The following is a 121,856-nucleotide window of genomic DNA, read 5'->3' as shown; positions in this document are numbered from 1 at the left end:
ACAGAATATAATACCTGAATGCTTTAATTACTTTGAAGGAAAAAAAACTTAACAAATAAACTACTTTATAAGACTAGAAACGAATACACATGGCTGACATGGGAAATATTTACAAAAGAGATAGGTTGATGTATATGAAAAGGAGAAAATGGGAAGATATAATATACAAAAGGATTGAGAGCGAAACGCAAAACGGAAGAAAACAACAACAGAGAACTGAAGTTGAGAAGGAAGAAAATTATATATAGGGGAAATGATGATGGGGAAGAAATAGAAGAGAGAGAGAGAGAGAGAGAGAGAGAGAGAGAGAGAGAAAAGAAAAAGTACAATAGAGCAAAACAGAACAAAGCGAGTTTGCTACTAAATGATGAAATGTTGTTAATAAGGACCAGCCTGGAAAAGAGGGGGGGGGGGGGGGGTCGGGGGTACAATGAAGCACAACAAAAGTAACTACATACTATATCATATGTGATGACACAGTTTTTACATTAAATATGTTCAGCATAATGCTTTTGAAAACAGTGATACTGATAGAGCGAGTTACATCAATAGGAAGTGAGTTCCAAAACGATGGACCAGTACAAGCTAATTTTTTTCGAAGCAAAGGCAGTTGCCTGTTTTGTATTATAACTGTAAATTTGACTGTTCTTTTTAAATAATAATATTGTACCGAACGCATTTGGGAAAGTACTATTTTCAAAATCATATATAGAGCCTAATTGCAAGAGATATAGATATATTTTACCTTTAATACGGTTTACTCTGAAACAAAACATTCCTATGAGCACGATGATTTACATTAAAAACAATTGAAATATTAAAAAGAATTCTAACCCTTCTCTGAGCGAAAAGTATCTGATTTAGTTGCGTTTTTAGTGACTTTCCTCATGCCTATACACTCCATAATTAAAATAAGGCAAAATCAGAGTAGAGTATAAAATAAGCAAAATTGCAGTTTGTGGAAGTGGCACAATAAAACGTATTATACACCAGTATTTGTAGACAGAATCTTCTCTGCCTATTACCTTTGAAAACTATGAGAACCTAATATTATTTTATTTTATTTTCAGCACATGTAGAATAACTTGTGTCTTCAAGGCTTAAAGAATCCGTTACTGCTTGTCAAATAATTATTATGCAAATAATGACATGAAGCAAAGAAACAAACAAAGGGAGGAAAGAAAGAAATACATAAAAAGCAAGGAATTAAGAAAGACAGGAGAAAAGAAAGAAAGTAAGCAAAAAATTAAATGAAATTGAAAAAAAGGAGAGAAAAAAAAGGAGACATAGAAGGAAGAAAAATGAGAAAGGAAGGAAATAAATAAAAGGATATAAGAAGGAAGGAAGGAAGGAGAGAGAAAGAATGGAGAAAGAAATAAAAACAGAAAGAAAAATTAGCAAAAGACAAAAATACGGGAGCAAGAAAAAAAGAAAGGAAAAAAGAAAATAAAAAACAAATAAAAGAAAGAATGAAAGAAAGAAAAAGATAACAGTGAGTGAAAAAAAGGAAGAAATATAATTATATAGAAACAAAAACAAGATCGCCGCACACGATACGCACCAGAATTGTTATCACTGAAGGGAACGTATTTATTTTATTGACCTGAGAATATACGTAACACATCTGATTTGCACTTCCAATGTATACCCGTGTATTACTATTAATTATAATGGAAAAAAATCCGAATCCAGGCTACTGAAGTTTTGCACTTTGCCGCGACTTTTCATCAGGGAATTCAATTATTAACTTGTAAGGTAGGGCATGTTTAGAATTTTATATGACATATAGATAGTTTGGAATGACATTGTATTCTTATTATAACAGGTTCATATTGTAAGATAGAGGGATTCTGATGTCGGTGAACATATTTTTTTGCGAACATGCAAAGCGCAATGCAATGTCTATAGGAATTGTGAATGCGTGAATCACTGTGTCTGCAGTGCGTGCATTGCATTGCAATGGATTGAGTTGGTGATGCGAATGAGTGACTGATGTCTGATGATGTGATAAAGAATGGGACATGTCAATGTAGAGTAAGCCACCCACGTTTTTAATCCCTATTCTTATGATGTAGGCAGGTGTCAAACTATCAAATAAATATCATGAAATGAAATGAGATCGAGAGCTACTCCTTCACCATGTTCACTCAGTTCACTCAGTCCAGTGTTGCGTTTTGTCTGTCAGTCAAAATCACATTCCATTTATTTATGTCCATTTTTATTGTCTGTGTCTTTCCATCCCTGACTCTGTTACAGTGTAGACCTTAGGCGTAGTCAATTAGTCGTACTTGTAGACAATGTTAACTGTAGACTTGCAAGCAAATGTTTAACAATAACAGTGTGTGTGTGTCCGAGAATATCAGCCACATACGTACAGGATACAGGATGTCCTCAATTGGACGTAAACATGGACAAATAGCGTCCTGAAAAATAAGGATCGTCTGTACTTTCTCGGACGTTCCTTATTACCGATCCACGCATTGGGGATGCGAAAAAACAGATTCTGCGATAATGCTCCATGACGATGATGCATTTCTCACTTTCGCAGGACGAAGACTTACATGTTATGAATGATAAATCTTCGGGAAGGCGGATAACCCATGAAAGTAGATGGTGAACTGGGGGTATTTTATTATCCATTTTTCGCATTGCCAGTGCGCGGATCAGGAAACCTACACCAGCAGAGCGCCGTAGTTTGGAAGAAGGGTCATCGATTTCATGGTTTTGTAGATGTAGATTGATCTGTTTGTGTCCTTTCATAAACGAGTGGACAAACTGTACATCATTCCACAAACTGTACATCATTATCTAAAGTGGTTTTAGTAAAATGCATCTTACGCTATTTTGCAGGACACAAAAGATTACATGTAGGAGATCCCTATCATCGAAGGCAAGATGAGTAGCTCCGAAGAAGTATCATGGATTTCATGGTTTTGTGGACTCAGAGGAAATGAGTTCTTTTGTGAGGTGAGTCAGAATTTTTTTTTAAAATTTAACTTGTAGGGATGCGTTTCCCAAAACAGTATTAAGTGCAAGTTCCCTGACAGCCCATTGAAACAGATTTATTAAATTTAATAGGCCTTTCAATGGAATGTTAGTGAACTTGTACTTATGACGGTTTTGTGAAACGATGCCTTGGTCTCCATATAATATTATATTTTTTGTTGAGTTTGATATTTTTGGATGATTTCATCTACCTAACTAATTAATGGAGGGATGTTTTACTGTCCTTTATGAAATTTATTGAACCTCTTTATAATAAGCCCAGTAATGCCAGTTTTCACGCCTCTAGCGTGATTCCAGACTCTGGCGCTCTCTGCGTTTTTAAAAAACATCAGACAGAATGTATGGGACCAAACCGCCCAACATGATGGATCTCTGTTCAGGTTAATCCATTGCGTACTGGAACCGGGTGGTTCCTATAGTAAACAAAGGGGGATTTGAGAATTCAGAAGTCAATGGTTTAAATGAGTTTCAAAATCAAAGTTCTGGTATATATGTGTCCATAATTGATTTATCGGGCAATGGCATTCATACTTCCATGTGTAATATAGACTAGTAATAATAAATGTTTATTTTATTATATAGATCCTTTTCCAGAGGATACAGGGTGCATCTATTTAAATTTTCACTATTTATCTGTTCTTCTCATGTTTCCAGGTGGATGAAGATTACATCCAAGACAAATTCAATCTAACGGGTCTAAATGAACAAGTTCCACATTACCGACAAGCGTTGGACATGATCTTAGATTTAGAACCAGGTGAGAAGCCCAGTGAAACAGTTACCCCATTTAGCCGCAAAGGTAATTACCTTCGGGTAATTTGGCCGGCAGTTATTTTATGTATGTTATTACCAAAGAAAAAAAAAGAAGTCAGTCAGTCAGACACTCATAAGTGTCTGACAGTGAAATCTAGAAAGTAAACAGGTTTCCTTGCATAATTTGAATACTAGGACACTATTAACGTTAAAAGGTCACAGATAATTATAATTCCTGCAAAGTTCTACAGAGTTTGATGTTGGCTGCTAAAAGAAATACACTACCTTTAATAAGTTATATTTTGGTAGAGACCAGGAATGTTATTAGGAAAATAGGCACTAAAACCTTATTTGCAACATGTTGAAAGGTTGCAGATTGCTCTTTTTCTTTGAAACTGGTAAATTTGATAAATTTTCATTGCTATTTCTCTTCATGTTTGTCCTTTATTGATACATTACCCTAAGTTAGAAAAATGTAGGATTTGAAAATAAAATATGAGTGTTGTCAATGGAGATAAATGAAGTATGTTATTTGAAGGTTTTGAAGGTTTAATCTAGCCATGCTTAATAAGGGTGTATTCAGTGATTCAACTTATGCTTGGCTTTATATTATCCATGACATAGGGTTAGGGTTTGGGTTCGCAAATATGTTTTAGGTTAGCTTTAGGATTAGGGTTCAGTATATTGTTGGGGTCAACAGTTAAAATTAAGAATTTGATTTATAAATGAGATTGACTGCTGAGTGAGCCAGAGCCTTATCACAGAACTGTGTATGTAATAAAATTGTTTCTTGTTTCTTTGTGCAGATGATGAAATGGAAGAGAATCCCAACCAGAATGACTTGATAGAACAGGCAGCTGAAATGTTATATGGTTTAATACATGCAAGGTTCATCATGACAAATAGAGGCATCGCACTCATGGTAAGTATGGGAAGGCAGAAGGGTGCTTACAAACTTTTTAAATAAAAATTTCAATTATTTTTTGTTTAGTAGTTAATGGATAAAGAATGATAAAGGGAAATTGTATCCACTCACTGTAAACAATTTTTTACGATGTATGAACTGAAAGCTCACACCAAAATTTTCATTTTGATTTCATTCTGTTTCTATATTTTTGAAATGCATGCCTTTTCCATGCGTTACTATCCCATAGTGCATTCTTGGTTTGAAGTATGCGTTTCAACGTGGAGAAATTAAAGTGGAAACGCAGTGGGAAATTGAAAATTATTGAACATGTCCAACATTTTCTCAGGCCTTTGCATTGTCAATCCGTTTTCCCTAAAACGAACGGGAAACGAATCGATGTCACTTCGGATCCAATTCAAATCATGCATTCCCAGATGTCAGCTCATTTCACCAGTTTTCACATGCAAATGGAAAAAATGTATGGGCTCAACGCATTGGTGTGACCTAGGCATTTATAAGATTGTTATATGCTGTATATCTTTCATAATTGACCTTAACACATTTTGCCTTTGTATAGCATGAATTTAAATTGATTTTGCTGTGAGAAGTATCTACATGTATGTCTAAAATATTCTAAAGTCCAGGACACACAGACTCGCAGTAAGACATGTAGGCCTACCAGTAGAATCTCTGCAGAGAATCTGTTACCTTTGAATACAAGCTGGCAACAGACAGATCAGTGACTTGTGAAAGATGAAGGAGAAGTGAAGAGATATCGAAGTATTTTTGTTTTCTGTAACAACTGCATGTGCCTCTCTTGTTCTTTTTCAGCTTGAAAAATATCAACAAGGTGATTTTGGTCACTGTCCCAGAGTGTATTGTGAAAATCAACTTGTTTTACCAATAGGTAAGCAATGCATGTCTGGTTTGTTACTGTTTGCATATGCTCTACTTTTATATTGAGTATGGTCATATGAAGGGAGTTAAGTAGAACAGTCTGCATCTTGCTATATCTGATATTGAGATGATTGTTGAAAATTAAGGTTATTTGGATTTGGATCAATGTTAATGTGGAGTGTAGTTTCATATTTTTATCATGATTAACTGTTCTCCAACTAGTAAAAGTGTTGTGATGTCAATAAAAATATTTTTTGAATATGGATTAATAAAAGAATCTATCTATAAGGCCTAAAAAAAAGATGTTGTATTGCCCTTTAGGTGCCAAAACATGGGTCGGTCGGTCAGATATTTTTTTTTTTAATACTTTTTTTGTTTTACTCCCTCTTCGGGCCGATATTTCTCAGTTTTGAATGCCTAAATACATTTTTTTCTCTAAAAAACAGTACAAATTTTTTCTTCTTCAAGAAGCCGACCATAGATTTCAAGATTTTGGGTCGGTCGCCAAGGGCAATACAACACCTTATTTTTTTAGGCTGAATGTCGCCTCATTGACTGTCTCTAATTTATCAACATGGATGAACTCTTTAAAGACTGTCTCAGTCTTTAAAGAGTTCATCCATGTTGATAAATTAGAGAATACATGACACGATGACCATCTCTTTTCCTTCACTACCTGGTCCACACCTGACTCTCTACTCTACAGGTTTGTCGGACGTCCCGGGCGAAGCCATGGTCAAGCTCTATTGCCCCAAATGTCAAGACGTGTACACCCCCAAGTCATCCCGACACCACCACACCGACGGCGCCTACTTCGGTACCGGTTTCCCACACATGTTCTTCATGGTGCACCCGGAGTACCGTCCAAAGCGCCCACCCAACCAGTTTGTACCAAGGTTAGTATTTGTTTGTTTGGATTAGCTGTGTGTAAGGTCTGCTCTTCAAACCAAGGTCTGTTCCCCATAAAAAAAAAGAACCAATCAACAAAAAATAATAAAAAAACAAAACAAAGGAGAACAAATATTTAACCATAATTTTGCAGTGACATGCAGGCGATTTGGAAGTTATTTTTTGTGCAGTGGTGAGATTTAAAATACTAATCTTCAAAAGATATAATTATGGAATATGGTTGCAAAATACTAGTGAAGACGATTGTCCTTTGAAGGAATTATGTTGCGTTCTAATGCCTCCACAAGTACTTAGTTGTTGACGTCAGCATAATGAAGACAATTTTTTTTTGGAAAACTGTCTGTAATTGTTCTTGTTATTTGTCATATTAAAATTAATTTTATGAGCAAATTGTGCCTCAAAATTTTGTTTCATGTTGAAAAAAATCTACTCTTAATTGTGGAACATTTCTTTCATCAGTAGTGTATTGCATTCAGTGAGCCCCAGTCGTTGCAGAGCAGACCTCTCATTTTCGCTTTGTGTAAATGTTTTCAAAATACAAGTGGTGTACATGGATTGCAATGTTCAAACATTCCTTACTGAAATAGTAGTTGACATTTTATAGGGACATTTCTAAATTAAACATTTTAATAACATTAGATTCCTTATTTATTTTGGACCGAATACACAGCTTTTAAAAATTCTGTATCAGTTTGTTTGATTGAAAGGATTCAAGACCTTTTCATTAATGAGGTTTAAACAGATGAGAAAAACAAAACACCAACACCGGTGTACTCTTTTTTTTTTTTTTCTTCTTCAAAGAGGGATGTACTATTAAAATTCATAAATCAAATAACATCAATCCAGTTTTTGTATGAGCTTTATTTGGTGCATGTTTCATACAAATATTAAAAGATATACTCAATTAAATGTGTTTATATATCTATGTTACATGAATGGGAGTGTTCACATTGTAATTTAACCATGCATTGGTCGCATGGATAGTGCCTTGTCTTAACCACAAATCAAGCGCAAGTATGAATGTACCTGTAAGTTTTTAATGAAATGCACATACAATCCTATTCACATACAAGTGTATGACACTGTTTTGTGTGTATTGAAATCATTGTATAGATATTTATATACACATATATTTTTTTCTCAATGCATTCTTGTTGTGTAGTATTTGATTAACAACTCATTTCCTGGTTTTTGGAGCTTCTATGGAATGGGCATGAAAATTTGAAGATTAATGTCTCTAATACTCATTTTTATGCCATAATTTTTTCATAAAACCTTTGTTGAAAAGGGGTGTTTACTTCCTTTGATTCAAACATTGGCTAATATATTTATTTCATTTCATTTTCAGTGTGAAGGCTATTTATTTTTAGTGTGAAGGCTATTTATTATCATACTATTCTTGTTTAATAATATGGGGCCTTATATGGGCATTCCTTTTTCTATTGCTATTGGCCACCTCATTGGACTTGACTTATTTTCTTCTCTATCAAGTTTAGGAAGTTGATGCCCCATCAATTTGCATGTAAATATGTTTGATGAATGAATAGACACTTGATCACTTAAATTTTAGTCTATCTCCCTCTATGTCTAACCGAAGAGTTTTATCCTTTTATATAGGTCTTGGCCGGATATTCACTTGTTCTCTTTGACCCTCCCAGCTTAACACTTGCTTTATTTCCTCCAAATTTTAAACATAATAGATTCATGTTTGTTAAGTGCCTAACATATTGTATTTGTGGAAGATTTCCCTTCTCTTTTCAATATCTAAACATTTGAATCTTTGAACATGATTTTCAATAAAAAGGAATCTGAAAGTACATGCTTTTGTTAAAGACACTATGTCCCTTTTGCAGCCAACCTCAAATTCTGTAGAACTCTATAGCTCCTAAGTCGATTCGACGAATAATAGTTGTTATTTTGCCAATTAAAGACATTTTCAAGCCCCCTTCTCTTTAGGGAAGAAAATTAGTATTATCTTTCAAATGCCGTTGGATTTTAACCTTTTCATTTTTTGGCCTGCAAATGGGACATAGTACCTTTAAACCAAAACTTTCAGCAGACAACACTTTGCAATTTTTTTGTTCTGCCTTGTCTGCTTGCAAAATGTAAGGAAATTCTGTGAATGGCAAAATTTCATGTTTGCGTTTCTTTGATATTTAATGGCATGAAAATTTTTGCAAATCTGGATCGCTGCAAAGTTTGCATTATTTCTTGGTGGGTGTCACAGTCCAATTCCCTCTACTGCATATATATAGCAATATACATTCGCATAATGCATTGTGCCTCCAATACCTCAGCTACTTTTTTTGTAGACACACTAACTTCCGGTGATTCTAAAACACATATTCTGCTGTACAAGGATATGCTAGTGATTCATTATCTGCAATTTTTAATCTTGCTGGATAGTTACACATTTTGAAAATTTCACAAGCAGTAAGCATATTTATTAGTTTAAAAGTAATATAACAGCATTGGCAAACGCCAGGGCTCCAAGAAATTCTTGGCACTCTGCAACACAAGTGGCTTCTTTTCCCAAGCCATAGGTGTGTGTTATTGTCAGTAATTTTTAAGAATTTCCCGTAATATTCGGCATGGTCACATATTTGAAGAAACCAAAAGCCTACAATTTAAAAAAATTGCCATCAGACTTTTAGGTAAAACTAAACTGAGTCCTATGGACAGTGAAGTGTGAGTAAAAAAGTGTGGCCTGTTTTGACAAATTTGCGAGTAAAAATAGAGCGCCACTTCAGTTGAATTTTGATTAGCCTTGTTCGGCTTTGCAGTCTGCATTTTATATTCCTCCCACTGTGTACGAGCGATTTCCACACTAATACAGTTATGGTGTTTGAGCATCGGGCCATATTAACGTATTTGTGCATTTTCATCTGCATGAAAAATGTATTGTTTTGTCTCTAGCTCATGTTTTTGTTTTACTCACTACTAACACTTGTATCTTTCTCCCTGTCTTTGATTGTATTTATCAAGAGAACATCAGGATATGTGTTACTAATGTTGCTGTTGATGTATCCTTGTTATTCCTTCCATCTTTCCTTATTAAAGATATAGCTGGTGTGCCACAAGGCTGAGAATGTAACCTTTAATCTTCGTCTAACACGTTTCCTCTTCATCTAATCAGCATGCAACTAAACCTAACTCTTTCATGTTTTAACAGCTGTTCATCATCGTCTCTTTTATCTAATCTAACAATTTAGTTGCAGGGCATCACCTAAAGCCAACATTTTTTTTCTTTCTTTTTTTCATCCTTCCTCCCACCTGATTCCGTGTGACTCTTCTCTGTCCGTCCCTATCCCACGTCTCTTCTTTCTTTGTGTTTTTTGTGCATCATCTCTCCCTAGACTCTACGGCTTCAAGATCCATCCTCTCGCTTACGAATTTCAGTACCAAGCGGCGTCACGCACCCGCTACAACGCCCGCCCGTCCAGCAACCCCAAGAAATAACCATTTCCTAATTGCGCCCTCTATGCCACCGTTCTCCCACCATCCATCCAAAAGCTCTGCGGTGGATGAGGGACTTCGCTGCCCAGATAAATTTAAATCTCAACGTGTGAGTGATTTTATGTGTAGACAGGGAGTGTGTAGGGATATTCATGGTTATCAAATTTTTTTCTTGTGTTTTTGTCTACTTTTTCCTCTGCGCTCCGTTTCTACGTGGTATTTATACAGGTTATACGGATTCAAGATTCATCCACAAGCGTACGAGATACAGCTCCAAGCTGCCGCCGCACGCAGCCGTTCCTCCACCAGTCGCCAACGTTCCGCTAAACCACAATACAAATAAATAGCGCCCCCTCCTGCATGCACAGAGATTCAACCTTCCGCTGCAATTCGGGTTCTATGTCAAGAGATAATATTCCAAGGACTTTGAAACCTATGAAATAATCTTTGCCTCTTGAGGCGTACTTTAACATCAAGGTGATTATGAATACTACACAGTCTGCACATATGGGGAAGTATATCCAGTTCAATTTCATCTATTTTCACTAGAAAAACCCTTTATACTGCCATTCACAATGCAGACACGAACATTTCGCCTATACCAAAATGGCTGTGATATTGACCTTGCAAGAACATGTTCTCATGTTCTAGAGCTAATGCCATCAATTAAAAAAAGATTTTTTTTTAAAATTTATGTTTATAAAGTGTTCTGCTATCTGACTTTTACAAAGCGTACAATGCACTTCACAGGAATGTTAAAAAATTCTGGTTTTAAAACATTTAAAAGAAGATTTTTTTGCGAGTGAATGTAAGAATTCAGAAATACTTTGTAAACCTGTCTATGACTATTAACTTATAGTTTGTTAGTTTCAAGGCCATGCCATGAAATAAAATGAAGGATCTAGAGAATTGAAATACTTGTAGAATCTGTCTAGATGGATGTGACTACCATACATATTTCCATCATCCCTGAGAGCCACTTGCCTCAATACACGTAGCTGAAAACTAAGACATTGGTAGTTTAAAGTACATTTGACTAGATGGTGAATTCTATGAATCATAAAACATGATAGTACTTTTGACCAACTGAGGTGTATACTTGGCTAGATACTTGTAGCTGCTGACTTTCAAATTGTTTTTGGATAGTTTTGAATGTCATAGATCATCGTTGACAAGGGAAAAAAATATAGCAGATAACAATTCACGTCTGTGTTTAGATTCCAGTTTACAATTTACAGAATGCAGCCAAAATTACTTTGTACCACACAATTCTGGCTGCTTTGTAATTGATACATATATGTATATAATTTTATGTTTGAAAGGTGGTATATTTTATATGTGTGAACTGTGAAGGAATTTTGTCACAAGAGAAGGCTGCTTAAAACTTTAAAAGTTATGAAAAATCAGTAAATGTTACATTTTGCTCTATCATTCGAATGTTCTGTTACATATACAATGTAGATACAAAATTGGATATTGAATGTTAGACATTTATTGAAAGGCATATTAATTTGGGGGTACTTAACATTTGTACCTTTATACAATTGACACCATTTTTTTCACATGTTGATTTTAGAAAGTGAAAAGTCTGACTTAATATGAACATTAAAAACTAGTGTACAACCCATATTATAAAGCATTTCTTTGTTTGGAGGCAATCATTGACGATACAAAAACATATTTGTGTTATTTTTATATTTCTGTTCTGACTTGAATAGTCTTGATACTGTCTTGTATTTTTGGCACAATTTTGTTAGTAAATTTATCAAATTATTTCAATGTTGAAACGAGACTTTGTTAACGGCAAATCATAGCATGTGAAAATGCTACAAATTAGAAGCGATAAAAATGAATTGTTTCGTGATATTATATTTGTTAGTGCCCCATATTCACAAGGAACAAATGTGGGATAATGACTTTTATTCATAGTGTAAAAAAAACTTTGCAAAATATGTGGATTAAATACTGGCTTCATGCACACTTTTGTTTTCTTTTCAAACACTTTTGCTGTCTTTTTATACAAAAGTCTGTACTATTTGGTGTTATGGATATTGTATACAGAGTCAGACATTTAGGATAGCCACCTCTGTACGAAGGTAACCAGACTTCAGTGGTCACTGTTTGCACTCAAGAGACTACATACGTTTTGAAAGACGTTTCTATATGGACCTCCTATCTACAGAGCAAGTTATTGCGTTCCTATTTTGGGGGCATTAATTTTCTTTTTCTTTTCTTCATATGAATCTCTCTTTCTCCTCTCTTACTTACTCTCCCCCTCTTCCTACCCCCCCTCTCTCTCTCTCTCTCTTACTCACTTTCCCTCCCCTCTATTATTTTTTACAAGTAATAGAATTCAGGAGGTTTATGTGTCTGTTTGAAATCCATGATACATACCATGTACATCTGTAAATCCACGAATTATACATGTGAATAGAAGAAAGAAAACTTTCTCCATATTTTTTTTTTTTTTTTACAGGTATTTAAGTTTATTCCTAGCAGTGTCAATGTAGATACTAATTGCTAATGACTTGGTACTTTCTAGCGACAAATGGGCATCCTAAAATATGAAGCTGTATGGACATTTCCATGTACTATGCGTTGTACCCCCACCCTAAGAATTTCAACTAGAAACGTAATTGGAGCTTTTCTCTCTACTCCTTTAAAGTCCCTTGGGGGCTGGTATGAGCATCAAGTTTAACATGAATTTTCTTGCTTCACCTTTTTTGTTGTTGAAATTTTTATCATCAGACATGTTGACTGTGTATGTTTAACCCGACAGTATTCCCTATTACACATCTTTCTTTGTCTTTTATATCAAGTTAATCATTGCAGTATACATGCATTTCAAATACGGCTAACATACAGTTTTCTAGCCACAGAAATACGTATAGATTGCAGGTAAAGGGTTTTTATTAACAATACTTGTAAAATGACACAATACCTGAATTAGCTAACCATCTAACCCCAAAAATGGGTATACATGTAGTTTGCATCCGGTGTGCTTGTACAAAGGATATCTGCTGCTGCAAATCCAATTTTTGAGCATTTATCATTGTGTGATTTTACCTGGTATATCATAAACTTTGCAAAAACATTTTTCAAAGGCATTATTTTGGGTTGTACAGTGCAGAACTTGAAATCTGATTCAGAACTCTAGTATTAGAGCTAATTTGATTGCTCTGTATGTGTTCTACCGGTATGTCTAAAATGAGTGTTATTACCAATATATTGTAAATCTATTTACTTTCTTTAATAGAGCAATTACTGCTGGATATTTTTCCAATTTTTGTGACCCTCTCTACATGTATGTTGTTGGCTGCCTGCAAGAGGGTCGTTAGAAGTAGAAACAATTATTGTCAATGGCATTATTAGCCTTCTTGCAGGTAACCAGCGATATTTGATGTTCACCCAAAACCTTTAATAAACATAACTTAATTAATCTCCTTTGCCGGAGTAACTGTGTTTCATGATTCAATGATATAACATCTTGAAATGATTAATAATGTTTTCAATAGCCAGTATATGGTTAGATAGCAAGAGTGGGACAGATGCTTTGTTATTAGGGAAATTCTTGAACATTTTTATTTAAAGCTAACCCTTTGATTGTTAATAATAGCATTTTAATGAATGTGTCAGGCTTTTGGCAATAGCTTCCTCAAAGGTATGTACCTTAATGATTGATGTACAGAGTACACGTATGTATTTTCATTTCTTTTTGCATAATAAACATTGAATGTAAAAATATAGCAGATATGGGTAAACATATACATATCATCTACTCATTGAAATGTCCTTTTCGTACATTTATGTCATTTTTTCTTTTCATGTATTATAATGCATGTATGGGAGGACTTTTTTCTTCTAAACATGTTTCATTTTTTCTAAACATTATTCATGTACATGTATCAAAGGATAGTTTTTTCTATACATGTATTTGAATGAATGCATGTAAACTAAAGGAAAAATCATTTTATAATCATTGCTCTGATTATTATCATTAGAAATTGTGTCTATTCCTCTTTGAAAAGATACCATATTTGTCATGATTTGGCAGCCATGGAGTGAGCAGTACATCAGAATAGGGGGCAGGGTCAAAAGGGAACAATTGCCAAATTTAGAAAGGAATAAACCCTCTTTTTAATGATACTAAACACAGCGATAATTATGTAATACTCAAGTTTTTTTTGAGGAGTTTGGAATGATGAGCGCTCTCTTAAACATTTTGGTCAGGTACATGTCTGCCAAGCAATAAAGGTCTGTTGTGTTTCTCTTGATTTCAAACAAAATCATTATTGCTTGGTCGGATTTCTGTATAGAGTATTAAGAATGGACTGGTATTCACTTCAATACTGAAGTCGGAAATATCAATATTTTACTCAGTTTTGGAGTAAAGATAAACAAATGTTTAGCCAACTTTTGCGTTCAGTTGTGGTTTTCATTTGCAGTCACCATAAGCTGCGCATAATTATGTTAGCACACACTTTAATGCGACATGTGGTATTATGCTTAATTTTGGATTAGCTAAGTGATGTAGCAGTGCAGCCATCAGTAAGCATTTTACCTGATTTTTGGGTTACTTAAGTAAAATACATGTACCGGTATTCAGATCTAATCTGAATATTAAAGACTTGAGTCATTTTACTTAGCTAAGCTAAATACTAAGTAAAATACTGACACATAGTTCAAGTATTGAACTGGAAACGGGCCCTGGTCTCTGCTTCTTATTGATAGCACAACTTATTATTATGTTAGTACATGTATTATAAATTATGTATGAGCATCTTGTCAGTGTACTGAATAAATTGACATGTTCGTGAGGAGACATTGTAATGTAATTTGTTGTCATTTCTGCAACTCTTGTGGCTCGTTCAGAAACGACGCCGTAAACTGCCGCAAAAAAAATATGTGTAAATGAATGGCAACTGTTGAAAAGTTAAAGGGTTAAAGGAAAAGCCAAGTTCTGGTCTCATAAAAGAAACCGTCTGGAAAAGATTGACCATATACATGTAGCACAGAAGTATTGGTGTATACTGTGAGGTTTTGGAATCGTCAAAATAAGAAATTGACCCAGTTCTGCTAAAGGTAACATGCACTCAGGATGTAAGATTACACGAGCATTGGCATGAAAGTGTGGTCCACAACCGTTGGCTGTTACTTGTCGTACTTTGAATATGAGGGCATTTGAAGAGCCATCCTTTTGAGATGACATATTTTCTATGATACTCTTTGACACCTTTCCCAGAACTCGACCTTCTCTTAAGTTATATCCCTTGAAATACAAATCATAAACCCAGAGTTGGGTGTATTTGAATCAGTAGAATACAGACTGAAGGGTTCATAAAAGACTACCGTATTAATACATACATTTTTTTTAAAGAAAATTTTATTCCCATTGACATAGAAATATTCATGGAATTGCTTACAAATAACAAATACAATGTACATAATATTCCAATATTCTTATCCTCAACAACACATCATACACCGGGGGACAAAATTGATAAAGTATTGTGTGCACAAATTCAATATGATTTCTTATGTCACTTACATGCTTAGTTGAAGTACAACTAATAATCTAAATGCACATTTATTTCTAATTCTCAAATATTTAGACTTTCTATTACTCATATTTATATTTCCTGTAAAGAAGATTTACAATAATGCATAATCGAATGATTGCATGCACGTATCACTTTTGTCTTGAAACTAAAATTTAACTGGAACTAGTAGATAAATAAAATATTTTTAGACAAGAGAATAAATTCACATGTTTTAGTGAACATTACAATAATACAGGATAGTCAGTCACCATGGCAATATAACACCCTTGTTTTTTTTTTATTTTGTCAACAAATGACCTTTGATTTGATGTATACACCATTGGCAGTAAAAGAATGATTTTCATTGCTCCTCCCCCTTTCCTCTCCCTCCCCTCCAGGAATGGATATTCAAAGCGTACATGTTTGGAGATAGACTAGATGGCACTTTGACTGTCGAAAATGATGCCTCCGCATTAGAGCAATTTTACAAACCAAAACGGAAGCAACTTTTAAAATTCATGGCTCAAGATTGCAATCCATCTGTCGTCTTTAATAATGCATTCACAAGCTATTTATAGGCATCCTTAATGAGCCCCATGACCTTTGACCTGATGACCTTAAAATCTAATCAGTTCATTGGCTCTGCAAGATACATGTCTTGAGCTTGATAGTAATCTGTCTTGGTTCTCATGATAATGTGATCACAAGCTATTTGTGCATACATAATGACCCCTGTGACCTTTGAACTTTGACCTTGTGACCCCCAAATCCAATCAGTTCATTGGCTTTGCAAGATACATACATGACCCAAGTTTGGCAGGTATCCATCAATTCGTTCCTGAGATAACGCGATCACAAGAACGGGGCGTACGTACGGACAACCAGAAAACATAAAAATAGACCTGTTTGCTAAAACATGTAAAATTCATGCATGTTCTCTTCTGAAACCCTGGTTAATAACTATTCAATGGGACTTAAATTAAATGCAGTCTTAGTGAAGTGACTCCATACAAATTATTTCATTAACCCGTTACGGATAATTGTATTTCAGTTGTCCGAATGCAAATTGCATATGTGTCATGCTGTTTAGGTAGGGCAAACTACATAGTTTGTCCTACCTAGAAACAAATAATTTATGCCATTTGCATTTTCATTTTCACTATTACGATAGTTATTCACAATAAGGTGAATGAAATAACTTGTAAAGAGGCACTTCACATAGATGGAAGTATTACATTTGGTTGCATTACCAAAACAACCTATTCAACAGCTATACACAATAGTATCTCTATAGATTGAATCCAGTGGCTGTTGCTTTGCTTTCGAAAGCATGAGGGTTCTCCAGAGAAACTTTTATTTTAAAAGTATATAGAAAATTTGACAGGACTATTATACATCTACACAGAAATTCCTTACAGGTTTCACAGTCTAGCCTAAATCTTATTATTTCTTAAACATCCATTTTCCAAAATGCATATAAGAGCTAGAAAGTAAACATAAGTCACATGTACCCAATAATCTGGAACATATAGTGCTTGCAGCAGAATACAATTAAAAATAGAAATCCTAATTTGGACACTAGATACTGAACTAGATTGGCAATGACCACAAGGGACTATATTCTTTCCATACACAATTAAAAAAAAAAAATAATTGTCACACTTTAACTTATTCATCATAATCTTAACATGAAAATTTGAAGAGCTTAGTAAAGATGAAGTTGAGTTCTGGTCATGTGATTGCATTGTGAAAGAAAAGGTGTGGAATCTATCAGAAAAGGTTGATCATCTAGTATTCAAGTATTTGTGTGTATTGCAAGGTTCTGGAATCATCAAAATGATAAGAAATTTGGCCAAATCTTGGCAAAGTTACAAGCACTGTACACAGAATGATGTATATGGGACTACACGAGCACATGGCGAAAAAAACCTACCCCAGATTTTTACGATGTTTCATGTCATATTTAGAATATGAAGGCATTTGAAGAGCCCTACTTTTTAGGGAACATGTTTAATCTGATGTTCTTCCACCCTTGCATAATAACAATGATAATGCTCACAAATAATTTTTTACCTCTTCCAAGAACTCAACCTTCTCTTTAATCATTTCATTCTTAAAATGAATTGAAGTATGTTATGATCAACATCTTTCGCAGAGAGAACGGGGGAAAAATGGATTCATACTTGCCTAAATAAGGAATACTACCTACAAGTAAGTCAGCATAAGGGGCGCCCTAGGCAAAAAGCAAGGAAATATATTGTCTGGCTCTTGACCCTTTTTCAGACAATAGCAAATTTGCTCACAACCATTAAATAGTAATCAATTTTACTAACTTACCTACTTGTTATTATTGCAAACAAGTTTGATGAAATAGGGCCCAGGGAACCGTCTCATGAAGCTGTTTTAAGTACAAGTTCACAGACATCCCATTGAAACAAGTATTTACAAAAAATAAAAAAATTGTGTATTAGAATTTAACTTGTCTACTGGAACCGAGTGGTTTCTGTAGTATACCTATACGGAATATGACAATTTGGTAGTCGATGGGTCATCGCACGTTTCAATGGGTGTCGGTGAACTCATACTTTATGATGGTTTCGGAACATGATGGCCTGGGGGGGCGTTTCACAAAACTTGTCATCAGTGACAGATGACAATTTGTGTTATAAGCTACTGAAATCCTTGCTTCTGATTGGTTATCAGCAGATTTGTCACTGATATTTGTCATTTGTCATTGAAAAAAGGATTTGTGAAACTGGTCCCTAACTTATCACTTCCACCATCCACTGTGATTTTCCTCAAGCCGTCCTGAGGATGATGTGTATGCCGGAGTCTGTGAAAACTGGGTCACTCATCTGGCCGACCTCGAGTTTGAAAGAGGCTTCCTCAAAGGGCTTCTGCATCTGGTTACGGCCAAAGAATCCGAGATCGCCCTTCTTGTGCGCCGAGCTGCAGTCGCTTTCCGTACTGGCTAGGTCTCCTAATGTGACGTCCCCTGCAACTATCTTCGCTCTATGACCTGAATAGAGAGGCAGAAAGGATAAACAGTCAAACATGCTTTAGCGATCACCTACATAGATAGACAACCTGTCTATAAAAAACTATAGTTTGGTTTCCCTTGAAGATTTCTTTCTCATCAAAACCTGCCTACAAAGATCGCACTCGTGTCTCCTTTGAACAAGTCTGTTCATGGTATACTCACTATACTGGTTTCCTTTACTGAATTGGAAAGGAACTTCAAACTTTCTTCAAAAGTAGCTACACAAATTGTAAGTAATGAGTACTTTAAACTTATTGCAAACAAATTGGAAAAGGTTGACAATTATGCTTTTATTGCTTTTAACCCTTACTGTACTGGGCTATTTTGAGCACCTCGTGACTGGGGGGGGGGGGGGGGGGGCCTGTGAGCCTATGATCTCGGCCGTCGATAGTCCGATGAACACAAAAATTTGCATGTATGTAGATATTTACGTAAGGAACAAGATGGCATAATTAGTTTTTTCGTAATATGCAAATTTTTGTTGTTATAGCCTAATTAATTATGCAAAATGCTAATTTTATGCATTTTACAGAAAACTCTACATTTTTGTATGTAAACTTGTGAAGAATCTTGAAAATGTATTGAATAAATCTCAAATTCATGAGGTTACATTATTTTTAAGATATTTGAAAATGCATAGGTTAATTTGCATAAATTATGAATACGCATTCATGAATATCAAATCTGGAAATATACAGGGAACTAGAGTCATTACAAAAATTGTCAGACTCCACTTTTTGAATGTTAATTGAAACTCATTATTCATATGAAACTTCTTTTTTAACACAAAATAGTTATTTTGATGCGATTTTCAAATTTTTATTTTCTTTTGTATTTTATTGTTTTTTAATTCTTATTATATCTATTGTTTTATTTTTAATGTATTCAAAAACTTAATGTTTTGTTCTGGAATACATCAAGTTACTTTGAGAAACATATAAAAGCAATTTGATATCAAGTCATATCTCCTACTTAGGAAGAAATACATCTGAACCTGTATTCACATTTCTGCTTGTACATGAATATATGCAATTATAGCATATTTTTTATGACATGCGCATACTAATTGGTATGTAACAACTTACAGGTATATCAGGCCTTAAATTTCAATATTTTTAGGGCAAGGCCACTTTTCTGTAGGGCATATTGCTATATTACAGCACAAATAGGAAGAATTGGAAAGGGCACAAAAAATCTCCAAGAGGCATTGAGGCCAATCAAAGGGGCATCCACGGCCATGGCCTTGGTGGCCTTGGATTAATTTAAGCCCTGGGTATATCCGGTATCAAAATGTGCGTAAGACTTGAGGGAAAAAAGTCAAGAAACGACAATTCAAAATTCCAAGCGGTTGCGGCGCAATCTCCAAAAATGTTCGAGGGGGGAGGGGGGGGGGGGCCTCCCAGGCCCCCCCCAGTACAGTAAGGGTTAAAGGTGTCATGGTGGAGTAGATAGCCATCGGACCGCATGGTTCGTGGTTCAAGTCCTGCTGGGGCACCAGTGTCCTTTGGCAAGACACTAATCTACATTTTCTAGTCTCCACACTGGTGTAGTAAATGGGTACCTGGCAGGTATTTATGCCTTATTGCTGCTTTTAGCACCTTAGGGCAGCTGGGCTATAGCCAGGCAAATAAAAGTAATTTGCATGCAACTTGGGCTTCACCTGAAAAATGTAGCTATCATTATCATTATTATCACAATATTCAAGAAAAATGAAATAATATGGAGATTAATATATTCCAATAGAAATTTGTCAGGGATGGCTTGCAAAATTGTATTGAGTAACATACTACCCTGCAAGAACCAGACAGAAGTGGACTCAAATTATCAAATTGTTTGCCCTTCAAACTCTAGCAGTAAATATTCTAAATACCGGTATTCTATTATCGTAGAACAATCGATCACATTTTAACAGAGCAAAGAGATAAAAAGTAGAAACAAGGGAAACGCTCTCGGCGGTCTCGCCTGCATTACGCAATTCAATATGATGAAAAATTGAGGTTGGGACATAATTCATAGGCAGGGTGGCCCATTAGCAGGCCCCCCCCCCCATGAAATCCTCTGAATATAATCAGCATTTTTAAGTAAATATATTGACCCAAGAGTCATCGGAAGAATTATTTACTATAGTTTGAACCAATATTAATAACTTTAATGGAACATGAAATAAGAACAATTTTTTAAAATCCTCATAAACTGACCTAAAATGACCTTTGACCTTGACTTTGTGACCTGGAATTTGCGTCATAAGATTTGTGATACTTGATAGCCCGTGTGTACAAGTTTCATGGAATTTGAACAAAAACTTTTGAAATTATGCTAAAATTTCAAAATCTTGATGTTGATGCCACAAAAGAGTCTAAGTTTGTTGACATGAAATGACCTTTGACCTTAATTTAGAGACCTAAATTCTACTCACATGATTGGAGATACTTGATAACCCTTTAGTGTAAGTTTCATTGAATAAGAACTTATACTTTCAAAATTATGTTAAAAATTCAAAACTTAACCTGAGGTTAAGTTTTCGATGATGATGCCACAACATAGTCTAAGTCTGTTGACCTGAAATGACCTTTGACCCTGATTTTGTGACCTGAAATTCTGCTCACATGATTGGGAATACTTGATAACCCTTTAGTTCAAGTTTCATTGAATGAGAACTTATACTTTCAAAATTATAATAAAATTTTTTTTGATGTTGACGCCGCCGCCGCCGCCGCCACTGCCGCCACCGCTGCCACCGCCGTCGTCACCAGAAAACCAGCGCCTATGTCTCGATTTTTGCTACGCAGGCGAGACAAAAATGAAAGAAAGAAAAGGTCTTTGATGTACCAGGAGTCCGAAAATTGATGGGAAACTTACATTAACTTGGGACTTACTTGGTGGATGAGATAAGAATTAGCAATCAATTCCTTCCTTTTTTATCAGTGTAAAAAAAAAAAAAAAATTTGGGGGTTGTCTTTTGATGGGGCAGGAAATTCGCCCCCTCCCCCAGTAGCTATGCCTCTGGTCGAGGAGGAAAATGGATACTAACCTTTGAGTATCTGAAGAGCGTCGTCTTTCGTCCGAGTGATCCTGTCATCTTTCCAGGAGGCTGGTCTTCTGGAATCTCTGTGTTTCACTAGGAGATGGGAACAACGTACTTTGCCTGCTGGAGGGCCCTCAGGTTTGTCCCATCGACTTTCCTTTGAAGCCATTTTATAGTAGTAAGGTTGACCTGCATGTATTGAATGGATTTAAAAAAAACAAGGATTTAATAAAACCCAGCTTGTACCATGATTGCAATGAAAACTTCTATTTATTTGGAAGTCCAGAACAATTAAATTCCTGTGGTACTATATTTGTTTTACATGACTGTCATTTTCTTTATATCTTTACATATTGATTTTCATGAATGACGTTATCACTCCTCTTTGCTTTCACAATACCAACGTGCTCATATTACTCATTATAAGATGATGACATAGATCCTAATCAAATGATTGGTTGAAAGCGTACACGTGACCAGGCATTCATTTTGTCTAACACGTAATTTGGGTAATGACCGGTCATTACCCAGTGGTAATGACCGGTCATTACCACATCTAGCTAAAATTAGCGCAAAATAAGCGCGACACAACTCAGAGGTCTAATATTAGACGCGTGCAAGGCAAGGTATGCCTCAATTTGCGCTTATTTTAAACCATGGGTTTATGTAAATGAGAATTTAACCATGGGTTAGATTTAAACCTCCTTTGTGAATTCGGGCCTTTGAGTTTGAGATGAGGGCGATTGATCAAATAACAAGGATCCACGTTATAATTTTATAAAACAAATAATACACATCATTTTGTTCAGGCATTAGTACAATTACCCACACTCGGTACCTTTGGAAAAGTCTAACATGCCCTCGGCTATCGCCTCGGGCGTGTTAGACTTTTCCAAAGGTACCTTGAGTGGGTAATTCTTACTGATGCCCTCACTGCTGTGTTTTATTTGTATAGTATTCCATACATGAATACAATACAAAATAAGTCTCTTTTTTGTGCAAACCATGTTAAGAAGCAAAGTCGTCGATTCTTTTTCATTGTGGGGTATCAGACATACAAAATAATGTGCCCTTCTCAAATTTCTCACCAAAGAGTGATGACTGTTGTAGCGCAGGGGTGTTTTTAACGTTTAACTTTGAATCCATGGCTCAGGATTTATGCGACAGGCCCCCTCTATTCAATAACGTCTCCCAAGCCTTCTGGAATGACTCCCAATCTCCCGATTACAATTGTGCTCCTCTTTGTGAGCTTTATCATGAGTGCCTTTACATGAACCTTGTTTTGATAAATATATGCTGGATTCCGACTAGTGCTGTAGCCAAACCGCCGAACCGAACGGAAGTTCGCCGAACATGGCACTTCCGAACCGAACTGAACCGAACCGAACGCAAAGGCCTGGTTCGGATGTTCGGCAGAAAAATGTAAACGTTTTTGCAAGCTAATAAACTTGTCATTTTGTACCTAATTTTCATGTCATGATTGCTCATTTTATATTTACTTTTTTTTCCATTTTCCGCCTTTGTGATTTATGCCTATCCAGTGGTGGGCGCGACTTCACTGGCGCCATTTAAATCCCAAATCCTGACAACGCTACGTCGCGATCGCAATGCATAAACAAGAATACATGTGCGTGATCAAAACATGGTCAGCTCAAACCCATTCAACAAAAAAATAATATTTTAATTCTAACAATATCGGACAAATTTTACAAAATAAATAATGAAATAAATATATATTATAGTATGGTATTTATTTATCGAGGAAAAATAGGGATGTTATATTTTTCCTATTGAAAATAAAAAATTATAAAAAACAGTTATAGACGAGCCTGCATGAGTCTCTATTCAAGATGGCAGCTTTCATGACTCTAACATTAGACAAAAACCGTCTCGGAAAATCTTTAAAAAATATCATTTATTGACAAATTGAAAACATGATTATCTAAAATTTGAAAATAAAACACGATTCAAGACGGAAATATGAATGTAAGTAGTATTTTCTTTCACAAATAATTACGTTTAGAGCAGTTTTTAATGTGAAATTCGTGCTGGTTGAAAGCACTGTGCAGAAGTCCTCCGTGCTGGTCGGGCCCGGCAGGCCGGCTGGCCCGCCCAGTGCCGACCGCCGTGGCTATAACGCTGCTTGCTATTATATTACCGAACCCCGAACCGAACCAAGTTCGGGTGAAAAATTGCCGAACTCTGCCGAACCGAACCGAACATAGCGTCTGACTTACAGCACTAATTCCGACCCAGACTGCACTGATAGGATGATCATCCATAATACGCTTGCAGTTCACTTCCCCCTCCTCCTTATTCCCTTCTCCATCTCTGCCGTCACTGATATTTACGTAGGGCCGGCCCCCTTTTCAATAACGGCTCCCAGGCCCTCAAGAATAACCCCAAAATTTCCTGATTACTATTCTGCCACTCTTTGGAGGGGCCGGCCGGCCGTGGCCTCTTCAGAAGTGATTTTACACTAGAATTACGGCTTAACATGAACAAAAGCATGCTTAATATTTTTGAAAATAAGCTGAATTCTGACTCAGTTTTGCACAACGTAAAAAATTATAATTTCACACGCCCACATACCCCCCCCCCAGTTTTTCCCTCATTCGTCGTTACTGTCACTTAGGTCTCGATCTAGTGCCATTTCCTAATTGTAACTTTCTCCCTTTCTACCACCGGCTTCTCTCTTCCTTGTCTCTTTTTTTTTTCTTCTTTTTTTTCACTTTTCTTTTCTATCCTCTGCAGTCTTCTCCTTAATTCTCTTTTCTCTTCTTTTTGCACCGCCAATAGGGGGGGGGGGGCGGCCGTTTCGGCCCCACCCCCCTCCCCCACTGTACCAGTTAGATAATTAAGGCCCTACTTTCTGTTTGGCAGACTTATCCTCATGCATTCATTCATTCGTTGAATTTATTCATCACGTTCATAAAATCATCATAGCTCATCGCACTCAACTACAATCTGTGGTCCCACATATTCTCTTGCGCGTCCCGCTCAGCCCACAACCAAGCCACAGTCACAAAATGAACTAGATCTTATTTTCTTATCTCACACAATAATACAATTATTACTCACCATTATGGGTTTTACTGTAACGAATTTCCCACCCTTCTGGCAGGTCATCAGCCATTCTTAAAAAGTGGGAATTTGTAACTCGAAGACAGACAAAAAAATGTTCGTTGGTTGACTCGCTACTCTTTTCCAGGCGGCAATAGTAGTCTAATTCTTAACCCTTTTCTAGCAGTTTCTCTCAAAATGCTTGTTTATTGTTTCTCACTTGTAGATCTACACTTCATAAAAAAAAAATCTATTCATATGTTCAATAAAATCAGCCTGCACGAATCATTTTTTACAGAGAGCGTTTCCCTCATCAATAATGAATAATGATTTCATATCTAAAATATTTCCTGATAATCAGACTACATAGATGCATCTAGGGGTCCATGCATGCATCCACGCACCTGAGCACTGTTTATCAGGTAGATTTCACCTCCAGTTTTCAAGTTAAAAAATCTTGACAATAGTATAGACTCCATTTAAAAATGGACTCGCCCTTCTTTGGATTTTTTTCTCTTCCTAAATTCAAAGATCTTCATTTTAAAATGGTGGCACAGCTGGAAAGGCCCCCCCCCCCCCCCAATGATGTATACAGATTACTGATGAGCCCTACTATTTTCTTCTTCATTTTTCATCTAAACTTCATCTATATTTCTCTTAATGAATGTTTCCTGCTTACAATTTTCAGGTGTAATAAAATGGGTAGGTTTCAACTGTGCACAAATCTTAATCTGATAAACAAAGAATTATTGAATTTTGAAACAAATGATTGTTTGGTATGATAAAAGATTACAACCCCATTTTATATTGTTCCATGTCATCCAGCCCTCTTTTTTCCTAACTTTATCCACCTTCTCTTTCTAGTAGTCCCTCACACAAACACAGCCTCTCTCTGTCTCTCCTCTTTAGAACAATATATTTTTAAAAAAATCTCCTTCTCTCACAGCCTCTGAACCTCCCCCCTCTCTCTTTCCCACAGCATCTAATACTTTTTGTCTCCCACATTGTTTCCTTTGCCTCTGTCTCTCGCTCTCTGTATTTCTTTCTCTCCACTCCTTCTTTAAAAATTCACTCACATCTCTGTTATTATCCCCCTATCTCTCTTTCTCTACTTCCTCCTTTCATTCACTCCCATCTCCACCTGTTTTCCTTCTTTCCCATCGTCTTTAATATTCTATTTCTCTCCTCTTTCTCTCTCCCTCCTTTTATTCACTCACATCTTTGTTATTATACCTGCCTTTTTTCTTCTCTCTCTCTCTGAACTTCCTCCCATCTATCTGTTTACCTTCTTTCCCCCTCCTCCTTAATATTCCATTTCTCCCCTCTTTCTTCTCTCTTTCCCTCCTTTCATTCACTCATATCTTCGTTATTACCTCCCTATTTCTCTCTCACTCTCTAAACTTCCTCCTATCTCTATCTGTTAACTTCTTTCCCTTCCTCCTTAATATTCCATTTCTCTCCTCTTTCTCTCTCTCTCTCTCTCTCTCTCTCTCTCTCTCTCTCTCCCTCTCTTTCTCTTAGTGTATTCCCTACAAGTGCACTAGCTGTGTGAAATTCATAGCTCTGCATTAAATCCACCAAGTTTCATTCCCTGAAGACAAATAAATCAGACAAAACAAGTCGCTTGAGTGAAAAGTAGAAATATAATACTGTTTGCACATAATCTTGCAGAAATGTCAATAGATTGCAATAGAAATATCACATACATTATACAAGTTTTAATTTTTTTTTATTTCAGAAGTGAATAGAACAATATGGAATGCAATACATCCCTGCAATGCATCCATACAACAGCTGTATGTACATGCATATACAAATGTACAATATTACAGAATATTCATATGAAAATTATGCCTGGTAGGTTGGTATGAGTATCTTTACTAGACAGTATTTATTTGCATACAGTATTTCCTATGAAAAGAAAAGAAAAAACTACTAGTATACAAATATATTCTTGCATTTTGTTGAATACTATTAATCATACACAGATAACAGACAATGCTTGTCTTTCTTAAGTCAGATATCCAAGTTTTTACTGAACACAGAAAAGTGAAAATGAATACTGTTTTTTTTCTCCATAAAAAAGTGGATAGATTGCATGGGATACTCTGGAAGCAACTATTGGAAAATACTGTTGTGAATCTGACAAAACATACAATGTAAATAGTCCAAATGCAATATAAAAAAAGGAAGCAAATACTAATGCAGCCCCATATAAGCTTTCATTCAACGATTGTTACACATTTGAAACAAAAGTTGTCTTAGTTGATACCACATAATTCTGATTGCAATGTGGAAAGCTTTGTTGTAACCCTTTTCATAAAACTTGTTATCAATAAAAACTTCCATAAATCTATGATAAATCTGCTCATAGATAGCCAATCAAATGCGAGGATTTCTGTAGCTTATAAGGATTATCGTCTCTTTTTAAAATTTTTAACAGGGCAGCTTGATCAGGACAAGGTGGATGCCAGCATTGACTACGCTATGGGAAGATGGCTAGGAGTGACCTCCACAGAAATAAAGGGGGGGGGGGTGAGGGAGGTTAGAGCACTAATTTAACAATAACATTAACACTAACACCCAAAAACAATTTTTAAAAAAATGTTGGTAACATTAATTTAACCTCAAAAAATAAAGAAGAAGACTAAGACTAGCCGCCTTCCCCTGGCTATATTTCAAGATCTTTGGTTCTGGCGGCCTGAGAGAGATTAGCACAGCTGGCGCGAGAATCTACCAATGACAAGGCCTGACAGTGGAGTTCGGCGTTATGAACATTACGGCTGTGTGAATGTATTCTCGAACCCATAGTAGTTAGGGATTTCAAGGAATCTGAGACTAGTCTACTATATAGAATGTTGGTTATTCATTTGATATAGTACGAATAAAACTCTTATTCGAATATAAGAGAACGAATATATGTGAGTGATGTGCGGGAAAATTTGCAGGTGGCACATGAGAATGCCAGAGAGAAGCTCGGAATAGCTGCAGACAGACAGGCCAGAGCATATGACAGGAATACGACTCACCGAACGTATACAGTGGGAGACTGGGTGTGGCTGTATGATGCATCAAGGAAGAAGGGAGTTTGTCCTAAACTAACAGTGAAATAGAAGGGACCATTTATGGTAACAGCCAAGTTATCTGATGTAGTGTATCGTATTCAGGAGTCACCAAAGGGAAAACCAAAAGTACTACATGTCGATAGACTGAAGGCGTATACTGGAGCACCACTAGACAATTGGCTGAATCATTCAATCAGGCGTAACCCAAATAGAAGTAGATTACCACTATTGAGATATAGGTACATGTTAATAGCACAAGAGTTTGCAGCATTAACATGTACTGTCATCTAACTCTAGGGATAACAAGATATATATTTCACATGCATTTCTACTCCCTCTTAAATCTATGAACTACAGGACATGGTGGTGTGTGACAAATGTACAGCGGAGCTGCCTGGCTACTACCAGTATTTAGAACATTATAAAAAAAAACATCAAGGCTTTCCAGTAGTCACTTTGACTTGCCACCGATGCAAGGAGGAGTTTGTTGAGCGAAAAGACATTACTGAACACTATAATGTGAACCATCCTCAGGACTTAGATTTTGTGAAATACCTACGGTATGAATCTGCCTCTCCAGAATTCTTGAATCGAAGGAAGCAGAAGAAAGAACTTGAAAGGAAGAAGAGAAAAAGAGGAGAGAAGAAAAGAAGAGGAAGGAGATGAAGGAAAGGAAAGAGCAGGAGGGGAAAGAACAGGAAAGAAAGGAGAAGGAGAAACAGCTGGAGAAGAAGGAACAGGAAAAGAAGAAGAAGGAACAGGAAAAGAAGAAGGAGAAGGAAAGTAAAGAGCAGGAGAGGAAGGAACAGGAAAGAAAGGAGAAGGAGAAACAGCTGGAGAAGAAGGAACAGGAAAAGAAGGAGAAGGAAGAACTACCAAAGAAGGAACAGGAAAAGAAGAAGGAGAAAGAGAAGAACCAGGACAGGAAGGAGATAGAGAGAAAGGAGCTGGAAAGAAAGGAAGTATAGAGAGGAAGGACTTGGAGAGAAAGAAGAAAGAAGAAAGACAGAAGAAGAAAGAAGCTGAGATGATGATTGAACTGTTTGGACTTGACAGCGAGAGCGAGAGCGAGTATGAATCGCCGAAAAAAAAAAAACCATACTTGGTACTCCTGAGAGAAGATAGCTCAGACACAGACGACATAGTGCTTCAGATTCAGAAGGCCCCTAAAGGTGTCCTTCGTGTAGTGAACAAAGTAACAATCCACACAAGTTTCTACGTGCCAACACTAACTGGATACAGCCTCAAGAGGAGGTTGGTTGAGACTAGGTACCCAGAAAAACCTCCAAGCGTTGTTGAAGAATAATGTTTTGATGTTTACTATCTAAATGATTGATATTCATATGTTGTACATAGACACATTTCTAAATTATATGCTGGCAAAGTGTGCATATATTGTGCATATACATTGTATATATTTGTAAACTATGTGTAGACAGTTATGAGCTCTCACCATAAGTCTGAGAATGGTTTTTTTTTTTTTTTATCACTGGGGACAGTGATTTATTTGATGGGGGGGTAGTGTGGCGTAAATGCCTATCAAATTATTTTTATCTTTCTCTTATGTTGTTGAATTTGACAACACGGTAGATTTTCGGTCCAGAAATGTGACCTACTTTCAAAGCAAAGGTCTTTGCCCTTTTAATTAATTAATAAGCGTATTTTTTTTTATATACGCGCGCGCAAGTTGAGTTTAGAAAATGAATTATTAATATGCAATAATATAACAACTTACCTAGATGTGTGTAGTGCATGGAAGTTGGAATTGCAGATTTTGGTCGTAGTTTCTTGTAATATTTATATTGAAGAGTAGTATTTTCCTTTATCTGGAAAGTGATTCCTATGATGAAACATTTGTATTAATCCTTATGGACGCACCGTGCGTGCGTAATAGTTTTGGTTAGGACATATGAGAGTTTTTGTGCGTAAGCCCTTAAGTACAGGTATAAGCGGGAAATACAAAATTTTGTCGGCTGCCCAAAGTCTATAAATAGGGGTGCATTTTTGGGAAAAATTAAGTTGTTGGGGAAGACCTCCCCAAGTGAGCTCGAGAAAACCAGAACTAAGCAACCATCTCTGGACGTTTTGTTTTCCTCTTCACTGGATCTGGCCATAAGCATCACAAATCCCTTGCCCACCATGATTTGGGTTAGAATACTGCGATCTTTCGTTACGTAATACTGTCAAGTGTACAACTTCCAAAAAAAAATAATCATTTAAATGATTATTTTAAATCGTAGCGGGTACATAAGTTAAATAGGAATTATTAATCTGACATGTAAATTGTAAATAGACATTTAACTATACAAATAGAAAAGTACAAAAATTACAAAGCCAATTGTAATAACTTCTTCAGCTGCATCTAGAAGCTGATAATTATTTGATGTTACAGTAATACAGATTATTTATCAGAGACATCAAAATGAGATAACTTAAGTTATTCACTTTAAGTAGTAATCAACTTGAGAGCTGTTTTATATTTAACTGTTGCTCAGACAGCAGAGAGAGGTTAGAGTTAGTCGACAAGTTCTAATGCTTAGAAAGATAACTGTGTGAATGTATTCTCGAACCCATAGTAGTTAGGGATTTCAAGGAATCTGAGACTAGTCTACTATATAGAATGTTGGTTATATTACAAGTTTGCACCGACAAAGTGAGTGGAACTTGGTAATGAGCTGTAAGGCTGCTGAATAAGGCCCGCTGAGAGGTTGTCAGGAATTGAATTTAGAGGAAGTTTCCCCACGGTTGGTAATTAGCAAGGACAAGTTATTGAGTAACTGCAGGCAGTTGAGAAAGAATCAAGTTGGCTCCCAGGGGGGGGGGGGGGGGGGGGGGGGGGGGTGTAGTAATTATTTTTGCTCACTACCCCCCCCCCTTCCCCTCTTGTTGAGCATAAACAAAAAGAAATTAGTGCTCTTCCCTTCTTCACCCCCCTGGTATATCTACTCACCAATTGGGGAAAACATTTGTGCTCCTTACCACCCCACCCCCCTTATTCGCCGCTAAATATTTTTCCACGAATCAGGCCCCCTCTTTGCCCTTCCCCCCCCCCCCCCCCCCCTTGCTGCTGGCTGGATCCACCCCTGATTGAATATTTGTTGTTATTATGGATACAGATATTTGCTTACATAATAAACATATGCATTTTAGCCAATATTGTTGTATCAAAGTATCAAAATATTATCCTTCTTCTTGTGACCTAGAACATTCTTTACTTCTTTATTTCTTTCAGAGGGTGCGCAGTTGGAAGACCAAAAAACTGTTTGTGAAAAAAAAAAAATTCATTGTTGGCGGGAGAGCTGACATGATGCAAGTACCATTGTCAGGGTTCTTACCACTAATGAAGAAAAGTAGCTGTGAGAAACTTGAAGAACAAACAATATTTTCTGAGAATGGACCTATTCTGGACCAAACTTTTGAAGTTGAACAGAAAGAAGACCTTCCTAAATAATAATAATTATGTTTAGACAAATTGTCACTACAATATAATATTTTTTGATTTTCTTGAAGACTTGATTTCTTTTGGATTTTTTTTCTTTACTTGCTGAGTTTAAATGTACATTTGAGATTTAATCTGTATTCTTTCTGGTATGTTTACTACTCACCATGTGATGATTGCTTTAATGTATATGTATGTCTATATATGTATTTTATGTTATGCAGGGCCCCCAAGAATAACAGTATTTTATCTACTGATGGGGCTACCCTGTTGAAATAAAACGAAATAAATAAATAAATAAATAATGAAGGTAATGAAGGACTGGGCTAGCCTTCGCTAGTGCATATATTGAAGGTCATGCGCCATTCATGAATGGAACATGCATACTCTGCCCAGAGGAAGTAACAATTGTGTGTGCAGACTGTGGCGTGCATGCTTGCTATTGCATACAATTCCATACAATTCTGCTCCATAAATCCGTGGCATGGATGGTAATTATTTGTTTCATTTTTCATTTTTTGCACACATATCAACAAATTTATTGAAATCAACATGTAGCATTTCTTATCTTAATTCCTGATACTAATTCCTGACTGTTGATTGAAAATGTAATTCTGAAATAATAAAAGCAATTGCATAAACTGCAGAATGATATTAATTAATGTTGGGGTTACCTACATGTACATCGAACGTCCTGTACAGAACACAAGCTCCTAGTTGCAGCAGAGGCTGGAGTCAGATTCAATGAGGGAGATTTGAGCACCAGGCAACAGCAAGGGTATCAACAAACCCCTGCAAATAAAAATTCATGAATTGGTGCAACATCTTTTGACGGAGCGCTGGATATTGCTGTGAGAGCTGAGAGAGCAAACCGGATGGGACAACTGTCAGTAGCACCAGACAATACTATAGCTTTAACTTCGCCAAAGAGAAATGATACCAGCTCGGTGACACTTGAAAAGGTCTTAAAGCCTTTGGATGAGCCGGAACTCAAGCTGGAGAGACACCACTCTAGACCAAAACATCAATACTTTGATGATCGTCGTCGCTAACCATCGAGATTACCCAGCCCATAAGAACACCAATCTAGATCGAAGCGCCAATATTCTGATGAACATTGGAAGAGAATGAAGCTATGCTAGTATGTCCAAAGCCTTACAATTTTAAACCCACGTTCACCGCTGACGAAATGCAAGCAAGGCAACGGGAAAGACTTCAGTGTCACGGTGGCAGCAACGAAGACGAAGACCCACCAGCCCCAAATTCAGACGAAGACCGTCTTGCTAACAGCGACTGGTGTTTCTGTGGAGTACGCACCCTGATGGAGACTCTGTTACAGTGTTGATGTTTTGTTGAAGTCATGAATTGTCAACGCTTTTTTGAGCGAAGTTATTCCTTGCATTACTGTTCATGAAGACTTCAGTAAAGTTTGTCTTGAACGGGCAGTTCTTAGGACGTCCTTGATTGCCTCGCTTGGATAAGAGAGGGCATAGGGACCGAATACCGGATAAGCTTGAAAATGAGTATGTTTAATTCTAGTTTTTTATTTTCAAAGTCAGGTAGTACGTGCAATGTATTAGTAATTGGTTGTAACTGTATTTTAGGAGGTTGTATGTATGGATAATAAAGCTTCCGCCTAGGCCATGGCTATGCCTTTGGCTTTTGATTTAAACAAAATTGTCATCAAAATATGTATAATATATAATTACTATCATGAATATTTTCCTTCTTGCATGTCCAACATAGCTTAGTAGCTTGTAAAGTTCTTTGAATAATGGTTGAAATCACGTGTCCAGATAGCCAACCTGTCTCGATGCAGGAGATTTGGATATACTGAACTTTGTTTTTATTTATTATTTCTACAGTTAGCAATGGCACCTTGTGCGTGAGTCGTGAAAGGATACAATAATTGATTGATTGTCAAGAGTGGAATGCCACAAAAATATGTGCAATACTCTTACTAAAAAATGGAAAAAGAAATTTATTTTGAATATTAAAGCTGAAGCAGCTTGTCTCACTCTCACTCTTTTTTTCTTTTGCTACAGGTCTTACACAGATATGCAGGCTATCGAATGTTTACCTACTGGGTCCATGGCCTACTAGGGAGAGGGGTGAGGAGAGTCATACCAGCCTGCGCAGTTGAATTGATCCGCAGCACCTTTCCCAAAGCAGATGGGAATTATGATGAATTTAGGTATGAAACAGTAGCAGAGGCGGGACAATATCATTGTTAGGGGAGTCCCTGAGAACCCAGAGGAATCGATGGGAAGTTGGTGGTGGAGGTTGCAGCAGAGGCTGGAGTCGGGTTCAATGAGGAAGACTTGAGCACCAGCTTCCTGCATTGTGCAATGCTCTGCAAGTCACAATTACCATTTACAAGAAATCACAGAATGATGGATGTTATGCAGTAAGCAAGCATCCCCCTGGCTGCTTTGCAAGGTTTGTCAGACATGATGACATGGTTCGGCTACTACGCAATAAAGAGAAGGAAAATGTAGCAAAAGCTAGGAGGGAAGTTGGAAATGACGAAAATAACTGTATATGGGGATGGGAGTTGAGACCCCCCTGGGCATACTGCCAAGTACTGCAGTTATACCATGATGAATATGAGCACAAATAAAGTCTTGTCCATGGCCCTGGTTCAAGTGTCAGAAGCTACAAGCTCTGTGGCAATGGACAAGGTAGGTTTCAAACGGGCCATGCAAGAGCTGATGGAGGCTGGTGTCAATGTTGGCACAGTCGCAACTGACAGACACGTTGGGATTAGAAAACTGATGTTGAACATCAATTTGATGTTAGGCATGTCTGCAAATCAGTCAAAAAGAAGTTGCTGTCCACTGGATAAGAGCCATTACAAATCATTTGTTGTGGTCAGCCTCAAATGTCAATAGACATGAAGAGCTTCTCAAGACGTGGCAGTCCATCACACATCATGTGTGTAATGTCCATTCATGGAGTTCTGGAGATAACTTTCATGAATGTGGCCATGAACCACTTTAACCTGATGAAGAGAGAGTCACACGATGGTTAACACCAGGTTCTTCAGCACATCAGGCAGTCCAAGAGGTCCTGTTCGACAGGAATCTTGCGAAAGATATTCGTCAGTTAATGAAGGCTTGTAAAACAGCAGATCTTCAGGCATACCACAGCATGCTTCTGAAATATTGTCCCAAGAGAAAACATTTCCACTACCCCGGTATGCTGGCAAGGCTAGAGTTGTCAGTTCTTGACGACAATTCTAACAATGGGAGAAAACCGGAAAAATAAGAATATCTCTGGATTTCTCATTTTCCAATCTCTGAGCAATCTCTAGCAGCTCCTTCTTAGCTTGCTGAATGCCTTCCGGGCTTCCCTCGAGCATAAAAGGGTGAGGAGCAAGTTTTTTTTTTTGCTAGAGAGATCTTCCAAGATCTTGGCTTCTCAAAGCATATCCCTCTAGTATATGTCCATCGACTGTCCCGTCGTCCTCTGCAAGGAAATGATCGGCAACAAGCAGGTCCGGACCCCATTATTATCCGCTTCAGCTCCATGATAGATCGTGATGCAGTCCTCAATGCTAACCAACAAAGGGTGATGAAGAATACAGCAAGAAAAGTTGGAGATCAGTCGTCGAATGAGCCACCTCTCACTTATCCACAGTTGACGATGGTGATGGATCTACCTGCTGAAATGAAGCGTCAGAGATACCTGTTGGAACAGGAAGCATTCACACTCAGAAAGGAGCATAACAAATCTACAAGAATCAAATTGTTTGGTGTGAAGCAGGTCCTGTTCGACAGAATCTTGTGAAAGATATTTGTCAATTGACAAAGGCTTGTAAAACAAGAGATCTTGAAGCATACCACAGCATGCCAAGCACCACATATTACCCAATTTCCACCTCCAATCAAATCAACAGCGATAACGACGACGTCGACAATAATAATGATGATGGAACAAGTATCGTATCCGACTGCTGTCAGCTCCATAATGAAGTCTTGATCGAGATTCATCATGAAGATGATAACGATTCATTGTTATCTGACACTACTTCTAGCTTGATCAGATTCATGGACAAAATGGACAAAGATAGTTTCACAGACGTCTCCAGCATTACAACTGACAATGAAGAGGATGACGACACGTTTACGACAGTCACCGATTATTGTCCCAAATGAAGTATTGTCCCAAATGAAAACATTTCCACTACCCTGGTATGCTGACAAGGCTAGAGTTCTTGACCACAATTCTAACAATGGGAGAAAACGGAAACAAATCAAGAAAGGACCAAAAAGAGTGAGGAGCAAGTTTTGAGTTTTGCAGTAGAGTATCCAGAACATTTCATATTTCTTTTCTGTCGAGGAGTTCCTTTCGTGGATGGAGCTAGGGGTTCAACAGTTGTTGTGTTGACTGATTGACCAGGTTTCGGATGGAGAAAGAGTTCTGGTGCTTTTTGGAGTGATATTGTTTTTGTTTTAGATTCCAGCGTTGAGTAGAGGAAGCTCGTACCATTGTTTGTCTTCATAGCAACAAGTAGTTGATTAGCAGTCCTAGTCGGGTGAGTCAGGATGGTAGAGCATGATAAATAGTTTTTAACACAAACATTGTTTGTTATATTACTTCTGTTTCAGGTACTATAATAAATCATAGGTAGGCAGTCAACATACATTAATTAGACTGAAAATCCATGACTACGCATATTTCAGGGGATTATTCTGATATTGATCTTAGAGTTGATGCTTTCATAATTTTGTGACATGTATTCATATACTGTCAGTGAGGAAATTGATTAGTCATATTTCACACCTAATAGCTAAAGGACATATTTTGGAATGATAAGTAATACATTTTCTTCTTTTACATAGAATTACTCACTCGATGAATATTGAAGTATCATTGACTTGGTTTTAAGAGATGTACATTTATTGTTGACTCTAAATTGTTACATGAAGAAATTTTGAACGTGTAGTTACTGATGTTCTTTCGTTTGTTGTTTCTTTTCTGCTTTTGCAGACATTTTTCTTCTTTGTAACTTTATGCAGATTAGCTCAAGTGGGAAATAAAATTCCGCGCATATCCTACAACTTCGAGTCGTGTAATTGTGTTCTGGTAGTGCATTCTTCCTGACAACCGCCCCCCCCCTTCTCTCGAATTTAATACCAGAATACTACAGTGGTGTCAGAAGTGGGATTGAACTTGAACCACAGCGACAAGCTTCAGAGGGAAGATTCGCTGCAAGGAAGATATGGCTTAGAAAAGCTCCAGACTACAGGGGATGTGGGAGTAAACCATTAAATAGATTTTATCAGGGATGTATAAGCTTTGTAGAGTAAGCATAGTTCAAATTTATTGCACTGAAGTATTGTTGTAAATCAATGTCAATAGATTTCTTTTCACAACTGTAAGCCAGCAGGTTCCAATTGCTTTGAAGGGAAGTCAGCATTTAAAATTTGACAGACATACACAGGACGCAAGATGCCAGGTGGTGTTGAAGATGACCCGACTACCGCAACAGGAGCTTCAGCTCAACCTCCAAGCCTCGCTGAGATGGTGGCAGCCCTTACAGGGGCCTTTCAGAACTTGTCGTCCCCAAGCTAAAGATGAAACAAGGTGTTATGACTCTTCAGTCAGGAAGGATACCAAGGCTTTGAAGAAAGCCTTTAAGTCCCGTTATGGCCTCAAGGAAACTGTGCAGCCACTCAGCACGGAGTTGCATGCCATGATACAAAGGCCGGGGGAGACTTTAGCGGACTTTAGCAGTGCCCTCATTTGCCTTTATGACCGGATGGAATCGACAGCAACAGGAGATGAAAAAGCGGCCCTGAACATGTTGCGGGACAACAACCTTAAGGAGCGATTTGTCACTGGAGTGAAGGACAAACAAATCCAGAGGGAGCTCCGTCGCATAATGTATTCCGCTGAGGGCAAGTCTTTCATTGATATGCAGTAGGAAGTTCTCTGAATGTTCCAGGATGATGACACAGTGACGTCAAAGCCCAGTATCAGAGAGTGTGAGGTAGAGGCAGCGAGAGCATCACTGACAGCTGAAGACCAAACTATCCAAAGCATGAAGAGTGAGATCACTGAACTAAAGGAGACATTGAAAGAGGTGGTCATGCCATGAGAGGAATGACCAGCAATTATAAGCAGAATTCCACATCATTCTGCTATTACTGTAACAAGAAAGGGCATCTAAAGCGAGATGATGACAGGGTTCGGCTACTTCGCGATAAGAAAAAGCCTAAGGATACCAGATTCGATAAAGTAATGTAAGTTGGCGGAGCACCTGGCACCAGGCTGTGCGAGGCTCCCCCGGGCTGTGAAAGAGAACAGCGATACCAACAATGCCTTGATCACTGAAGACAGAGTGGTATGCAACTGCAAACGCCAGCAAAATGGTTTAACCAGGAAGCTGTAATGAATGGAGATCCCGTCCAAGAGACCCCTTTGAAGCCATCCGTGGCACCGCTTGTCTTTTGTTTCCCCTACCGTAATCCCCTTAATCCCCCTCCGAAACCGTACAGCTCCCTAGTAGCACTAGGTACTCCCTTTCCACACACATCCCAGCCCAGCGAGCACGGCGGCTTTTGCTTTGTGGGCCCGTATTTGGGGTGAATAGTGGTGATAACTTGACAACTTCTAGCCCTCAATCAATAAATGCGCAAACATATAACACAATTTCATTTAGTTCTTTAGGAAGATAAGCCTTTAGACTACCTTCCTAGCTATGTACAAATTTCGGAAATTTTCGGAAAATGTCAATAATTAGATGAGAAAATCATAATGATGAAAACCTTTCATTCGCTCTAACTCACGATTTCCTTGGTCGATTTCGCTGGTTGAAATGGCCATGCATTCAGTAGAGCTATCGGAGAACAGAAAAAGCATTTGATGACTAATATAAAGTTGCAATGGTCTTATGCTGTTAATTCTGTATTTTATATGTTATAGCTAAATACATCTTCACTGAACATGACTTAATTTTTCGGTGCCACGCATGGCTTCAAAGCTCGATGCTTGCATATATTTGCAAAAGAGTGAATAGAGAACTTAGGGAAGCAGATGGCGTTGCGTAACTTTTCGTACTATTTGGAATTCCAGAGAGGGACTGTGCATTGATATGGACAGCTGTTGATGGAAATGATGGTTGGAGAGGGTTACATTTCTTTTTGTTAAGCCAGGTTAATCTTGAATATTTTCCCTCGGAAAATTCTTTCGAGACGGTATCTCCATTCATTACAGCTTCCTGGTTTAACTGTATTACTGTTTTGGTGGCAGCACCAATAAAGCCATTGGCTTTCCTAGCTGTCTCCACATTCATATGATATTATTGTTGTTGTTGTTGTATTCTATTGTAAATGTTTCTCTTTAACTTGTATGCTATGTTTTGCATTTTATATGTTTGTTATGTTTTTATGATGAATGGAATAAAGATCAATTCGATGCTATGCATACCTGAATTTAGATACATTGACAGACCTGCTTGGTTTATTCAGCACTGTATGAGAAAATTGGAGCTGGCAGACACTATCCCACAGACAAATATCAGGAGGGTTTCATCAAATACCTTTGAGGTGGAGAGTGACACTGAGCAGAAGCTGACATATGTTGTCAAGCTACTGACCCATGGCCCTCTCAGCTGCACATGCTGGGATTGGAGGTGGAGCCAGATGCCCTGCAAACATCTCTTTGCAGTCATGAGGGAGTAGGGGAAAGTGGGGCATAACGGACCCGGGGGGCAACATGGAACTTTGAAATTAGCGTATGTTAAAAAACCACTCTTTATTTCGAAATATCATTCATTGTTGAGCCAGTAGGTGCTTTAATCGCTAATCTGTTCTCTGGGTATCAGGTGGTAGTTGGATAACCTCAAAAGCAACGGGTCTATTTTTGCAGATCGTCTTAAAGATGGTTAGAAGCTACAAGCGGAAATCGACAAGACAGACGTGGGATGAAGAGGCAATGAAGGCTGCCATAAAAGCCGTTACTAATAATGGTCTAGGACTAAAGAAAGCCAGCGCCGAGTTCTCGGTACCAAAAGCCACCCTTCGTCGAAGAGTCAAACGACTTAACAAATCTGCAATAGGTGCAGCAAAGTTAATGGGTAATTTCAAGGTAGGTTTATTTTGAATATGTCTAATGTTGAAAAAATATAATCATTTCACTTCATAAATTTGGTAAAACAAGAACAACAGAGAACAAAAAACAGATGCCAACAGAATATGCGACCCAATCTTCTCACTTATTATCTAATTCTTGAATGAAACTTGCAATGCATTTTTAGGTATGTATAAAAATCTAAGAATAAAAAATGCCCTGTTTAATTATTAAAGTAGTTTTGCTTTTCTTCATTTCCAGCCAACGTTTCCTGAAGAGATTGAGAAAGACCTCGTAGACTACATCCATCAAATGGAATTGATGATGTACGGACTGACATCAAACGACTTACGTTGTCTTGCTTTTCAACTTGCCGAAAGAAACGGGATCGCACATCAGTTCAACAGAGAGAAGCGAATGGCTGTATTCCTTCATTAAACGCCATCCAATTTCTCTGAGACAACCAGAAGCTACTGTACCTCTGCAGCGAGAGCACGTTCGTTCAACCATACAAACGTGAACAAATTCTTTGACCTGCTCGAACCTCTGATGGACAAGCACAAGTTTCCACCAAAAAATATCTACAACGTAGACGAAACGGGTATAAGTACTGTGCAAAGCAAGCCATCAAAAGTTCTTGCAAAGACCGGAAGGAAACAAGTTGGGTCCTTGGTTTCAGCGGAACGTGGTCAGACCGTCACATTCGAAACGTGCATGAGCGTCACAGGGTCTTTCATCCCACCCATGTTTATCTTACCACGTGTCAGAATGAAGATGGAACTAATGAACAGAGCTCCTCCAGGATCAATCTATGAGTGTCACAAGAGTGGATGGATGCAGATGGACATATTCACAATCTGGTTCAAGCACTTCATCCGATCGTCTGGCGCTTCTAAGGACAACCCGATCTTGTTGATACTTGATGGGCACGCAACACATGTCAAAAACTTGGACGTTATAGACCTTGCCAGACACAACAGAGTTGTGATGCTGTGTCTGCCCCCACATTGCTCTCACAGAATGCAGCCACTTGATGTGAGCTTTATGAAGCCACTGTCAACATACTATGACCAAGAACTGAAGAAATGGTTGAGAAACAATCCAGGTCGAGTTGTCACGACCTTCCAGGTTGCAGAGTTGTTCGGCAATGTATACATGAGGGCAGCAACTACGCAGGTGGCAGCTAGTGGGTTTCGCAAAACAGGAATATATCCTACCAACAGAGATGTCTTCCTCCCTCATGAATTCCTAGCGGCAGATGTAACAGATCTTCCCATGGACGACGGAGGCAACGAACAACTCAGTGAATTAGGAGTGGAAGTAGCTGCTCCAGGTAGTGAGGATAAGGTTGATCGTGTAGGAGGCATTGCAGAGTTGACTGCCACAGTAGACATCGAAAGACCTCACACGGAAGATCATGAAGCAGTGAAAGAGGGGTCCAAAACTGCTCCAAACCTGCTTGCCGATGCAACAGATCCTGATACTAACAACGGTAATGCAGGTCCCTCAAATTCTAGGTATCAATCACCATTTGACATTTCCTCACCTCCTAAAGCTAGTGCTACCTCGAGGAGCAAGAGATCAAACAATGCACGACGTGGCAAAACTGTGGTCCTAACAGAAAGCCCTTACAAGTCTGAATTATCCTCTCAAAGACAACTCGGGCAAAGGGAAAGGGTTCAGCAAAAGCGCGAACTCCTGTCCAGCCTAAAACCGGTGGGAAAAGGAAGCGCAAGACAGATAGACAAGTGCTGAGTGACACTTCATCAAGTGAAGATGATGCTGGTGATGCCGAGTGTATCTACTGCAGTGAACTGTGGAGTGCAGGCAATGATGGCATGATCCAGTGCTCAATCTGTTCTGAATGGGCACATGAAGCTTGCGCGGGAAAAGAGGGTGATCCTGAAGAAGAATTTGTGTGTGATCTCTGTTCTTAAAATGCTATTCAATGACATCATGTCTAGATATGGCAGAAGACATCAGTGTCAGGGATATAGTTTGTCAATGTTAATATACATTTAGCAGTTTACATGACTTTTTATTGTCATTGGTTGATAGAAATTGACGCCTTTCCAAATAACTTACAAGAGTTTTTATTTCGATGGTTTTCGGCATTGCAGAGATGAGTTGCATTTCCAGTGTTTCACTTGTTTCAACAATTTGTTGTGAAAGTTAAGGTCCATTTCCTTTTTTGAAAAAGGTATATGTTAAAAAACAAGAAAGAAAAAATATTTACTTTTTATTGCACAGTTTAGTCAGTCACGGGAGTGATTAATGTTCAGTCGTCGTTTATACGCGTATTATCCTATGGCGACATTATAGCACAGAGACAACAAATGCATAAAGGGAATAAAAATCAACATTACTTATTTTGTTTTGTCTTGTAAAATAATTCACAAAAATAAACAAAATGCTGTTTTCGCCCTTTTTATAGGGGCCTGTTTACCAATGTTTCATGTTCCATTCTGAAAGTACAGTTGGTTCATGAAACAAGTCGATAGTTGTTCTAGTTTCCCCAGCCAGTTTTAGATGTATAAGTTAGCTGAATTCAAAGTATGTGCCTAGCAGTTGGTTAACGTGACTAGTGGTTGTATCAGAACGAAACTGTGACCCAGATTCCAGTCTAAGAAATTTAGAGTGTAGTGCACATTTTACAAGTCTACATTTTCTACTTTTAAACCAGGCTTTATTACGATTACCTTCCCAGTTTTGCCCCATAAATGTATGAAACTACTATAGGCTTCCATTATGCAGCTCTGCCCACCAAGTATGCTTAAAGTTACTTTAGGTACATTACTCAATATAGAACGTTAGAGTTATGATGGGGCCATACGGATCCGTAGATCCATTTTGCCCCAGGGGGCAGTGCCATTATGCCTCAGGGATGGGGCAATTTGGATTTTTCTTTTGTAAAATTCGTTTCGAGTTTCTCTGCAATTTTACCGTGGTTTTTGTCGGTTTTTCGTTGACATAATAAAGTGCATACAACATCTATCTGAAACTGTTATTTTTACTGTTTTTGTGTCGTTGATGACATCATATGTCAAGTTTGAAATTAAGTGTTCCATTATGCCCCACTTTCCCCTACCCGGAGAAAACCTGGGAGTCTCTGCCTGCGAGTTTCAGAGAATCCCCTCACATCACCCTTGATCAAGAGGCAGCCACTAACCTGCAGGAGGCTGACCATCAACTCACTGAACCAGCTCTAGATCAGTACGACAGCCCAGACCAGTGGCTGACCGAATTGATTGAACGATTGTTCAAGGACGAGTGCATCACACTGGATGAACAGTTGGGGAAAGATATTAAACAAGTTGTGGAGGAGGCTTCGGATGAGATAGAACATTTACTGAAGGACAATTCACCACAGAAAATTCTATGGCAGGAGCAAAGGAAAGCGTTGAAGATTAAAGATAGAAGACCATTAAGATGGCACCCAACAATTGTTAGGTGGGCAATCGCTGTTCACAGCAAATCACCTGCAATATAAACTGATCAAAGACAGTGGTTTTATGATCTTGCCTGCCATTGGAACATTGCACAGGTATACTCACTACACGGAAGCCAAAACTGGGGTTCACTGTAAAGTGATACAGCAAATGATAGAGGACATGAACATCACAGACGATTACCAGAGAAACGTAACTCTTGTTTGCGATGAAATGAAGTTGAAATCGGGTCTGGCATATTCATCCTCCACTGGACATCTCCTTGGTTTTGTATATGTTGGGGACATCAATAATGAGTTCAGGGTGTTTGAGAGACGCATCAAAGAAGACACTGCTGAACTGGCCACGCATGCATTCATGATAATGGTTCGTGGGATATTTTCATCTGTGCAACAGGCTGTTGCGTTCTTTCCCACAATTGCTTTACGCAGTGGAGAAATTTATGACTGCATCATGAAAACCGTTCTCAAGGTAGAGACAGCTGAGCTTCGAGTTCGTGCAGTGGTATCTGATGGGGCATCCTGCAACAGAAAATTCTACAAGATGGCAGGACATGGTACTTTGTAGTAGGTTTATGGTTTAAGGTTGTGTTGGTGAAGCTGAAGCGAGAGGGGCTGGGAAGCACCCCACAGAAAGCCTCAATTTCTGTGCTTGATATGAACAAGATCCAGACCTCTTCAGAGCTAGATTGCACCTCCCCAAAAGGCTTGCAAAATAAAGTGTTTCTAGATTTAATGACTTTCTTTTGTAATAGAGGTCATGAGAATGTACGTAACTTCAAAGTGTCTGATTTTACAATCTTCACCGATGAAGACGGACTGCGCTATCTAACGAAACGTGACCAGCTCACCAAAAACCACCGAGAGAATGACGATGAAGCGACCGGAGGTTTTATGTACGAAATTCCAAGCAGTGATAGATGCCCCGTGAAGTCATTTGAGATTTATGTTTCAAAACTGCAACCATCATGTGAATGGTTTTGGCAAAAACCGAAAGCTAGTCAACCGCGCGATGGAAATGAGCCGTGGTACTGCAACAGCCCGGTTGGTATCAATACACTCTCAAACAAGATGAAGACAATCTCCACCGCTGCCGGATGTAGTAAAGTCTACACTAATCACTGCCTGCGTGCAACGTGTGTCACGTCACTCGACAAAGCTGGTTTTCAGTCAAGGGACATCATGTCTGTGAGTGGGCATCGAAGCGAAAGTTCCATCAAGATCTACAGCAAGACTAGTGATGGCCGAAAACGGGAGATGAGCTGAGAAATTGGAAAACAGATGTCCTATGCTCCTGCTACATGTTCAACCGTAGCACTAGCACCACCACCTTCTACTACTACCGTAGCACTAGCAGCACCTCCTCCTAGTCGTACTACCCCTCTCATGCCATTGGCATTAGCACAAACTCCGTAACTCCGTGATCTACTCTCATTGTCTCTGTCATCAGAAAACAATATGCGTGCCACCAGTCACAACTTTAGTTTAAGTGACTGTGTAGTACACATTCAATAACTAGACTGTAATAGTCTACAGACACAGTGTAAAGACGTTCAGTGTTCTTTGTCCCTGTTCAGCATTCATTATTTTTGTTGTTAGCATTGATTCTTCATACTTGACTTCACAAGTTTCATGTTTAAGGTAAGTCATTACATTTTTTTCCATCCATTGCACTAAAATTTAAAAATTATGCAAATTTAAAAAAAATCATGCTTTCCGGTATTTACCGAATTACGGAATTGTGTGCACGCGGTACCTTTGAATTTGGTCTAAAACCATTCAAAGGTACCATGTGCCCACAATCCCTACCGACGCACTCAAACCTGTGCATCATTTGTATATTACTACCCTTCTCCAATCTTATATGCTGAGTGCCTAGCTAGAAGGCAGAAGGTCCCATTGTTATAAGTCTGTGGTATGACTCGGCCGGGGTTCAAATCCACGACCTCCCTTTCATGAGGCAGGCACTCTAACCACTGAGCCATCCCTGATTATGACACCGCAGGAAAAGGCATTCAAAGGCCTGAGGGATTCAATTCTTAGCGATAAGTTTGTAGCTGGAGCACGTAGTCATGGCACACGCCTTGAACTACGGCGCATCCAATTGGCTAATTCAGGTTAAACATTTTTGGAAATCCAAGATTATGCATTATATTTGTTGGATAGCTTTGACACTAAGGCCGAGGGTACTACTACTAAACGTGTATACGAGGTATCAGTTGAAGATTGTCGTGAAGGGGCCGACAGTACTCCCATGCACACTGATAGAAATGTAATCAATCATTCGGTACAACAACGAGCTGCATTAGAACACTTGGTCGGCAACGGCAAGGCAAACCCGCCCAATGTTTGCAAGGTTTGTCAGACATGATGGCAGGGTTCGGCTACTACTCAATAAGAAGAAGCTTAAGGATACCAGAATCGATAAAGTGATGGTGGGGAGCACCTGGCACCAGGCTGTGCGAGGCTTCTCCGGGCTGTGAAAGAGGACAGCAATACCAACATTGCCTGGATCACTGAAGGCAGAGATGGTTAATTCATTGCTTGATGCAGCATTTACTAAAGAGGAATTATGAAGTCATTCATTGCTCGGAAAGTCATGTAATCAGAGCTGCCAACCTCCAGAACAGAAAATCAGTAATCACAAGGCTCAAAATCAGTAATTTGGGGTATAAATCAGTAATTTCTTATACGGCGCTATGAATCTAAAAAAACGACACGCCAACACTGCGCGGACGCATGATTATCTGAAATTTTTGGTGATTTTACTCACACAAAGATGTTAAGTATTGAATTTCAGGTCATCACAACACAGTTTATCATGAAAAATGGCTCCTATTCACAGCACTCGCTACGATAAATCATATTTAATTCATTAAAAAAAAAAAAAAAAAAAAAAAAAAAAAAAAAAAATCTTTTTTTTTTTTTTTTTTTTTTTAAATCCGTAATTTGAGACAACATTCCGTAATGGTCGTTAATTTCCGTACCAATTACGGAAAATCCGTACTAGTTGGCAGCTCTGTGTAATGCGACTGAAAAGCCCTGCACAAATGTTGAATTGAAAATTTTGGCAAATTTATTTTAATTTGGCATGTCCAGTCACTGACTGAGCCGAGTCAGTGGGTATTTTTTAAATTAAAAAAAAAAAAAATATATATATAAATTAGGCCTACAGCCTACATGTGTAGCCACTCGCCATCTGTGACTAGGTGAGAAAAATTCTGCACAGGCAGAGGCGAAGGCTGAGCATGCTCCAAAGAACGTAAACACCTCCTTCGGGAAAACCAGGAGTGCCAAGTGTGACGGACATGAGTGCTATACAAAAACACACTATTATTATTTGTAAAAGTTTTTGTATATTTCGAATTAAATACATGATGAACTTGTTTATGGTGTTTTGCAGGTAGGCCAACTTGTCAAAACTGCAGCATACAAAAGGCGCGTGATCACTCTGAGACAGCTGGGTGACGACACTCAATCTATACCAGTCACACTTTGGGGCGAGAGCACTACTCTAGAGGTAGTACAAGGAGTGTCTGTACTGGTGACGGCCGTCACCAGAGACGACAATGGACTACAGGGGTCGGTGTCTACCAAAATTGAGGTAATTTTGTTTGACTATAGTTTTCCTGCCCAATTTTATCAGAGTTGCATTCAAATTCATAAATAGGCATTTAAGTTTAAATGATATTCATCAACTCTCTGCTCTCCTGGTTCTTTGAGCTTTCAATTTCGTCAAAACTGAATAAGTTTTCTATTTTATCTTGTATTGAGGTAATTATATTGACAAACTGGATAGATATCTGATAGAACTGGACACAAAGCCTGTGGAATCAAGTGGACAGACAAGAAAATCTATGTGAATTATGGGAAAAATGGCTTTTCCGGTACCTGAACAGCCACCCAACGAAAAGACTGCGAATGGGACTGATGACAATATTAAGTACCGTACATGCGTCATTACACTGCTAGATATTATGTAGTCTAATTTCAATCTACTTGAAACAGATTTTTCTTCTACAAAACGAAATGTCAGGGAAATTGAATGTAGTCAAAAACATGCCATGAAACAAATTGAGGAAGTAAAGAGTAAAAAGGAAGAGGTCGAGAGACTTTGGCAAGATATGTCCAAGGAGGAAACATTTTACCCACAAGGAACAGCTAACCCCATGCCAAGGACGGTCTACATATCATCAGGGCGCAAATTGGAGAGGTTCAGTGGACGTCCGGAGAAGATCAGTGATTTCATCACTTCAACAAGCGCAGGCCGTGGCTTTCTGTGCAGCTTCTTCATCTCTTTAGCTCAGCTCGGACACAGACGTCTGGAAACTTGTAAATATGGAAGTAGATTTAAGATGCAACAATTTTGTGTATTTTATGAGTGTTGTAGCTAAGCCAGTTTGATGGTTCAGAAGTTTTGTAAGGAGCTATATTGTGTTTGGTTTATAGGGTAATTTTTTTGACATAATTTTCAAATGTAATACTTTTAGTGTGTAGTGACTGATGTTACAGTGTCAATCAATTTTAATTCACTGTGTTTTTAATCCAAAATGGCTGCCTAAGAAGTTGTAGGGAGTTTGAGGATTTTGATATTACGCCAATCTATTTGAGACAGTTTTAGATTGTCATCGCCTGAATTCTGTGACACCGCACGATTTTGGACTGTTCCACAGGCAGCTAGGTACGTGAGTAGTAAGTAGTAGTAGCGGTGACACTGTATTAATGCTGATTGTACTGCCCTATACTGCCATTGCAATTTGCATGAGAATATGCATGCATAGAATTCAGGTTTTTGTTGTCAAAATGAGCTCTGATATTAAAAACCCATGGCGTTTTTAAAATTTACATACAGTCAACTGAAAAGCCCCGCACAAATGTTGAATTGAAAATTTTGGCAAATTTATTTTAATTTGGCATGTCTAGTCACTGACTGAGCCGAGTCAGTGGGTATGTATTTAATAAATTTAAACAAAAAATATATAAATTAGGCCTACAGCCTACATGTGTAGCCACTCGCCATCAGTGACTAAATGAGATAAATTCTGCACAGGCAGAGGTGAAGGCTGAGCATGCTCCAAAGAACATAAACACCTCCTTCGGGAAAACCAGGAGTGCCAAGTGTGACGGACATGAGTGCTATACAAAAACACACTATTATTATTTGTAAAAGTTTTTGTATTTTTCAAATTAAATACATGATGTACTTGTTTATGGTCTTTTGCACGGTTTTGCAGGCAGGCCAACTTGTCAAAACTGCAGCATACAAAAGGCGCGTGATCACTCTGAGACAGCTGGGTGACGACACTCAATCTATACCAGTCACACTTTGGGGCGAAAGCGCTAATCTAGAGGTAGTACAAGGAGTGTCTGTACTGGTGACGGCTGTCACCAGAGACGACAATGGTCTACAGGGGTTGGTGTCAACCAAAATTGAGGTAATTTTGTTTTACTATAGTTTTCCCACCCAATTTTATCAGAGTTGCATTCGAATTCATAAATAGGCGTTTAAGTTGGAATGATATTCGTCAACTCTCTGCTCTCATGGTTCTTTGAGCTTTCAATTTCGTCAAAACTGAATAAGTTTTCTATTTTATCTTGTATTGAGGTAATTATATTGACAAACTGGATAGATATCTGATAGAACTGGACACAAAGCCTGTGGAATCAAGTGGACAGACAAGAAAATCTATGTGAATTAAGGGAAAAATGGCTTTTCCGGTACCTGAACAGCCACCCAACGAAAAGACTGCGAATGGGACTGATGACAATATTAAGTACCGTACATGCGTCATTACACTGCTAGATATTATGTAGTCTAATTTCAATCTACTTGAAACAGATTTTTCTTCTACAAAACGAAATGTCAGGGAAATTGAATGTAGTCAAAAACATGCCATGAAACAAATTGAGGAAGTAAAGGGTCAAAAGGAAGAGGTTGAGAGACTTTGGCAAGATATGTCCAAGGAGGAGACATTTTCCCCACAAGGAACAGCTAACCCCATGCCAAGGACGGTCTACATATCATCAGGGCGCAAATTGGAGAGGTTCAGTGGCTGCCGGAGAAGATCAGTGATTTCATCACTTCAACAAGCGCAGGCCGTGGCTTTCTGTGCAGCTTCTTCATCTCTTTAGCTCAGCTCGGACACAGACGTCTGGAAACTTGTAAATATGGAAGTAGATTTAAAATGCAACGATTGTGTGTATTTTATGAGTGTTGTAGCTAAGCCAGTTTGATGGTTCAGAAGTTTTCTAAAGAGCTACATTGTGTTTGGTTAGGGTAATTTTCTTGACATGATCTTTTAATGTAATACTTTAAGTGTGTAGTGACTGATGTTACAGTGTCAATCAATTTTAATTCACTGTGTTTTCAAAATGGCTACCTCAGAAGTTGTAGGGAGTTTGAGGATTTTGGTATTACGCCATACCTTCGGAACTGGTTCAAACTGGATTTATTAACTAAATGACGTTTATTCATAAGTTTTTCGATCACATGATTAATTAAGATAGATGTGTGCTTGTTTTAACCAATCACGCTGCAGTCGTGATTGGGGCTTTTCTGATTTTTCCTGTGTGGGAATCAGTGGGCTTTTTAATATTTGTACACACAGATTGTTATTGTGTAGTGTTTATTGTACCGGTCAAATTTTATCCAACGAGGATTGAACGACTTCGTCCCTGGACCATTCCCGGTGGACTAGCTATAGCTAGCTTGCTCACCGATTACGTTTTGTACTTTTGCAAGATATATTTTTGACTCTTGTGTTCTTCATTGACAACAATTTACATTCTCCGTGCAGTGAGAATAATACATTATGATCGTTTTTCTCACATTGTTTGCTTATTATTATTTTTGCCTTCAGATAATCATTTTACTTGCCGATACACTTATTGAATTTAGTTTTGTGAACAGTGGACATGGCACGGCGTCATGACCAAAACAAATACCACCCAAGGCATGTGCGCCGTGGGCGCAGTCAGCATTAAGCTGCCCCCTTTTTGGAAGTGGGACCTGGAAGCGTGGTTTGCGCAGGCAGCCGCACAGAGGCATCACCAGACACTAGTTATAGCAACATTACCATTGGAGGTCGCGCTGGAAGTTTGCGACATGTTGATCAGTCCGCCCCCTACCAAGCCGTATACAGAGCTACGTGCTCTATTGATATCGCGAATGTCCTCCTCAGAACAGCGCCGCGTGCGAATGTTAGTGAACGAGGAGGAACTAGGCTTCTCAGACGAATGCAGCAGCTGCTTGGCATGCAGCAGCATGAGAAGGGAATTTTGCGCGAATTATTTTTGCAGCGCTTGCCCCAAAATATCAGGCTCATTCTTGCCTCGTCAAACGACGTGCTTTTGCTTCCTGAGCTGGCTAATTTAGCTGATAAGATTTTGGATTATTCGCAGTAACTGTGTGCATGTTTGGTATAATGGATATTGTATTGTTTTATACTGAGAGTTCTGGTATGTAACTGGGATTTGGCTAGAATTACTGTTGGACTTGGGCGGGATGAAGTATATAATGTTTACTCCGCAAACCTCAGCATGAGACCGGAATTGCATGATACACAGGAGGTATATTTTGATATAGATTTATAATTAGAGATATTTCCTGTCCAGGCTTAGTGGTGAAATTCAATTTCTGAATTTCTGGTGGAGTTTACTGTGTGGAGCAACCGACCACTTTAAGAGGAACTGCCCCCAACTGCAAAACCATTTAAAGAGAGTGTTACTACGTCAGCAGGCTAAGAAGGGAAGGCATAAAATCCAAGACATATGGCAAGAAAGGCCATACCGCATCAGCGAAAGAAGGAACCCAACAGGGCATGTGTATGAAATTGAACCGGTTGATGGTTCTAGGAAACGCAAAATGAGGACAGGGCACTAGCGGGAGGAAGGCAGATGGCAGAGCTCAGAAGTCCACGAACAGGGGCGAGCGCTGTTAACAGCCCGAGCATGTCGTTAATCCTAGAAGCCTTACAGAGACAAGGTCAGCTGGTGACTACACTTTTAACCCAGCAGGAAGAACAGAATCGACACTGAATATGCTGCTGGACCAACAGAGTAAAGTACAGAGATGCCAACTTTTGGAAATCAGAAATAGGGAGGATTTGTAATCGACACCAATTAATGTGCGCGTAGCGCACATCTCGAGCGCGTAGCGCCCGACACATGCGGCCGGGGTCCAGGGCCCGCCTTAGGGCCCTGGAAGCTCTGGGGTTCTAGATGCTCTCTGGTGCAATCTGAGCCTTATTTTGGAGCATTTTACATGTGTATTTAGTTAAATAATTCCCCCTTTTTTTTTAAATAACATAAAAATTGTACAAAATGCATGATGAATTACTTTCAGACTTCCGATTACACAGGTACTTGATACTGTATTCGGTCTTATACTTCCGAGACCATTTCCTGGTCTTATTTTGCTGATTTTCCGCCATTTGGATTCTGTGGCAATATCCACGCATTGGTTACGGCGATCCATATGCTGAAACAATCTTTCGCTACTCTTAATTTGTCTTTTAACATAGTGGAATTATTACATGCTTAAGTTAGCAGATGATATTTCTCTTTCAATTCACAGATATATATACTGATAAGCGCCCTCCAAAAAAAATCATAATAAAAAAAAAAAAAAAAAAAAAAAAAAAAAAAAAAAAAATCATTTTTTTTTTTTTTTTTTTTTTTTAATAAATCGGGAGGATAAGGATGGTGATCGTAAGGTCGGGAGTTGGGGTGAATTATCGGGAGCCTCCCGATAAAATCGGGAGGGTTGGCATCTCTGAAAGTAAATGCAACAATCTGTGTTGAGCATCATTTTCCACTAAACAGGGACTCTGGGTACCTATTGTCACCTATCTGTGGTCCAGTTATCGCAGGACACCAGGCAGTGCAGCTAAGAACAGTGTGACTGATCAGTTAGCTTGAGAAAGTCCACAGGAACGGACGGAAGCTTGCCCAACAAAATTCAAGGTTGGTAGAAGCTTGAACTACATTTCATCATTTTCCTACGTCACATTATTGATAACAAGTTTTATGAAAAAGGGTCCAGAGCTCTAGCAGGGCTATCAACTTGCTGTAATGATCAGGACCCTGTTTTATAAAACTTGATATCAATAACAAGTTACAAGCTATTGTTATAAGCTACTGAAATCATGGCATCTGATTGGCTGAGAGCAAATTTGTCATAGAAATTTAGCATTTGTTATATAGTTTTATGAAACGGGCCCCAGATATACTAAAACTATTCGGTTAATAACTTAAGGTACAACCATGTAATTGGTTATGACTAGTTATGACATCATTAATAGTTGGACTTCGCTACAATTCAATTTGAGCACATCTTAATTCACCAATTATATTTCCTTGCACAATAATAATAATAATTCTAACATGCAAATTGTTGTTCTGAGAATTGCACCTTGTAGAATGCCGGTACAGAAAGAGATGGACCGAGGCCCTGTTTCACAAAACTTGTTATCAACAACAACTGCCACAAATATGCTCACAGCCAATCAAATGCAAGGATTTGAGTAGCTTATAACAACTATTGTAGGTTGTCATTGATAACAAGTTTTATGAAATAGGGTCCGGCCCCCTTCCAGGAAACAGACCAACAACCCTGTGGTACAATCACATGCATCAATGACAGAGTCTCTTCTGGTTTACCTCTGACCTCTGACCCCTGATATAGCAGTTGATGAATACAATTAAAAATAAACTCAGTATAAATGTAACACACATTTAAATTTGTATCTTGCACTAAAGCTTATGTACACTACAATGAAACCTGTACATAAAGACCACTTAAGGGAAACATGGAAGGTGGTCTTTATAGGCAGGTGGTCTTTATGTACCGGTTCCTTGAGTACAGGTTTCAATGGGAGAACATGTTCAAGGAAAACAAAAAAATGTGGTCCTTATAGAAAGGTGGTTTTTACTATTCAGGTGGTTGCTTTAAACAGGTTTGTCTGTATAATGGGATGGCTGGTGTCATCTGTAGTCCCATGCATTGGTGTTCAGTTGAGCAACTTTCTGATCTTTCAGCTGGTTGAGAGAATCCATAAAATGCGACCCTAAAAGAAAGTTTGAAAACGGGGAAAGACAAAATAGACAAAATTAACAAACAAATCATTCCTTTTCTTTTTTCACTTATACCTTTAGTGAATATCTAGTTGTAGATCTTACACTTGGACAGACCTTTAAATATACATTGAACAGTGGCTGTTATTTATAGAAAACCTAACTCTGTTATTGGGAATTTTTTTTACAGTTTTATAATGATGCACTTGGTACTTTATCGCATGGAAATGTTGTTATAGCCGATAGCCGAATGAACTCATAACAAAGGTTGAATCGGCCTTTAAGAATATGGTTACTTACAGTGTTGACCTGAAGGAGGCCCTCTCTCGGGGACCTGTGGAGATAGAGGTGAGAGGGGTTGACGCCCGACTGGTGACCTGCTTTTTCTCCTATGATGCCTGTATGAGTGAGACCTGGAACGCTGAGATGTGGTCACCTGTCAAACAAAAAGAAATAGTGAGATTTAGTTATTTACAGATATCTTAACAATAGATAATTCAATATAGATATAGGGACAATTATTTCTTTTTCTGATTCATATTCAATTTAAATGATTTCCTTTATCATTATTATTTAACTTCCATTGCAAAAGAAGGCCTTTCTCTAAGCCATCCAGTCATTGGCATCCATTCTTTCTCCTTTCAAAAGATTATCAAATCAAAATTAAAATAAACATGCACGTGTATAGAGACAGGATAGACATCGTTTAAAGCACGGACCATTAAGACATAAATCACATTGCAATGGAGATTTTTACATTTACAAGTATGAAGGAATGGAAAAAAAACTGTTGCTAATTTGATGAAGAATAGTGATTAATTTAGAAAAGAAGTTAACTCTGAACTGCTATGGTTTAAAAAGCAGCAGTTTTAGTCCTGCGGCTTTTCCATTATAAACTGGCATATGACTGACTACATGTCACAGAGCATTATGATTAGAAAGAAAAAAAAGACGTACACATACCTCACTCTCTGATCCCGCTACTTCTTCGGACCTTCGTCGATTCCTCTCTCCATCGAGACCAGTAGTACCCCTCGCTCTTTCCTCGTGTTCTGTTAGAGTACCTCCTTCTTCCTGCAAGGGTGTTTTACGCTTGAGGATCCCCTTCGGACGACTGCTCCTATCTCCATGGTCACCCTTCCCTGCATTACTATCCTCACCACGAAGTGAGGGATGCCTTTGCAAGTCGCCATCTTGATTTTGAAGTTCATTTATTGAAAGAGCTCCCTCGTCCATCTGGTCGACCCTGCCTTGTCCTCTTTCACTAGCATCGCCATGAGCGCTGTTTTCATGTCGCATTTCAAACTGTCTCGTCCTTGAGGTAATACGTCTTTCGTACTGAACCTCCACATTCTGTTTGTAATTCAGGCCTGGATCCAAACAGCTATTCTCCACCCCTCGACTCTCGTCGCCTTCATTCTGGAGTGGAACTAGATCTATGTTCCGGTTGACGTTGTGTCTCTGTACGATGCTCTGGCTCACTCTCAGACTCCGGGTATGGGAGGAGCTGCTGCTGACTAGCTCCTCGAGGTGGTTCAGCTTGTGACGTAATGACTGGATAGTCGATTCTGACTTCTGTTTGATCCCGGCCAGAACCTCCGACTGACGAGACATCTGCTGCTCAAGTCTCAACTTGATGGATAAATGAAGGTAGACAATTTTTATATATAAACATGTTTCCAATTTGGCAAATTCTGTACCTATAAAATGGGACATTTTCACGATTCTTTCAAGTCTATTAGTCATACAATTACTTTAGGACGATCCTTGAGAACCATGAAGGCGCCAAAGAAATCAACAAGCATTGCAAGGATTCAGAATGTGACTAGTGTGAAATGGAATGCCAATAGCAATCGTCGCCGCAACATGTAATGTACATTTTAAATTGAATTCCTTTGGTTACCCTTTATGGGCAACATATATATACATGCAGACATAAAATGAATGTTGATACCTGAAAATTTATTAATCTTGAATATGATTAATTCCAGAAATAAACCATATGGATCAAATATGACACTAACCTTGAGTAAATCTTGCTCCTGTTGCAGCTGAAACTCCAAGTCAATATGCTTTCGTTTACTGTTCTCCTTTTGAGCGCTGATCTCTGACATTTTAACCTGGAAAAGTAAAAAAATTAGGGTACACAGAACATCGAATAATATAAAAATCTATGTAAACTGTGCATGTCTCATTGGCCAATGTATACTTTATTGCACAGTTCATGCGCAATTCTGCTTGAATATTGTTTGAACAGCTAACATATTCATGAACAAGATCAAGCAAATTAATGACATAGTATGTGACACATTTTTGAATTTTTTTTAGAGACACCATAGTCAAACCTTAAAATCAATCCTAGCCCAACCTTCTTTATTCTGGACTTTACATTAAGTGTCTTTCTTCTTTTTTATAAGTTATATTGTTGAGGATAAATCAAAAATCAAATATTTGCTAATTACAAAATTTCTTGCAACAAACAATGGCTATCACTGACAATTTTCTAGAAGATTCTGGTTATGCAGGTTGGGAAGTGTCCTCTATTTACCTGCTTGAAGGACGTCAATTTCTTGCTGATCTCAGCCTTCTGGTGGTGGACCTCTTGGAGCTCATCGAGGACCTCCAAGCGAGACATCTCCAGGGTGCGCAAGCCCTCGTTGACCTCTGTGTGGATCTCTTCCTTTAGATGCTGGAGCTGTGAGTCAAGCTTGTTCTCCTGATCCATTAGCTCCTCGTGGGTATGGAGCTGGAGAAGGGTTAAAACAAAAAAATGGTTAAGACTCTGGGAATTACAGGGAGACTTGAACATAGAGGCATCCAAAAGTTGTATAATTCTTTGTTGACCTCTTCTCTGTATCTACTTCTTTAGATGCTGGAGCTGGGAGTCAAGCGTGATCTCTTGGTCCATTAGCTCCTTGTGGGTGTAGACCTGGAGAAAGGTTAAAGAGAGAGTGGGATAAAAACTCTAGAAATGGTAGGGAAACAGCCGTTAAATGACATCACCAGGGTGCATAAGCCCTCGTTGAACCCTGTGTGGATCTCCTCCTTTAGATGCTGGAGCTGGTAGTCTTGTTTATTCTCCTTTTCCATTAGCTCCTCATGGGTATGGAGCTAGAGAAAGGTAAAACAAAAAAGGGGATACTTGAATATAGAGGCATCCCAAAGTTGTATAGTTCATTGTTGCCCTCTTCATTCAAACCTGTACAGTGTATGTTAAGACTGCTCATTGGAGAACAAAAAGTGATCTTTAATAATTACAGACAAATGGCCTTTAAGGAAAGGTTGTTCTCGTACAGGTATCAATCAGAAACACTTCAAAGGAATCAACAAAAATTTACTTCTTTGAGGCAGAAGGATGAGGATTTATATTATTTAACACAGATTTAGCACCCGTCTAGCTCTAATCATACATTATAGTTTCTACACTATTCTTATTACCACGGTCACTGGTTTCAATTACTATCCTGCACATTCACCACTCCCTGAGGAGCATTCCAGCTAGTCTCCTTTCTACAGGTACACACATGCTAATTCAACTATGAAGTTCGCATCCTACCAGGTATCCAATTAACACTGTGTTGAGAGAAGCAACGTAGATTAAATTAAATATTAGATAGAATGCCTTGCTCAAAGACATAAGTGCCGTGCCAAGGCTTGAACCCACAACCTTTGCATTTCAAGTCAAGTGATTACAACAGCCGACTATGACACCTCCACAAAGAGGTGGTCTTTCTAAAGCAGGGTTGACTGTTACCTGTTGCTTAGTGATGAGGTATTCCTGTTTCCAATTCTCCACCTCTTTACTCATCCTGCTGGCATGCTTAGACTCCTCCTCCAGCCTCACCTTCAGAGTTTCAATCTCCTGAGTCAGCTTCCTGTGCTCGGCTCTAAAATCCTGTGGAAAAAAAATCATTGTAAACAACAACTTAACACTGGCATGTAGACAAGAAGAGAAGTAAAACATGGGAACTAGAGGAAAATCTTAAGCACAACGTCATTCATTCAAATGAACAAAGATGGAAGAAATATTTTCAAAACTTTATCACGTGTGGAATAAATATCATTTGCTTTAGACTAATTATGTTTCAGACCCTTTTTTATAGTAAGAATCTAAAGGATAATTTTTCATTTACAAAACATACATTTGACTGTCAGATTGTTTAAAGTTAAAGAGTACTGACCAATGAATTGTGGTCACAGTGAAGTGCATGAGTAATAAATACAGCAATATAAAATAAATTGACACTTGCATTTATAAATTTCAAGTCATTACCTTTCGAGCACCGCTCCATTTCATTCTTATCTGTTCATTTTCTTGATCTGACTGGTTCTTCTCTCTCTCAATCGCCTCTTTCTCCTGTTATCACCATACAAAAAAACACAAACACAGAAAGGGATGATTTTGGGAACGTGACTAATTTGTTGATCTTGCCACTGAAAACAAATATTATTAACACTGCAGTAGATGAGTTGTTCACAGATGGTTAAGGCATTGGTGTTTAAAGTTAAGGACATGTGTGTTCAATCATCAATGAAGAGGCTTTTCAAATTCTGCTGTCTTTCTAGATTAAAGCTTGTGAAAAGTTGTGGTAGCAAAAAGGAAATTGGAAAGAAATGTGTTAAATATAGTCTCATGTTGTTCTTGTTTAAAAAGATATATATTCAAGCTCAATTGGATTTAAAGCCCCCATCACACCAAACTAGTTCTCACTACGTTCTGGAACCGTCCTAGAAAATCGTAAAAACAGGTTATGGTCGGGGTAGAATATACAAATAATGTCTATAATATGATCCTAGATCGTTCATAAACAGTCCTCAATACAGTTTGAGCCTGTATGGCAACATTTTACGGAACTAGTTTGGTGTGATGGGGGATTCACTTGAATGTCTTGATCAGCACAGCTTGAAGCGTTGAGGTTGAACGGGAATAAGGAGTGGCAGGAAGGCGCTTGGGTTTTATAACCCTTGAGCCAGGATGTGATTGAACGCACTTAGAGCGAGCTGAACTGTCTCTGAACTACCATTTTCCAAAAACAATCTTACCTCTTGAAGTGAGCCTACTCTCATTCTTGCTGCTTCAAGTTCATCCTTTAACTTCTCTCCTTTCTCTTGTTGATCTGAAATTTCATTTTCTGACAATTAAAGACATAAAAAACAATGTAATGGATTATGATGGATTAATCTCTTCCTGAGAATGATATGGAGAGTTTCTGTGTGCAAGTATATGATCCTTTGTTTACAAAAGCTAACAAATCGCAGCTAATAACTAATCAAAACATCTCATTAATTTTATTTGTAACCCAAAGGAGACTTATATTGTAACTGAATTCAACAAAGATAAACAATTATTTCGACAGAACACATGCTTCGGCAGCAATTGCTACGACTCCATCACCTACATGAACTGACTTTGTCTTGTAAACCCTAAACCACACACTATACCAACCCTAATCCTAAACGGTTCCTTATACTAATCTAACCCTAACTAACCTGTACTTCACTCTATTCCATTACTCACATTAACCAAATTCATAACTTAAACCCTTAACCACACACGATACCCAACCCTAATCCTAAACTGTTCCTAACCCTTAACTAACCTAACCCTGACTAACCTGTCTTAAGCCCTTTTTAATTACCTACATTAACCAACTTCATTACTTAAACCCTAAACCACAAACGATACCCAACCCTAATCCTGAACTGTTCCTAACCCTAAATCTATCCCTTAACTAACCTAACCCTGACTAACCTAATAAACCCCTTTCCATTACCTACATTAACCAACTTCATAACTTAAATGCTAAACTACAAACGATACCCAACTCTAATCCTGAACTGTTCCTAACCCTTAATCTATTCCTTAACTAACCTAACCCTGACTAACCTAATAAACCCCTTTCCATTACCTACATTAACCAACTTCATAACTTAAATGCTAAACTACAAACGATACTCAACTCTAATCCTAATACTGCCCTAACTAACCTGTCCCTAACCATAAACCTAACCCTAACCCTAATTCATAACTGAAATGCTAAACCACACACGATATCCAACCGTAATCCTAACTAACCCGTCCCTAACCCTAAACCTAATCCTAAATTAATCCTAACTCTGCCGAACATGTCCCTAACCCTTCTCTAACCCTAACCCTAGCCCTGTATTTTTAATGAAATAGAAACTGACAAAGCAAACAGGTAATTGTCACATGAACAAATGTTGAATGACCTCCTGTAAGCCTGAACCTACCAAGCTCTTGAATCCTATTCTTCAGTTCATCATACTGAACGAGATCTTCTTGATTCTGATGCAACCTAGACTGAATGGAGTCTTTCTGCTGGGTCAGCGTCTCTAGCTCTCTCTGTCGGTTCTCGAGCTGAGCTCTTACCGTCTCCTGATCTCTAGAAGTCTGCCTGGAAACCTGAAAGACGGTAGAATAAAAGTTAAAAGTCTTGGACATAATTGAGATATAATTTTCAAACCACACCCTCAAGTCAAGATCTTGAATCTTATTCTTCAGTTCATCATACTGAATGACACCTTCTTGATTCTGATGTAATCTAGACTGGATGCAGTCTTTCTGCTGAGTTCTTATTGTCTGCTGATCTCTAGCAGTCTGCCTGGAAACCTGGAAAGACCATTGAGTAAAAGTTAAAAGTCTAGGACATAACTGAGATAAAACATTTATATTGATACAAGTTTCGAACGGCAGCCTCTGTCAAGATCCATGTCACATACTGAGCTGAGCTCTCGCCACTTCATGATTTCTAGTTGTCTGCACAGGAATAAGGTATAGTTGTGACGTGTGTAGAGCTTGTGCGACATACTTGAGATCACAATTTAAAAGGCTGAAACACACCTTTAGAACCTGACTAAAACTAGATTTGGGAAACTTAAAATAACATTAGGTAACATTATAAAAGTCTAGATTCCTTCTTATTGAGGTCTTGGATAGTTAAGTGAATGGCGGTCTAGTAAAATTATTGAGTGTGAGAAAATGCTGTATCAGCTGTTCAATCACAGTAATTTCATACCAGTCACATGTCTACCACAGAGAAGTAGATTGGTTCTTTTCTCTTTCTGCTATGCATAAAACATCCATAATTTTTTCACTAACATTATTCATACATTCTACTATTCAATTGTCTGTAAAGGCCACTAACACAGGTCTAGGGAGGCATCTGTGCAGAACAACCTGTCTCGAGGGCCACTTTGTCTACAGTGGCCACTTTTGAAGTATGCCTCCAGTGCCTTTTATATACAGGTTGAGCTGTATATCATATCATAACTCAGTTAATAAAATTAGGTCACCTTTGAAAGTCTGTCCTCCTCCAGTGCGACCCTCTCGGCCACCTTCTCCAGATCTCTCTGACGTCCCTCAAACTCTCTTCTCTTCTCCTCCAGCTCCCTTCCCATCATGCTCAGGGCTTCCTGTTTGGTTCTCTCCTGCTGTTCGCACGATTCTAGGGTCCGACGATGCTGGTCCAGGACCTCAGAGAGCTGGTCTAACTGAGAAGACAGCTGGACCTTCTGCTTCACAAGTTCCTGTATCTCCTGGTATATGAAAATTACGAATAACATGTTGTTTATCATCTGATTTTGGAAGAAGACACAGTTTCAATACCTTACAAGACCTGTTATCTCAGGCTTAGCATTCAAAGATGATATTGAAATGTAAGGATGAGGTCTAGATAGATATAAATGCATTTAAAGATGAAAGAGGCTCAATTTGCCATTGTCTGAATGTAAAATTCTTAATGTATGATATTTCCACTTTGCAGTGCTAATACAAGCTTCTAATCAGTTCAAGGAATTTTTGTAACATCCCTTTATAAGTAAAAGTATTTTTATTAGATAATTGAATCATTTGGTAACATCACTTTTTACAATGCTTCAATTGATAAGACCCTGGGACCTGGGTCCCTTTGCATAAAACTTAGCATTGATGGTAACTGTGTCATTGATGGTAATTTCAATGGAAACCCTGATTTGATTGGCTGTTGAGTGATGTTGCCATGGTAGTTAATATTGATGGCAAAGTTACCATTAGTGGTGAGTTTTATGCAAGGTGTCCAAGGTCTTGTTCTATGGGTACCTCGCTTTGTTCATCTCCATTTAGGGGGAACCCTTTCAGATAGCCATACTCCAAATTCACTGTGACTTTATATGGAGTGACATTATCATGAATAAAGTGTAATTTGGGTTTTTACAGACTGACGTTTATCAATCAGATATGATTATTATCGTCTTGGGATAGACCTTTAACATCACCATCAGAAACACATAACTCAGTCTCGAAGCAGGGCCCGTCTGAGTCAGTTTGTAGTTGAACACAGGGAGTTGACCATACCAAGGACATTACCGCTAGGCCAACCCACAATAATGTACAAACATACCTCTTGTAACCGTACCTGCTGACTGCCTGCCCCTTGTAGGTCTGAGTTTGTATGCTTCAGGTTAGACTTGGCCTCTGATATGAAAAGAAAAAAGAAAAAGAATAAGATAAAACCAAGAGCTCAACAAGCAACATCTGGATGCTTTAAAGCCCATCTGCACTAGTTTGGCCAGGAGGGATTAGACCTCCCTGCATGGTCACTGACAGGTGGTTATCTCATCAAATCAGCTCTCAATTAACATAAGAAAAGAGGGATTATGGGGGACCAACAGGCACCGATTAGGCATTGTTTGCTATATAGAGGGCGCAAGGAGCTATAAGTAGTGCAGTGGACCTTTAATAGCTATATCTTCAGCACATTCTTTTATATACATGTAGCAGGAAAGTACTCCCAAATTCTTGAATATCACATCAGGCATGCATTTGTATATTTGCATTTGTATATCTAGCATAGTTTGAACAAAAACAAAAAAACAACAACAAAAAACAACAACAACAATCCAACAAATATGAATATGAAAACATAATGAGAGAGTTCCAATATTCTTTTGAAAATAAAGCTTACAGATTTGAATGTATATAAATACAATCCTATTATAATAAATAGATCCCAACCTTTCATGTGCTGTTTAAGGTTCTGTAGCTCCCTCATTGCTTCAGACTTTCTTCTTTTGGTGTCCTCCAGGTCTGTTTCCATGGCAACTAGGTCTTGTTGGAAGCCTTCCAGTTTGTGTTGGTTGAGATGCAGAGATTCCAGAGTGCTTCCATGAGTTCTGGAACATTAATACAACATATACAGTTAACAACTAAATTATTCATACCCTTGTGAATTTTACATCTTTTGTGTTTTTCTTAATACGTCAAGAATGAAAGGTGGACTGGTTGAATTAGGGGCCTTTGTTGAATAACTTTAGATGAAAGCTATGTGACATTCTCAGGAAGCACAAATTGGGACAAATCAGTTTTTCGCATATTTAAAAATTACAAAACTTGGTAAAGGTATGAATAATTTAATAACTATATATCAGAAGAAATGTTTAGGAAAAGTAGTGCCTACAATGACAAACACAGATTTCGTCAACCTAACAAGCAAAATGTAAACACAGTATTATTAATGATTACATACTTGTAGTGCAGGTACTACTTGTAGTGTACAGACAATGTTGGTGCATTTAAATATACATGTAGATGTATAGATTCTCAATTTAGTATTATGAAACTAATTTAGGAAGCACTATTAAAACTATCACCTCTATGATATTGCAATAAATGTGTAAAGAAGGACTATTGCAAGCTCATTACCTATAAAAAGGAGAGGAAGTTACTATTGTCCAACTTTTTGTATATTTTGTTGTTATTTCAAGATAATTTAACTATCAATTACAGTGCTGAAAGAGGTTGAAAATCTAAAAAACTAACACACATAGAAGCTGATTTAGCTAATGTAAACTCTAACATGAAACCTTTGCAAATTTTGTGAATGGCCAACAATCACAAAAGTTTCTTGCTACAAAATACTTGAAGTGGAACACTGAACTTATAAAATTTAAAAATTTAAAAATTTTTGTTGTAGTTAAATTTTGAGCTACTTACGTTTTGAGATGGCTGAGCTTAACTTCCAGTGAGTTGCATCCCTGTTTAAGAGCACTCTCCTCCTGCATGAGGCCTTCGATGCTCTCCTCCAGGGAATGCTTCTCGGAGAGGATGCGCTCTCGCTCCTCCTTGGCTCGTCTCGTTTCCTCCCTCATCAGCTCTGCACCGGTCCGGTTCCTCTGGCTGTCCTCCTTGAGCTTCTCCAGGGATGCTTTCTCCTGGAATGCAGTAGAATTTTTTTTTTAAAGGGGGTGTAGCATGATGAGACTACTTGTCTTTCCCATTGCCTGACTTGGGGCCAATCGGGTACAATACGACTATGGATGCAGTAGACCTAGATGGCGCTATAGAAATGCCTATTATTATTATTATTATTACGCGAAACCGAAGCGTGAGGAGAAGTTTGGTTTGTTTCGTGAATGCTAGCGCGCTGACCCAGTTAATGAAGTCCAGTCGTTTACGTGCAGTTGTCTAAAAGAAGTCGTAGATGGCATTAACCAGTATTTGCCATGCTACAGCCCCTTTAAAGTCACAGACATTCTACTTCAGTGTACTGACCCAGTAAGAACTGATGGTGAATTGCCTTTTGGTCTACACCTAGCCTGCTACTATCCACATGGTCTAAATCTTTGGTTGTCTAATGACCATTTAGGCTACGTAATAGCCATTTGGTCTAATTTCCATTTGGTCTTAGCTCCAAAAAGTCTACTACCCATTTGCTCTGTTGTTCATTTAGCCTAATAACCAGTTAGACAATATGGACAGTATCCACAAAATGGGCATTAGACAAACTGGGAATTAGACTCTTTGCCGGTGAATGTTTCTAGCATTATTTAAGTTTGTTGAATACTTTTGTGAGGTACAATAAATATTCTCAATACTACAGAGTATTCTATACATAATACAGATGCGAAATAAAGTGAAAATATACTAGCCAACTGTCGCTGCAAAACACAACATTTGAATCTGATTTACATTAATTTTATGTTCTTGGTTATTGCTGGTATACATGTAGTTGATTCAATGGCAATTATCCATCAACATTAAAAATCAAAAGCAGCAGCAGAAAAAACAATAGGTCTTGTAGCAGGTAGAGAGAAGTCTCAATATTTTCCTTCCATATTTAGGGTAAATTTTAAAGGCAGTATAAGTTTTGGCTACATTTAATTATTAAGCTTTCATTTAATTTCGGGAAAGTTTAGGGTCAGGATAAGGATCACAGTTGGGGCTATCCAGACACTGAACTGACCTGGAGAGCCGCAAGCTGCGTCTTCTCCAGCTCGGCCATCTTAGCTTCATGCTGCATCCTCAGCGCCTCCAGCTCCGTCTTCTCAATGTGCACCATCTCCAGTGTGTGCTTCAGCTCCGCCTGCTGCTTCTCGATGGCCGACTGGACATCGTGGTGGGCGCCCTCTGCCTCAGCGAGCCTGGTCTGGAGGCGAGAGAGCTCCTCCCGCCGTTGATCCACAGCCTGGCTGGTCTCCTGCCGCTGCTGTCTCAACCGCTCTAGATTGTTCTTGGTGTCCTATATGCAGAAGAGTACACAATTTTTAATACGTGGGTGCACAGTCATTAAAGTTTCCAAAGACCTGGGGGGTGTTTCACAATGATCCTAAGTTGAACTTAACTCTAAGTTGGACTTAACAATTATGGACAGCCATTAGCATCTATGAAAATATTCTGTAAAAGTTATTTTTAAAGGCATCAAATGTTGATTCAAATCATTCATATTTTCTATTATCAAGGAGATTTCATGTTCTTGATGAGGAATTTATAAAAGTCTAAAATACTTGAATTTTCGCTTTTGAATATATTTTATTTAAAGACTACAAATAGCTCTCCATAATTTTTAAGTCCAACTTAGAGTTAAGTTCAACTTAAGATCTTTGTACAAGACAATATGTCAATGTTTATTTTTATTATAACTACAAAAGGCAACTTATATTTCTGGATGACCATGTTTACATGAACATGTAGAAGGTAGGTCAAAATTGTCTACATAGGAAAATATGGAAAACACACTGTGTCTTCTAGTGGATCGATCATTAACTGCCTGTGCATCAAGATTATGGAATGGTCTTCCCCAAATCCTTTGCTCTCTTCACCAGTTATCCACTTTCAGAACTGAACTAAAGACATTCCTATTTCAGATTTCTTACAATTAGTTACTGCTTTTTTGCCTTTTCCAGTTAGAATCATGAACAGACATTTTTGGTAGTTTTTCAGTCTCATCAGCACCTTTGCTTAGGCAACTAGATATTGGCTCATTATAAATACCTGGATTAGATTGGATTGGATATTCCTTGACCCTGCAATAAACAACTCATTTTTAATACATCTTTATTACCACACTTGGTAATGCTTCACTTTACAACATTATATGCACAGAAGAGACGACATCTTGGTTACATACATTGAATAGAACTGAAGAAACATAGTGCACAGTAAAAAATATCTGCAATAAATATTGATTTGTATGATAGCAGGTGCTCTTTACTTTGATCTTTTGTTGAGTTGCAGATATCTCACTCTCCCCTTCTTGTAGCGCTGAAACAAGCTGCTGTCGATGCTTGTCGGTTTCAGAGGTCAAAGTTCGAAGGTCGGTTTGCTTGGCCCCTATCTCCCTGTTGACCTTCTCCAGGGCATGTTGCTGATCATCAAGCTGGAAGATGAAAAAGTGAATGTTGGACATTTTGTTTTTTCTTTCTTTTATTCAATTCAATTCTCATTTCTTTCATTCTCGATTAAAAAATTACATTGAATACAAAAGATATGAAATAATTCATAAACAATTTAGGAAATGAAATGGGGAACTACATAAATAAAGCCCTTAGGCCTTGTACAAGCGTACTTCCCAAAAAACTCATAGCATAATGTCAAGCAAAGATAACAAAACCAAACTAAAACAAAACAACATTAATACAAAAATATTAATAAATTCAAAAAATAAATAAAAACATATTAGATAGACATGGAGGGCTAATATATGACCGATTGCCAGACAATTTATATTAAAGCCCCACTGCACTACTTAGAGCTACTTGCGCCCTCTATATAACAAACAATGCATAATCGGTGACCATTGGTCCCCCATGATCCTCTTTTTCTTAATGTAAATTGAGAGCTGAGTTGATGAGATAACCACCTGTCCGGTGACCTTGCAGGGAGATCTAATCCCTCCCGTACACTAGTACAGATAAGCTTTAAGGCTTTTAATTAAAAATAGAAAACGGCTACAAGAAGTTGATACAGCCAATAGTAGCATGGGTATGTCTTGTATTTCCTTTCATACAAAGTGAGACAACATTTTTCATACATGTACATGTCCATACAAGCTACATGAGTATGATGGTGAGACATATAATTGATTTCTGCTTAATACATATATGCGTAACAAATGTCTCCTTTTTTCCTATTACACAAAAGAGAAGGTAGCAGGGATTTTTTTTCTTTCAATGTGCAATATCCTACTTTCATGTAAGGGTGATATTCACAACAGAAAGTGACATGAAACAGACTACACCACATACCTGATCCTGTAGTCTATCTAGCTCACTCTGTCTGTTAGAATGCTCTCTTTCTCCATCTCTCAAAGACGACTGGAGCTCTGAGAGCTTCTGCTCGGCCATGATCACCTCAGACTTCAGCCTCTCAAGCCTGCATAAACCAGAACCAATGAAATCATCAAAGACAGGATAGACACTTCACTTAATACTTCCACACATCTTGTAATTCCCATGCTGATTGCTAGAGTATTATCATTATTATTCAATTAAACATCTGAATTTATTAGTTGCTCATTCTGCTGCTGATCTTGGCAGTAGCCTACATCCCAAGATCAAAGAAAAAATATTTGTAAATGTGTAGGAGAAATTAATATGTATTTAATATTTTTTTAATTATCTTACCGTACCTCTTATCCATTTTTTGTCTTCCTTTCTCAAATACTTGAAAATTAAAAATTATTATGAGACATTAATCTCAATCCATAATTTAAAATTGAGTTACACTCATATCTCATATCATATATTGTAATATAGTACCAAACTTTTCCGGTGATAACTTTAATAATCATGCTTTCATGAAATTGCTCTTCATCAAAAAGTATCCCTCCTTCCATTAATGACTTTCTCTAATATTGTCTCTTCCATTTTTTTACCACTCTGTGACTTGTCACAGAATAGATTGCATTCCAATCACACCTCTGATCAGTCATACACTTTTGATTCATTTATCTATATACAGTGAAATCTGTCTAGAAAGACCACTCAAGGGAGACAAAAAAAGTGATCTTAAAAGGCAGGTGGTCTTTGTGTACAGGTTTCTGTCATACAAGTATCAAAGACAAAGTCTATTCAAGGGAAATAAAAAATGTGGCCTTTTTTATAGACAGGGTGGTCTTTCTGTACAGGTGGTCGCTAAAGCAGGGGAGTGTTTCACAAAGACTAAGATTGACTTTAAGTTGGACTTAACTATAGCTGGTCGTTCATGCCACTGTTTGCTCTTACCAGTATGATCTTTAGACAATATTTTTTCCTTCAATAATGAATTATCAAAAAATGTAAATTCTGTAGATTTGTACGGCCCTTGAGAGACCAATGCCAGTAAAGGGTGAGAGCAAACAGTGACATGAATGGCCTGCCATAGTTGAGTCTAACTTAAAATCGATCTTAGTCTTTGTGAAACACCTCCCAGATTTCACCGTATAAACAATACCTTTTACTGCTCTGGTCTCTCTTTGCTTCCACTGCTCTCATCTCCATCTCCCTGCCGTTAAGTAGGGTCTCCATCTCACCCGCATCCCTCTCACAGGTCCTCCTCTTCTCCTCCAGCTCCTCCACCTCCCTCTCTAGGACCAGGAGCCGTTCTTGGGCCTGGACCAGGGTCACGGCAACCTCGTGTGACCTCCGCTCAAGCTCCTCGCTCTCCTCTCGGGTCATGGCGAGGTCATGAGTTGCCTTGTCGTAATGTCTGAGTGTTTCACTTGCCTAAAGAAAACCAAAAATTAATCAAAAGATTAGTAAGTTCCTAATATCCCTTAAAGGCGACTAATTACGCTCGCAAATGGAAGATCGTTAGGGACATAAAACTATCCCACAAACTGCTCAAATTTAGTCTCATATTTTTTATTTTGGACCAAGAAAACAGGTTTAAAAAAACTTGTCAAGTTTGTTATCATTAAACACGTTGTAAATCACTAAGAACAATGGAAAAATGAAACGGTATCAAAAACTTGTCCGATGGAATCTTACAATATAGTTGTTTTATGTTTGTAAGCTTGGTAGCTCTGCAACAGTTTATAGTCCAGTGGATACCTGTCTTGAGTTGAATCTCTCTGCTCTATGAGGATGGAATAGCTACAGAACTTTGGGGATGAAGCTTTATAAAATAAAGAACTGATACAAACTTCACATAACCAAACTAAAAGATAAAGTTGAGTTCTGGTCATGCGATTGCAATGTGAAAGAAAAGGTGTGGAATGGATCAGAAAAAGTTGATCATGTAGCATGTAAGGATTGGTGTGTACTGCAAGGTTCTGGAGTCATCAAAATCATAATAAATTTGGCCCAGTCTTGGTAAAGTAACAAGTACTGAACACAGAAAGATGTATATCGGACTACACAAATGGTGTTGGGGCTACTTACCTTGATTTCCTCATCTTTCTATGCTCATTACTCAGCCAGTATACATTTTCTATCAAAATTGATTGGCAAATGACATTTATTTGTATTCTTGAACATTCACTGTAAGTTTCGTTTGATTCTGTGAGACTTTTTTTAAAAACCAGAACTCAAATTTATCTTTAACGAGCGTAAAGATTGATAGACAAACTCACCTTATTCTGAGCTTCATGTAAATCAGTCTGACACTGCAGCAGTAACTGATCGGCTTCCCTCAGCTCTGCTCTCCTCTTTGCTATGGTGTCCTCCAGGCACTCAATCTCGTCTTCAAGGAACGCACTCTGCTGCATGCGCTGGTGGTCGTCCACCTCATCGTAGTCCTCAGCTCTCGGTACAAACTGACGACGGTGCTCCAAGAAATCCCTGGAGGAAAATGTCATTGACGTGAGAATGTATCCACAAATCCAATATCTTACACAGTATAAGAAATCTAAGCATTTTTGGGAATCCATGTTACACACATATACTGCATACCCAGGTAACAAAAAAACACATAAATGTATCCTTTCCAGAAGAACACATTAATTCAAATGTGTCATAGTGGCAACTTCCATATAAAGACCCACTGCTTTTAGTGGACAAATGTATACTGTCTATTTCTAGAAAAAAATAAATGTTGCAGAACCTGCTTTGAAAGCATTTTACAGTCAAATCCATCTATTAGGGTCACCCAAGGGAAACAGAAATGGTCACAGTAGACAGGTGACCTTTCTAGACAGATTCTACCAAATACATTAATTTTTCTTGAGGGAGAAAAATGGTATGACCACTATGGGGAGGTGGCCACTACGACAAGCTTTACTGTATCTATGATAGCCACTTTTTCTGTTTCCCCTTGTGTGGCCTCTAAGAGACTGTGAATTAAATACCTTCTAGATTTTCTTTCATCTACATTCCTGCCTAAGTCCTTCAGTTCCCTCAGTTTGGCCTCCGTCTGGTATCTCAGATCTTCATCGTCGTCTCTCAATCTGTTCAGGGCACCCTGTTGCCTGGACACTGCCAGGTCCAGGGCATCCAGCTCTTCACGCTTGTCCTGAAGATAGATTAAGAGGGGGGTGTTTCACAAAGATCCTAGGTTCAACTTAATGCTAAGTTGGACTTCAAAATTATGGAGAGCCATGTGTAGGCTTTAAAAAATATATATTCAAAAGTGAAAATTCAAGTATTTTAGACTTTTTTATAAATTCCACATCAAGAACATGAAATCTCCTTGATAATAGAAAATAGGAATGATTTGAATCAAAATGTTATGCCTTTTAAAATAACTTATACAAAATATTTTCATAGATGCTTATAGCTTTCCATAATGGTTGAGTCCAACTTGGAGATAAGTTCAACTTCGGATCTGTGTGAACACCCCCCAGGAGGAGAAGGGAAGGGTATGGATTGATGGATACAAAAAAGGTGGGCAGGTATTAAGTGGGAAAGACAGAGGGATGGATACTGTGAGGGATCAAGTTAAACCATGACAAAATGTCATGGATACATTCTGTGAAATGGCGCCTGGCTAAAATGCTCCTCAGGGCGTGGAGAATGTGCATAAATTTTGTGCGGGCAAGCCTGAATCTGGTGACTGGGGTAAAGATATATCTGATAAGCGCTGAAAGCCATCATCAATATATCATTTTTTTTTATATAAACGCAGAATATTATTATTACATGCCCACCTGGAAACAATCCACAGCAGAAAAAGAGGAATCGCTCAATATAATATCATGAATAATATATAAAACATGTATTTCATGCATGTTCTAAATAAAATGTCTTTTTTTAGGTTTGAAAGCTCCTAAATATGAATAATTCCTTTAAAATAGGAATGATCATCAGCTCATAAAACATGGTATTCCCTCATCAATAAACCGGTTTTGTAATGTATCCAAATGTTTGCATATGCCTTTGTGAAACGCCTCAATACAAATTGTTCATTTATCGGTTACAAATAAATGTATCTCAATAGTCAGAGGGTGATTTTGCATACATTTGATACTTGATGCTAGTTAGGACAAGCCATAATATTTTTCCTACCTAGCAACATGTAATAAATGCAATTTGCATTCTGACTTTTGAAATACAATTATTTGTTTCAGGTGGAAATGTGACAAAGTATCAAGTCGAAGATGGGGGTTTTAACTTACCATTAGTTCATGCCTCAATCTAGACATTCTTCCTGATGTATTAGGTGAACTTTGTCTTTCAGTCCGCTGTATCATTATATCATAGAAAAAAACATAAGAAAACACATTTGAATAAATATTGTTCAATTTTTCTGACCGAAGCTGAAATAGTCCAACTAATGTTTCGGTAAGGTAGGGGGGGGGGGGGCGGAATATAAGATACTAGGTTAGGGCTGTGCACAACAGTGTAATGAGGTCCCCGAGTACACTCCCAGGCTCACAGGCGAATACTCGAATATTCGGACGCCATGTTTTTTTATAATTTTTTTTGAATTTTTTTAATTTTTTTTTGAATTTTTTGATTTTTTTGATTTTTTTTCTTTTTTTGCCACTACCATACCACTCGGCAGTTTCTCAGGTCCCTCGCTGAAAACGCATGCAACTTTACTTTGAGTTGCAGTTGAAGGCGCCGATTTAATAAGAATAATAACAGTAAACAATGCTGTTTTAAAAACCAAAGATGGCAGAATAATCCATTTTCCTCCAAGTCCAAACAGAAATCTGGACATTTGGTCCCAGTTTCTGAAAGGTGAGTTTGACAGTGCTTGAGTTGGGAAACATTATTACCGACGGTAACATGCCAGCGGCTGCCGCTCTCCCTGGCACGGGTAAGCGTGGGCCTGGACATTTTTTTTTTTTTTTTTTTTGCGGCCGAATATTCGGGTACAAGAAATCGTACCCGAGTAGTTGTCAACCGTGCGGGTACTCGAGCATTCGACTACCTGTCGCAGCCTTATAAGATACAAATGAGAAGTGACAAAAAATTACGTCCTGGGCAGGGATGTAAATTCCAAATGAGCGGAAGTAATGCATTAAACAAAAAAAGGACAGCTGTGTCTGCACAGTTTTGTAAAATATATTGGAATATGGATTTTTTAGTACCGGTAATCACTTCCACTATCATATGGTTTTCACAACAAATGACAGACATGTACCTTAGATCGCTTCAGCTTGTCGAGTTGTTTGCGTAGTCTATCAATTTCATCCTCCTGTTGTAAACAAAAAAAAGAGACACAGAAACATAATGTCCCAAATGGAAGTTAAAATCATGAATATCCTAATAACTACATGTACAATGACTATAGCACATTATCGAAAATACTGGAAATACTACAAAACAAAGAACAAGATACAAAATTACATGGCAGATCACTGGAAGTTTAGGAAAAATCTGGACCCTGTTTCATAAAAATTGTTATCAATAACAAATGCTAAATTTCTATGACAAATTTGCTCTCAGGCAATCAAATGCCACGATTTAAGTAGCTTGTAACACTTGTTATTGATAACAGATTTTATAAAACACGACCCTAGAAACATTTAAAATGAATACTGTAAAATGGCGACTGGCTTGAATGCTCCCCAGGGAGTGAAGAATGTGCATACATTGTGTGCAGGTAAGCATGACTGGGGTAACAATATATATCTGTAAAGCGCATTGAGAGGGCCTGCGGTCCTGAAAAGGCGCTATATGGACGAACTATTATTAATATTATTATCAGAAATGGCCAAGTGAACCTAAGTTATGTACTCTCAATTTGTTTCTTACCAAGTCATGGTGCTCTGGTACATTGCAGAAGAGTCCTTCGATCGGTCCGTTCACCTGCCTCAACTTGCCCCTCCTACTCTCACTAATGGTAATGTCCTGTTCCCTGCCTAAATGTACTCCCTGAGTAGCAGGTGCATGTTGAAGTTGTGGTTGGAACATTGCCTGCCCATTGGTGGTACCTCCCATAGGTACAGCACTGCCTTGAGGCGGTGCTCCAAAGAGTCTGGGTGGTACCGCAGTAGGCTGTATAAAGGGTACAGGGCCTTGTAGTGGTGGTTGCATGGATGGTGCCTGAACACGGTGGCTCTGGTCTAAAGGTGCAAATGACACCGAAGGCTGGAAGCCGGTTCCTGCGGTACTCTGCGCCACCATAGGTGCAGGTGGCAAAGTGGAATGTTGAGGGGTATATGGCAAGGATTGCGGTGCATAATTCATGTTCCCTGGGGGTGGCGGTTGGGATTGATGACCTGGCGGCATAAATGATGAGTTTCCATGGTATCCTGAGAATATAACAGAATTTTTTCATGTAAAAGATTGCTAATTACATTTGCTCTTGGTATTCATATCCGTACAAAGGAATGTTCAAGGTACCTACAAAATTACAATTATCACAGCTTCAGCCAATCTGCGTATTAAGAATCAAATGTGAAGAACATTTTGCTTCAGACCGTAAATTAATCAACATTAATCAATACAAGAATATTAAAAAAAAAACAGAGTTAAACACATGCAGGACTCTATTTGTTATCACTCAATATCATACTATCTAATAGGAATTATATGTATGGTTCAATAAGTTTCCTTAGATTTGCAATATTCTAGATACTATCCACAAATAGTTTAAAATTACAAAAACGATTTTAGTTCATGAGATGTCAATGTGTACTACCTCTATCATTGAATGCAGGATCTGCTGCAGGGATGAAAGGGGGTAACGGTGCAACCCTGCCTTGTCCTCTGTTGTTCATATGATGCTGCTGCCCATCCAAGGCTTGCCTCAATCCAGCTATCTCTCCCAATAAATTCTGCAGATCAGTCGCTGTCTGAGGACCTATATAAAAGAGATTCCATACAAAATGTTCATTATTATTGCATGGCTTTCTTGAAAAGGATATTGACCATGTAGCAATTTATATAGGACATTTCTAGTTGATCAACTGTAGGCATAATTGATGATAAAATGGTGTATGGCAATTATACAGTGATACCTGAAAAAAGGACGGTCAGTAGACATATGGGGTGATTAAAAAAAAAAAAATGACAAAACTACAACCTAAAATATGCAACTGTAGCTTTTTCAGACTAATGAAAAGTAATATAATCAAATCTGCCATCTGTGGTTAAACCCCCCCCCCCCCCAGAATAGAATGATTCTTACCTGACTGTTCTACAGAAAATATTCATTAGGTTTGAGTGAGCCAAGGGATTCTTTGAACTGAACTGATCGTACCTAATGGTTCTTGCGCTCGAGTTACTCCATCTAGAAGATCCTGTAGTCGTAGGATTTCATCTTTCTGTGCTCCCAGGACATCATGCAATGCTCCTATCTCCTCCTGTTGATTAGCTTTGGAAACGTACATCATAATTTTATTTATTTATTTATTTATAAATATTAATACATCAGCCAAAGCTGTTTTTCAAATTACTCCTGTATATACATTCCCACCCTGATCTTGACCACTAAGCATCTAAACATTATGAAACTTGAGAAGTAGACAGAGCACGTTGTTATGATAATGGTTATGAAATTTGTTTAAATTTGGATGATCAAGAAAAAAATACACAAATATGACTAATTGTGAATATCCTAATGCTTTGACCTTACATTTCTAACAAGAAATCTTCAATGTGTTTAATACCAATGGCATGTGAAGCAGTCTCCCCATGGTGTAGTGTCTCCTCCAGCTCCCTCTCTCGGTTGGAAAGTACTTCCTCCAGGCCGTCAATCTCTTCTTGAGCCTTGGCGAGTTCATTGATAGCTCTCTGGGCCAGGTGCCCTCCCTCAATCTCGGCCTATAGAGAAAACAATATAAGAGATGATCAGTACTACTTCAAAATCAATCTCTTCTTAAGCCTTGGCGAGTTCATTGATAGCTCTCTGGGCCAGATGCCCTCCATCAATCTCCGCCTATAGACAGAACAATATAAGAGATGAACAGTACTACTTTAAAATCAAAGAACACAGAACAAAATACACAATGAATAACAACTTATCATTCTTTAATACATTTTACTACAACATGTATCAATCTCTACCTGAGCCTTGTCTATTTAGAATTCGACAACCATTTACCCCATTATGATCCAGGGGAAAAAATATTTTAAAAATTTGGGGGGCTACTTTTCAAGCTTGCTTGCATGAAAATAACACTCTTTAATTTGTTTTGCATTGAACTCTATGCAATTTTTTTTTGGCTCTTTTATGACTTTTGGGGGCTCTTTTTGGCATTTCGGGGGCGAATTTGCCCCGAGTCCCCTGTGTATTTTTTTCCCTGTTATGATCAAACATGGGTTAGATCATTTTAGGTTAAATGTACGTTTTTTACCCACAAGACTCTCTATGACTACTAGCATACAACCAAAGAGCAACCCAACTTGGTAAGCGATGCTCATTTCTGACATTCACGTAATTTGGTCCCAGGTGGATGAGACACAATCTGGATACTGCCTTGTTCTTCTTCCTCGCCAAATGAGCCATACCTGTTGTTCCATAATAGCCCTCAGGGATACAGTGTAGTTGCCCTTACAGATCAACAGGTCATCTTCATATTTCAGTTTCTACATCATGTGGTTAAAGCTACATGTAATTTCTGCTAACCGCATAGCATAACAAGATGATCTGGCTTGAATCTCCAGTCAAGTAACGCCTGGCTAGAATGCTCCCCAGGGAGTGGAGATTGTGCACACATTGTGTGCGGGCAAGCACTGTATCCAATGACCGGGGTAATAGCATATTTGTAAAGCGCTTAGAGACATTTGTATCAAGCGCTATAAAAAAGCTACATATTATTATTATTATTAATAAATGTTTACAACCCGCTCCGCTACAACACCTTTCCTGCTGGTATCTTGAGAAGACCTAACTTGGACTTTGTTTCTAGGAGTAACTGAACCAAACTTAGGAAGATTTTACACTATCCCAATAGTCCCTATCACCCAACCCCACCCCTAACAACTACCCTCTCAGCACATTAACTTCGACAATTACCCCAAAGACACTAAAACCGCTAACTTAAACCACTAACCCCTTACTCCTCAGGTAATGTGTGGTGGTCAAGGGGGTAATTTTGTTCAATTTCTAAGGGCTTAGTTGTAAATTGGGGAGATGGGTGTCTCCTGGTGGGCAGTTTGGTGGCAGAAGGGATAGTTTTTTCTGCTGACATGGGAGTGTCTTACAAAGACTAAGATCTACTTTAAGTTGGACTTAACTATATGGCAGACCGTTCCTGCCACCGTTTGCTTTCGCCGTTATGATCTTTAGATAATATTTTTTTCTTCAATAATGAATTATCAAAAATGTGAATTTTGTAGATTTGTGACTATGATTTGTAGGTCCCTTGAGAGACCAATGCCAGTAAATGGTGAGAGCAAACAGTGGCATGAACGGCCTGCCATAGTTAAGGCCAACTTAAAGTCCATCTTAGTCTTTGTGATAAAGACTGACCTGTGCCAAAGCAGAAGCATGTCTCAGCTCTGCCTCTCTTGCTTCTCTCTCCCCAGCCTTCTTCTTGCTCCTTTCTCCTGCCCTAGCCTCCTGCTCCCTCTTACGGAGCTCCGCCTGGAGCTGGATTATGTCATTTTCAGCATCTGCAAGCTTTCCACAATAAAATAATATCTTCTCATTTAGCAAATGTGGATGAAACCCATTATTAAAGTCAATTCAAAGTGATGCTCCATATTGAGAAGACATCGGTAAAAAAAAGAAAAAAGAATACACCCCTAAAACGTAAAACCACTGTTTAATTGAGTCAAAGTCATCACAGCAAAATTTTAACAAACAAACAAAAACTTTGTAGTTGCATGCACTGAAAATAGCCAACATAGATATGTACACATGGGACAACATTACAATTAGCTGACAAACGTGTCCTGGCATTAATACTCAGCCATTGCGTTTTTTCTTTAGCAACCCTATGGCAGATACTAGTGTTGGGTTCTGCTTCAATTCATATTTGTACACATAGCAGAATAATAATAACAATAATATTCTGTTCTTGTATAGCGCATATCACATTATGATATAACGTCTCAATGCGCTTTCAAAGGACGTTGGATATTGTGCATTCAAGTAATAAATCCTACCATGTTCCCACTTACTACACCTGGGTCGAGTGTGGCAAATGTACATGAATGTCTTGCCAAAGGACGTTAGCGGTGTGGCAGGGATTTCAACCCTGTACCTTGTGGTCCACAGTCTGGAGACTTCTACTAGCCCACAACACCTCTAGAAGAACTGTAAATCATTACAGAATGAAACTCTTGGGGATTGAAATTCTATGTACCTGCTGTGCAGCCATTCTGTCCTTGTTCTGGAGCTGATTCCTCAAATTGGCCACATCACCCTGCAACCTCTGCATCTGGTCCCTGACCCTGGGGTCAATCCCAGGGGGTGCACTCCTAGAGTCTACCTGGGTCATTACAGCAGGGGGCTGAGGAGGGGGTCTGGGTGGGGGCTGAGAATAAGAACACAATATTGCAATAAATACATCAAAGAAACTGCCACTGCAACGATTTCAAACCATATTGACTGGGTTATAGGTGACCCATACCCTTTACAAAATGAAATAAATATTAGATTACTGTATAGTAAAATACACTCTCAAATTCATATTTCAGGCCATAAAAGATTCTTTATGGGATGTCTGTTTTTTTTCAAGGAGACTTATCAGAACTATAGCTTAGCTTAAACTAAGCTAGTATCTGACTTTCAGGTACTCTGGCAACATTGTTCGCAACTGCATCACAGGCTTTAACAATTCCACATCATAAGATTTCGCTGATAAAATGATAAAGTGATTATTCATCTAAATGTGCATATATGTTATTGCTCCCCACAACCGGCCTTAGGATCGATATGTAGGAATGTTTAAACATTGGCATGTTTTTTTGAGAAAGTTTGCCTAGGTCTTAGAAGATGTCTTATAACCATTCACAAACAATTTTTATCCTGCTAGTAAGCAAGTATTACAATATGAAAATGAAATGGAGCATTGTATAATCACCTGCTGGTTCTTGGCTTGTTGGAGCTGTTGTTTCAATCTCCCAACCTCATCCCTCATCCTCACCATCTCCTCCTCATCGTCCTCCCAATCAGCATCCTTACCCTGAAACACAACATCAAATAGATAATATAAATTAGCATAGATAACAAACCATTTATCATCTTCTCATTCTGATTTTCTAGCCTCTCTCTCTCTGACACCTTTCAATCAGTATCCTTACCCTGAAACACATATTTGCATAGATAAGACAACTTAGTATAGATGATATACCATTTATTAACATCTCCTCTCCTCTCCTCCCCCATCTCTCTTTTTCTCTCTTACTCACTTTTCAAACAGCATCCTTACCCTAAAACACAAATGTGCACAGATAAGACAAATTAACATAAATGACCATTTATCATCCCCTCCTCTCCTCTCCTCCCCCATCTCCCCCTCTCTCTCTCTCTCTCTCTCTCTCTCTCTCTCTCTCTCATCTCTTCTCTTTGAAGGCTGAATGGCATCTGGGCACAACAAAGGTCCTGTGCTTATTCATTGAGCTCTGTTCATACAGAAATGTGACATGAATACACTTAACATTATCATTATAAAACAACTAAAAAATAGCCATGGTTTTGCCGCATCATATCTGAACGAGGCTTTATCTTTTAATCAGCATCATTTTACTACTAACGTACTGGCTAATCTTTGAAACTTGCACCTAATTTGCATGTAACAAGAGCATGTACGTGCCACATAAAAAAAAAAAAAAAAAAAAAACTAAGTCTAATAATGACTATGAGATGTTCTATTAACCTTTGTTTGGTCCTGGTCTCTTGCTGCCATGTCTCTCAACCTTGCTTGCATCTGCTCAAGCTGATGTCTCAGAGACTTGGCTTCACCCTCCGCCTGTTGAAGAAAAAAAAATCACAACATAATTATAGGCCCCGTTCATACATACCAAGGTAAAATGATTACAAAAGCTGCTGCTGCAGCAAAATAAAAACTCTTTTCTGTGTTAATGAATGGCAAGTTGGAGTGAAAAAAAAATCTAGCTGCATACAACATAGGCTCCTATGCATTCTCATTTGACACTTCACTATACATGTATTTTATACTATTTTGAAGCATTTTTTCTCTTTTCTAGTAGTTTCAAGTGTTATACATGTACGTGAACAAGGCCTTAACCATTTAAAAACAATGCCGCTTACCATCTCCCTAAAAATAAATAGATGAGTGATGATATTCTGTTTTAGTATAACCTTTTTACCAAAAATGATTAAATTCCAGTGTGAAGCTAGTAGATAAAGTAATAAAGGTGTAAGCCACAAATATGTTTAAATAATTATAAAGTTTGTTTAAAATTAGATTAAAAAGCAGTTTTGAAATGTTGGATTTTTGGATAACCCTACTTTGCAGCAAATATCACATTGGCACAGATTTAGTGACGTCAGTTTGTTTCAAACATTCACAACTAACTTTGGACCCATTAAGTAGCATAACCAACCAATTTCTCCCAATCCTGCTCGATCTGTTTCTCATTATTTCTGCTCTAACACAACCCAACATCTTACAGAGGTTTGATATTCCTTATAATAAAAGGAGGCGCGGTGGCTCAGTGGTAGAACAGTGGTCTCATGGTTTGAAACCAAGTCAATGTGCTAGTTCCCATTTGGTAAAGGATTAATCCTCATAGTCCCTTGGAGAGGACTAAAAGCTGTCAGTCCCCTGGTTGCTTAAATACTTACAAGCAGTCAGGTAAAACAATCAAACAAACATGATAATCCCTGAAATGTATGAAAGAATCCTACTTTTTGCTGGTATCGCTTGGCCCTCTCGGCCTCCTGCTGCGCCTGCCTCATCCTCCCCGCCACCTGGCCCTGTAGCCCTGCCAGAGATTCCCCTATTATATCGCCCTCTCCCTGAGGTCCGACCACACTCTCAGCCTCCCCCGGCCCTGTTGCCATGGCATCACCGGCGTGGTTGATACGCTGAGCTACATCTTCAGGGTGGAGGGAGGAGTTGAGGAGGTCGTCGTACTGCGCTTGCTGGTCGCGGAGACGGTTCTTCAGCGCTTGGTTGGCCTTCTGTTACGAAACAAGTTCAAATTGAAGTCAGTTATAGTTAACATCCGTTAACAAACATATTAGTTTCACCATCAACCCATGCATCATAAACATTGTAGAAATGGGATACAAATGTGAAACAAGTATGATCATTTACAGAGTGACCCTTAGGCTTCCAGTGAAGCAATAATTACAGAAAATGTCCAATTAATCAGTTGAGATAATGACTGACCAAAAATGGGACAAATACTATTCTAAGGAATGTATTAAGCAGAAAGAATACGTGTCATGTTTTTCTTGTTACGACCACTTGAATATCCTAGTTTTAAATAAACAAAAATATACATTATTCAAACATATTTGTGGCTTACACCCAGTAAATAAGATCGATTGATCGATCTGTATTGAAAATAATTGAAATTTCTCCCAGGAAGCATTACATTTATATAAAAATATACATGTCGAGATGCATTTGCAAATAAGAAGCAATCAATTTAGTGCCTAAATCTTTGTCAAGTGCCTAGTTACAAATTACTTCATTTTACCTGTTATGAATAATTTCAATTGTCAGAATGCGAATTGCATACATTAGTTGATGCTAGGTAGGACAAACATTATGGCTTATTCTACCTGACAAATAACGAGGCATATTACAATTTATGCATTGAATTTGATTACATTACGAAAATGGTCTATTAAAGAATATCTATTGCATTGTAAGATGTTGGTGGCCAACTGTACCTGTGCCTCAGCTAACTGTTTGGCTGCAAGTATATCCCGAGCCTCTGCTTTGCTTCCCTTGGCTTGTCTGGCCTGGTCTGCTGCCCTCTCCAGCTCACTGCGTCTTGCTTCTAACTCGTGCTCTAATTCCTCCTTGTCAGCCTACATATAAACAATGTCAAATGGGTTGATTGGTGGCAGATTAATCAGTTGTGTATAAAGTGCACCCCTCTTGGTAAAGTCTTTCTGGAAAACTAAATAAACTTTATAAAGCCTACAAGATTTTATCTAAAGCCAAGCACTTAGATACGGGTATGCACAGACTCATAATATATTTAATAAATTGTTAACATTATAATAATATTACAGCTCACCTCCGTTCAAATAAAATACAATATTTGTCTTATCTCTTTACATCATTCCGCTATCAGAATGATTTTCAACACCAATACAGAGTATTTTCGTTTCCAAAGCTACAAAACTCATATACTGTACCGGTACATGTATATATCATCGTCATCAAGACTGTCATCAACTCTGTCACCACTATGCCACCATGACTTCTACCAATATCCACCTCCTCCTACTATTACTACAACTCCTCCTCCTCATCATCATCATCATCATTATGATCACCATCTTGATGATCATCACCACGATAAGCATAACTAATGGCATCATCATCATTATCATCATCATCATCATCAAGAATATCATCGACTCTGTCATCACTACCCCATCATCACTCTCATCACTATCCTCCTCCTACTACTACTACAACTCCTCCTCCTCATCACCATCATAATCATCATTTCAATCACCATCTTCATGATCATCACAACAATAAGCATAACTAGTGTTATTATCATCATCATCGACATCAAGACTATCGTCGACTCTATCATCACTATCCCACCATCCTCCTCCTACTACTATTACTACAACTCCTCCTCCTCATCATCACCACCGTCATCCCCATAACAATCATCATCTTCATGAACATCACCACAATAAGCATTAACATCATCGGTGTCATTTTTATGGTCGAAATAACCATCATGATCACCATCATCACCGCTAGAATCACCATCTTCATGATCATTACCGCAATTAGCATCAACACCATCACCATCATCACCGTTAGAATCACCATGGCAACCCTTTCTTACCTCTGCCTCCCTCTGCTGTCTCCTCAGGGCATTCTTCAGTTTACCGGCCTCTTCTATGGCAGCTTTGATCCTTGCATCTTTCTCAGGGTCTGGTGAGTTCATCCCTCTCTGCGATTCCTTCAGAGCCAGGTTCTCAGCCTCAATGTCCTGTTTAGCGTCTTCTGCATCTCTCAGTTTCTGTGAAGAGATGGAGGTACTGTATTTACAACATTCAGTACTTTAAAGGTACTTGGTAACATTGTTCAGATGAGAGATAGTGGTGCTAAGGTAGTGACTTCAATACTAGATGTACAATTAAAGATAATCTGAAAATATGAGTGAAAACGGACCATGATTCATGGTACAAATTGGGAAAAACTTTATCTGATCGATTCCTTAATTCTCCCAACTATATTATTACAATTAATTACATTTTAGGTGAATGAAAATCATCACAAAGCAATAGAATGGCTCTTCATTCCATTCCAGACATTTAAGTGTTGACAGATTTTTTATAGCCTGTTTTATATTTTATTTTCATGGAAAGACGGTTGGGAAAATTCAAAAATGGTTGGGAGAATTTACTGTTAATCACTGTTAAAGGGTGTCATACATCGACTTCTTCAAAGAAAACCATAGATATCTCCATGGTTTGAGAATTTTTTCAGGATTTTTTGCATGTCAGAGGGTTAGTACAGTAGAAGGAATATAATAAGTAACATTTTATACAAAACTTAAGCAATTTTTTCATCAACCTTCAACAATGTTACCAAGTCACTTTAAAGGGAGATGGTCATCAGACTCCATGTGCAGAAGGTTATAATTCGCTGACACCAGAAATGGTGGAAAAACCATTAATGGGTGTACAAGTCTGCACACAGCAAACTCGTAGGCCAATCAAGAAATACCCTCTGTCTCTCGGAGAGTCTTTGGGTGATGCAAATGTCAGATAAGGACTTCACCATACAGGGAAAAGACAGAGCATTACATGTACATAAAGCCTGTTGGTCATAACACTGCAGGCTAATCCTGGTAATTGACAACACTCCCATGAGAGCCCACTTCTATGTGTTTTTAATACAATATCTGTGAAGCCTTCCATTTTCTCAATGACAGGTACATGTGTAATGTACATGTACACTCAATTCAAAATTGTAAGCATGCACCCTTATATTTTCCAATGTGTTTATTGTATTACCCATTTTTACACCAATAGAATTTGTTGCTTCAACCCGGACCAAGCACAAACACCACATCTAACACCAAACCTAACTTTAACCCTAAATCCAACAAATTTCAATTGGAATCCAAGCCATGATTCTACATGTATTTCTTTGAGGAAAAGCACCACTGAAAAAGTTGGATCAATTACACATGTTGGAGAAGGAGACTCAGATGAGTCCTGAGTAGTTTGCTTGCCTCTAACAAAAAAAAAACTAGTTTTCATGTCTTTTTTTCTTCTTTTGGACAACAGTACAATCCAGTCTTTCCATGGCACAAACACACTTCTGCAGGCACTTTATGACAACTGCTGAATACCAACTGCAAATCTTGAAGTGGTACATGAACGTTGGTATAGATATACATAAGCAGTGTTCCCAAAGATAAACTAAAAAATTGGTGCTTGTGAATTTTACCAGCAGACAAAATGTGTGAGAAATTAAGTAAAAATCAAGACATTTTCAAGTCAGAGAAATGAATGTGTGAAAGAAAGAAGGGAGCAAAATAATGAAGGAAGTATCTGAATAGAACGTACTTCAAACAAATGAAATCCGCAAAAACACAATGCCTACCGTCTGGGTCCACCACAGCGCCAGCTTGTGGCCATCAAGAGAAGAATCAACAAAGATTTTTTTTAACCAAAGAAACCAAAGCGATCACAAGTAAATGAATTAATTGGTTGGGATTAGAAGAATCATAACACAGCCATTGTATATAAATTACATAATTCAAAAACTCATAATAGAGTGTAAACAATGCGTGTGACATATTTTGTAATAATTTTTAAAAACATATTATACATTATGTATTATCTTACAGCTGCACACTCTCAAAGAAAACATGAATATTATGTTTGGTGACATAATCTCAATTTCATATGAATTCTTTTGCAATGAAAGGTTAAAGAAATGATATAAGGAGAAGTTAAAACTAGCATGTACTTTAATAGCCATTTGGTATAATCTCCAATAAGGAGACTACCCATTTGGTCTATTGCTTATTTAGTCTGATTCCCAGTTTGTCTAATGCCCATTTCGTCTACTATCCATATGGTCTAATAATGATTATTAGACCTCATAAGACGGCATTTCAGGGAGGTAAAAAATGATAGACTACCTTTTCCAGAGCATCCACCTTTTTCTGTCCCTCCTCTTTTCTCCTCCTCTCTGCCTCCTTCAGTCTCCCTAAGAGCTCCTCTCTCTCCTGCTGGAGCCGGGCATTCTCCCTCTGCTGCTCCATGACCTGACCTTTGACCTGGTTCAGGTAATTGGTCAGGCCTCCCACAATGCTCTGCAGCTCGTTACGTAGCTCGTCGTTCAGATCGACTTGTCCTAAAAATTTGATTTCCATGAGTATATTAAATTAAAAAAACCTTTTCTTACATATCTATTTGAATTTGCTACAATATAAGTGACATTTTGGCAGAACAATAATGTAATGTAGTGTCTCATTTTTTATATTTATACGAGATATTTTTTTACAGTATTCATGAGCTTCATTGTGAATTGCTCACTATAATCTTGTTCATCATTTCTGTGATTTCAATATCAATGAACATCGGGTGGTTGTACTCATTTGTAGTAAAATGATGTTCAATAAATAATGATTACACAATAAATTCATTCATGAATTAATTAAATGGATGAATAAATTTACACACATTAGGATGAATAACATACAAGTAACACATGTACCCACAGATGCACATACAGTGTATGAAATAACAATTGACTGAATAAACGATTGTGGGTATGAAATGGTATTAAAGGAAAAAATTAATAAATAAAATGAATGAATGAATGAACTTGTAAATGAATGCATACACTGTACATGAATGACATACATGAATTATTTAAACCACAGCAGTCTATGTACACTGATTATCATTGGGTTTTGTATAATTTTACCATTTGCAATATTTCTAAAATTTCCTTGTAAAATGTAAATGAGTCAGCCAATGGTTGCTAATCAAGATTTGTCTTATACCATGAATAAATGAATAAATTAATGAATAAATAAGTGAATAAAAAATGTAATGTAATGTACCTGCATTTAATCAGCAGATGTATAAGTTTTATTGTATTAAAAGAAAACCAACGCTCCTTCTCTCCCCTTTTCTTTTCTTCGCTGCAAGTCACTCTTCTGCTTTTTGATTTTCATTGTTGTATCTAATGTGAGGGCTGCAGGCACATCAAGCTACTTTGCTTATGCTGTAGCCCTCCTGCATCTAATGTATGTAAATTATGCATTCAATATATTTGTTTAATTTCATACATTTTCTTTATATATACATATGAAATATTGTATCAAATCATATTATATTCATGAACATGTATGATGTAGAAAAAAAAGATGCAGAACCAATAAATCAAATCAAATCAAATATAAATGGTTAAATTAGTGAAGGAATTCATCCTCACCATCTGCTAGTTGTTGTTCTACACGTTTCACCCTATCCATCTCTGCAGTGAGTCTACCCAGGGTGTTATCTAGATCATGCTGAAGATTGGCGTAGTTCCTGGCTACCTGAGCGGCCTGAAGTTCCCTGTCAGCCAGCTGGGCGTGAAGTTCAGCCTACAAAAAGAACAGTACATTGTGATACTACAGTGAAACCTGTATATAAATACCGCCCAAGGAAGACAAGAAAAGTGGTCTTTCTAAGCAAGTGGTCTTTATGTACAGGTTCCTTTAATATAGGTTTCAATGAGAAACCATTTTCAAGGGAAACAAAAATGTGGTCTTTGTAGACACAAGGTGGTCACTAAAGCAGGTTTGACTGTATATGAATTTTTACATTAGCCTAGTAAAAGAACAATAATAATATTAATAATCCGTTCTTATTTAGCACATAACACATTATAATACAACGTCCATACAAGTTTCCAAAGAGCTTTAGCTCTGGCAGCTGTTATCAGCACACAGTGCATTTCAAGGAATAATCCTACCTGGGGGCTGTTTCATACATAAAGATCCTAAGTTGAACTTATCTTTAAGTTGGGCTTAACAATTATGGAAAGCTGTTAGTATCTTTAAAAATACTTTTAAAAGATATTGTAAAAGGCATAAAATGTTGATTCAAATCGTCTGTTATCAAGGAGATTTCATGTTCTTGATGTGGAATTTATGAATAGTCTAATTTTTGCTTTACAATATATTCTATTTTAATGCTACAAATGGCTCTCCATAATATTCAAGTCCAACTTAAAGTTAAGTTCGACTTGGGATCTTTGTCATACACCCCCCAGGTACCTGTTTACCTCACTGGGCAAATGTAGATTTAAGTCTTGTGGAGGCTTGTTTAAATGATTGTTTTTTAGTGTCAGTGGTGTTTTCAAATCATTAATTGAATTGAATCTTGTTTATGAAGTGTTAAACTGGCATAATATTCTAAATTTGTTGAATTTCATTGATTTTAATCATTGTGTTTTTCTTCTCCACCCTCCTTTAAATAAAGTGGGAAATGAATGGAAGTCTTTCAATTTTTTCCATCACAACGACTTACGTGTCTTGGGTCGCCCTCCTCCATCAAGGCCAGCTGTCTCTTGAGATCAGCCATCTCTCTATCCTTAGCCTCGATGATATCCAGAGTGGTCGCCATGCCATCCTCCAATTGAGTGATGCGATCCTTGAGCCCCGTTACCGAGCGCAGATGCTCGCCTAGCAACCCCTCCAGGCGATGGCGCTCCTCTTCTTCGAGAGGCTGGATGGAAAAGAGGATTTATTGGTTAAAGATAAAGTTGAGTTCTGGAGGGCGTTTCACAAACTTTAAGCCTTTTTCTAATGACAAATGACACCAATCAGTGACAAATCTGCTGATAGCCAATCAGGAGCACGGATTTCAGAAGCTTATAACAAAAACTGTCATTTGTCACTGATGACAAGTATACATTTTGTGCCAAAATTGTTTGGCAAATGACATTTATTTGTAATCTTGAACATTCAGTGTAAGTTCAGTTTGATTCTGTGAGAAATCTTTCTTTTTCTTTTACCAGAACTCAAGTTATCTTTAAATCTCCCATTTTAAAAGACAAATTTATTTCAGTGATGCTTTGTAAAATAAAAATATATTTTGTATCAAAGTAAAAGGTATAGGTTGAGAAAAAACAACACTGAAGGTGACCTAAGCAAATTCCAAGATATTGAAAGTATTCATGCACACATTTATTGACATCTAGTTTTGTAATGAAAGGATTAAGAAATGATATAAGGAGAGGTTATAACTAGCATGTATCACTGGTAACAAGTTAGACTAAAAATGTGTCAGCTTACAAGAAAAAAAAGAGGTAACTCTTCATCAAGTGTCCCCAAGGATGTGATTGGGTGGGCAGCAAATTAATATGCATTTTGAGAACTACATTTATCCATTTTAAATGTTTCACCTGTCCTTCAGTTTCATGACATCTAAAGAACACTTTTCGCTTGAAATCTATACACGATCAACACTCTTAACCCATTGCTTACTGGAACCTGGTGGTCCCTGTGTTAAGTCTATGGGAATTAGATAATGCAGTATTCAACAGGTTAAAAATGATAAGTTACACCTCTTCCATAACATTTCTTTATCCTTACAAAAATTGAAAAGTGGGTATTTGTAACACATGAAAATATAACCACTATCTTATCGTTGAGAACACCAAGCTTGTGAAATCTTACAGGTTTTTTCTCCATCCTATGCTCTGCTTCTCGCAACCTGTCGTTCACCAATCTGATTTGATCATCTGCATCAGCTAGCTGTTTGTGTAATTTCTCCAGTCTTTCTTCAGCTGTGAGGTTGTGAAGGAAAAATTATAGTGTTGGCAATGACTAGAGAATTTTGATTGATTGATTGATTTACTTTTTTAAAACATGGTTAACTGACTTAACTCCAGCAACTAGGCTGGTTTGCAATGGGGACATGAAATAAATACGATTAAATATGAAATAAAATTACAAATATCTCAAAACAACACAAAAACAAAATACACATAAGCATAAAAGTATTGGATGTTACAGAGCATAGTGATTGCTGTGATTATTGAGGTTAGAAGAATACAAAATTGCAGCAAAAATAGAACGTGAAATGCATGTACATAGTAAAATACAAAACATTCAAATATTCCAATATAAATATATAGTATATAAAACGACACAAAGCATAAGATTGCATAATAGTTTTGGGTGAATGTATTCTCTGTATCATCAATACCAATTCTAAGAGATCATCATGACAAATATTAACAAATCTAAAGTATAAGAATGAGTTTACGCATAAACCTACCTACACAACTCCTAAAAATTTAAATGTACAACATATCAACTTACCAATTTAATCATCTACATTACATGTAGGTTTTGATGACACTAAAAATATTGATAACAAATATTGACACATCTGAGTCCAAACTGATCACTGCTTATCCCCTACAACATCTATGTTTTCCAAAACTGAATATATTTGAACACCAGTTTAGGCCTGATAACATCGCCATACCTCCATTTTAGTACATGTACATAAACAATTTGCAACCCATATATCTCTTCACCAATCCTGGTACTGCAGGCATTGTTGCCATGGTTACCAACCAAGCCAGGAAGAAGGAGCAGGTGCAATGGCAGAGAAGCTAGTCTAGTTCACAGACTCAGCTTTGATTTTATGACAAAACTAATAAATTAAAAAATGTCATTAAAAATGAGTAGTTATGACTTCATGAAAAATCTTAAAAACAATAAAAATACAAACATAAATGTACATGTACATTATCTCCTCTTAATGTTGACTAATTTTCACCCATATTTCAGATATCACTGTGATTTTTCAAAAAGAGTATATACATGTATGAAAAATTGCTATCCAATAGAAATATATCATAGCTCGGAAGCAGAATCTTTACGTTAACCCTTACTGTACTGGGCTATTTTGAGCACCCTCTGACTGGGGGGGGGGGGGGGGGGCCTGGGAGGCCCCCCCCCCCATGATCTCGGCCGTCGAATGTTCGATGAACACAACAATTTGCATATTTGTAGATATTTACGTAAGGAACAAGATGGTATAATTAGTTTTTTCCTTATATGCAAATTTTTGTCGTTATAGCCTAATTAATTATGCAAAATGCTAATTTTATGCATTTTACAGAAAACTCAACATACATGTATTTGTCCGTAGACTTGTGAAGAATCTTGAAAATGTATTGAATAAATGTTTCCTTCATCTCAAATTCATGAGGTTTCATTATTATATATGATATTTGAAAATGCATAGGTTAATTTGCATAAATTATGAATACGCAAATTACGCATTCATGAATATCAAATCTGGAACTATATTTAGGGAACTAGAATCATTACAAAAATTGTCAGAAAGAATCTTTTTATGTAGTATTGATTGTTGTCTCCACAAGTGTTACATTCATAGAAATCCCTATATTGTACAGGGTGTGTAAAGAAAAATGTTGCAATCACGATTTATTTACATACACACTAATGGATATAAAGTGACCTACATGTAAATGTAGTATTGGATACAAAATTGATTTGAATAGACTCAGAGGTATCACAGGAAATGGGGGCAGCTGCTATAAAAAGTATAGGGTGTGTCAATAATCACACAATGAGTCTAGTAAAAGTGGGTGTAATGCTGTCGTTAAAAACTATATGAAATTTTAGAGCTACATGTACACATACATGTACAAATGTAAGAGCAAAGTGAATTGAAGATAGATGTACATGCCGACTCGTGCATTTTAACATTTGGTCACAATCAGAGTACATGATATTATTCACCCCCAACCCATAGCTAATCTTACCCTCAAAAGCACAGTCAAACCTACTTTAGTGACCACCTGTCTACAAAGACCACCTGTCTACAAGGACCACATTTTTTGTTTCCCTTAGAAATTGGTTTCTCATTGAAACATGTACTTAAGGAACCTGTCTACAAAGACCACCTGTCTACAAAGGCCACTTTTTGTGTTTCAATTGGGCGGTCACTATAGACAGGTTTGACTGTACAATTGTATACCCAGAGTTTTCTTTTCATGCATTATTATCCTGGTTCTCACATCTACGATCTCATTCATTGATCAAGGGAGCAGTCATTGTCATTATGCCTTGCACACTTTAATAAACTTAATCTAAGAATTGATTATCTCATTATCTGTGTTTGCGGGTTTAACAGTACTGGTAGGTATCCATTCTGAACATGAGTACGCAGACACATCAGATACATGTATAAATACAAAGAATGCAGAATCAATAAATCAATAAAAATCTATTTCATAGCTATGTAGATAACATCACATGTCTGCTTGCACCTAAAAGCCTTGTTTACACATGAAGCAATGAAACACCTAAAACAAAACACGCTGCAACAAAGCGTTAGACATATCATTGCAAGAGATGATTTCAGAAAGGGGGAGGGGGGAAGGGGTAGTTAACAATGGCCATATATGCATATTTGCCACAGCTTTCTTTCCAAATCTCAAAATACAGTGCTACAAAATTTTACATGTTTAATTGCAAGAGGCAGGGGGGAGTTAGGGGTGTTAAAAATGGCTATATTTGCCACAGTTTTTTTCTTTTCTTTTTTAGAAGATGTTTACCGCTTCACATCTAAAAGGGCCTTCATGTATATATATATACATGTATATATATATACAGTACACGCCGAAAATCTCCGCAACACGATTTACACGATTCAAAATTTACACGATTCGACTGCTCGCGGGAATCGTGTAACCATTTATTTTTACACGATTCGTTTTTTGCCAATGAAGCGAAATTTGAATCGTGTAAACGTGTAATCGTGTAAAATTACACGATTCCTCAATTCAGGTCGAATCGTGTAATCGTGTAATCTGCCCGCCGAAAATCTCCGCAACACGATTACACGATTCAAAATTTACACGATTCGGTTGCTCGCTGGAATTGTGTTACAATTTATTTTCAGTGGTGATGGTGAGCAGGTTAAGGACGTCTAGTTCAGTAAAAGCAAGAAGTTACTTCTTGGTTAAACGAGGACAACGTGGACGATACGAGGGGATAGCGAAGATTACGCTTTCTTTCTCTTGTATATATTTTTAATTGCAGTGTCTTGTCTCTAGTTTTATTATAGAATGTTTGAAAGTTAAAAAAATCAGTCCACTTCCCGAAAAGCACTCTCGGATTTAATCTTCGGTGAGAAAAAAGAAAAAGCGATGAACGACGAAGGAAGGGGGGAATTTTGTTATTCGTAAGTTGTAAATAAGTAAAAATGATTACAAAATTTAAAGGAGGGTTAACATAATTAAGTATGTTGTGATACTCTTACATTACAAGGCTGTACCAATTAGAATTACGGTTCACCAGCTCATTCGTTACTATGAATATCGTTATACTTTTTTTATTCAATCATTATCCATTTTACAAACCTGGTTTGTAAAAACGCGTCATGTGACGCACGAAAACCAAGGTTTGTCGACAAACCTCCTTTGTGAATTCGGGCCTTAGACTTTGATCACTTATTGCTTTTTTAGCGTTCCTCATTTTCGTAAATTACCTTTTACAACATTGCATTATTCAGCTATATATATAAAGAGCTACGGTCAAGGCTTAAGGGCACACTTCCTGTCACATACAAAAGAAGCTTACTCTGAATGTGGCCTGCCATTGACCCTCGCCGGGGACAAAGGCCGTTGCCCTAGCTACAGGCAGAGATCCTTACATAATACCTATTGTTCCGGGGGTTCCCCTTGAACATAGGATCCCCCTGAACAATAGGTATTACATGTACGTAAGTATGTAAGCCACTGGCTACAGAGTGTAGGGAACAGTTGCAAGCCGAGAATGAATAGAATAAGTGAATGGCCAACTGTCTTTGAGTTACGTTTAGCTAGCGGCACAGTGTCCCCCCACTTTTTCAAGTTCCCCCAAAGTGCCCCTTTGTATGTAGGAAAAGTACCTATTTTACTTTGACAAGTGTCCCTATTAATTTGTAAAAGTGCCCCTTCCCCTTTTCAACTCTGATAAGTGCTCCTTTTCTTTTGACACACACCCCTTTTCCTTCGACGAGTTCCTATTTTCCTTTACAATAAGTGTCCATTTTCCATTCTCATTAGTGTCCTTTTAATCTCTAGTAAGTATCCCTCTTTAAGTACGAGAAGTGCCCCTCTTCACTTTTGATAAATGCCTCCATCAACTCCGATAAATGCCCCTATTAAAATCTGATCGGTGCCCCTTTTCTTTCAACTAAAGCTTTTTCTATCTCTCTCTCTCTCTCTCTCACTCTCTCTCTTTCTTTCAATATCTTTCCATTCACCCATATCTTTCTCGCCTTTCTTTCCCTCATTATGTTCCCCTCTTACCTTATTAATTTGTCTCTTTTCCTCTCCGTTTCATAACCTTCTCATTTCTGTTAATTTTACTAGGTTTCGCCCTTCTTTTTTTTATCACTCTATTTCACTCTTTCTTTTCTTCCGGTCAACTTTTTAGTTTTCCCTTTTTTCTCTCTTTTTTTCTGTTTATCTTTATCGTGCCTTTCAACCCTCATTTTCCTTTTATATGTTCCCTTCTCCTCGTAGCTATCTTTTTTCCTTTACTATTTCATCTATCATGTCTTCCTGTTTCTGACGTTTTCCTACCTTGTCTCACGGATTAGTATACGATACATGTTAGTGGAAAGTGCTGAGGTTTATACACGAATATAAAGTACAGTAATTAACTGATGTACACTGAAGGTAAGTAAAGCAATTGGTGTAAGCAGGATAAGATTTAACGATTGTTGCAGCTTGTCGCATCGTTCTACCAATGCCCTTATAACCCTAATAACTATTTACACGATTACACGATTCAGAGCGACATTCTTCAATCGTGTAAATTTACACGATTACACAGTTACACGATTGTTACATCTGGTCGAATCATCCGACCAATGCACTTAACTATTTACACGATTACACGATTCAGAGCGACATTCTTCAATCGTGTAAATTTACACGATTACACAGTTACACGATTCAGGTGAATCGTGTAAACCGTGTAATCCTAAAAATAAATCGTGTAATCGTGTTGCGGAGATTTTCGGCGTGTACTGTATATAGACCTATGCACGATTCTCATATGCTTCATCACCTCTCTTTGAATCTCTTTCTCTTTATCCCAAAGAATATTGTCCAGGGTTTCATTGATTTGTCTTCTTATGGATTGGTCCAACCCAAGGTATGTGTTGATTGCATGTAAACATATACGCACATGGGGACATGGATATCCCCCCACCCCCATGCTTATGTGTATTTTCAACAGCCTCAACAATTGTTGTATTTGCCACAGCATTTTTTTCTCTTTTTTTTTTCTTTTACAAAGAGGTTTACTCAGAGCTGCCAACCTTGTGCAACCCCAAAAAGGAACCATGATGGCAAAAAAAGAGAGGAATTTCAAATAACAAAAAAAGAAGGAAATGATTAAAACAAAACTTACAACCACAGGCGACACAATTCCAATGCAGAAATGCCCATTCCTCATGCTGTTATTTTCATTTTAGGACCTACAGTGTATTTACAAGAACCGGCAGGTAATTTTTTTTGTTATTTTGTTATTGGTATTATCAGCGTTTCATTCTCTTCAAGAATAATTTTCTCTTGAAGTACCGGTAAGTTTTAACCTTAGTTTTCTATTGAAGTAGTGATACAAATTTAAGGGCCTTCGGTTGATATGCTGTATGTTTGAAAAAAATAATTTTAAAATAAAAAAAAAAAATGAAGAAAAAACGTACTACCGTACTTTAGAGAAAAAAAACGAAATAATTCCCGGAAAAACGCAATGGATGGCAGGTCTGTTTACTGCTTCAGAAACATGTCTCAGATGGTTTTTAATCGTTCTCACCTCTACCAATCTGTTTCTCTTTATCCGCCAAGGTAATGTCCAGGGTCTCGTTGAGTTGTCTCTTCATGGAGGGGTCCACATCTGCACTCCCCGGGGTGAGGTGGTACCTCAGCTTCTGGCCCCTAGGGGTGAGGTACTGCTCCGAGGCAAACTCGTTGCGTCTGAAGCTGGCTTGGCCGATGTACGCACTCTCTTCCGTGCCACCATCAACCTGAATGGAGTAAAGCACCAGAATTTTGTTTTAGTAGTTTCTTTTCTCCTCAAAATAAAAAGCATCCGGGCATGGTGGCTCAGTGGTTAGAGCGCCCGCCTCATGAACGGGATGTCGTGGGTTTGAACCCCGGCCGAGTAACCTTCTGCCTTCTAGCTAGGTGCTCAGCATATTAGATTGGAGAAGGGTAGTAATAACATATTATGTTATGCAGGGCCCGCTGGAAGAGCAGTTTCATAACTGAAGTGGCTACCCTGGGTAAATAAAACGTTATTATTATTATTATCCTCAAGATTAAAGGGACTTTGTAACATTGTTCAGATGAGAGATAGTGGTGCTAAGGTAGTGACTTCAATGCTAGATGTAGAATTAAAGATAATCTGAAAATTTGAGTGAAAACGGATCATTATTCATGGTACAAATTGGGAAAAACTGATCTGATTGATTCCTTAATTCTCCCAACTATATATTATTCTACTTCTATTCTGCTACTTGTCAAAGCCTTTTCAGCATCAAGACAAGGACAATTTAATTACATTTTAGGTGAATATAAATCGTGACAAAGCAATAAAATGGCTCTACATTCCATTCCAGACAGTTAAGTGTTGACAGATTTTTATAGCCTGTTTTATGTATTTTTCTCATGGAAAAACGGTTGGGAAAATTCAAAAATTGTTGGGAGAATTTACTGTTAATCACTGTTAGAGGGTGCCTCACATCGACGCCTTCAAAGAAAACCATAGATATCTTTGTGGTTTGAGAATTTGTTCAGGATTTTTTGCATGTCAGAGGGTTAGTATAGTAGAAGGAATATAGTAAGTAACATTTTATACAAAAATTAAGCAATTTTTTCATCAACCTTCAACAATGATACCGAGTCACTTTAAGCAATTAGCACCTATGATGTCCACAGTAGGATTCTGCATAAAAAATAGCGCATGTTTCATATTGGTCAGAACAATGTCAAAATGAGAGCAATACCGGTATTGCAACATTTTTCATTGTGTAATAGGCCATTTTTACAAAAAATCCAGTAGCTGTTGGGTTAAATATAAAATTGTACATATTGCAAATTGCTTGATTAAAGGCAGACAAGAAACATTTTCTAAAATTAGTTTGATTTGTGCCAGGAATTTTTCATTTTCTTTAATATCATTATTCTTGGAACTAAATGACTTTGTTACACAGGATTTAAATATTGTTCATGCCATTGACCATACTGAATCAGCAGTGGCAAAATATCACTGTGGAGCAGGGTATTGATATTTTAATTCCATAACAATTTTGGGATAAGTTTCCGCTTTATAGGTGACATGACACTACAATATGCCTTACTCAATAAACTTGAAAATCTGCATGGAAAACAACAAAACAAAACAATTAAACAAAATCTCACCTTATAAACAATACTACATGTATATAACAATACTGGTAATATGACAAGAATTTCTTCTTCAAAATTTCTAGGCCACATTATATCATTTCAAAATTATCCACTGTTTTTCATTCATCAACAAAATTTATAAGTATTATTAATTTTAACTTAGCTAGATGCCATCGAAATTCATTACCTGGTCTACAAAAGCCATATAAGGGAGCGGTTCAAACTTGGCGTCGATCTTATGGAAGGCCAGCTCCTGCTCCAGACGATACTGCTTCTCACAGGCCTTGGTCAATTCAGCCGTCTTCCGTCTCAACTACATGTTCAAGATCAAGTTGATATATAGTCCATTCATTCATTCATAAAAAGAAAGATAGAAAAGATCATAAAATAGCAATAGCTACATAGAACAGAAATGTGGACATGCATGCAATAACTTATGTTTTGTATTCAACAGAATCAATAGCTAACAGTGACTGTGAAACGTTAAATTTTCAAGGAATCATTGATTTATAATTATGGTTCTTTGCTGCGTTCCTGTAACATTGTTTCTCTCTTTCTGTCAATTTCTTCAATTTATCCTTAATTTCAAATAAACAAGAACGATACTTCAGGTTCTCGATGAAATTAAATACTGCAGATTTTTCAAGTACGGTACATGGATACCTTGCAGTGCACTGTCATCAGGAAAATAACAATTTTTTTTGGCAGAAATTCCATGTCTTCTCTCTCCCATTTCCCTTTGTTACTTCATTCAATATTTAAATAGATAAACCAATATCGGTAAGGGTATCCTCATCAGTAATGACAATGGTCCTCCTGAGGGTCCAGCCACTATCATTACCCCGGCACTGCCATCCAACCATTTTATTGACCTGGGTCCAGGCGAACAGAAGTGGGCGAAATATCAAGTACTGCACAGAGGACCTATCGTATAAGATTAAGAGTTACAAGCCATCACCAACGAACACAACCATCCTAACAGCCATCACCCACATACACTATGAACATGACGGACAAAATATACAGTTCCTCATTCTACCCTCAACAATTGCTGTGGTAGACAAAGGAACATCCCTTCACTGCTATTATGTAAAAATGTGTAGAACAGGTGAATATGCATGTGACACCTGTTCTACACATTTTTACATTATAGCAGTGACGGGATGTTCCTTTGTCTACCACAGCAATTGTTGAGGGTAGAATGAGGAACTGTATATTTTGTCCTCTTTCTTTGTCCGTCATGTTCATAGTGATACCACAATGGTCAGCAAACATCATCCCTACTTCTCCTGCTCTCACCAGTTCATCCTTTGCTTTGAGTTCACTCTCCAGCTCTTTGACCCTCTGCTGGTCAAGTTGGGACTTCTTCTCCAGTGCCTGGGCCTTTCCCTCTGTCTTCTTTTTCTCGTCCAGGGTGGTGGTGTGGTCTGCTTCCAGGGCATGGAAACTCTTATCTCTGGCCTCCAGCTGGACCTCCAGGTTCTCAATCTCCTCTGAAAACAATGATAATGGATTTTCAATGGATTTCATCTTATTATTATTTATTTGACCAATCAGAAAACACACAATGAGTATAACAATCAAATAATACATGTACATAGAAATGTCATACTACATGCAAACAGCTTTCAGAAAGTGGAGAGGAGAGAGAGAGAAGGATACAATCTGCTGGTCAGGGGTGACAAAAGCAATTGAAATTGCTATTACTTGAAAGCATGTCACCCCCCTCAGTCTGCATCCTGGAAAATTAAGAGTAAACAGAATAAAAATTCACAATATGAGATAATAAATATATAACAGGATAAAAATGAATTTCATGAATTTCATCAAAACCATTTATATTCTTCTCGTCATCAGGCCTAAAAAGAAAAAGTTGTTGCATTGCCCTTTGCGACCTACCAAAAAATCTTGAAATCTACGGTCGGCTTTTAAATTTGTTATATTGTTTTTTACTGTATTTTAGAAAAAAAATGTATGAAGGGCATTCAAAACTAAGAAATATCAGCCCAAAGACCGACCCATGTTTTGGCACCTATAAAGAAGGCAATACAACATTTTTTTTTTTTAGGCCTCATCATAATCATTATCATTATAATCATAATCCTCATATTTATCATCATCATCATGTTCTTCATATTCATCATCATCATATTCTTCATATTCATCATGGATAAAATAGCAATCAGCATTACCAGGTATACGTGTACTCAAAAGTTTCATTATAAATGAAGTTCATCATCTTTATCATTAAAATAATAAGAATCAATTTTATCATCTGTAGGTTTACCACTTGTTAAACAAATTATGCTATCATTTTATATCCTTTTTTTTTAAATTGAATTTATTAACCATAATATACATGTAAAAGCAAACATACAATAGAAATAGAATTCATACAAAATACAAAGCAAATACATGATCAGGACCGCAAAGAAGCAAATTGCTTATAAATAGGGCCCCCACAAAAACGAAATTAAATTAAATATAATTCAGTCACCATAACCAGGTTACTCACTTTCAAAAAACACAATCATCATCATCTTCTTCATCATAACCATCATCACTATCATCACCACCACCCCACTACCACCACCACCACCAACTCCCCCACCACCACCACCACCATCATCACCTTACCTTGAGCAAACCTCTCCTCCGCTTCCATCCTCTCCCTCTCTGTGACCTGCTGCCTATCCAACAGCCCTACAGTTCTGAGATGGAACACGGCATAGAGGCGGTAGTGGGCCAGGTCGCACAGAGGATTCTTGGACAGAGACAGACTCACCAGATCTTTCAGAGGTCGTAGTCGAGCTACATCGCTCAGCTGTAGGAAATGTGACATGAATGGTATCAGGGGGGCGTTTCACAAAAGCCTTTTTTCAATGACAAATAACAAAAATCAGTGACAAATGTGCTCATAACCAATCAGAAGCAAGGATTTCAGTAGCTTATAACACAAATTGTCATTTGTCACTGATGACAAGTTTTGTGAAATGCTCTCCTGATCTTTCTTGTTCCTTGTAAAAGTCAAATAATAACAAGTTCTTCCACTGCGCATTTCAGGACCGTAGGCCCTAACAATGCAATTTACAAAGTGCAATTTACAATTTATGGCAACACTTATTAAAAAGATAAGTTTTACAGGCTTTTTTTGAAGACTTTGATGTCTGTAACGGGGCGCGTCGAGTAGCAATACTGGAAGAGCGTAACAATGTCTTTTGGGAGTCCATGTGCCAGTGCTCTGTCGCCATAAGTCTTTATAGAATAGAACCAAATGTTTTGTAACAAATTTGAATAATAGTGCATTGACACTGTTTCCAAACAAATGCTATACATGAATTTCATCATCTCTATATGTAAGGGTGAAAAGAGATGTTTTCTTTGTCAATTGTTTTATATTGGAATACATTTAAATCATGATTTTCACGATGTTCTGGTTACTTTTTTATATTCAGATACTTTTTTATTATTTCAGAACTGTATTAGCTAGATTTATATCAATATAGCACTTTATTCAAAGGATACAAAAGTGCTGAATGCTGTCATGGTCCTGGGCCCTGTTTCATAAAACTTGTTATCAATCAACAGTTACAATAACTGTTATAAGCCACTGGTACTGAAATCATGGTATTTGATTGGCTGAAAGCAGATTCGTCATAGAAAATTAGCATTGATAACAAGTTTTATGAAACCGGGCCCTGGCTTTAGCTGAGCCACTATGAGGCACTTAATATTTTCAGGTAATTCTTCATAACAAAATACCCATTAATTTCAACAGAGTGGAGAGTGGCAGATGTAATTTCATGTCTTGCTATGGATGATCAGCGTAATGGTAAGGATGCAAACTGTGTAACATGTCGGCCATAGTCAAGCAACTTACAAGTATCCATTAGACCACGACATGAATGTAAACATTAGGAATCTTTAAACACAAAATTAGGAATACAGTCTATTTTGTATATTTTTCACACAAAATATTTCAGAAAAAGATATGAATTCAGGGTTTAAAAAAATAGCTTGAAGGCCAAAAAATAGGAATGATTGGCAGCTATAATTGCGACTTAATCAATATTTTTCTATTGGCATTACTGTTGAACTAGGTTAATGATATATGTTTATTTTGCAAACGAGTATTATTTTTGCCACGTCTATTATTGCTGTGTCATATCTTTCTAAATGTACTATGGAATTCTATTTTAACTGTTCTGTATAAACCTTATGCTTTTTGACGTAAATATGTCATGTTTATTCAGGGCCCCATGGAAGACCACTACTTATTGGTGGATGGGCTACCCGGACAAAAGATAACAAATAAATAAATAAATAAATAAATGAGTAACCCCTTAGATCTTGACTCTAAAAATGTCACCTTTCCCACTTAGAGGTGTCGTGGACGAGTGGATATGTCACCGCTCACCGGACTGTGGATCACAAGGTCTGCGGTTCACGTTCCAGACATTGATCTACATTTGCCACTCTCCACCCAGGTGTTAAACGGGTACCCGGTAGGATGCGCAAGCTAATGTGCTTAGATTAGCAAGTGTGCGCTTGTAAAAATTACGCCTGGCTGGAATGCTCCCCAGGGAGTGGAGATTGTGCATACATTGTGTGCGGGTAAGCCTGAATCCGATGACCGGGGTAATAATATATATATTGGTCCTGAAAAGCACTATATAAGAACTAGCTATTACTTACAGAGAAGAGCATGTTGCCTTCCAGGTGGAACTCCCTCAGTGCCTTGAGCCTCTTGCCAAGCCAAGCCGGTATGGTCTCAATCAGATTGTGGGACAGGTTGAGGATCTGGACGTGGAGCAAGGTCTCCAGACCCTCGATCCGAGCGATGCAGTTACAGCTCAGGTCCAGCTCCCTGAGGCGGGTCAGGTGGGCCAGGCGTTCCATCTTCTGGATCTGGTTGAAGGACAGGTTCAGGACCTGGAGCCGCTTCAGTCCCTCAAGGTTCTCAATGTACTGTGCGAAGAAATGAAATAAGATCCATAAGTACTTGGAGTGCTGCTGGCTAAAGGCAAAACAGGCCTGCCAACCTCTGGAGTTCAAAAACTGTATTCTTTAATCCCAAAAGCTGTATTTTACTGACAAAAGTTGTATTCTTAAAATTAAACAAGGACTGTTACGCGGACCAATGCCTCTTACAGTTCCTACATTCAGGAAGAATTTTTGTATGGATCATTGGTTGAATATGCATGATTACGTCAGGACTGTTGTGTTAAATGAACCAATGAACTTCTCCAACTTGCTGATGTGAGATGCTTGAAGGATACCGGTACTTTACAGGAAAGAGTGGGCATTTTGGGATTGAAAATTGCACACACACAAAAAAAAATATTATTAACAACTATTTCTTTTTTTTTTGAAAATCATATTTTATTGAGAAATATCATAATGTCGATTTGCTTCTTAAAACCGTACGAAATACGACTAAATCGTACTGGTTGGCAGGTCTGGCAAAAGCTAAATTAAGGTTCAGCAAGAGCAAGTGCTATGACAAGTACCCCTGCTTTTAGAAATAAATCCTTTAGTGCTGTACTATTATTTTTCGAAAAAGAAAAGCAAGGCTTTCTTCTTGAAACCAAAGCAGGTTCATGATTTGTGAAGTCAAAGATAGTCTTGTTCCACTGATTGTATCAAGACAAAAGGCTCTGGGATTAAAAAAACACATACAATGGAAGTAAAATGGCTATGGTAGACATGCCTCTAATTAAGCATTTATATACGTTATTCTTCTTCTTTTTATGAGGGTAAGTTATATGTTCCACTGATTGTGATCGTATCAAGACAAAAGATTAAAAAACACATACAATGGAAGTAAAATGGCTGGACATGCTTCTAACTAAGCATTTATACTTTTTTCTTCTTCTTTTTATGAGGGTAAGTTATATGTTGCAATTAACATTTTAATCACTGCTGTATTATATACATAATCTTCACCAAACAATAATGCCAATGATAGTGAAAAAACACAATTCCTCACCCTAATTTTCTTGCCGTCATCTTTCCTGACGGTGAGACGAAGGGATAGCACATCATTCAGGCTTTCCTTCCCTGTAGTCTGTTTGATCAGACCCTCTGTGATGTAGCGAACCGGAGACTTTGATGGGGATGCTGCAGTTGAATAACAAAGATTAATTAATTAATTAATTATAGGTATTTCTATAGCGCCATCTATCTAGAAATTCTATTCCGAGGCGCATTAATTATTACCCCCGCTTTAGCCTACGGTAGCTGCCATTACAGCGCTCCAGCATTTCAAGAAATTAATTCATGCCAGGTACCTATTTACCTCACCTGGGTCGAGTGTGGCAAATGAAGATTAATGCCTTGCCAAAGGACATTAGTGCCGTATCGAGGATCGAACCACGACCTTTGAATTTCAAGTCAAGTGCTTACACCACTCGACTACGAGTGATTGATTTTATGTAAAGGTGAAGACTGAAGAATGATTTACGAGCTTCCTTTGGATCTTTATCAACATGTGGATGTCACATTTAATGTGCTGTTTTTTTAAGTTGGAAGGAAATTCTCTCATTTTAAAATCATCTCAGATAAACTGTTTATTTTTGTTCTCAGAACCCAGTGAGGTACTTCACTTACATGTTTTGTATGATATTGTAAAGACAAGTTCAACTTCAATTTCATTTAATTCCAATAAAAGCATATGCATGTACACATACAAATCAGAAATAAAGCAAAGATGCAAATCATTATACATGGAATCAAGGGTACCATAAAAGACCAAGCAGGTCTTGTCAAGATAGTTCCCTTCGCTTGAACAATATTGCTCATGAAATATCTAGAAAAACAATATCAAACAAAAATTACAATTGAAAATTAACAATCAGAAAAACAAAAATTAAAAACACTCACTCTCTTCATCTCTGTTCTCTGTAGGAGGTGCCTTTTTAACAGGGGCAGCTCTCTGGGGTGTTTTGGGGAGCTTCTTCGATGGACCAGCGCCAGGTCTCCTCTTGATAACACCCGTCTGTCCTCTCTTCATTGTGATGCCAGTCAAGTCTCTACAACGTATAAGTGTAGTCGTGGATTCCAGGAACGGCCAAACTCATGTTGTAGTGGTTCGTCTTGCTCCTGGTTCTACCATGCAATGTCAAGTATGTAAGAGTGGATAGAAAGAGATATTTATACTACAAGGTATAGCATTGTAGATATTAGTTTACTGCCAGTTCTGGCGCACTGGTGCATCTTGATCTATCAGCGTGATTCTATCTAAAGCCATTATCCGGTTAATGGCCGATAAGGGATAAATTTTTCCTAATAGAAACACACTTTCTCCGGCATTATCCGGATAATGCCGGGGAGAGCTGTTACCCGTTCACAGGCAAAATTATCCTTTTTTTAGAAGGATAATGCAGGGGAGGCTAACCGGATAACGTAAGTAGAAACACACTCCGTTCCGATTGAGTGCACATACCGGGGAGAAACCGGAAATAGGAGTGATCACGTGATCGGAATATTTTACCCCGACGCGCGCGACACTACAATCCCGGGTTGACCTAGCAGTCCCACAATACTTTGCGGTGACCTAATTAGCCAGAGTTCAATGAACTTTTTCATGGCCTTTTTCCTGGCTAGATCGGAATGCGCGTAAATAAAAACTGCCCTTCCCTGGCATTATACGCTTATTTCTTCAACCGGATAAATTCAGTATAACTTATAGAATCATCTTGATCATTGTCAAGATTATGTACAATTCTTGGACACTGCGAGCTATGCATCTCTGTGACCATGTCCATGAAAACGTGATACAAATGCACACAATCATGCCGATGCGGCTGATTGGCAAGTTTGACAGTAGACTCACAAATTGAATTTTTAAATTACTCTTTCTAACAGTAACATCGGAAAGTTGAAAAAAAATCGTATTTTACTGCTATATAGGTGTCATCAATATCAATTGTCACTAAAGTATAGGGTGTCTGATCGCGCACTCAGTTTTGTGTGCTAAAATCCTTCCCATAGAGATTGCACACACACCTATGCAGTCCATGTGCATTTCGCGCTCATGCTAAATTGGTCGATGTTTTTATTTCCAAAATGAGATTTAAACCAATATTGCTCGTGATCCTGAAGGTGATACTCAATAAGTGAGGTGTCATATGAAAGAGCAGGTTTTTCTCCATATTCCCCACAGGGGGTCACCCCCCAAATTCTAAAAAATATCTTGCTCAAAACAGCGATTTAAACATTGTTTCCATGGTAACTCAGAGATTTACCAATTTCACGAAGTGCTCCCCCGAGGGATAAGTTGGGCCAGCTGTAAAGAATATATCCATGCACTTATCCATGCCACAGCCCCCAACAGTTTGAAAATACCCTTACTCCACGCTTTGCATATCGTGCTGTGCATTAGCTGTCTATCTTTTGAGCAAAAATTATAACTCTGCGTCACTGCGTGAACCATTTTTTTGTTCATTCTGACCAAAATGCTATGAATATTGCACAGTTTTTGAGGGGCTGTTTCTTTTGATAGAAATATCGGTGAGTCTTGAAATTTGAAAGGTATTAGATCTAGATCTAGATCTAGGGTAGAGCGCCCAGTATTCGGTCACTTAAGGGGAAATCGCTAATATTTTGAATTCTTACCTCTTTTATTTGGCAATCTACCCATCAAAAGGAAAGAAATTTATTCCTCTAACAGGATTTTATAGTCACTTAAAAATATAGAATGATGATAAGCAAAATACTTCCGAAAGAAGACGGAGCATTTTTCTGCCCAGAATTCGGTCGCGCCGAATAGAATTCCGTAACGCGATTTTGTGCGTGGTATCTCCGTTGCCAAGGAGCGAAGCGTATTTGCGCACTATTTTCACACAATTGCCCGATAAAGCACTGAATGCAGAGACGCCAAGTTCAAAGATCGGCAATGCGTGACATACTTGGTAGCTCTGTAAATGTCAATGCGTTGACCGAATACCGGACGAGCGATACCGCATGGCAAGGGTATTGTATAAATACCTCTTGCACATCGGCAAGTGCGTCATTTGCAAATTCGCTGCGATGGAGTGAACACGGAAGTGATTCTCTTCACACATACTAAATTCATTGCGACAGCACACATAGTTGTTTCGCAATAGACTTCTACATATGGCTATGCATGTTAGCGCATGTGCTAACAGAACGCGGAAGTGCAGAAAGTTGTGCGTCACTGACTAATTTCGAGCTAAGTTTGAGCTCTTTCCCGGGGCCCTAAATCTGATTTAAAAACTGTGATAACGCCATTACGAACGTGTAGATGGCGCACAGTTTTTCCTTCATAATCATTTTGCCTTCGGCGTAGACTAGAAGGGATGAGATTGACGGCAGCGAGAGTTTAACACGGCTTGCAAGATTTTCAACATGGATGTCGATTTTGACCCATAATTTCCTTAAAAGGGACCATTAAACGGATTATTTCAATCAAGTTAGTAAGTGGAACCAATGTATTATAGCCTAGGCCTAATTTAAAATTGGATATAGGGTCTACACGAGGTAAAATGACATTTTGGGGGATTTTGGGGGCATAACAATACGGCCGTGGCAAGTTTGTCATGTTTGTGGGAGGGGCCTAATGGCTAAAATCTAGCCGTGATATCTTCAACATACGATGGTATAGGCGATCGTTCAGTCTCTATAACCGGAGGTGTAGTGGAGCCAGACGTATAGTCTCAGAGCGCGTTTATCTAGGCTTGCCACTAGATATGTACATATCGTACCCCACTATCGAACCCCACTATCGTACCCCACTATACGATCGTGATTTGCGGGATGTCGCGTTTATCGACCCTTCCCGATTGAAAATAAAGGCCTTGTGTCTGCCCAGCTGTTTTGACCCGGGAAGCAGACAGTTTCTCGGAGGTCAACTTAACACACATGCTTGTACACAACACCTGGGTGGTCATATTTGTATGTGAGGTACAAAACAGCTTTGCGTTTATCGATCTCTCTGAAACGTGATTCTGGCTGTATGTGACATACAAAACGCACCTTTTTGCGTCTTTAGATATGGATCTGCCCATAATCATATCTAAAGCCCTTTAAAAAAGGCTTTGCGTTTATCTAGACTAAGACTAGACGAAAGACGTTTGAGAAACCCGATTCTAGCCAAAAATTTCCTAGGTAAACGCAACCTAAGTGGAACAACCGACGATTATAGAGACTGAAGCTTTCGGTCTAGGATAGTAATGCACCTATCTATGTCAGTATGTGTGCCCACCCCATCCCCCCCCCCCCCCCCCCGTCCAGATACCATTAGTTACCACACAATTTTCAACGTATGGGACAATTTAAACAGCAATGAACAAATGATCTCGTTAGATTTTGGGGATGAAATAAACCTTACTTTCAAAAAAACATTCATCGTGTATTCGATACTTAAAATGCAAATTCAATTTAAAATACAAACTCACCGTAAGCACAGGAAGTTTGATTACAGTGGTTCATCCACAGTTCAAAATACAAACCCGGAAAAGCCGTTCAAAATGCCGCCATGTTTTGTTTCCCAATATAGTCTACAATTTCAAGCTGCACTAGGCCTATACTACAGCTTTATGAAATGCATTAAGGATGGATCTTTCAACATATTTAGGGCTGATCAAAATAAAAACTGGAAAATTTACATTTTGAAAATATCAAATCAATAAACGATTCATTCCACAACTCTATGGAACTAATCCTTTATTGATATATTCATTTTAATTTTCAGATATATGATAGGTCTACGCAAGAGACTAGGTAGGGCTAGGGGCACAAAAGAGACCCCGCCTACTTTTGGTAACAACAACAGTTCGTAATCATCCACATGCATGAGCAGACGTAGCTTTGTATAGTAGACTACATGTACTGTACACTACTCAGGAGTAGACATCATATCATTCATAGAATTACTCGACAGTAATTACGTAAGTGTGTAGTCCTTAATTGTCTGTTAGTTGATAAATGATCTAGAAGTAAAAATAATGCCTACCTTTTCCCATTTTCCTTTTTAACTTCAACTTCAACTCAAGTCAAGATGTCAGTTAAAAATTTAGGATTAATTTTTATAATAGTGATTCCCTGATTGCTTTGTGAACATCATGGTCATCATTCTAATTCCAAATTGCAATAATTGAGTGATTACCAAAACTCAAAAGATACAACCATAGTACATACAACACATTTAATCCGTTACTTTCCCAAAGCCTTATTGTCTGAGTTTTCTGCATTCATAATCATATTTTCTTCTTTTTCTACACTGTACATTGATGCACGCAGCCGGCCGTAGGATCTCACACTTTCATGCTGCCTTAATTTGGCAGCTTGAGACAACGTCCATCATGTTGAGATACAGACTTCTGACCTTTGATGTGAACAACACCCTGATGAGGGTGAGGAACTCTGTCGGAGACCAGTACAGGAAGGTGGCCAAGCAGTTCGGAGTCAACATTAAGGTCTACGACGTTGATCGAGAATTCAGGATCGCTTACAAAGACCAGCTCTGCCGGCATCCCAACTTTGGAGTCACCACCAGCCAGACGACGGAGCAGTGGTGGGGTGAGGTCGTCCATCGTACCTTTCACGCTGCAGGATGCGATTGTGACAAGGAAACCCTTGATAAGGTGTCCTCTAAACTCTTCAACGACTTCAAAACAAGCCAAACATGGGAAACATATGCTGAAGTCAAGGAGATGTTGATTTTTTTAAACCGCAATGGAATCGCACTTGGAGTGCTATCGAACAACGACGAACGGTTAATGAGTGTGATGAAAGCAGTGGATATTGCTGAGCATTTTGCGTTCATTCTTCCATCAGCCTTGGCAAAGTGTGAAAAACCTGATGCAGAATTTTTTAATATGGCTTTAGAAAGACTGAATATTGAACCTGGGCTCTGTGCTCACATAGGAGATAATGTTAAATTAGACTATCATGCAGCAAGAGCCGTCGGAATGGATGCATACCTCGTCGATCGGGAAGGTACGCTCATAGAGAAGCACCCAGAAGTCAACCCTGTACATGTCCTATCTGATATATCTGATCTTGAACCTCTGATCTTCATGCAATAATAACCTAAGCTTGTTCTTGAGAAAAATTTATATGAGTTTTTTCTCCTGACATGACTGTGTATGTATAGATTGACCGACCGACACACTATTACTGATATATACACTGTACATGAAGCTGTAATACCAAGCTGGTAACTTCTTGGTAATTAATACTATACAAATGATATCAAAGTTCAAACTATGCATCTATTATAGGCTTCGTAAGTTCGTACCAAAAGGTGCTTAAAGCCTCAACAAGAGCGGATAGATCCTGTAATGAATCAATGAAAATAAGTATCTTTCGTTTACTACAACTAACCTCCCAGATTTCTGTAATTTGATGTTAGAATAATTGTTTTCAAGAATATTCTTGATTGTATTGCTGACAAAAAAATAGGAAGTTTAAAGGTAAGTTTTGGAAACGCCTCTCAAAAATGAAATGGAAGCTCTATTACCTATCATGTGAAAGAATATGTTTTGACTAATATGTGATGATACAAATTTTGCTGGGAAACCGCCTACTAATGGATATATTTGGTAAATCATTATATCTATGTTGGCTGCAATCATTGTAGATTGAAAGTTAGAAACTTTGGTTTTTAAATATCTCTTAAATTATTACCCCTTACTGAATACTGGTAATTTTGTTTGTTTACGATATTGCCTGGTAAGGTGTTAGCCATTATTTTCCCCAAGGGGTTATTCTTTTCCCCCTAAAGCATGCAGCCGTCTCAAGCATCTGAGGAGGGGGGTGTTTCACAAATACTAAGATCGACTTTAAGTCACTAGTTCCTCCAACCATTCCTGGCATTGGTTTCTCAAGGGACATATAAATCGTGGTCACAAATCTACAGAATTTACATTTAATGATAGTTCATTATTGAAGAGAAAAATATTATCTAAAGATCATAATTGAGAGATCAATAGTGAGCGCAACCAGTGGCATGAATGGCCTACCATAGTTAAGTCCAAACTTAAATGCGATCTTAGTCTTTGTGAAACACTTCCCAGGACCCCAAAATAATGGAAAGGACTTCTCCATTGCAACCACAATAGTAAATGAAATCATTGCCGAAGCTATCTTCCACTGGAATCAAACCATTTAACTTCCTATATGAGAAAGACTTAACTGTTTCGTTGTTAACGAAACTGGATAATCATCAACCAAATTCACATGTTAATGAGTAGTATTATTATGTGGATATATGTATAACAATAAAATAGATACAATATAATTCAATTTAGAAAATTGTAAGGCATTTGTTTTTGGAATAGATAATATCTTTAGAGAAATGGGGGGGGGGGGCAGACGGGAGAGTACAAAAACAAAAGGAAAGAGGAACATATCTACATTTGATTTGAATTTGATTTGAATTTATTTCCATATATCACAACCAAAATTTGAACAATTAATTATACAAACAAACAATAAATTAAAAAACGAAATACAATTAAATGAATAAATTGAAGACTAAAGTACAATAAAATATGACATACAAATAAATGAAGCACTCACCAGGGATGAAAAAAGTCAGTCATGAGAACAGGAAATGGGCATATGTCGACGGAAAAGGAGCCCCCATCAGAATTTGATAGGGCATTTATAGGAGGTGAAAGGGGGGCATTTATGAAGTTTGAAGTTTGAAGTTTGAAGTTTATTTATTCCACATTTTACATAAGAAAGTTTAATTTTGTTTAACTTTTTTTATTTTTGTATACAGGCGTTTATCATTTAAGAGTAGATTTCACACAAGAAAACAAAATTTAAGATTTCAAATCAAGTATAATGTACGGAAAATAAGTACAAAATTTCGAAATATCTAGATATAACAGGCCAGGGGCGGATCTAGCTTTTTGCTAAGGGGGGGTTTGACAAAAATAATGACGATGCGGAGCATCGTCCACGAGCCGCGAAGCGGCGAGCCGATTTTTTTGGGGGTGTTTATTTGAACTCCGTAAGTGATGTTTTCCTGGCATCTATTAACACAATGGAGACCATAAAAAGCAGTGCATGATAACGTCTTTTTAAATCAAGTAACAGTAAATACACAGTTATATCCAGAGTTATCATGTGTTTGGTTAAGTTACCAGATGAGTTGAATATCTTCTCACAATATTTGCACTTGAAAGGGTTTCTCTCCAGCGTGCGTTCTTTTTTCTTTCTTTTTTTTCTTTCTTTTTTTTTTTTTTTTTCCTTTTTTTTTTTTTTTTTTTTTTTTTTTTGGGCCGCCCAAGGGGGGGGGGGGGTTTAAACCCCCTAAACCCCCCCCCCCCCGTAGATCCGCGCCTGCAGGCAAGGTAAAAAACAATGTAAAATGTGAGGAGCCTAAATAAAAAGCATGGCATGTATGTGAATAGGCTACCGTACTGAGTACACAATATAGTAGGTCTGAATTTAAAAGGTATTATAGGAGGCGAAAACGGAGTAGTATAGTATGAGATTCTAGAGACGTACAAGAATTTGAGAAGAAAAGAAAAATAGAATAAAGAGTAAAGAAAATAATTTAATAATGATAAGTAGGAGAAGGTGAAGAAGGAAAGGAAGACGAACACGCAGGCGCGGATCTACGGGGGGGGGGGGGGTTTAGGGGGTTCAAACCCCCCCCCCCCCCTTGGGCGGCCCAAAAAAAAAAAAAAAAAAAAAAAAAAAGAAAGAAAAAAGAAAGAAAAAAGAACGCACGCTGGAGAGAAACCCTTTCAAGTGCAAATATTGTGAGAAGATATTCAACTCATCTGGTAACTTAACCAAACACATGATAAAAAGGCTGGATATAACTGTGTATTAAGCTGTTACTTGATTTAAAAAGACGTTATCATGCACTGCTTTTTATGGTCTCCATTGTGTTAATAGATGCCAGGAAAACATCACTTACGGGGTTCAAATAAACACCCCAAAAAAAAAATCGGCTCGCCGCTACGCGGCTCGTGGACGATGCTCTGCATCGTCATTATTTTGGTCAACCCCCAGGGGCGGATCTAGCTTTTTGCTAAGGGGGGGGTTGACCAAAATAATGACGATGCGGAGCATCGTCCACGAGCCGCGAAGCGGCGAGCCGATTTTTTGGGGGGTGTTTATTTGAACCCCGTAAGTGATGTTTTCCTGGCATCTATTAACACAATGGAGACCATAAAAAGCAGTGCATGATAACGTCTTTTTAAATCAAGTAACAGTTTAATACATAGTTATATCCAGAGTTATCATGTGTTTGGTTAAGTTACCAGATGAGTTGAATATCTTCTCACAATATTTGCACTTGAAAGGGTTTCTCTCCAGCGTGCGTTCTTTTTTCTTTCTTTTTTTCTTTCTTTTTTTCTTTTTTTTCCCTTTTTTTTTTTTTTTTTTTTTTTTTTTGGCCGCCCAAGGGGGGGGTTGCAACCCCCCCAACCCCCCCCTGGATCCGCCACTGCCCCCCCCCTTAGCAAAAAGCTAGATCCGCCCCTGACACGAAGTGGAAGAAGAAGAAGAAGAGAAAGCAAATTGATGAAATCAATGGCATTGTAAAATAACCAAAAAAAAAGTCTGTATATAAAAAAACAACCTGTACGATCCAGCGTGACATCAATATTACTCCAAGGCCCTCCCTCGAACACCATGGTGGGATAACTTATGGAGTAAAATATCGTGATTAATTGTATCGAAGGCCTTGGAGAGGTCCAGGAAAATACCCGCAGTATGTGACACATTGTCGATAGCATTTGCAATCTTATTGATAAATAATAGAAGTGCGTGCGCGTTTGAGTGGTTCTTGCGAAATCCAAATTGGGAGCCGGAGAAAACATGATTACAATTCAAAAAAGTAACAAGGCGAGAATAAACAAGGGGATAGGTCCCTTAATTATTAGAAAGGAAAAGGGGCACGTATATTGTTAAAAGGGAAATTATCAGAAGTGGAAAGAGGCACTTATCGCATCTGAATTAAAAGGGGCAATGACCAGATATGAGAAGGGGCACTTATGTGAATGAAAAAGGGGCACTTATAATAAAGGAAAATGTGCATTAGTTGAAAGAAAATGGGCACCGGTCAAATTTTAAAGGGGCATTTATCGGAGGTTAAGGTGGCACTTATCTGAAGTGAAAAGGAGTAACTGAAAAGGGTCATTTACCAGAGAAGGGGCACCTATGAGAAAAGAAAGAGGCTCGTTTTAATGGGGCACTTATCATTAGGAAAAGAGGCACTGTTTGGAAAGAAAAAGGGGCACATGTGAAAATATAAGGGGCGCTTATCCGAGTTAAAATGGGGGTAGTTATTAAAAGGGGAAGGGGCACGTATTACAAAGGAAAAGGGGCACTTGTCAAAGTAAAAGAGGCACCTCTCAGATTTGAATAGGGCAATTATCAGAGGTTAAGGGGGCACTTATTAGAGATTAAAAAGGGCACTTATAATAATGAAAAATGGACACTTATTGCAAAGGAAAAAGGGAACTTGTCAGAGTTGAAAAGGGGAAGAGTTCCTATGTAAAAAGGGGCACTTCTCACGAAGTTAAAGGTGCACTTTTCGGTTGCTTGAAAAAGTGGGGGCACTGTGCCCAGGCACGTAGCCAGAGTTTGATGTTTGTGGGGGGGGGGGCACATACATGTAATCGATCGAGGTAAAAAAAAGGGGTATAAAAAAGTTCAACCGATCTTGGAAATCTTTGGGGGGCAAGTGCCCCCCCCCCCTCCCGTGGCTACGTGCCTGACTGTGCCCCCTACCCCCCGGGAGGGCCGCTTCTGCTCAAAGATACAGGTGCAAAGAAGCAAAAGAGAGAAAGAAAAAGGGAGAATGGAATACAAGATTATGATAACACAAAGGATTATATGCGCCGCTAAAATATGGAGGGGAGTAAAGTAAGAATGAAGGTTTTTGTGGGTTTACGATGCAAAAGTTTCCAAAAGCTCATTCGCTCCACTCTCTTATAATTGTGTTACCTGTGATCTCGTTATTGTGCAACCTCAATATAGGGAATAGTCTTCTTAACCATGATTCTATATTGATCATTATTTGTTGTTTTTATCATAAATCTTTGCTCCCTGTTACGATAATAAGGTTCATCAGTCTTATGTAAAATACTCTACCCCTCCCTGAAAATAGGAACAAGAATTATTTATTTTTTTCTTTTTCCATAGGATCATCATTCGGACAAAAATCTTAACCTTCGGTTGCTTAAAAGTTCGTACGATGATGTTATCTGTTTGAGTTTAATAAGCCTTTCTCTATCGCAATTGATGTCTATTTGCTTACCGTAACCCAAAACGCCCTCTGTTTTTCTTTTGAGGATCAGTTCGTACGATGCTGTTTTCTGTTTCAGTTCATCCTTTGCTTGTGAATTTGTCCTTCTCGCCGCTTTGTCTATTGCTTTGTCCTTTGTTTGTAAATTGTCATTTCTTCTGGGTACTTTGTCTATTTTGCTCTGACCTATGTTTGTTTGAATGCATCTTTGTCTGTTTTTGTGTTTGTTTATATTGGCCTTATATCGATATAGGGCCAATATCGATCGGCGGCCCATAATTTCCTTATAGACAGAGCACGGTAGGTTAAGTGCAATAATCTGAACTCTATCATCAAATGTCTGAATCTGGGTGCTCCTCAAGGCTGTGTAATTTCACCAGTTCTCTTCTCGCTCTATAATAGTAACTATACCATCACCAATGATAATTGTTCAATAATTAAGTACGCAGACGACACTGTTATAACTGGTTTCCTTTACATTCCAGCCCATATTTTAGAGAAGTTGATCAATTTGTAAACTGGTGCGATCGGCACAATCTAGTTCTTAACGTCAAAAAGACTAAGGAAATAGTATTTGATTTTCGTCGTGCCTCTCAGCCTCGTGACTCGTTGGTTATCCATGATCAAAGCATTGAGCGAGTTTCTGAATATAAGTACTTGGGAACAACTGTTGATGATAAACTTAACTGGAATAGGAACACCCAAATCGTAGCAGGCAAAGCGAGTCAAAGGATATACTTTCTAGGGAAACTAAAGGAGTTTCATGTGGAAAATAGGATCCTAGTTCTCTTCTACCAATCTCTTATACAGAGTAGGTCTATCCTGACATTCAATTTCTTTTGCACTTTGGGTAATCTTCCAAAACAAAATCAGAGAAAGTTAGATAGACCCAGGAAAATTGCCCAGCGGTGGATTTATTCAGATCTTCCCCCTATCAGTACTGTGTATGAAAAACGTATGTTACTTAAAGTTCACACAATAATGAATGACTCATCACATCCATTACATCATTTCTTTGGATTTAATCGCTCAGGCCGGTATTCGCCTATACGCGTACCGAGGAGCAACCGCTGTCGTTACAGACAATCCTTTGTACCGAATGTCATTCGTAATTATGTTTAAAGGTAAAGATCAGTTTTGGAAACGCGCCCCTCAAAAAAAATGAGATGGAAGCTCTTATTACCAATCATGTGAAAGAATATTTTTTGACTAATACGTGATGATACAAATTTTGCCGTCGTAGAAACCGTCTACTATATTGATATATTTGGTGAATTATTATATCTATTTGGACCTGATCGCGCACGTGTCGCGCACGTGTCGCGTAGTCCCATATACATCTTTCTGTGCAGTGCTTGTAACTTTACCAAGACTGGGCCATATTTCTTATCATTTTGATGATTCCAGAACCATGAAGTACACACAAATATATATGCTAGATGATCCAAAACGTTCTTTCACAATGCAATCGCATGACCATAACTGGTCTTTTTCTTTAGTGCTAATGTTAAACGATGAGTCGATGACCCTATTGGTGACGAATCGACCCTTTGAAAGTCTCTTGCCACCCAGTTATATATTTTCCTTGTAATTCTAACACCTGCCAATTTGACCCCCTGCTCAACTTGCCTCTGCTCTGTTTTTACGCATAATTAGTATCATAAAGCCGTTTTTTAAAATAAATATGCAACATAATGGACCGGTTTCATAGTCAGTGTTCGGGTTGGGTGCGTGGGTCTTTGTCGGGGTGCCTGGATGAGGGTGGCTCCATTCACCGTTTAGCTAGCCTTTTGACAATTAGGCCTCGTGACTTGATCTGGCTATTGTCCACCCCAAACAGCGGCTGAGATGAGTCTAGATACCCGGGGTGAACGCGCAACCTAGTGGCGCTAGCCACGAGGCCTTTAGCAATCTAGATTTTACTGCTCTGCATGAATTATTCATTACTTTGGATTTATTGACCAATCAGAACGGCCATCTTCCAGTTGGCTTCGTTCGTGATTTGTTCATTATCAAAACATGTAAGAAAAGGTAAAAGACGTAAATATGTCTTGCTTATTATGAGATCATATAAATGATAGATACAAAATATCACATTCAAATCTATTTTACATGCAAATTTACAATAAAATAGGAAGTATTTGATGACTTATGCTAACAATATTGGACTTTCCCCTGTATATAAAATGAACCAGTCCAACTCGTTTTCGTTCCATGCAGAGCACATTTCTTTTTTCTTTTTTTTTAGGGGGGGGGGTCCAGTTTTGGGGAATTTTTTTTGCGCCGACTCAGCCGGCAGGTGAATAAGCGAGGGGGGGGGGGATGCTGGAGAAGAGGACCACTAATTATTATTATTTTATTTTTTTTTTGAGGGGGGGGGGGGGGAAGTGAAGCGACATTTTTACATGACTTTCTTTTTAACTGTCACTTTCACCTATCCCAGATAACCTCAAGTTTTTTGTTGCTAGCTGCTTTCTATGTAGTTGAGAATGCATGATTAAAATACATAGAGAGAGAGAGAGAGAGAGAGAACCACCATCATAATGCAATAGTTCAGGTTTGTGTAATGTACATTTGAAACCATTTCTTAGCGTCTCAACCCTAAAAAAATAGCGAAACTATTTTTTGAGGAAAAGCATTATACTGAACTGAATAAAGAATAATAACTTTATAGTGGCTCATACTAATACTGATACGGGCTAAAGACAATGTGCTATCGGCACAGTAAGATCGGGTATTTTTATAGAGGTATTCCAAAATGACATTCTGATAATCAACATTTTGTTCTGTATTCAATATCTTAAAAAGAGAGTGAAATTGCCGAAATTTATTGTAAAGGAATGTTAATTGATAACGTAGACATTTTAAGTTTCTCTTCGAATTCTGCGATTTTGTTAGAGCAATGGTACTTTTGTTTTTAGAGCTCCTAAATAAGCGATAATATGAGTAGTCGTAATAGTAGCGTTTCAAAGTTTCGAAATTCAATCAAAATTGTCTAGGTTAGTGCAAATCCCAAAGTACTTCTTTGCTATTCTATTCAATGATTATTCTTAATGATTCTTAATGATTAAGTTAATATAATAGATCATTGAGTTTTAAATGGGGCCAAACTTGACTAGTTACATAACAATGTAAGAAAGAAAGAGAGATTATCTCTAAGGTGAAATGAAAGGACTCTTGAAAGTAAAATAGCCCTTTCATTTCATTTACGAAATAAACTCTAATCCACCCCTTGATATTTAAATTGCACTGCTCCTACTGTGTGCTTTTCACAATACGGCCATTTAGGAGAAGACATTTGCCTGTAGGCAGGCCTAATGATCAATAAAGAGGTTATTTCGTTAGATGAAAAAAATATAAAGAACCAGATTAGACCATGAGTACTCATAGAATACCATAGTCTTATAATAATACTGTAGGGTTGCGGTTTTAACATAATTCCTAGCACTCTTAACACAAAGGCAGACGCAGCTTCCTGATCTATAAAGGGTGCTTTCTTTATTTGATCATCAAAAGAAAAAAAATTCTAGGCCACAAACTTTTCGAAGCGTGACCGGATTCAAAGTATGCTTAAATGGGGGCATTGATGTAGAAAAAACAGGATTAAGATCCCATGCAAAGCTTCGAAATGTAAAAGAAGAATAAGAAAAATAAAGAGTTGAGATTCGACCTTTATGTCTAGACGTTGCATATTGCAATTCGTATTGGTATTATCTTCCATCTGAGAGTGATTATAGACTTTATTTATAAGGATAATACAGATTAAGCTGTCCGGATTTTTGAAGATAATGCTTCAAAACAAATCGACCAAGCTGTTTATTTCTCTATTCGTGGTCTGTTTCTACTGTTTATCTATTTTCATTGCCAACCCTCGAAAACGAATTTATTATGCATTTCCCAGAGGAAAGTTTGCATAGGAGAACTATATATATCTCTATATATATATGCAAGTATACATTATATATATACGAATCATTGATTGGGCTTATTTTGCTTTCTAATGGATCCGTACAATATGGCACAGCTTGAGGGGCCTGGCAGAGACATTGCCGGGGTTCCGGGGCGGAGCCCCAGGATGCTCTAGAGTTTATTTGACTTTCAAGAGAAAGTGTCTCTTAAGAGAGAAAGAGAGGTCATTTCTTAAATGAAATGACAGGACTCTTGAAAGTACTACTGTGCGCTTTTTTCACACTGTCCCTGATCTATAAAGGGCGTTTTTCTTTATTTGACCATCAACCGAAACAAAGTTCCAGGCCACAAACTTTTCGAAGCTTGATCAGATTAAAAATATGCTTAAATGGGGGCATTGATGTAGAAAAAAAACAACATGATTAAGATCCCATGCAACGCTTTGAAATATAAAAGAAGAATAAGAAAAATAAAGAGTTGAGATTCGACCTTTATGTCTAGACGTTGCATATTGCAATTCGTATTGTTATTATCTTCCATCTGAGAGTGATTAAGACGTTATTTATAAGGATAATACAGATTAAACAGTCCGGGTGTTTGAAGATAATGCTTCAAAACAAATTGACCAAGCTGTTTATTTCTTTATTCGTGGTCTTTTTCTACTGTTTATCTATTTTCATTGCCAACCCTCGAAAACGAATTTATTATGCATTTCCCGGAGGAAAGTTTGCATAGGAGAACTATATATATCTCTCTCTCTCTATATGCAAGTACACATTAAATATATATATATAATATATATATATATATATATATATATATATACGAATCATTGATTGGGCTTATTTTGCTTTCTAATGGATCCGTACAATATGGCACAGCTTGAGGGGCCTGGCAGAGACATTGCCGGGGTTCCGGGGCGGAGAGGTTATTTCTTAAAGGTACTATGTCCCATTTGCAGGCCAAAAAAAAAATGAAAAAGTTAATTTCCAACTGCATTTGAAAGATAATACTAATTTAGAACTTCCCTCAAAAAGGTGGGGCTTGAAAATGTCTTCAAGTGGGAAAATAATGACTATTAGTTGTCAAATCGACTTTAGGGCTACAGAGCCCAAAAGTAAAAGTCTTGATTTTCAGACCATTGTACCGAATGGTCATACGTTTTATGCTGCGCAAAGATTCAGTCAGTTTAATCTTGGCCATCACAAGAAGTGGGTTTGATGTAGACAAATGCTCATGTACCCTTTACAACTCTTTTCATGTATGTTATTACCAAAGAAGAAAAAAAAACAGTCATTCACTCAATAGTGTCTGACAGTGAAGTCTATCAAGTAAACGGGTTTCCTTGCATAATTTGAATACGAGGACACTGCTAACGTTTAAATTTCACAGATAGGACATACATGACATATTCATAATTCCTGCAAAGTTCTACAGCATTTGAGGTTGGCTGCAAAAGGGACATAGTGCCTTTAAATGAAACGACAGGACTCTTGAAAGTACTACTGTGCGCTTTTTTCACACTGTCCCTGATCAATAAAGGGCATTTTCTTTATTTGACCATCAACCGAAACAAAGTTCCAGGCCACGAACTTTTCGAAGCTTGATCAGATTCAAAATATGCTTAAATGGGGGCATTGATGTAGAAAAAACCAACATGATTAAGATCCCATGCAACGCTTTGAAATATAAAAGAAGAATAACAAAATAAAGTTGAGATTTGACCTTTATGTCTAGACGTTGCTTAATGCATTTCGTATTGTTATTCCTCTTTAGGGCCATGCATTATGGTTCAAGGCATGGTCACACAGATTATTTTTTTTCTGTTGGGGATCGGGGCAAAATTCAATGAATTATTAAAAATTTATTGCATTTTCTTTTTTTTTGTATTTGTGGGGGCGTACCCCAACCCCCGCTGCGTACAGTCGATGTGTCGATGTGCTATATTAGTGCCCTTTTGTGAGGCATTAATCCTCATTACTGTAAGTTATGACTTAAGGACGTACGTCTCCTAGTTGATATGCATAGTAACACACACATGCATTAGCAGTCACGCAAAACAAACACTCACAAATAATTATTATTCAATAAAATCTGAGAATTATACTATTATCTAGATCTATTAGGAATAAATGATTTTCAAAATCATTCCATAAATTGGGTAAAAATAATGATTCCACCATTATGACCAACAGTATATATATAATGTTTGAGCACACAGATGGAAACAAACCGAAACTGGAGAGGTAGCAGTACTTACCTATTATAGCACTTTATATATATGTTATAACAGAGAATGATTATTATTTAACTCTACAGGTTCATTCAAAGCTGTAGTTTTTAAAATTTTCACAATACGGCCCTTTAGGAGAGGAAATTTGCCTGCAGGCAGGCCTACACGAATACTCATAGAATACATAGTCTTATAATAATACTGTAGGGTTGCGATTCTAACATAATTCCTAGCACTCTTAACACAGAGGCAGCCCAGCAGACAGTTTTCAGATTGATAACTACTGGCTAACTGACCAGGTTTTAATGTGCAAATGTATTATTGCATTCTATGTAGCATTCCACATACATTCCATGCAAATTAAAAGAAACAAATTAATATTCATATAGTCACATACAAGTATAAATCAACATCACAAAGTATCTTGAATATTCAAACATAAAAGGTACATATTGAATATCCAAAGAATATGTACATTATACTTAAGCTGCATCTGGTGAACATTGAAACCAATCAGAGAGATCGATAGATGGAAGGATTGTTGGATGAAAAGGGTGAATGTGAATGAAGGATGACCTATAGAGATGAATCATGGATATGAGGGGAGGTTAAGAAGTTCAAAAATAAATCCCTACAATACAAAAGAGCAACATGACGAAAGAGTCTTTTCCATATGTTTATAGAGTATTATGAGGGAGTTATACGAAGAAGCGAAGTAGGCTATTACATTCTGAGTCTGTGCAGTCAGTGTCAATGACCAGGGTGGAACTTCACTCGAAATTATTTAAGTAAAAAGTAAACTATTATTCGCTTAAATATCTAGTACCATGCGGGATCCCATTCACAGCACGGTAATTATCATAAAATCCAGTAGGTGGTCATTGTGCTGATCCAAAGCACTGTAGTCTCAATGCGTAAAGGAAGTACATACAAAACAGGTAATTGCATAGAAAGTTTGGGCGTGGAGTAACAACTCCCAAATCTTCTTTCTTGTTATACCACTGAACAATTCACCTTGAGAAGAACCCTCTCGTTGTATAATTAATAAGGTTACCGTATTGTAAGATGGTACACATGTACACACAAGAAAGTCATTTAGTATAACACTGGCATCTGTAAGATCAATGTAATGAGCACTTATACGTCTTAATCAGAGAAGATCGCAATTTTCTTGAATGTAAAAAGATATTACAAATTCGTGATAATAGGGACTTTTAGATTGAGTGGACGAGAACTCGACGAATGCCGACTGATCATGCGTGTCGACGTACTCAACTGCCCATGTTGACTACAATCAGAAATCTTTTAGATTGCACTCGACGATATACATGCATTGAGGAAGTAACACTATGAACATGACGGACAAAGAAAGAGGACAAAATATACAGTTCCTCATTCTACCGTCAACAATAGACCATTTTCGTAATGTAACCAAATGTAATGCACAAGTCTTTGTGAAGTGCCTCAACACAAATTATTTCATTAACCTGATAAGAATAATAGTAATTCAATAGTCAGAATGCAAACTGCATATATCAAGTGTTGCTAAGTAGGTCAAGCCATAATGTTTGTCCAACCTGGCAACAACCAATGTATGCAGTTTTGATTATGTCTATTGAAATACTATTATTCTTACCAGGTGAATGAAATAATTTGTATTGAGGCACTTCACAAAGACGTATGCATTAAATTTGGTTACATTACGAAAATGGCCTATTGCTGTGGTAGAACATCCCTTCACTGCTATTATGTGAAAATGTGTAGAACAGGTGAATATGCATGTGAAACCTGTCCTGGTCGAGTGGATACGTCGCCAGACTGTCGATCACAAGGTCCGCGGTTCGAGTCCCGCCGCTGCACTAATGTCCTTTGGCAAGACATTGATCTACATTTGCCACACTCCACCCAGGTGAAGTAAATGGGTACCTGGCAGGAATTTATTCCTTGAAACGCAGCGCGCGTAACAGCTGCACTGCTAAAGCCAGGGTAATTATGCTGCATTATTGTAGAGCGCTTAGAGACTTCTGACAAAGTAAGTGTTAGGCGCTATATAAGCACTGTAATTATTATTATTATTATTACACATTTTTACATAATAGCAGGGAAGGGATGTTCCTTTGTCTACCTGAGGAACTGTATATTTTATGCGCACGCGGCATATAGTACCGTACTAGATTTAGGAAAACCAAGGTTGACGCATTCTCGATCGCCGACTGAGACGACGTGACGCATGCGCAGTGCCTTAAATAACGTCACACGTTGCAGTCAAAGCTGTCGACGTGCAAATCTAAAAGTCCCTATTGGCTCTAGGGCACCTACCACCTGGACTACCACCTTCTAAGACAACCACCCCCTCGGACAACCACCCCAAGTCAACCACCCTCTAGGACGACTACTCCAGGAACAATTACCCTCTAGGATGATTAGCCTACCCCCAGCTAAATACCCCCTAGGACAACCACCCTCCAGAACAACTACCCCATAGGACAACTACCCCCTAGGGTGATCACTCTCTAGGATATACTCCCCTTTGACAACTACTCCGGAAAACTTTCCAAGGGGGAATTTGTCTGGGGTTAAAAAAACTGTCAACACTTAAATGTTTGGAATGGAATATAAATACAGTTCATTGCTTTGTGACGATTATCATTCATCTAAATCTAATTAAATTATAGTAAGAAAGTTAGGAAATGAAGGAAACGATCAGATCATTTTCCCCATGTTTTATCATTAATTATGGTCTGTTTTTACTCAAACTTTCAGACTATCTTTAAATTAATTTTAATACAGGTATCTAGCATTGAAGTCACTACCTTAGCACCATTTCTCTCACCTGAACAATGTCACAAAGTCCCTTTAACGGTCTAAACAGAATTAATACATTCGCTGGGATTGGTTGGTAAAAGTGGAGTTAGTACCTATAGGGGGGGGGGGGGGGGTAAAAAGTAACGAAAACGACCAAAGAGCAGAGAGAGAGAGAGAGACCTTCGATACATTACCTAATCTTTCTGCTTTCACCAAAGCAAATTTGCAACAGAGAGTTTTTTTTTTACAGCCACCACGGTCGGCTGGTTTACGAGAAAGAGTAAATACTTCGAATCCTTTCAAATCTCTGAAGGAGAGGCTCTACATATAAACGCACCTCTTTCAATAATTAGCAACACTTTTCATCGATACATCGTACTCGAGGGTCCTAGTTGAATCGTGCTATGATGGAAGGCTACACTATACTCTCGCTTCTTCTTTGCCTCAGTGCGGCAAGCGCCATACCCAGTTTGGGTAAGGTTACATTTCTTTCATTCACTTTTCATTCATTCATTTATTGGATATCCATTCAATCATAGCCACTATATCTATTGTGCTTTGTCATTGGTTATATGTAATTGAATGTATAACTCGTCTCTTTATTGGTATATTGAAGAGAAACACAACATTGATACGTTATCAAGTAACATACCATATTACAATATATATTTGGCAATTGCGCTCCCTTTTTAATGTAGTGGTACGCTGATTTGGGCAAAACATTGATCAAAAGGGAGCGCTATAGCAATAGAGGAGTTGGGTAATTTTGATCATTTGTATTGGTTTGACTTTG

The 121,856-nt window shown here is 38.0% G+C and overlaps 7 protein-coding genes across 12 annotated transcripts in view; 4 read left to right on the top strand and 3 right to left on the bottom strand.

Moving 5' to 3' along the window:
- The first annotated feature begins 1,667 nt into the window (after positions 1-1,667).
- Positions 1,668-14,750, top strand: LOC579320 (casein kinase II subunit beta). 5 transcript variants are annotated; one of them, XM_775603.5, is made up of 7 exons: positions 1,668-1,755; positions 2,851-2,967; positions 3,661-3,763; positions 4,566-4,681; positions 5,498-5,573; positions 6,270-6,459; positions 10,157-14,750. In XM_775603.5, the coding sequence occupies exons 2-7, from the start codon at positions 2,896-2,898 to the stop codon at positions 10,269-10,271; spliced, it is 672 nt and encodes a 223-aa protein (XP_780696.1). In that variant the 5' UTR covers positions 1,668-1,755; positions 2,851-2,895; the 3' UTR covers positions 10,272-14,750. The 5 variants fall into 5 exon arrangements, with proteins under 5 accessions (XP_780696.1, XP_030852894.1, XP_003727253.1 ...); XM_030997034.1 differs by having other exon boundaries at positions 3,661-3,805; XM_003727205.3 differs by lacking the exon at positions 10,157-14,750 and adding an exon at positions 9,829-10,150.
- Positions 14,751-17,923: 3,173 nt separating this feature from the next.
- LOC583004 (peptidyl-prolyl cis-trans isomerase pin1) lies at positions 17,924-24,764 on the bottom strand. Its single transcript, XM_782932.5, has 3 exons — positions 24,615-24,764; positions 21,540-21,722; positions 17,924-18,487 (listed from the first exon to the last, which is right to left on the bottom strand). The coding sequence occupies exons 1-3, from the start codon at positions 24,667-24,669 to the stop codon at positions 18,267-18,269; spliced, it is 459 nt and encodes a 152-aa protein (XP_788025.2). The 5' UTR covers positions 24,670-24,764; the 3' UTR covers positions 17,924-18,266.
- A 14,961-nt stretch (positions 24,765-39,725) lies between these two features.
- LOC105445838 (tigger transposable element-derived protein 4-like) lies at positions 39,726-41,113 on the top strand. Its single transcript, XM_011681906.2, has 2 exons — positions 39,726-40,673; positions 40,832-41,113. The coding sequence occupies exons 1-2, from the start codon at positions 39,726-39,728 to the stop codon at positions 41,111-41,113; spliced, it is 1,230 nt and encodes a 409-aa protein (XP_011680208.2).
- A 10,699-nt stretch (positions 41,114-51,812) lies between these two features.
- On the bottom strand, positions 51,813-77,441 carry LOC105444150 (centriolin-like). The gene is made up of 28 exons (XM_030997679.1): positions 77,316-77,441; positions 76,596-76,766; positions 75,758-75,907; positions 73,953-74,106; positions 73,544-73,657; positions 72,983-73,144; positions 72,094-72,593; positions 71,480-71,533; positions 70,506-70,571; positions 69,240-69,403; positions 68,526-68,733; positions 67,406-67,677; positions 66,220-66,346; positions 65,187-65,351; positions 63,939-64,214; positions 62,690-62,907; positions 61,712-61,869; positions 61,098-61,171; positions 60,013-60,255; positions 58,951-59,122; positions 57,742-57,830; positions 56,972-57,055; positions 56,453-56,593; positions 55,247-55,444; positions 54,723-54,818; positions 53,662-54,330; positions 52,999-53,134; positions 51,813-52,691 (listed from the first exon to the last, which is right to left on the bottom strand). Exons 1-28 carry the CDS (start codon positions 77,379-77,381, stop codon positions 52,609-52,611), a joined length of 5,010 nt encoding a protein of 1,669 aa, XP_030853539.1. The 5' UTR covers positions 77,382-77,441; the 3' UTR covers positions 51,813-52,608.
- A 205-nt stretch (positions 77,442-77,646) lies between these two features.
- LOC105445841 (centriolin-like) lies at positions 77,647-105,423 on the bottom strand. Its single transcript, XM_030998019.1, has 17 exons — positions 105,296-105,423; positions 101,760-101,984; positions 100,867-100,997; positions 99,573-99,845; positions 97,515-97,701; positions 96,177-96,370; positions 95,065-95,190; positions 93,283-93,493; positions 87,103-87,212; positions 85,952-86,149; positions 84,870-85,023; positions 83,566-83,780; positions 81,250-81,426; positions 80,102-80,242; positions 79,106-79,381; positions 78,111-78,203; positions 77,647-77,664 (listed from the first exon to the last, which is right to left on the bottom strand). The coding sequence occupies exons 2-17, from the start codon at positions 101,887-101,889 to the stop codon at positions 77,647-77,649; spliced, it is 2,634 nt and encodes an 877-aa protein (XP_030853879.1). The 5' UTR covers positions 101,890-101,984; positions 105,296-105,423.
- A 236-nt stretch (positions 105,424-105,659) lies between these two features.
- LOC590940 (haloacid dehalogenase-like hydrolase domain-containing protein 3) lies at positions 105,660-106,947 on the top strand. The gene is made up of 2 exons (XM_003727206.3): positions 105,660-105,787; positions 106,140-106,947. The coding sequence occupies exon 2, from the start codon at positions 106,202-106,204 to the stop codon at positions 106,925-106,927; it is 726 nt and encodes a 241-aa protein (XP_003727254.2). The 5' UTR covers positions 105,660-105,787; positions 106,140-106,201; the 3' UTR covers positions 106,928-106,947.
- A 14,452-nt stretch (positions 106,948-121,399) lies between these two features.
- The window catches only part of LOC590898 (neurotrypsin), a 9,822-nt gene continuing 9,365 nt past the window's right edge, over positions 121,400-121,856 (top strand). Inside the window, exon 1 of one of the 2 annotated variants that reach the window (XM_030997788.1) lies at positions 121,400-121,537. In XM_030997788.1, coding sequence (XP_030853648.1) covers positions 121,468-121,537 — 70 coding nt within the window. In that variant the 5' untranslated portion in view covers positions 121,400-121,467. The remainder of the gene's footprint in view (positions 121,538-121,856) is intronic. The other variant, XM_790485.5, reaches the window with a different exon arrangement.

This window comes from Strongylocentrotus purpuratus, unplaced genomic scaffold (assembly GCF_000002235.5).
Source record: "Strongylocentrotus purpuratus isolate Spur 01 unplaced genomic scaffold, Spur_5.0 spur5_scaffold_4, whole genome shotgun sequence".
NCBI lineage: Eukaryota > Metazoa > Echinodermata > Echinoidea > Camarodonta > Strongylocentrotidae > Strongylocentrotus > Strongylocentrotus purpuratus.
Note: the sequence above shows the minus strand (reverse complement) of the source record. Positions and strands in the feature narration are given on the sequence as shown.

What these genes read in the sequence shown, in the direction of transcription:
- LOC579320 (XM_030997034.1), top strand. Translation starts at nt 2,896, where the DNA reads ATGAGTAGCTCCGAAGAAGTATCATGGATTTCATGGTTTTGTGGACTC. An exon ending in GAAATGAGTTCTTTTGTGAG is followed by an intron (nt 2,968 to 3,660) that starts GTGAGTCAGAAT and finishes TCATGTTTCCAG; the next exon opens with GTGGATGAAGATTACATCCA. An exon ending in TCAACTTGTTTTACCAATAG is followed by an intron (nt 5,574 to 6,269) that starts GTAAGCAATGCA and finishes TCTACTCTACAG; the next exon opens with GTTTGTCGGACGTCCCGGGC.
- LOC583004 (XM_782932.5), bottom strand. Translation starts at nt 24,669, where the DNA reads ATGGCTGATGACCTGCCAGAAGGGTGGGAAATTCGTTACAGTAAAACC. An exon ending in TTACAGTAAAACCCATAATG is followed by an intron (nt 21,723 to 24,614) that starts GTGAGTAATAAT and finishes CAATACATGCAG; the next exon opens with GTCAACCTTACTACTATAAA. An exon ending in CGCTCTTCAGATACTCAAAG is followed by an intron (nt 18,488 to 21,539) that starts GTTAGTATCCAT and finishes CTCTCTATTCAG; the next exon opens with GTCATAGAGCGAAGATAGTT.
- LOC105445838 (XM_011681906.2), top strand. Translation starts at nt 39,726, where the DNA reads ATGGACAAGCACAAGTTTCCACCAAAAAATATCTACAACGTAGACGAA. An exon ending in CTGATACTAACAACGGTAAT is followed by an intron (nt 40,674 to 40,831) that starts GCAGGTCCCTCA and finishes ATCCTCTCAAAG; the next exon opens with ACAACTCGGGCAAAGGGAAA.
- LOC105444150 (XM_030997679.1), bottom strand. Translation starts at nt 77,381, where the DNA reads ATGGTGAGGATGAGGGATGAGGTTGGGAGATTGAAACAACAGCTCCAA. An exon ending in AACAAGCCAAGAACCAGCAG is followed by an intron (nt 76,767 to 77,315) that starts GTGATTATACAA and finishes TCTTATTCTCAG; the next exon opens with CCCCCACCCAGACCCCCTCC. An exon ending in GCCTCCTTCAGGTCAACACT is followed by an intron (nt 52,692 to 52,998) that starts GTAAGTAACCAT and finishes ACTTTCTTTTAG; the next exon opens with GGTCGCATTTTATGGATTCT.
- LOC105445841 (XM_030998019.1), bottom strand. Translation starts at nt 101,889, where the DNA reads ATGAAGAGAGGACAGACGGGTGTTATCAAGAGGAGACCTGGCGCTGGT. An exon ending in AAGGCAACATGCTCTTCTCT is followed by an intron (nt 97,702 to 99,572) that starts GTAAGTAATAGC and finishes CATTTCCTACAG; the next exon opens with CTGAGCGATGTAGCTCGACT. An exon ending in GGAGGAGAGGTTTGCTCAAG is followed by an intron (nt 96,371 to 97,514) that starts GTAAGGTGATGA and finishes CATTGTTTTCAG; the next exon opens with AGGAGATTGAGAACCTGGAG.
- LOC590940 (XM_003727206.3), top strand. Translation starts at nt 106,202, where the DNA reads ATGTTGAGATACAGACTTCTGACCTTTGATGTGAACAACACCCTGATG.